Source organism: Triplophysa dalaica, chromosome 21 (genome assembly GCF_015846415.1).
Source record: "Triplophysa dalaica isolate WHDGS20190420 chromosome 21, ASM1584641v1, whole genome shotgun sequence".
In the NCBI taxonomy this organism is placed as follows: domain Eukaryota; kingdom Metazoa; phylum Chordata; class Actinopteri; order Cypriniformes; family Nemacheilidae; genus Triplophysa; species Triplophysa dalaica.
In genome coordinates this window covers 6,870,458-7,014,636 of record NC_079562.1, presented here as the reverse complement: position 1 = coordinate 7,014,636, position 144,179 = coordinate 6,870,458, and the positions used below count along the sequence as shown (strand labels likewise).

General features: G+C 38.7%; 6 protein-coding genes across 15 annotated transcripts; all 6 read right to left on the bottom strand.

Moving 5' to 3' along the window:
* Window positions 1–27,802: 27,802 nt before the first annotated feature.
* On the bottom strand, window positions 27,803–52,067 carry phf2 (PHD finger protein 2). Of its 3 annotated transcripts, none has more exons than XM_056734382.1 (22): window positions 51,485–52,066; window positions 47,303–47,388; window positions 46,390–46,504; window positions 45,997–46,157; window positions 45,530–45,671; window positions 45,112–45,298; window positions 44,662–44,824; window positions 44,478–44,565; window positions 43,653–43,759; window positions 42,250–42,341; window positions 41,959–42,048; window positions 41,446–41,796; window positions 40,760–40,879; window positions 39,600–39,715; window positions 39,257–39,435; window positions 38,808–38,875; window positions 37,947–38,113; window positions 34,339–34,634; window positions 33,007–33,102; window positions 32,822–32,931; window positions 31,948–32,242; window positions 27,803–30,418 (listed from the first exon to the last, which is right to left on the bottom strand). In XM_056734382.1, exons 1-22 carry the CDS (start codon window positions 51,580–51,582, stop codon window positions 30,330–30,332), a joined length of 3,216 nt encoding a protein of 1,071 aa, XP_056590360.1. In that variant the 5' UTR covers window positions 51,583–52,066; the 3' UTR covers window positions 27,803–30,329. The 3 variants fall into 3 exon arrangements, with proteins under 3 accessions (XP_056590360.1, XP_056590361.1, XP_056590362.1); XM_056734383.1 differs by having other exon boundaries at window positions 34,339–34,613; XM_056734384.1 differs by lacking the exon at window positions 40,760–40,879 and having other exon boundaries at window positions 51,485–52,067.
* A 976-nt stretch (window positions 52,068–53,043) lies between these two features.
* Window positions 53,044–68,946, bottom strand: LOC130410065 (constitutive coactivator of PPAR-gamma-like protein 1 homolog). Of its 2 annotated transcripts, none has more exons than XM_056734467.1 (17): window positions 68,210–68,946; window positions 66,436–66,682; window positions 66,113–66,195; window positions 65,189–65,317; window positions 64,635–64,725; window positions 63,828–63,907; window positions 63,054–63,310; window positions 62,594–62,675; window positions 62,258–62,479; window positions 61,945–62,116; window positions 60,327–60,576; window positions 59,700–59,814; window positions 58,115–58,324; window positions 57,744–57,933; window positions 57,045–57,183; window positions 56,721–56,817; window positions 53,044–54,877 (listed from the first exon to the last, which is right to left on the bottom strand). In XM_056734467.1, exons 1-17 carry the CDS (start codon window positions 68,681–68,683, stop codon window positions 54,572–54,574), a joined length of 3,144 nt encoding a protein of 1,047 aa, XP_056590445.1. In that variant the 5' UTR covers window positions 68,684–68,946; the 3' UTR covers window positions 53,044–54,571. The 2 variants fall into 2 exon arrangements, with proteins under 2 accessions (XP_056590445.1, XP_056590444.1); XM_056734466.1 differs by having other exon boundaries at window positions 57,045–57,186; window positions 68,210–68,945.
* Window positions 68,947–69,138: 192 nt separating this feature from the next.
* Window positions 69,139–83,191, bottom strand: cass4 (Cas scaffold protein family member 4). Its single transcript, XM_056734468.1, has 7 exons — window positions 83,010–83,191; window positions 74,492–74,899; window positions 73,352–73,429; window positions 73,114–73,230; window positions 71,255–72,514; window positions 71,036–71,122; window positions 69,139–70,877 (listed from the first exon to the last, which is right to left on the bottom strand). The coding sequence occupies exons 1-7, from the start codon at window positions 83,013–83,015 to the stop codon at window positions 70,479–70,481; spliced, it is 2,355 nt and encodes a 784-aa protein (XP_056590446.1). The 5' UTR covers window positions 83,016–83,191; the 3' UTR covers window positions 69,139–70,478.
* Window positions 83,192–84,980: 1,789 nt separating this feature from the next.
* On the bottom strand, window positions 84,981–87,848 carry cstf1 (cleavage stimulation factor, 3' pre-RNA, subunit 1). 2 transcript variants are annotated; one of them, XM_056734904.1, is made up of 6 exons: window positions 87,725–87,848; window positions 87,149–87,333; window positions 86,725–87,002; window positions 86,398–86,595; window positions 85,852–86,242; window positions 84,981–85,678 (listed from the first exon to the last, which is right to left on the bottom strand). In XM_056734904.1, the coding sequence occupies exons 2-6, from the start codon at window positions 87,315–87,317 to the stop codon at window positions 85,419–85,421; spliced, it is 1,296 nt and encodes a 431-aa protein (XP_056590882.1). In that variant the 5' UTR covers window positions 87,318–87,333; window positions 87,725–87,848; the 3' UTR covers window positions 84,981–85,418. The 2 variants fall into 2 exon arrangements, with proteins under 2 accessions (XP_056590882.1, XP_056590883.1); XM_056734905.1 differs by lacking the exon at window positions 87,725–87,848 and adding an exon at window positions 87,573–87,689.
* Window positions 87,849–88,690: 842 nt separating this feature from the next.
* On the bottom strand, window positions 88,691–127,837 carry eif4g3a (eukaryotic translation initiation factor 4 gamma, 3a). Of its 3 annotated transcripts, none has more exons than XM_056735268.1 (34): window positions 126,789–127,837; window positions 119,393–119,459; window positions 118,437–118,604; window positions 117,535–117,627; window positions 117,161–117,193; window positions 109,977–110,153; window positions 109,529–109,640; window positions 109,202–109,308; window positions 107,324–107,506; window positions 104,971–105,058; window positions 104,192–104,869; window positions 104,027–104,112; window positions 103,409–103,643; window positions 103,120–103,244; window positions 101,379–101,498; window positions 101,009–101,158; window positions 99,766–99,963; window positions 99,450–99,596; window positions 98,834–99,070; window positions 96,118–96,222; window positions 95,462–95,599; window positions 95,072–95,176; window positions 94,738–94,831; window positions 94,530–94,650; window positions 94,176–94,381; window positions 93,464–93,582; window positions 92,442–92,614; window positions 92,140–92,265; window positions 90,773–90,854; window positions 90,531–90,629; window positions 90,099–90,245; window positions 89,925–90,006; window positions 89,698–89,844; window positions 88,691–89,614 (listed from the first exon to the last, which is right to left on the bottom strand). In XM_056735268.1, the coding sequence occupies exons 1-34, from the start codon at window positions 126,950–126,952 to the stop codon at window positions 89,433–89,435; spliced, it is 5,094 nt and encodes a 1,697-aa protein (XP_056591246.1). In that variant the 5' UTR covers window positions 126,953–127,837; the 3' UTR covers window positions 88,691–89,432. The 3 variants fall into 3 exon arrangements, with proteins under 3 accessions (XP_056591246.1, XP_056591245.1, XP_056591247.1); XM_056735267.1 differs by having other exon boundaries at window positions 95,072–95,184; window positions 95,461–95,599; window positions 126,789–127,835; XM_056735269.1 differs by lacking the exon at window positions 126,789–127,837 and adding an exon at window positions 120,268–120,570 and having other exon boundaries at window positions 95,072–95,184; window positions 95,461–95,599; window positions 119,393–119,535.
* Window positions 127,838–127,995: 158 nt separating this feature from the next.
* Window positions 127,996–143,843, bottom strand: ece1 (endothelin converting enzyme 1). Of its 4 annotated transcripts, XM_056735272.1 has the most exons (20): window positions 143,730–143,758; window positions 139,513–139,599; window positions 138,199–138,282; window positions 137,807–137,945; window positions 135,678–135,890; window positions 135,292–135,416; window positions 135,003–135,149; window positions 134,745–134,810; window positions 134,454–134,642; window positions 134,210–134,352; window positions 133,726–133,840; window positions 131,958–132,068; window positions 131,764–131,862; window positions 130,785–130,862; window positions 130,564–130,667; window positions 130,340–130,450; window positions 130,122–130,189; window positions 129,533–129,723; window positions 128,929–129,024; window positions 127,996–128,849 (listed from the first exon to the last, which is right to left on the bottom strand). In XM_056735272.1, the coding sequence occupies exons 5-20, from the start codon at window positions 135,835–135,837 to the stop codon at window positions 128,673–128,675; spliced, it is 1,980 nt and encodes a 659-aa protein (XP_056591250.1). In that variant the 5' UTR covers window positions 135,838–135,890; window positions 137,807–137,945; window positions 138,199–138,282; window positions 139,513–139,599; window positions 143,730–143,758; the 3' UTR covers window positions 127,996–128,672. The 4 variants fall into 4 exon arrangements, with proteins under 4 accessions (XP_056591250.1, XP_056591249.1, XP_056591251.1 ...); XM_056735271.1 differs by lacking the exon at window positions 138,199–138,282 and having other exon boundaries at window positions 143,730–143,843; XM_056735273.1 differs by lacking the exon at window positions 143,730–143,758 and having other exon boundaries at window positions 139,513–139,609.
* Window positions 143,844–144,179: the final 336 nt, after the last annotated feature.

Sequence of the window (144,179 nt, the reverse complement as noted above, 5' to 3'; positions counted from 1 at the left end):
ATGCAATCACGATACCATAAAACTAAAATAAACTAAAATAATAATAATTGATAATAATTTGTACTTACATGTGCTGAATCTTACTGCAACTTTAATGCAACGTTATATTATAAAATAATATCATAAAATAATATTGCATTCTCTCATTAAATCTCACTTTCACGAATATTTTTACAGCACGCCCTTTGGATTAAAACCCTTTAACCTTACATCTATGTAACTCTTTGGGACAGTGCACGACCTGTTTTTGGTTGTGTTACCCGTGTGGGTGGATTCCACTGTAAACTATATGATGGTTCTAATTGTAGTTGCTTTGCAGGGATATTGAAACAGTACGAGACATCTGGTGAGGGCATTATACAACAACTCCGCTTCCTGCCCATGAGGACAGAAGCTTTGCACAAACCGAAGCGTATACTTGACAGGATTTCTAGCGGGAAATGACAGTACTTTCCTAAATGATGTATTCCATTACATAGTGATGGGTCTAAATGCTTCTTGGCAAATATCTTAAAGTGTCTTGCGAGAGATATTTTAGAAACGGCACTAATAGCTGTTCTCGATTTAGCTGTTGGGTGAACGCCACGTCAACTCAAGTGTCTCCAGTTCCTACAATTCGATGATTAGCTTTTCGGTTTTAGATCATAACCTGCTTGTATCAGATTAAGGTTAACCTGCGAATGGAATAAATATAACGTGCTTAAAGTGAAAAACGAGTCATTTGTCATGTCATTCAAAACCTGTATATGAGTCTTTCTTCTGTGAAACACGAACACAAGAGAAATGTTTCTGGTTTTGTGCCTGTGCAGTGGACGTCAATGGGAGCTAATGTTGTTTGTTTACCAACATTCTTCAAAATATCTTTGTGTTCTGCAGAAGAAGGAAAGTCACTCAGGTTTAGAATGACATGAGGGTGAGTAACTAACTAAACATTATTGGTTGAACTATCCCTTTAAACTGGTCACTTTGCTTTAACTGGTTTGATGACCCAACTGCTCATTGGCTATGCGTTGCCATTTTCCACAAACACCTTGATCACTTACTTTACGCCAGTATGACCAGCTGGTAGCTGATCCAAATTGGTCTACCATCTAAAGTACAGCTTGGATCAGCCAAAAACCATCCAAGTTTCCAAAACATCTCGAGCTGGATTTTCAGCAGGGATGTCCAAGAGCATTTCGCTGCATGTGGGCTTCTTTGTCATATCAGAGCATCTCTGAGGTCCTTAAATCCCTAAGAGCCACTTCATGTTTGTTTAGTCGCACATTCACAATGTAGAGATTTACAGGGGCTCATCGAGAGCTTTGACTGCAGAGGCATGAAGAGCAACTTTTGAAGGTCATCAGTCACATCCAAAAGCCTACGATTCCTAAGAGGAAGCTAAAGAGCAACCGTCCATGCCAGCCAAATAAGAACCGCGGGCATGTTTTAGAAACGTTCCTTGTCGAGATGAGCCGAGCTATCAAAACAATCTGAACCGCTCCTTCATTAGGTGAGGTCTTTGGCATCGCGTGGTTCGAGCAGAGCGGTTACGAGGGTACATTGAGCTTTGTCGGTGAGTGACGTGACCTTTCGTTGGCCCCTCTCGCACAGGACACACTGATTAAGTAATCACCTGTGTACACAACCTTTCCTCACCTCTCCTTCTAGGCACTCTGTCAGAAGTGAAGGGATGACACACAGCCTGCTCTCACACCCCCCTCCGGCCCGCTTCATAGGAAACGGATTAACACCGGCGCGAAACACCGACGGCAAAAACGTCTTTAGTGCTTTCAGGCGGAGTGCAAGACTGATCATTTCACAATAGTGCGTGCAGGAAATGGTGACGAGTTAAGCTTTTAATGCACCCTGGTAAATCATTCCGATTAAAATAAATGCGTTACTGTACTTTAGGCCCCGCACTGTTTGTCTTGTGCTTGCTGTGGATAATGAGATATTCACTAGGCCTCATTTAACCCCTTAAAGACCAGCTTTGACGTTAAAGCAAGTTTTGTTTTATGTATAAATGTATCGATCGTGCCAGAAATAAGCATGTCAGCTCTTTCATATGAGGGCAGTTTTAAATATACCGTCCTTCACGTTATAAAAAGGAATACTTCACTTTGGGAAAAATGGTACCGAGGACATATTTTCCAATTATTAGGTCATTTACTGTGCCCAGGTTATTTTCTACACCGTGTCCGTTTGGCAAGAAAAACAATCATTAGGTCGACGGTAACTGACGTATCCTTGTGGAGGCTACAAACATTATTTCAACAGCGGTGTCTAGGGAGGTCATTACCGTCACGCTCATTTAATTGTGGGTCCTGTATGTCATTTTTGCACACTGTAAATCCAACGTTCTTTCTATTACACCGAATTTAAAACCATTTAAGTCAGTTTTTCAGCGTGCCACAGACCGCAGATCCAGTGTGACTGGGTTCCTCTACTGTTCGTGTCACCACGGCAATTTTTCCGATTTCCCCCCCCCAAATAAAGTAAAAGTATATGAGGTCTCAATGCGCTGACTAAACACAATTTGATGGATGTTACTTTAAATTTCTTTAACACAGGAAATGATCTTGCGTTCTAATTACGTCAGACCTTCTCGGCGTCGCTCTCCAACACAGAAAACATTATCGGGCCACCTTCGCCACAGCTCCACCCGTTGCCTCTCCACCTCCCAACGAGCTGCCAAACTAATACAAAGAAAGCGGCGGTTCGACAGGTCTGCCTCTGTATCCTGATACGGCACAGACTTGTCTCCGCTCTCCCAATTGATTCAGTGGCACGCTCCTTGTTTAAAAAGGAGAGAGAAGTTGGGGGGTAAGAAGACTTTTAGTTCATTCATTAATCACAGAAGTAAACAGCCCATCCAGTGACACCTGGCGAGGTTAATGCTCGGGAAACCCGGAGCAATCACCGCCTCCCCCACGCGCACACTCTGCGAGCCACTCACATGAAAGGTTGTGATTATAGAGGAAATGGGAATTAGCAGAAACATTTCGTAAAGGCGGTGTCCAGTTCGTTTGGTTGCGAAGGATGGATCGGCGGGAAAAAACGGAGAGGCTGTGGGCTGATTGGAGCGTTCCCTTGAGGGAACCGAGTGGGGAGAGCTAGGGGGTCAAAGGTCGAGCCTACACCAAATTAGTAGTGTCTGTTATTCGAAACCAAAATAAAGCAGGAGCAGAAGTAAGCGATTTCCCCCCCCCGATGCTGGAGCGCTTTCTGCTCTCTTTCTTGAAATTACCGAGAGGCCACATCGCAATTAGTGGTTTGTTTCTTTTAGACTGAAATATGGCCATAATTCATAGCTTTCAAATCATTTCATTGGAAAGATGTATTGGCCGGCCAGACTGAAAAAGTAATTGTAACACACGATATGGCAATTTGTTAGCCGGGCAGCAAGTACACAAGGTATTTGCATACCGTCACATTAAAACGTGGCAGAGAATATAATTTGTTTCCAGCATGGCCGGTAACAGAAAACTGCCTGTTAAAGTTATTACACCTCTTTCATTAAGGAAGTATGTAGCATTTAACTTTGGTACACAGCACTGCTTGTAATGACTCCAGTTAGTGTCTCGTGTGTCAAAATAGTACCCGCGATTGCCTCGACTCACAGCGCCTTTCCAGGTTTTTCCCCGCGCTTAATGCAATGTGACTGTCGGCCAGCTGAAAACCCAAGGACGAAAACTGTTTTTTATTTGGTCAGATATACAAACACAAATCCACTGTTTAGAGCCTATTTAGGACATCATCCGTGAAAAATTACTCTCATGTGCAACTGTTAAATGTTCAGATGTTAAGCAAGCCAAGGCTTTGTTTAAATGAGATTTTCCTTTTGACATGAATCATTAAGTTCACTATGCAATAATTACATCGCCCGTGTAACGTTCCAAATGCGTGTTTCGGTTCGTAATAGCCTTGCCTTTTCCAGAATGTTGCCTTGAGAAGGTACAGCAACAGCAGGCATCTGCCAGCGAGAAACCGGAGCGTCCGCTTTCCAAAGCATGAATCTTGCTCCAACATTGTCTGTTCCTGATTACTGATGTCGTAGTGTAACTTGGATATCAAATATGGAGCATGTCTTCATCTCAGTGACATAATAACCTGTACAATAAAAGTCATTTTGGGATTATTAAGTGGTTTCAAATCTCATTGTAAATGAAAAGGCGTAGTCTTGTGTGCTTTTTTGCTTCAATTGTTTATATGATGTAACAATACTGGAAGTGATTAAGCCACATTTTTCACTGCTTGTAAGTTTGGTATTTATGAACATCAATGATGTATATGTTAAAACAATACTACTACTACTAATATTAATAATAATCCTTATTTCAAAATTACATTTTAAGCTTCTCTGACCTAAAAAAGCACAGGACAAGCAGATGTTATTAAAGATAAGCACTCCAGAAACATGGTGTACAATAATAAATATAATCAAAGTACACACAAACATTAAATCAATTATAACATTACAACAGTGCATTATAACACTACAATGTTAATTTAAATAAAGTTAAATTAATTATTAAAGGGAACAGTTCAGCCCAAAATGGAAATTCTGTCATTTATATATTTCCTTCCTTCAGGTATAATGCATCATATATGTATAATCTGTATTTATCTGTATTTTTTTAGATATATTTTTATTCTGTGTAAGTGTTATTTGTATGCACTATGGGTCTGAGAGCAACACAATTTCAATCCTCTATATGTATGTAGTTTACATGTGGCAGAATTGACAATAAACCAGACTTTGACTTTGAATTTTTGATTTCTTTTTTATAAAAAATTAATTGATATATATAATTTTTTGGAATGATTTTAAATAATGTTTTAATAATGTCTAAAAAATATATTTTGAATTAAACAGCATTTTTATTTTATAATTTTTTATTTTATTTTATTAAATTATTTGATTTACTTTTATGTTTAAAAAAAATATTAAATTATTTTAAATATGTTTTGTTTGTACAATGGACCCCCCCGACATTCAATGAACAAAAACATTTTGTTTGTATTGAGCAGAGTAAATAAAGGCGTTCAGATTTGGGTGAGTAAATGAGGACATATTATTTCCTGGATACAGGCCCTATAGTGTCTCTTAACTGATTTGTTTATAAACACTAACAGTACTGTTCAGTTTCAACCTGTTTCTCCAATTTTTTTACATTTTACAAGTTATTAAAATTGGCCTTTCGGGTCTCCGAAATCTCAAACAGAATCCAAACAAAGAGTTACAATGATAAGCAGATTAGCAAGCAATAGCGTCATTGAGTATCATGGAGATGACTGTACTTAGAGCTATGCAGATAATGCCTCTTGAAAGATTTGGCAACGTTGCTCACACTGCACATCTGCCCGGCTGCATCTCGACTGGTGATAAATAGCAAACTACACTTAACGTCCTCAACAGGGGTTCATTCAGGGTTTTTTATGGGAAAGTTTACAAGTGCTCTGCAATAAATGAAGCCGCAGGAGCACTTTAAATAACAGAAGAAGTGGATTTAAACATCTGCTCCGCAATACAGATTCCTTAATGCGTCGGAATGAGGGGTGCATGCTCATCCAACACCATCATTTTGGCATTTCTGGATCTGGCCCAGTCAATGAAGACTTCACTTTCATAAGAGCTACATTACAGGAATTACATTAGCGGCGTGTCATAAGAACTCATTTACACTTTAAACCTGTGTTGAGTCTGGCAGCTGCACGTGAGATGTTTGGAGAAGAAACGCGTTGCCAAAGATTCCTGGCGAAAACTGCTGCACTGCGGAATCATTTTAAAACATTTAATGGCGCGCAAATATACCGGCTGTAAATAAACCTGAGGGCTGCTGTGAATGAATACAGGAGAAATGAGGACATAATGAACTGAATCGAAAAATGTAAACAATGATTTTTAGGATTTGTGGACTGGTTAACATTACCCTGTTGTGCACATTAGTGTGCTTATCCTTAAGGGTACTGGAAGACCCCTCGTAATAAACTACTAGTGATGAATTGGATGGCTTGACGTGATAGTTCCCATTCACAAAATCATTTACCAACCGAATTGATATGTAATGTAAGATTTTTGGGTATATGAATCATGACCTGCTATAAAAACCTTTCTTTCGTCTGTAAAACACAACAGAAGATATTTTGAGAAATGTCTCTGTGATTTTGTGTCCAAACCATTAAAGTCAATGGGGGCCAAAGTTGTTTGGTTTCCAACATTTAAAAGAATGTATCTTCATTTGTGTTATGCAGAAGAAAGAAAGTCACACAGGTTCGGAAGTACATGATGACAGAATTTTTATTTCTGGGTGAACTATTCCTTTAACCTGACATTGAATAATGCACAAGAATACGCCTCAAATCATTTTAGATAAATAACACTTGCTTTGTCTTCGCTAAAAAACAGCTTTTAAAAGGTGTTGAGATGAGAAAACACAGGTGCCTTGATGATTTATATACTATAAACAAAGGCAACCACCTTATTCCACATCAATCTCAGTGGAGCAATTTTCCACAATGTTGTTAATCCAAACGATCATTGTTTATTTCATTCCATTACATGGAGCAGAATTCATAACAGGTGATTTATTTCCACTAAGACAGCATTCTGAACGTCATTTTCCACCCGAAGACTGCTATATCATGTGCTTTATTCAAGTGGGGTAAAATATTTGAATCATTGAGCATCTAACCTTCTGTGACTCCAGAGGCCGTAACCTCTCCACGTCCTCCAGTATTTTTCTCCGCTCAAGAAAATCACTGATGACATCACCACTCACAGATGAGGTTAAAACAGTTAGCCAGCTATCTGCCTGGCTCATTGAAGAAAGCATACTAACCTCGTACGCTGAATTAGCAAAGGGTTTCTGCATCGATAATCATCAATCTTCCATGGCAGCGCTGCCTTCGGAGCAGGTCAGAGGCTGCCATGTGCAATCAAGAGTGATCTGGAAGTGTTCGGAGTGCCTGAAGAGAGTCTTACCAAACCCAGATGAGAGCTTTACTTTGCCTCGAATTAGCTCACAAGCGCGCACCCGGGGCTCGGCACGCACCTGTGGGGATGAAGAATGGAAGCATGTTTTGAAGCTTTAGCATGAAACGGAGCAGAACTTGTTTTTTGAGATGCAACTCTTTTTCACGGAAACCCATTTTCTCAGCAACCTTGAAGGTGAAGCGATGCTCCATCAACATCAGAGATGACATGTTCTTGTCCAAACTAAAGGCGCAGGTTAAACAAACCTTTGAGGTAACAAATAAAGTGTACGGAAGGGTGACGTTTCCAGAAAGGACAAAATGTAACTAATGAGGTGCATCAAAACAAGCGAAAACCATAATGCACCTAGATGACAAAAAATGATTGAGATTAACAAACAATTTCCCAGAACAGACACAAAACGTTTTTGGGACCAAAAGAGTTCTTGTCCTTAAATGGTCTAAAAATGCCATGGAAATGTTGTCAGTCACGCTAAATTATGCCGAATATCACGAAAGACTTTAAACTTCTGCACGCTCCTAAGCTTAAGCTCTCCCGTGTCTTAAAAAAGCTTGCCAGTAATAAGTCAGAACATGTTGGATGTTAAAAATGACAAGAAATACATTCCGTTGTTGTAACTTCTGCATAGCAGATAATTTGTTGTTGACTATGCCTAATTATTTATTTTCTTTTGATGTAAATTTATTGATGTAGTCTGCCAAAAAAGTCACGACTTGATTTTGTTGCGTTAATTCAACTCTTTCCAGACCTCGGCATGCGACTTGTTGACCTGGACGTATTTCCTGCAAATTTGTATCTATAAATACATTATTAATAATTGACTGGATGTGGTCATTAAGTAAGTCTATTATTAGTTTATTTACCAGCAAAAAAAATTGTATATAACATATATTTTACCCTAAACATCAACAAACCATCAAAAGGAAGCCATAGCAGACAAACAATTAAATGAAAACGATGACAACTATTGTGGTTTGTATTCCTCTTATTTCAGTATCATTGACCTCAGCAGTCACGGATAGTTTAAAATAGACATCTGCTGGGACGGCAAGACCAACAAAAATGAATTTGTGACCGTCTAACGTAAATAACACAGTACAATAAAGTCATTTTGCTAGGTAACAAGCAGCTGAAATGCAATTAGATGCTTATACATCATCTCCAGAGCAGGTTTGTCTAAGGGGAGGACAGCGCTTTAGAAAGTGCGCTCTTGCTGTGGAAACGTCTTCTAAGTCTTGACACGATGAAGAAAGATGGTGCTTGTGTGGAGCAAATGGCCCGTGACCAAGCTTAAACACCAACTGTGGCATAAAACCAGTTGATAAATGTATCATAAATCTCCCCGACAGAAAAGCCAAAGATGTTTTGTTCATATTTCACACTTTTTCACCTCCAAACAGAGCAAATAGCCGGTTGTTAACAGACCTGTGCGCCAATTAAAGTAGTTATGGGACGTGTTTGCAAAACCTTTTGTGTGCAGTAGTTCCTTGAGAAAGAGTAATTACTCTAGTTAAAGTGTGATCTGGAAAGCATTTGATTAACAAGCTCGCTCCCATCCGCTAGAAATGAGTTACCTTCAAATCCGTGTTTTTCTTGTTGTTGGAAGGGTTCTTCTGTGGCGTGGAGTGGAGGGCGCCCCGAAGGGAATCGAATGCAAACATGCAATTAGAGAGGGAACGAAGGAACGAACAACACAGAAAACCCACATTAGAAACAAAACGGTTGTTGCATTTAGCAGTGCCAGAGGTTATGGCGTTCCCAGGCGATACATCCCGACAAACGCTCGACATTGATTTTCAATGGAAAGCTTTTTGTTGTGTATTGCATATGAAGTTTTATCACGACTACTGTGGATTCCACTAGATAATTCAACAAGATCAGAATGCTCGTAGGGCCACATGCATGGCTAAAATGCTTACCGGACCTCTTATAAAAGCCAAATCGCATTCAGAGAAAAGCGCCTCAATACACACGCCAAGTCTCACTTTCTTAGTGGGTGGTCCCTCCCCTGCTTGATGTGGAAACCGAATTAGCACGGAGCCAATTTCGCCCTCGATCTGGAAACATTTTCAACCTTCCAGAATGGGCTTAATATAGCGGCGTAATAAAACACCTTTACGGCCCGTGGCGTGTTGTTTTACCATATAACATCTAACCGGCCATTACTCCCCATTAAGGCTAATGGTTCTCCTAATTATGATAATTCCATAAAAGGTGCCGTGTTTAGCCCAAACTGTGGACGAACATTAAGTTAATGACTAAGGGTGACCTCTATCGTAAGCTGCCGGCGTGCACGTCTCCGATAGGCTATTAGTCACTGGCATTTTGCATTATCCTGTTTACGTTAAAGTCATAACAGTCATAATGGTCTAGAGAGTTATTAGATCTTTGCCAATATCTGTTACAAAATACAAATGATATGGATTTACCTCTGAGCCGCAGATCCAGCGTTTTCAAGAGATCCTTGAGGTAAAACAGAAAGGAATATTTACCATGTGTCAACTTGTGCCATTGTAAATGGCAGACTTAATAGGTGCTAGATAAGAAGTTCCAACGTACCTCTTTCACTAGCGATTACGGCGGAAATCCCCTCCACACCCACTCAGTGGAATCAATACTGGAATGTCAAACACAAAGAAATCCGTCCCCTAACTAGGCTCCGGTCATGGATACTTTCATACGAAATAACGGATAGATTCCACCGGCTATGTTTTGTCTCAATGAACACACCGCGCGGTTCTTGAAAGAATGCATTAGGACCCCTTAAATATTTTTCTTTGCCACTTCGCCTGCGGATTCTTTGAAATCCTTTCGGCAATCAGGAAGATTTCCGTACAATGTTGTCATTCTGCCTCCACTAAACGCTGGAGTCGTGGCACTTTGTGGCGTGCTGTTTTCATAAGGCCAGAGGAATCGGCTGTTAAAAGTCAGGGCGAGTATTAATTGTATATAAGGGGTCCTGGCAGGCATGCATTGCTGCTGATTAACACACAGTCTGGAACCAAAGCTGTTGTCCCAGGTGCGCCGTGTTTAGAAAGGGACCGTATCCAAAATGAAATACTTTGCAGAGGAAGTCCATCACAGCCCCGGTGCTGGTGAGCCAGACCACATTTAACCGCTTTAGGTGCGCCTCCGCTTCCTCAATTGCATTGTTAAACGTTTGTAGATTTTTGTAAGAACCATCAAGGACAAGATCAAGCAAAGGCCAGACATTCAACCTTGGGCTGTTGTTAGGTCAGTTGCCATTCAAGGCTTATTAGGTGCGTATAACGCCTTTCTTTAATATATTATAAATGAGATGTTTTATGTGCTTCATTCCATCGTGCCTTACAGATTTATAATAATCAAGTAAATCTGTATAATTATTGTCTAAGTCAAATGAATTTTTTAGTGCTATTAAAAATTTGCATAGCATCAAACCATAAAGGAAACACACACAGAATAAGATATAACCTTTAAAGTTATATGAAATAGAGAAAGCCAGGAAAAAACAAATACATACACATATACAGACACATCCTTATCTTAGTATCAGCTACATAGTCAACATAGGGTCATTTTATTTATCATCTCATTTTATCTGCAAATGCTGATGGTTTTGAAATATGTGACCCTGTCTGTGAAATCCAGGCTCAAGTCTCAAAATATAAATTTATGAGATTAGGAGCAAAGTTTAATTTAAATAATTAATTTCACTATCATATCAACCTAATCAATAATAAAGACACCAATGTTATATTTTCACCGAATGTCTTTTTCATCACACAGAATGATTTTTAACAATAAATCACAAAACATTACTGGGTTTTCCAGGTGCGGTCACATTTATGTTTACATTTATGCATTTGGGAAATGCTTTTATCCAAAGCGACTTGCATTGCATGATACCATACATTTGTTCCTGAGGATGTGCAATCCCTGGGAATCGAATCCATGATCTTGGCTTTGCATGTGCCATGCTCCAACCACTGAGCTACAGGAAAGTTACTGTCACATCTCCATATTTCATTATTTTTGTCATAAATCATTAGTTATCCTTTATGTTTGTCACATGGTTTTGCAAATATCTTACCAATAAAAAGTATGAAAAAGTGCTTGTAAACCCAGGATTTAATCATTTAAAAAGTACAGTAATTTCCATTTCCTAAAATACTGTGGATTTGGACATCCAATGTTTCAGATGGACAGCGACGATACACAGGTCAACATCAGTCTTTGGTTAATTTTAGGACACGTGCAACGGTAGCTGGCGACCCACCAAGAACGCCAATAAAGACATGCTTTTGCTAATAAAGCAGCGGGCCACACCAGAACTGGCCTGTAGCTGCTGCCAGTGTTGCGGTAAATGGTGTTGATTAGAGGAACTCATATTGAGAGCCAAAGCAGCTGCTTTGGTTCTACTTGATTGCTGGATGGAGGGAATTAAATGAAGTATTCACCTGTCAGAGATTGTTTGGCTGTCTACATATGTACCAAATTATTACTTTTTTTTAGTTTCACTTCGTATCCTTATGGATGTCAAATCCAATTTTGACTGTCTAGGTCAGGGGTGACAAAACATTAGGGGTCCTGTTCCTTTTCGCTTTCTTGATAATTAAACATACCAGCGAGAGCGCTGTATTAAATATGCACAACACAGATGTGACTCGGTCACAGGAACTTGCAATTATATGGCTTTTTGATGCTTTTTAACACATACAGTTATAATATTTTGGAAGATCTATCGACAGAAACGCAATTTAGTATACATAACTATGTCCTCAGAGGTGTATAAAGACCTGTTTTTATTACATTAGAATGAGCTATTTCTATCTACACACACAGCGGCTCCCCTCATTGAATTCGTCATGTTGTTTCTACTGTAGCCCTAAACGGACAAACTGCATTAAAGAGTGCGTTTTTTAAATATATGCTAATTCCTTCCCCAAAGAAGCGTGACGACATCTTTTTTGATGACGTCATCTCAGTTTCCGCAGTCCTTCGAAAGGGAGGGGTGGAGTGAGCCATTGGTTGCAATTCACAACCTTACCACTAGATGCCTGTTAATTTCATACACTGGAAACCAAAGCAAGAAACCGAAGGACCAAAACTTTTTGTAAGTGCAGTCCAATCAAATATCAACTGTACTGAAACATATCTCGACAAATGAAACTACAGAACCAGAAGTTTAATTGAAGGTACTATATCATATTATATTATACTCCCTCTGCAACCACGGAGTCAGATTATACAACAGCTATCTGACATTACTGCTTGGTTTGGAAAACATTCTTCTATAATTTCGGACACGAAATATATTACATTCACAGAACGACTCTGATCTTAGATGGAAAAGGAGTACAAATATTTGGACATGTGGCTTCAGATAGAAATCTTCCAACCGTAACAGCTCATAAGGGCGAGTTTTTGGTTCAACTTTCCTTTTTTACTACAATTCTCACACGCTCGCCAGCACTGAAGGACAATACTGGTTTTCATTTTTAACCTTTCCACGCAGGCCTACGTTTAACCAAAGTTCTGAAATATGTGGTTTCAGACGACCGTAACAACCACAGCCGTCTGTTAATGAATTTACATGCTTATATGTGACTTCATTAGTCCATAAAAGAGGGCATGTGCAGCTCTTTACAATCAAATGGACTGTATATTCAGTGTCAGATTGCTTGATGAAGTGCCGGGAGGTTCTGGCTGTCAGTCTAGGAACTGCAACACATTATTACTTCAGCAGTACCGCACAAAGAGTAATTAATGTCTGTACATGCTCCTGTTTCCTCCCGTCTCCTGGCCCCACGCTCCACTGTTGAAACATGAATGACTCTCTAAGGGGTCACGGAGCATGTTTTTACAACCTACCCTTCCTCTCCTGGCACGGTTTAATTATATCATATAGGACATCATCAACACTATGAATGTCCATTTATGTTAGAGGTGGTAATGAGCCAGTGATGATTACCGATATGATATTAACCTGACATAGGAGGACAAACATAGCTGTTTAACATATCCATAATTTTTTTTACATGTTCAAATTATGTGTTCTATTTGATGAAATGCTGTTGTGGATTTGCCATTTAAGTAATTTTTGGGACTGTACACAAATATTTTTTTATGTAATTAAAAAATATTTTAACTATACAGATTGACTGTAGATGAAGCAAAATAAAAATATTCTGTTTAAAATATGTACTATTGAGGTTTTGTTACAAATTAAGGGCCAAGCATGGTTGTTTACACAAAAATGCTGCCACATCTGAAGTCTTAATTTGGATAAAACATTAATCATTTTCACATAATAAACATTAAACTGTTCAGTTTCACTCTTTTTTTAGATTAGCATAGTTTCAAAATGTTATATTGTATAGACCCGAAGTAAACTTCCAGTCTGCGTTGGTTATGATATTACATTTTTTTATATGTTATTTATATTAATATGAATTCAAATTATATTGTATTTAATTACATTAAAACTACTTATCAGTTATAGATTTTTTGCAGAGGTCTACTGGAAGTTAATTTTGAGCCACATAACATTTGTTTATGTTTTGTAATTGAAACTATATAATGACTTCAAGATACTTTAGGACTGACAAGTCGATAAGAAGACTCAAAAGCAAATATAAATGATGGAGGCATGGCAAAAGTTTCCAAAATAGTATATCATCCTCATATAACAAGGAAATATGACACATACACTTGTATGTATATATTATGCATGCATGCACACAACTCATTATTATATTTATATTGAAATATGTATGGATGAGGAACTGAGAGTATTATATATATATATATATATATATATATATATATAACATTACACTATATCATTTAAGTAATTATTTTACACTTCTTTTATAGACATACTCACTAATTGACTTGTATACAGTATATACTACATACATCTATAGAATTTGTTATATAGAGAAAATTCTGTCTTAAAGAGCATGCAAAGGATGAGCTCCATCATGTATCAGCATCAATGATAAATGTGACTTGGAGAGTGCAGAGAAGAAAGAGTGTGGAAGAACACAAGCTTTTCCTTAAGGGTCAGACTAGGCTGAGGTTTTACATTGTGTGTGTGTGCGCAGTAACTTGAGTATAGATGTGCATATACATGTGTGTGTGCTTTGGCTAGGAGCACATCTGAGAGCAATCCTCTCATGTGACAAAACACAGACATAACAGTCTGCATGGACACTTGTTACCAGCACATAAACACTTGCCTTAGTGAGATCGGGTCGAGAGAGGGCCCGCAGCAGCTGAATGAGGCTTGAGCAGATCTGCTATTTATCAAACCCTAATTAACTGTTAATTTGCCAACCTTTAGGTTCAAGCATGTGACCAATTTATCACACCCAACTAACAGACTCCCATGAGAGGGTGGTCCACAAGACTGCCTATATTAACACCCCTCGGCCTTATAGACCCCATGGGATCTTCTATATCACATTATAAGCAAAATGTTGGTATATAACATAAAAAAAGCTGCAAAAAAGAAGGTATTTTGAAGAATGTTGACTTGCATTTGTATTGTGTCTATAGAAGTGAGTGGGTATCGTTATCGTCCGGTTCTTCAAAATATCTTCTTTTGTGTTCTGCACAAGAAAGAAAGTCATGCATGTTTGAAATGACAAAAGGGTGAGTAAACAATTAAAGAATTTTCTTTTTGAGTGAACTGTCCCTTTAAGCAACACAACACAAGAAGACTTACTCATGTCAAAAAAATATAGTGATTTTTACACCATGCCCTAAGCTGCACCAGTATATCTTTGTAAACTGCACTTTAAACATTATAAAACATTATCGTAAGTGCAATTATTATAATTACAATAATCTCAGGATACTCCAGACTTCCATGCTGAAACATGAATAGATTCTGCATTGATACGCTTGCCAATTCTAAGGTTCAACTATGCAGTCAAAAAGCATCACACCCAATAAATGCACTCTCCACCTTTCCCTAGGGATAGCGATGACTGCCCATGAGTTCAAATGTGTGAAAGAAGACATCACAGCCTATACGCTAGCGTACGGAGGTCTTTATAACACCCTGGCGACAGCAGCTGTCATTGGAAAGGTGGAAGTGCTCAGGAAAAAACATCTCTGCTGACAGATGAGTTAGTATATCCCTCTGTTTGAGCGGGCAGCATCTTTGAAAGCCGACGTCACTCACACCTAACAGACAAATCACACTATTAATTTGTCACTTGGGCCGGAATAAAAAGCACTGATGGGAATTAAACTTTGATGAGCCCTGAATGAACTCTTCATCGAGTGCCGTTTGTGAACATAAACCATTCTGCCGAGGCTAATGAGTGGGGACGTGTACCGTATGACTCAAAAGGCAGTTTGGTGGAGATAAATCGTGTTTGGATAATCAGTTTTGGTCAGGTTTTGCATGAGATTTCTTCAGTTTCAGTATTTGGGGGTATGTTTCAGTTTTACATTTTGAGGTATTGCAATTGTTCTTCATGGAAGATATAAAGAAAGTAAATGAGCAGCTTTGTTCGATGCATTGACTAAAACAGCCTAGAATTTTATGTACACTGCAAAAAGTTAACTTTTTAGATTTTTATTAAAGATTACCAAGACTTGTCTGTGTAAACTCGCACAGATGAATGGTTCACCACAAAACTAGTAGCGCCAAATAAACTTTGATTTCAATGAGATTTTAAAGGTAAAGATCATAAGGAGAGGACAAAAAAATGAAATAAAATCAGAAATGTCTATTGCAATTGGATAAGATATTAAAGCTCTGAATTTTAGCCGAGTCCCCTTCCTGGGGATAGATATCAGCTGAGAGTGAGGCGATGGGGAGGAGGGATGGTGCAAAACTGTCACCGATGGCTATGTACTGTGTATAAAGACCTCTTTGTGCTGATTGGTTGGATTACATGACCGTCTTAATTAACTTCTTTGTGAAACAGGTACCTAGGTATTATTTATAAGGTATTAAGGTTCTATCTGACATTTTAGTCAAAATTGAGTTATCCACATATTCTTATTCTGTGACAATTTATTTGCATTGTGTGCTGTTCTCCTCTTTAAATTGTGTAATGGTTTTTACTTTTTTAAAGAGATGTCTGATGGAATTTCACTTCTTTAAATGTAGTAAGTAGTTTTCATTTCAGCATGAAAAGCATCTGCCAAGTTGCAAAACTCAAAGTTTTCTTTAACAGAAATAACTTTTTAAAGACTGCAATGAACGGTAGTTGGGACTACAACAAACTCTTTCCTGGGTTTGTGACATCATGAATCCCCAAAATTAACATTGACCCTGCACCTGGAATACAGATACAGTAGTAAGTGGGACATCTCACACATACACTATTCAGGTGGACCAATCACAAAAGACTGGCTCAGCTTGACCAATCAGAGCGTTTTGGAAGGAGGCACTTTATAGAACCATGAACTCAACAGCCTGTTTTGTGTTTTGTGATCATTGAAATGACGGTGTAAAAGACAGGTGAAACAAGAAATATATAAAGTCTTTTGTAATATCGAAAAAAGAACACCTGTTGATAAGCACATTATAAACTAAATAAAGATTTTGAAAAATAGGCCAAACAGGATCCCTTCAAAAATAATAAAGGTTTACTCTACAAAATCAAATAGAAAACTTTTCAGAACCTTAATGTCCAAGGCGATGAAATGTTCTCCGCCAATACATTTTCTATGATCATGTCATTTTGCCTGCCTAGAGTTTTTGCATTACCCTCTAACAAAATGAGCTATCAACTTCATCTATAAACAAAATTATATAGCCCCGCTATTACAATTGTCCCAACTTTTAAAGGTCTCAGGACATTAAAATAACCAAATACTGTGGTTTAGTTTCGCCTGCAGTTGTTATTGGGGGAGGGTGTGACAACAGATAAAGAAATCAGTGCTCCAGGTCCCAAAGCAATTTAGGATCAGTCAAGCATACAGCTAAAGGCTCATGCCAAATTGGGCAGTTCTGCTGCGATTTCACTTCCTATTGCAATTATCAATGCCACGTTTGAGAAAAGACAGACTGTTTACAAACAGTCAATGCTCAGTCTGTGGGGGGGCATCTGCATTCTAAATGCACACATTCAATCTTGCCAAAGGATGTCAGATGTTTGGCACTTGAAGAAAATTATGTTTAAAGCCAACAAGGTGTGACTTGGTAACAAACTTGCCAATTAGCGTGTTTTACGTTCTATATAACACCGCACACCACCAGTGTTATGCGCTCAACAACAATTCCCTCATGCATGTGAATTTGACGCATTAACACTGCAATTAACAGAAAACTTGTAAACATAAATACGCTACCGGCAGTTCCTGCTCTGTGTGGTTTGCATACGGTTGTATTAAAGAGGAGTCTTTAAGCTGAGTGAAATACTGCTGCAGTGTGTTCTCCGGGCAGCTGCGTTTTCCTCTCGGTCAGTAATGCGCACTGATGGTCCCACCAGAGTATTTCCTTACACACTCGACCGGCCAAGTAGTACTTGAACAGAAGCAGATCTCTGTGTCCATTCATCCGCCCCACAACCGGGCGCACGTGCGTCGGTGTGTGGGGTTCCGCGTGTGAGAGCATTACCTTAATGACATCCCGCTGAGGAGAACCTGCGAAGCTCCCGGGACGCGGTCTCTGCGCGCGCGTACCGGATAAACTTGTTAGGAAAAAGTGATAATTTTCTGCTGTTATGTTTGCATTTGTAAATAACGCGGTATGATGTCACAGGTAGCTCGGATCAGAGTTGGACGTACACAGACGCCGCACTGGGCCCTTTGATTTGTTGACGCAATGGAGCAATGACTCCGCCATATTGGACAGGGCACAACTGCCATGAACGCACTGCGGGTTTCCTGGATACAAATCACAATACCGCCTACATTTCTTACTCGTTTGCAATGGATTGTAATTTATGTGACGTTTCTTTTTTGATTGTCATTAATTTATCGTCATACGGAGTTGTGAAATCGCACACTGGTCAGGCATTGACATTAATATGTAAATATGGTTTATTAAGAAAAAACGCAGCTTCTCGTTGACTTGTATTTGTTAGTAGGCGGTCGTGCCCTCCCCAATATGGCGGCGACGTTGACGCGTGATTTATCTGTTTTCATGAAGTTAGCGTGTAAAGAATATGACTGTTTGTCATAATCTGATTTCCCACTTGCTTTTGTTAGTCAGTCGTAAAAGTGAGGCAATAAGAGAGCATTGCATTTTATGTGTCCATGTGTTTATATTTAACATATTTTCATATTAGTCATTAAAAAATGTATGTTCCAGTATTTAGTGACAATATGTTGTTGTATAGTATATAATATATTCTGTATTCTTTATCAGAATGTATTATGAAAATAGTGCAGTCTCTGTTCAATGTTGTTATTGTTGCACAGTATATCTGCTATTTCCTAATAACAATAAGAAATGCAGGTCTTACTTGAAGTTTGAGAGAGTTCAAAGAGACCAGCAGGCCTATTGTCACAGAACAAGATAAAGTTGTAACGGTTCGTGCCACGTGCAAGAAAAACAGCATTCAATCAAAGCACTTTCATTTTAATTATTCTGGTTGCTTCTACAGTCTGGAACCTCCACTTTAAAACCAAACAAAATAAACATGCTTCCCAGGTAGAAAAACATGGCACTTAGTTTTGCCTCTTTGTCTTTCTTGACACCTCACCCACTCGCACACATACATACGCACACACAGATGCACACTAATGGTTCTGGTGAGGTGTTGTGTTATGAACCAGACCACTGGGCTGTATGAGTGCATCAAGGTGCTGGGTTCTAGTCTGGACACTGTGCAGGCTCCAGACCGGTGCAGGTTTTAAACAGGCCTTTGGTGTTATCACAGCTGCGAGTTTGCCAGAGAAATTTGTCTGCAATTCACCTGAATTAGAATCACTCAGGCGGCTTGCTGCACCAGGTCCCTTTAGAACAGCCTAATGGTTTGTTTATTTTAAAGGTTTTGCTTCTAGCAAATCATTCCTTATCTGTCTTTGGCTTATTGTCCCATTGGGTCACCTAAAGAAAAAGAGGTGGGGTGAAAGATACACAGAAATACAAAAATACTTCTCGCTTCATTATTTGGAGCTTCCTGGTGTTAACTCCAAATCCAAGTGAACTTTGTTCATTGTTAACAACTCTGTTTTGCTGAATGCATATCATTTTAAGTAGACTTTTCAACAGATGATATTGTTAACCTTAAACAGGTCTTATGGTAAACGGTCGAATAGGGAAAATCCCTGTTACAAACATTGTGATGCTTACACCATCAAATATTTAATTCATTTCTAAACACTCAAATGTTATGTTAGCTTTCATTTTGCTTTGCTATGGGATATTGGATACTCCTAGTTCAGTGCATTCCCATAAACAATTCTAAACAACGCAATACAATTCAGCATAACTAGTATTTATGTCAGACACAATGATTTAGTGGTTACAATGGTCTACAAAATAGTATATTTTGAAAGTGACCCGTCTGTATAACAGCTTAGCAAATGGTCCTTGACATCATAATTGTCATGTATAATGGCCTCTGCAGATGTCTGTCAACTCGCTCTCTGGTGTAAAATGGTCAGGAATTCATGTGGAGAGGCCGCTTTGTTCTACTGATGTTTCTAAGAGTCATGACCACACAAAAAGACCCATAAGACCACTGTGAATCTGTCCGTCACGGCCGGTTGCTTCTGTGTCTTAATCTGCTACCATTTACTCAAACATGCAACAAATTTACGTTTAATTGCAAGGATTCTGCTCCGCTTGTAAACAGTTTTGCTTTGACAGTTCATTTATTTTGTTTGATTGCTGCCATCTATTTATAGTTATAATTTAGGGGGAATGCCTTGCATATGAATTCCTTGTGTCATCTACACCCAACAAAAAGACAAAACGCCATGAATCATCATTGCCTGGTGGGGAAGTGTTTATTTATTCATAGACCCCAAAATTGCGCTTCATACACGCTTGGCAAAGCAGATGGCATTTCCTAAAGAGCGCACGGGTTTCACTAACAAATGAAGTATAGTGATGGAGCAATTACAACTGCAAAACTAAGCTCTATTTGAGAAGTCTTAGTAAAGCATTATTTTATATTTAAGTAAACCAATACAATGGACAAAACCAAATTTTAATATCCAAAGAACTTTTAAAGTCTTGCCTAGTCATAATTATTCAACATTATACAGTTTGTTTTTCTTTTGAGCTCAAATTATTCTGAATTCTAATAAGTATCATTCATGTCAAATGTTAGTGTATAGTGCCATAAATAATACCCTAGAAATAAAGGCTACATGTGTCATTAGTACTCACTTTGCAATAACACATTAAAACCACATTTAGGTATTGTGAACTGAAATGGGATTTATGTTTTCGTTAAAAAGGTAAAACTGTTCTCAAACAGGGCATGTTTCACACAGGTTATAGGCCGATGTCACATATCTCTAAATGTTTTTTTGTTTATTTCTCTACTTAAATCTAATTAAATTAATTTCAAGTTATTATTTCTATTTATAGACATATTATATTACTTACACATATGTGAATATTATAATTTATAGCTTATATTTTATTGCTACACTTTTAACTGATTTCATTTCTGTTTAATAATATTTTGTGCTACGGTTTACATTTTGCCCGAAAGCACACAGAATTTATCAGCTGGTTGTAATGTAAGCATACATTAAAATAGAAGTTATGTCTGTGGCTTAGTCCTCTTACATCACAAAACACCGTATTTTCTCCAAAGCAAAAATGGTTATTATGTGTAAATAAAATATTTTCAAAAAGTTGTAATGAGTGATGACAGCCACTCACAACGTCAGGTTGACGCAGCATGTGTTTACTCGGCACTAGAGGGCAGATGCTCCGCGGGTCTGTGTGTGCGTCCATCGGGTGTTCGAGCACCGCAGACGGTCATTATCGGCTCAGCCGTTCACGCTGGGTGTGATAACATCGGCGGGTGACGATGCGCTCTTATCCATCTTCCCGCCATCAGCGGTCACGGTCCATTTCCGCAGCACAAACGCCCGCGGATGTTTTCATGATTAAAGCGGCAGATAGTCAGCGCGTGTGGGCGGGATGAGTGAGAGTCAAGTGCAGCCTGTCACTGTGGGTAAGTGTTGAAATTATATTTACCTTGAATGTGTGTGTTCAAAAGATGTAATCGTTACAGCTGGAATTCTGTTTAACAAAATAGTTGTTTCAGTAACGTGTGTTACTTTTATTCATTATTAAATTACATTTGTCCATCTTAAATAAATATAGCCTATAGCCTAAAACAAATGATAAAAACGTTAATACGACGTATTGCTGTATTCCATATTAATGGATGCTGTAATATTATATTGGATTAATTAATTGAATAATTTAAGATGCTAAATATTGCCAAATTTCCCCATTTAAACTGCGTTCAGCATTTATTAATAGTTTCTGAAATAGGACCAAAACCAGTTTACTATCAAATCATGTTTTTGGGGAAAGAAATGTATTACCAAAGTTTGACTACATTATGGTTTAATATGGTTTTACTATAGTTAAACCATGGTAGATTTCCATTAGGGAACCTTTAAATTAATTTGATAGTTTTTGTATTTTATTTTTACTTCACATTGACTAAGAGTTTATGATAGACCACGTTAACATCAAAATCAGTTTGAACCCAAATAATAATAGAATCCCTATATTGATAGTTGAACCGAGTACATTAAACTATAGCTTAAGTTATTAAAGGTAGCTGGAGAGTATTGATGTGATAATCTTGGCTATTCCGTTTCTAAAAGGTGAATCATTACAATGTCGAAGCACCTGAGAGCATGCAGGAGGCTAAAGCAGCTGCTGTTTCACTCCAATTTTGTTTAAAGAAAAGGCCTAACAATTATTTACACTTCAGAAAGTCAAAGGTCAGGCTATAGTTTGGAGAATGGGCACCTTGCATCTGCTGCATGCTCTTAGGTGGAGAATGTGACATGAGTGATTTTTGCCATACACCTCTTTGGTGTTAGGTGGGATCTGACCTGGGTGACGTCGTGCTATTAGCACCATCAGATGAAGATATGTGAATGAACACACACGCATGCATACACAGTCTTCCTCTGTTCTTCCAGCTTGCTGCTTTTTGTTTTTGGCCGATGCTTAACTACATTAGACTGCAGAAATGCAGATGGTAGTGTAGATACGCAGTTTTCATTTCATATTAATAGCTTTTTGGAGTTCTGCTTGTTCTGCTCCAGCATTGTTTCAATCACAATGAAACCGAAGTAAACCCATCTAAAAATAGATGCCTGCCTTCTTGTCAGAACTTCAAAACTCATCTGAAACAGAGCGTCTGTCAGATCTCTGATAATTATTTAGATGTGCCGCATATTTGTGGCGAGCAGACTGAAACGCTCCCTTTTAAGCGTTCCCCTTTAAACTGACCAAAATTGAGCACAGAATAATTCCTGTCAGTTGTAGTGGTCTGCCTCACGTCAGCCAGGAAAGTCTTTAATACGACTGTGCCACATTCATTTCTGTAACGTAAACAAATTTGATTCTTCTCTCGTAGACTAAATGTGCCACCTAGTCGAATTTAAGGAACCGGCAATATACCCATAATTTTTCCTCAAAATGCCTCACACTTCCTCTGTATGTTATCATTGTGCTTCTCAATGAGATACTTGAAAGCCTCGGCCATTCCGAGGTCGCGGCGCTGAACTCCGAAGCTGTTTGCACTGATTGGGCGTTTTGGAAATTAGGCCATGGTCTATATCAGGACGTCTGACGACATAACAAGCCTGTTAATATTCGAGGAAATGCTGGGGGTCGGGGAGGTCGCAGTCATTTGACCCGCGGGGTTCAGAGGGCAGAGAACCTAGGGGTGGCACATGGTGGAGCGAGAGCCGTAATGATTTAGATATCTGTTACACACTCAGAAGAAAGCCAATCTTCTCTTATTAAGCGTCTGCTCTGAATGAGTTGAGCGTCTGTCCGACGAATAATAAACCAACTTTGTGGAGAGCAGGCCAATTTGAAAGTACATTCGAATCGGCTTCACAGAAATGTCCTCTCAAATAACAGATAATGAAAGACAGTTGAGCGCCATCAGTGCACGTTGGGCGCGTGGTATTGCGATTTAGCATATGGGCTTATAGTATACATGTGGCCGTTCCTAATATAATGGACGATTACGGAATCAGGTTTGTTTATTTGCGAAGTGCCCAACGCACCCTTGCATTTAAAGGGATGGTTTACCCCCAAAAAATGACAATTCTGTCATCTTTTACTCACTCCTTTACCCGCTTTTCATTTCAAACCTGCACAACTTTATTTCTTCTGCAGAACACAACAGAAGATATTTTGAAGAATGTTGGACACTGAACAACAGCGGTTTCCATTCACTTCTATTGTATGAATACAAAACCAAAGTCAATGGGTACCGCTATTGTTTGGTTACAAACTTTCTTCAAAGTATCTTCTTTTGTGTTCTGCAGAATAAAGAAAGTCATACAGGTTTGAATGACAAGAAGGTGAGTAAAAGATGAAAGAATTTAAATTTTTGGGTGAACTATACTATATTATGGTTAAAGAGCATCATCATTCGTTGTGGGATTGTTGCAGTTCGGCTGTAACTTCCTTAATTTTCCTCAAAATAATACAGCACACATGAGGCATATGCACAGCAACACAATCTCGTCCTTTTAAAACACTTTCAAAAGCAATTTCCGTCTCATACTACTGCATGTAAACAAAGTAATTGAATTGGGGAAACTCCCATAGCCATCTGAACAAAATTCTCACAAAACTTGTGTTTGTTTGGCAGTGGGGTCGAATGGGATTACAATCTTAACTTTGTGTATGATTATGAAACAGAAAATGATACCCCGTAAAAGCAGCGTGGGTGTATCATTAGATCAGGCCGATGGATTGTGGTGTGTCATGGCGTGGAAAATCTGCAACGGAGACCTTCTGAGGGAAGCATCATTGTCATCTCATATTTAGGTCCTCAAAATAAACTTGCATGTTGTTTTTTTGATAAGTGGAAATACACGATTTACTAAATAGGAGTTTTTTAAATTAACTCGCAGGTCAACACGTTGTTATTTGGGGACATGAGCTCTGCTCTTAAGTTACAGCCCAAGTGTTTCCTTATGGTCATTGGGGTTGCTTACACAGAAAATGGCTGGTTTCATATGTATGGTAAAGGACCAGATGTTTGCATTTGCGAGCCTCAACCCTAAATTTGTTGCATCTGGCGCTGGGCTTCTCTGTTTATGCCTATCTGAAAGGTTGCGATTATGGATGTTTATTCACGTCACCAGGATTTGATCACACTACAGTGTGAAACACTTCACAACCGCTCATGTGAATGGGGGTCATGTAGAGTTTAAAGACCTGATGGAAAAAGCTTATTGGCTAATGGAAGAATAGATATGCCCATTCATAAAGTTCTGGCACAATGTCGACAACATTTTTTTTAATGCAACCCTCTTATTTCATCACCAGTGGTACCCATACTTATGATATAAGCCTAAAACATACGCTGTATTTGCATCATAATACACAAATCTATAAACACAGATTGTGTTTCTACAATATACTTTGAATTATGTTGTCATGTCTTCATCAAATTTAAAGCAGTCAAACCTGTTGCAGAAATTTATTTGTAGTAAGATTACCATTTTCAAACTGCTGTAATAAAATTAAGAAACCTTGAATCTCCATATTTTTTTAGTAATAAATCATAGTCACCCTCTATGTTTGTCAAAAGTTGACACATCAATATATAATCTTTAAAAGGTACAGTGTTTTTCCATTTCCTGAAAAACAGCAAATTTGGACATACAAGGTTTCAGAAGGACAGCAACGAAATATTATATGCATTTCATAAATATAAAACCTGAAAATTTTACTGTGACACACATGATACACCAAATTGAGTCCCTGGTGGATGTTTTTAGGAGTCTCACCGAGGCTTTCCTTCAACCTGATCCATGAGGAATTCAGCTTTGAAGAATCTCGCGCAAGGCCAAGGACCACCAGTATTCCTCAGCAATGCCTGCATCACTGTTAGGCCACACAAAGACATGAACTCAAACATTCCTATGCAATTAAAGCGTCTTCTGCCTGGCACGTTTCACCGAATCACTGGGGGCTTGTTAATAAGACCGCAGGGCTTTAAGCTAAAATCGCGAGGAGAGGCGTGCGGTTCGTTCACATCTGTGACCGCTACACCGCATATGATCACCATGAGATAAGCTCAGATTTGACACTCGGCAGATCCCACCTGGACTCCACAGAGACTGCAATTATGAAAGCACTTGCCCTCCTAAAGGAACCTATAATTAATTCCTAATGGACTCACAAGTGATATTAGACTCAGTGACTGTTTAACAGAGATGTAGACCTACAGTACAGATCTGCTCGGTACTACTGAACACAGCGCTACTAAACCAAATCAAATTTATTCTTTAAACAAATTCGACATGTACATTTTTTTCCCTTAGAATGGTTACTTTTTTCCAATACTCTGCAAAAAAATGTGTAATCTGAAATGACAAGAAATCATAGTAAAGTCATGGAAATTCATTGATCAACCGAGTCTCCGAAATGTAACAACAACATGGTTAACAATATTTTACATAACAACATCTGGACAGATATTCACATGCTGTTAGCGATACAGTAGTTGCCCACAAACTCACAATTCATCTTAGTGGATAATTTTCTTTCACCTCATATTTTGTCAAAAGTTTTACAGTTCAAATATTTCTGTAATTGAGTATTGATTACTGAACTGGACAAAGTAAAAAAAAAAAATGTATCCCCATTTGCTTAATGTAGTTTACAGGTGAGGTTAAGCAGATGTTCTGTAGAGGAGAATTTCCTGTATTTCTTTAACCATCTGCAGATTCTTCACCAACAACCAGAAAACACGACACACACCACGAACATCAGATACACATCTTTGCGAATGAGAAACGCACATGCAAGAGAATTGCTATTTTCAATAGAGTTGTATTTGTTAACATTAGATAACAAAGAACAATACTTCTACAGCATTTATTAATATATTCAGCATTTACTACATTGTTAGTTCATGTTAGCTGAAGCAAATGTTTATAAATACGAACGTATTGTAAAGTGTTACTTCTTATTTATATTTATCTAACAGTATTTAAACAAACATTTTAAATATACAAAATTTATAAATAAAATCATACAAATACATTTTCAGGAAATGTCTCTCAGTTTTGTTGAATAGGCCAGTTTATTGAGTGGCTTTTTATTGATATTTGCCAAAAAATGCCATGAATAAAATATTTTTGAGTTCTCTTCAAACATCCGTTTCCACTAATGTTGTCAATCAAATGTTACATTTAATCAAAAAACTTAGCCTCTCACAATAACCATCTCCGTATCTCCCATTTCTTCCAAATCAGTCATACTCAATCTTTCTAAAATGGCGGTGCTCTTTCAAAATGTTAACTAACTGCTAAAACAATGTTTGCTAAACACTGCTATGCACAGACAAACAAACTAGTGGCAGGAACAAGTTAGGCCTGATATACGGACTTCTTCTGTAAGTCCCCTCGGGACGGCACTTTGAGATAAACATCATTAATACACTCCAAAGTACTTAGGGGGACATGGGTGCTACTTTGCTGGGCCGTTTGGTTTACCGTAAGGCAATGAGCTGTGCCGCTCTCCGCGCTGTGTCTGATACATGGCAGATGTTGATGACAAAACCAGCGTTTTCATGTTGAGAGCGGAACCCCGCCACATACTCCAACAATAACAAATACGTACTCAAAGATGGTTTTATCTTAAATTATTTGAAATGTATGTCATGCTGTTGAGATTTATGCGGGATCACGTGCGACGCCAAGACCAAAGGGAAGAAACTGAGGAGAAAGTAAACATAAAAAATATGAAATTGGTTGAGGCCACATTTTTACAGTAATTGTTCGCTTATGGACGATTGTTTTTGAACTTGGCATGGATTTGATCATTTTTTTGCAAATTACCTCTTAATCAATGATAGCTTCAGCAGTTAATGTGTGATATGTTGTGATATGGGGAATCCCAATCATCTGATGCTTTCATCTGTAAAACTTCATGACTTTTCCAAAGAGAGACGGACCTGTTTTCTGAGATGTCTATCTCCACCTGGTGGTATGCTCAAAGTTGTACCACCTCTGGTTCTTGTAAATGAGCGCAAGAAGAAAGCCAAGAAGTTATTAAATCCTAGAAAATAAAAATCACGGACACACAAGATCGCAAGTGTACAGAAATCACAATGGAGTACGCAATGGAGCACGCAAGTCTTGTTTTAAATAACATTCAAGAGTACATGCACAACATAGCCCGACAACATAAAGAGCATTAACATTGTTGACCTTGGCTTTGCTCTTGCTAATGATTTGGCCGCGGCCGCCGAATTAATTCGCTTGTGTTTTGGCTTGAGATGTGTATTAATGAACAAAAGCAGAAAGTGCAGCTTGGCTCCCAGCGGACAATGTGGTTCTAAATGGGGGGATTGTATTTGAGTCGAGAGTTTCTCCAGGGCATCAGACCTGAATGGTACAGTAGCATGAGCCCATTTAAAAGTAATTACCACAGCATGTTCCAGCGAACGTGTGTAGTCCTGCCATTTCATATGAATGGTGGAAGAACATGTTAGCAATGCTGACTTTTCCACCGGCGCGCGCCACGGGAACAGACTTCACATGCGTAACGAAAAAAAGTGAAAAATGTCACATTAGTGCATCGCTGATTGTAGAGCTGGTGGCCATTTGTGCAAACACATGACACAAGGCTTAATTCAAAACATCTTCGTGAGTCAGAAAATCAGAGGCCACCACTACAAAAGTATCATTCACTGTCATGAAACAGTGGATGCATTTAATTGTTTGAACATATAAAAATAAACCACGACAAAGCAACACACATTTTGTACAAATAAAAACCTGAAATAGTTCCATTGACAAAAACTTATCTGTGTTTAAAATCGAAAAGGTGGATACAAGATTTACATAAACGAAAACACTGCAACTGATGAGCACGGTAAACCTTGTTAAGAATGTACATACTCCATTACCAAAATAAAATACATGGCATGATGGTCAGAATCTTTAAAATAGCTGCTTAATAATAACAATAATAAAAACAATACTAATGTAACATTTCATATCGATGAGCAGTTGCACTTGATTTGATGAAAACAGTAAAGACAAATGTTTTCCTAAGGCGAAAAAAAAGGAACTATTGCCCAAAACTCGATGAGACATTAATGACAGAATCGTCCTAGGGGGCTCACAGACTGATAAAATATTTAAAACAAAACCTCTTAAGAATTATACAAGTATAAAAGGCTACAAACATTAATAAATTACATCACTGACACAGAAAACACTTCACAAGGTGCTAGTAAAATAACTTTGAAAACCATCAGGGGTGTTTTAGCTTAAATGTCAGGCTGGTCGTAGAAATGTTGTCGATTTTTTTCTCCTCCCCCATCAGAACTGAATCATAATACACATGGTTTTATGCATGTAAGGCCATATAAGAATTTATGTTATTTTGTTCTCCAGGCAACACCTTTTGTCTAATATAACAACAGAACGGAAAACAAAATGATGGTTAAAAAAGTTCAGCGATAGTGTCTAACGAAACAAAACTGTTAATGACTATGTCTATATTTTATATATATTTTTTGTCTGTAATTAGCAAAAACTAGTAAAAATGTATAATGAAATATTAAAGAAAAAAGGATACAAAAAGTAGTCATTTAAAAAGCTATGTACAGGCTACATTCTACATACTGTGGAGCGATATAAATGCATATTTCATTCTAGAGGAACGGGTGCTGCCTGTGAAACAAACAGAGGAGAGAAAGTATCCCCATGTCGTGAAATGGATGAGGCTTATCATCAGTGCTGTTGATTCCATTCATGTAGTGTGTTTCCTAGATTTTGGCGAGTGTTTTATAACATAGAGCAGAACCGTAATAAGAGCTACATTGCGAACAATAAAGTAATGAGAAAATCAAGATGATTAAAAATAAGTGATTGTAGAGAAATTAAAAGAAAGTTAAAGAAACTAAATCAAACAGAAAAGTGATAAATTGCAAACAGGGATGTCACAATATACCGGTATTAACAATAGCCGTGATTATTAGTATTGTGTTAATACTACATGTATGATAATATCATACATAATTTAGCACCAGTATCTGGCTGATACTTTAAAATATTAGTTTAAAAATAAAATAGCTACAAACTCTCTCTATCTCTCTCTCTGCCTACATACTACATATTTTGAGTGTGATTCATTACCCCCCCAAAAAGAGAAAACACAAAATTAATTATTAAATAATTAATAATTAAAATGCTGATATCATAATACACATGTAATAAAAAATATTGTGACAGCCCTAATTGCAAACAATACAGAAAATTATAACATTGCTATTTATGAAATAAACTAAATATTCCAACTACATAATTTTGTAGAAGTGTTTTGTTATCGATATGTAAAGATTTGTCAAAATATGCTTTAACAGTTTTTTCCTACAAACTCCTGTAACATAAAATCTTCCTATGTTTGTAAAAACCTTGTTATTCAATAATAAAAATAATAATAAAAACAGCCAACTAATCAAGAGCTAAAGTTGTTTTTATAGTCGCTGTTTTTATATAATATTACTTACAGTATCATATATTGTTTGTGCTTCACTGGTGTTTTGTAAGTGCCTGGCTTTCCTCAAACTACCTATGACATGTACAATTATATTAAATCAATAAATATTATTTGTGATAGTGCTTAGCAAACAGGAAAGTACTTTTTTGTCCTGTGTAAGTACTGCATTAAAATTATTTTTTTGCTTATGGAAAATACATTTCAAATCCCCCGGCAGTAATTGTGAGTCGTCTTTTAAGAAATACTTTTTCCACAATGATAAGCCACATCCAAAAGCAGTAATAAACTTCTTGTTTTCAACCCCCCCAGTCCTCGACAACGCATGCATCTGGACACATGCAAGGGATACTTTCATCACCTTGGAATGACTGCTATGTATTGTATCTTATATAATTATTCTAGCAACCCCTGATAAACTGATAGCCGTAGTAAAACAGAGACAGATTCTTCTTACAAAATATTAATAGCAGGTATTCTGTACATTTTTCATATCTGAAAGTTATAAAGTAAAAGAAGAGGCAAAAACCTATCTGAGCTATGTTCTTCTTACAAATCGAAAACCTCTGTTTGCGTTCCTGGCTTTGTCAGTTTATACTGCTCTCATCCCGGCTCACCGTGTGTGGGATCATGTCAGGCTGTTCCGCGGGCCCATAAACATCAGGAGAACGTCTGAGTCTCTCACTGTCCGTGTTACAGCAGGAGTTTGCCGTTACGATGAATCTTTAAGATTTTTCCTAGTCTCTGTTTGGCCGTCGCCATTCCCTTCTTAAGTCGCTTGGCTGTGGACGAGAGAACCGATCAAAATGGTTAGCATGTGTAACAACACCGTAGCACACTAAAATCATCGTATGCGTGATGCATTATTGAAGCTGCAGCTGTGTCAATAATGGATTAAATGCGAATCAAATAAACAGTCGTTAAAGATGATTCCTCATTAAAGTTAACGGCAAAAATTATTTCATTATTTACTTACATTCCAAACTCCAAACACGAGGGCGAAATTTCTCTTTGGTGAAAATTCCTCCCCACTCATTACAGTACATATTATCAGTATATAACCACTTAAAAAGTAAAAATGCAGGTGGATAAAAGATGATCAGACAGATTTTAAAAAAATTCAAGAAATGCAATTATACACAATATATTTAGCTGAATTGTATAATTCATACATTAAAATATTTCTAACGACAGCAAATTTTTCATGTAATAAATTTTTTTGGGATGCACCAATATGTTCGGCCGCCAAAAATATTCAGCCGAAAATACCCCCAAAAATATGTGTGATATGATCAAGCAGCAACCAGGGCAGAGAGAGAGAGAGAGGCTGAGCCAGAGTAAATTTCTGAATGAAAGCGTCTTTCCTGGTTGGTAACTTGTGTACTTCAGACTGGAGCGGGTAGTCTGACAGTAGTCCCACTGCTTGCAACATCCTTTGACATCATACAGTGGTCGCGTGCACACAGTTCCCTGTACTAAACAACTTGTCAAAGTATGTTCTGTGTATCCCGGCCACGACTGCACCTTCTGAGAGAACTCCATCTTTGTGGACGGAGTTTGGAGGAGAGACGTGAACCGAAACGATTGTCATTCAGATTTGCTTGCATGGATTTATTTTTTCTTTAAATCATTTTGCAGTATAGCCTATAATATTTACATTTAGTCATTAAGCAGACGCGTGTATTCAAAGTGACTTACCGAGAGTTCAGGGAGCAATAAGTGATATGCCATACAGGAGCAATAATACAATAATATCTAACAGTTTTCATTTATTCATATTTTTAGCTTATAATGTTGAATGACACTTTTTAATGAAGTGTTTTGTTGTAGGGGTACAGAGTAGCTACACATTCTTTCAGCAGTCAGGTATAGGCTTAATATAGACTATTGAAATTTTTGTTTTAATTTAGCCTACTTGTTTTGCTCAATTTTATTTTTTATTTTATTGTATTATATTGAAAAGCAAGACAAAATCGAAAAAGCACATTTTGACCATTCTGTTTATGCAATAGTGACAAAATTAGCTGAATAAATATGGAAAGAAATATGAAAAGACATGCTAGGTATTCGGCCAAGTGTTTCATTTTTATTCGGCTTCGGCCAAGAATTGTAATTTCGGTGCATCCCCCAAAAAAATTAGAAGCTATAACTCTATTCCTCATAACTGCATTGGGAAAAGCAAACCAGCCGTGTCTTTTATGTTCTACACAAGAATGTAATACGGGTTTGTTAAGTCATGACATTGAGTAAATGATGACAGACTTTATTTTAGATAAACCATTCCTTTAAGCTTTCCAAAATGGCTGCTCACCTTTGGCGTCTGTCGAGTTCCCACGTTCGACTTTTGCTGGCGGGACAGATGAGGTGTTCTGAGACGATGATGACGACGAAGGCCGCCGCTGGTTGAGGAAGACTCCGGGGGCCATGGGTTGCGAAATGCCGGCCGCCTTGCCCGTCCCTGTGTTGTCCTCGGGGTCGGCCGGGTTGGTCTCTAAATCGGGTGTGGGTTCTGGAGAGCTGCTGTCCTGAGAGAGTCCGTGTGGCTCCTCCACAGTCACAGGCTTCTTTTTGGTATTCTTCTTCTTCTTCTTGATCTTCTGTTCTTCCTGCAGCAGGAACTTAAGAGTTAGTTTCATACAGGCAAATCACTTCTGAACACAAATAGATGTGCTTTAAAAATTGAAGAACTACCTTAAGCACATGCTGGAAAGCATGGATTTGAAAAGAAATCCAAAATTGATGTCAGATTGTATAAGCTTAGAGGTTTTTTATATGGAATATAAACCAATTGTACAGTTACTGAGAAATGTGCTATTTATTTTCCTTGCTTTTTTCTTCTTTATAAAAATGTTATAATTTTTTCCCATATGGATTTTGTTTGGGGAAAAGTACACCCTACTGTGTGTGCATGTGAGATGACAATATTAAAATAAGCTTCACCTTCTTACAGACTTGCTCTTAATAGTCTCTTATTTCCCTCAAAAATGTCCATGTGAAAAAACCAACTAAAATATTCTTATTGCAAGAATCGTGACGTAGAGATTCACAATAATTAGAATTATTATTTCTTTCCCTCCATCACGATAGGTATATACAAAAGGTTAGAAACAACTAGTCTCTCAATAATATTGTGAAGCATTAAATGTGCATTATTCTTATTTATGGCATGAATGCAAAGCATTAACCTGATGAGAGAGTTTGGCTGCTGCAGCTGCTAGCCCCGTCTCTATGGACGCCACTCGCGCTCCGTCTCGTGCTGGTCTTTCCTGGCGCGGTACAGTCGGCCCGACTCGCGCTACAGCACACAACCATATGTGATTATATTTACAGTTCCATTACTGACAGATGAAAAAAAAACACTTTCCGTTACCTGTCGGGCTATATGGAGTGTCATCTGTATTTTTCCGTTTTTTCGATCTGGATTTGAAAATGGGGTTGTCTTCCTCAGACTCTAGCGATGGATAAACTGAAACAAATTGACACAATGAGGACAAATACACAGTTATATTCCTGTGTGCCATTACAAGAACATGACATTGTTTTGGTTTCTACACAAGTATTATATTACAACGTGACTTAAACTATGTTCTTTTAGGTTACTTAAAGGTACAGTTCACCCAAAATAGTCTGTCATCATTTACTCACCCTCAAACCTGTAAAAATGTCAGATATTTAAAAGAAAGATATTTGGAAGAAAGCTTGTAACCAAACAATTCTTGGCCACCATTGACTACCATAGTCAAAGCGCCCCAGAACTGTTTGCTTTCATACATTCTTCAAAATATCTTCCTTTGTGTTCATCAGAACAAAGAAATTGAAAAAGCAATATTTCCTACTAAGGTAGAATGGTGGCCAAGAACTGTTTGATTACAAACATTCTTCCAAATATCTGTCTCTGTGTTCATCAGAACGAAGACATTTTTCGATAGATTTGGAACAACTTGAGGGTGAGTAAATGAAGACAGAATTGTGATTTTTGGGTGAACTGTTCCTTTAAGAAACTTGCACTTCATAATCTTCAGTGTTAAGTATTTTCCCATTAGACAGGATGCTAGCGTGACACAGATGCCTGGCAGCTGTTCTTTGCCCTGCTTTAGCCTGCATGCACCTAGCTTCTTTGAACTCAAGAATCACGCAATTTCCAACAATTCAAAGTCGCAAAAAAATGTTTACAGAAGGAAGGAATGCTCGTGCGTTTGATGCGACGCTCTCTTAATGCGAGTCCAAAAGGGAATGTGCGTGCTAGTAATGACGAATTATCCTATTGGATCAAAAAGCATTTAAAACAACAGTTTAAAACTCATGCTAATGTATTATTAACAGGCTACTAATGGTCTTGCTGTTGTTGGAAGGGGTTCACAAAAAGCTCGCAGCTAAAACGGGACTCACTGGAACCGCCGGGATTTAACGTTTCCTCAGAGGAGAATAAACATGCCTTGAATAAGAACCCCCAACAAGTCAAAATCAAACTCTAATCAGAAAATTGATTTACATTGTTTTTCTTCACTCTGAGGGCACCTGGGCACTTGCGAGTCATAACACATCACTGATAAATCGTCTCGGAGGAACTAATTGGTCTTGATAATAGCGTAAACAAGCTATCCGTGATCAAGGTATGAAAGAACCGCAATCTGTTCTCCAAATGGCTTTTTAAGCACGATGGAAGAATCTACGGTACCGTTCCCATGACCGAAAAACATACCATAATCAGAATCCTTAAAGCAAGCCTCAAGGTGGTCCTGGTCGTCATCGAACATGTCCGAACTGTCCACGCTGCTGCTCTTTTGCGTTTTCTTAGGCAGACGTTTGGCCGGTCGCTTGCTGTTTCCACCGCCGCGAGCGACGTTTGGCTTCTTGCTGGCGGCGCCGCTGTGGGAGTTGTTCTTAGCCTGGCTGTTGCTCCAGGTGGGTTGCAGACAAGAGTCTGCTGACTGCAGGTTAGCCATGGACAGCATGCCCTGAATGGCTTCCTGTGTGCTGGGGGATGCAGGTGGCTGACTGTAAGTCCATCAATAAGAAATACACAACACACACATTACTCCAAGTGTCAATGAGAATGAGAACCGAATCGAATTTTAGGGAATGGCTCGTGCTGTTGTGGAGCAAACAGAAGCTTTGAGGGTTGAGACGGACACTTGTGTATCATACGATGCTTATTTTGAATAGACAGGTGAAATAGATGAATGGATGAAAATCTTGTCATTTCAAACCTGTACGACTCTCTTTCCTCTGCAGAACACAAAGAAGATATTTTTTAATAATGTTGGTAATCAAACAACGGTGGTACTCATTCACTTTTAGTGAATGGACACAAAAACCAATGCAAGTCAATGGGTATCGGCGTTATTCTGTTACCAACATTCTTCAAAATATCTGCTTTTGTGTTCTGCAGAAGAAAGAAAGTCAAACATGTCTGAAATGACAAAAGGGTGAGTAAATGATGACAGAATTTTCATTTTCGGGTGAACTATTCCTTTAAACCAACAAAAATGGTTGATGTCACTTATTCCGAAATGGATTTTGTATAGCTGCCGATGTTTATACTATTTTTTTCTTTATTAGTAAGACTAAACTGAACACAAAGCCAACAGGTGGGCCCACCGACCAATCTATAAACCAAAGATTATATTATTCTGCACGGGGTTGCCAAATCTGCATCTTTTCATGTAGAACTGGGTTACTTTCAAACTGTTACAACAGGTTGTTTTATATTCTGCATGTTAAGTTAAATTTAGTTTATCTTTCTACAGGTAAAATGAAGAAATTAATAAAAACAGTGTTTATGGTTACTACTATAGATTGATTTTCAAGAAGAAACTGTGTGTAATGCATAATAGTGACAAAAATATTGTTGCTGTCCTTCCGAAACCTTTGATGCTGAAATCCACTGTTTTCCAGGAGATGGAAAAAACCCTTTACTTTTCAATTTGATTAAATATTGTGTTGTCAAAGTTGACAAGCACTTTTCTATATCTTTTATTGGTTATCTATATCTGCAAAACCCAGTGACAAACAAAGTGTGACTAATAATAATGATTTATATATAAAATATGAAGAAAATGAAATATGGAGATTTCAGAAGGACAGCAGCGATGTGCATTTTAGCTGTGGTAGTGGCATTGGTATTTAGGCTGGGGTACATTGTGGTTTTGGGCAAATTCCGATTGGCCATTGAACTGGTTTTGTTATGCAGACATGGCAACCCTGGTAATGCATCATATTCAACAAGTCAAAACAAAAGTAACCTATAACCTCTACACCTCTACACAAGAAACTTAATTTGACTATGACAAACCAACACTTACCTGTGTTACAATCATATTGGCTTAAAAAAAAACACTAATCTCATTCTTTGCTTCGCCTGCAACTTCAAGTTGACTCTTCCATATCTTTATGAACTATGCTTAAAATAATTTCCTCATCATAAATCTCTTCATCTCTTTCCATTTCAGAAGAAGATCCAACAAGGTGAACTAAGCCAAAGGAGACAATTGTTTCCACATCTGCTTCCGAGCTCGAGGTAACCGGCAGAAAAATAAGAATTTCTCCTGTGCAGATTACCACCTATTAAGTGATTAACCGGTGAGGTGGAACAATGAGTCAGGAGCGTGTTTAATGTGGTCGTAAGTGACTGCAGGCGTTTCCTTCCACAATCCGGCAGTCATGTGTCGGCACAAAAATAATTTGTGAAATGAACATATTTGAGCCATGTTTTCCCTCTCCTTTTGCAATTGAGCTCATTTGCAGGTTTCAGCCCAGTGGAAATAGACCATCAAAAATGTGCCCGAAACAGCAAACAGCAAAATTAAGAGGAACGGCCTGAAGCCATTGTTGCGTTTGACAAATTAATAGAGTGGGAGGATTAAACAAATAATGCCAGTAGATGTAAACTGCTGACATAAAACTGTGCAAACTATTACTTTCAGAGTGTTCCAGAGACGGAGAAACACCTGCGCAAGATCTAAGTATTACAGTGTGCAGTTTTACAAACACACTTGCAGAAATGGATGTTTATCATTAAAAATAATAGGATATAAAAAATAGTGTTTGTTCTTTATTTAACACTCCTTTGATTTAAAAATTTATGTCAGGAGCGATGAAGCTAAGAATTCCTTAGTGTTCTTCACATTTGAGCTCCGCCCAGCACTGGCAATGAGAAGAGAGATTTTTTACACTTAAGTTAAAGGTCCAGTGTGTGAAATTTAGCGGCATCTGGTGGCCATCTAGCAGCATCTCCACTCCAACCCCCCCTCCCTTTCGAAGCACTAAGGTGGGTGACACAGCACTAAAAGCTGGAATATACTACGCGACTTTTAAAATCTGAACAGATTTTTAAAACACTAGACATCACACACTTGCAGACTTTTGGAAACTTTGGAGAGAAAAAAAGGGCATCACACACTACATGATAAAATCTACGTAGACTATACAGACTAGTGAGGATTAATTGCAACAAATCAAGACAAAATCTGAGCAAAATCTTGTAGTGTATTCCAGCCTTAAGATGTTTTTGCTCGATTCCCGAAGGAGATAACATATTTACGAAACGAACCCTGTAGAGCAGATTGTCCGTTAAGGGCTACTTTACAACATGGCAAATTCCATCCAAGGGGATCCACGGTGTATGTAGCAGGAGTCGCACAAAATAGTCGACTAGTCCACAATAATGATCTGAAGTGACATTTAAAGTTTGATGTCGGCTAATGGCGGGTCATGTGATTTTTTGACACTGCACCTTTAAGAAGACCGATGACTGTTCCAAAACACCTGCGTGCTGGACGGATGTTATCCCACCCGCTTCAGTGGGATTCTCTCACACTCCCAGCAATAATATATGTTATCTTGTCCTGCTTCCAAACGCATCATACACACCGTGTCCTGTTTTCAACCGCAACAGTCACAATTTCTGCTTCAGCAAAAGCTCGCAGGTAAAGCCTTACGTTTCAGTGCACTGGGTTCTACATGCAGATCTTTAAATATTTTAGGCTATTTTTCTACTAGTTCCCCATTTGATAAAACATTTTATCTCATAGTAGTCAATGTAGATATAAATAGCACATTCTAAGGTATTAAAAACATAACGCTTCATTGTGTAAATCTTCATACACCTCTGAAGACATACGTAGCTATGTATATTATATTGCATTTCTGTCAATAGATCCTCCAAATGATTACACATCGGACCATTAAGAACAATGCGGAAGTTTGGATCAGAACGATTGGTTTAACGTGTTATTGTGCAAGAGTTACTTGAAAATGAATGAAAATGACTTGAAGTGTTACTGTAGGGTATGAACATAAGTCATGTACCTGTTATTATAGTCAATGCCGCCCACTTGTTTGCTGGCCTGTAGGAGGTCCAGAATCCCGGCTGAACTTCCTCCTTTCTTCTTCGATACCTTGGAGTTACGTCCTTTGACATCCGTCTTAGCCTCCGTGTCTATGTGGAGCGATTCTTCATCTGACGAATCTCCACTCTGAAAGGACAATGGATATGAACAACATGAAAACAGAACGCTATTTAACAGGCTGTACATCCAAATTTGTTACAAAAAAAGTCTTACACCACTATTAGTGTAAAATAAAGTCTGTATATATTACAGCCTAACCGCAACACAAGTTACTCAGATATTTGATATTTTTAGCTTTGTGGTTTTTCCTTGAGATGAGAGTCACTTCTCACATGTTACAGCGTGTGTATGTTGGTCTCTGTCATGATTAACTTTCTCCTTGTAATTGGATTCACTCGGCAGTTATTATCTTCATCAGTTTTCGGGTGATACTTGGCTCCATCCTCACAGCTCTTTAATTTGTGCCGTATGTTCATTTAATTCGGGGCATTAAGGGTGAATTATTGCGAGCCGAAAACATCAGAAAACGGAAAGCCTACACATGAGTTTCCTATGGACGTGAGACTGTTTTAAAAGCATCCATCTGGAATTAATCAGCTACTTTGTAAAATGAAAATTAGAGATTTGGTTTTTGCCTCAATTTCGTTCTGTTTATTATCAATCAGCCTTTAAATGGTTTTACCATCGTCTTATTAAAGAAAAAATGTAAAATTACAAGTGAAAATTCTGTCACGGTACACTGAATGCTCACCATCTTGTCAGCATTAATATTTCTTTCGTGGATTGCTTTCCTTTAATACTAGATGCTGTTGATGCTCACCTTTATGACCGACGGTTGAAGCTTTGACTTTTTCGATGGCTGAATGGGCTCTTTGATGTTTGATAAAACTGTCAACAAAATCATATCTTCAGTCTCACATAGCATGAAAATAAACATTTCTTTCTATTAATCATCTACTCAGTTAAAAGGCCAGTGTATGTATTACATACAGGCCCACACAGAATCCCCCTCCTGTGTTCTAGTGATACTCCATCCATCTTCATAAACCAAACATTTAATATTTGTTAACGTATTTTATCACTTTCCACTCATTCCAAAGAATTCTGCACATTTTCACCCAAAAATCAATGCAGAAAAACCCTCTTAAGATTGCATCTGGGTCTGATTATAGTCTTTATAATCATTTTCATTTCTCGTAGCACTTAAGTTATACGTTTAATTTAATCAGAAAATCGCCCTGACCCAGATCACGTATCATAAAACCTTACAGGAGAATTCTCTCTTGACAGCATTCTTTTTCCTCCTGATTGGAAATTCGTCGATCTTAAGCTCCCCCTCATCAGAGACGTACTCGTACTCGTCCCGCACAGGCTTGGGCTTTTCCTCCTTAATGTTTTGTATTGAGCCAAAAACACTCAAATTGCTCTGAGTCTTGAGCGTCTTTGATCTGAGAAATCCAGATAATAGAAGGAAACAACAGGTTAAAAAAGTGGTACGCAAAGACCGAACTGTTCAAAAAAGTAACTTTGCTGTCACTGTATTTGTATAAATAAGTAAGCAGAAATTTACATGCAAGGCGTGATAAAAAAATAATCCTGTTCACGGACTTACCCCAGCAATTTCTTATGCGACATTGAAAATGCAAACTTATTGTCTTTATGGCTGTGTAAACTCCTGTCAAATTTGTGCTCTTCCTCCATCTTCAACAATGAATCAGGTTTGCTGTTCTGCAAGACAAAATGAAAGAAAAAACACAAATATTAATCACAGCATTCATTCAAACTCTTCCCCTCACACACTTAAAGGCTTTTTGGTGTTTGTCGCCATCTGTCAACTATGTCTGCCGCGATCAGACGTCAAAGCACCAAGTCATTGAAGCCGATGACCTTGAAGAATATCAAACAGAGGTTCCTCTCCATCTGCAAGTGTTTGGAGAGCAGCTCGAATTGAAGGACTTGGAGCGGCTATAAACATTCCTGATGTATCTGGCATTGAATTCTTCCTCTAAATGAAAGACCTCTAATGCCTTACGTTCACCAGAATTAGGGTTCTTACAAAACCCATTCAGCATTTTCCAACAATAATGACACGACATGCTACTCAAATGAACGCATATGTAAATAGTTAGATGGCATGCCGGAGATATGACATTGCATTATAGACGGTTTCATCGGATGCACGCACCTTGCCCGAAGTTAACTTCCGGTCCTGGTTTGTTTTTTGGTCTGGCTAGTGGCTAATTTATTTTAGATTTATTTCACATTAAAGGGATACTTCACCCAAAAAATATTTTTACTCATCTCAGATTGTTCCAAACCTGTTAAAATGTCAATGTTTTGCCAAACACAAAGGAGGATATTTGGAAGAATGTCAGTAACTCATCAGCCACTGACTCCCAAAGTATTTATTTTCCCTACTATGGCAGTAAATGGTGAATGAGATCTGTTTTGATACTGACATAGTAGGGAAAATAAATACTTTGGGAGTCAGTGGCTGATGAGTTACTGACATTCTTCCAAATATCCTCCTCCGTGTTCATTGGAACAAAGAAATGTATACAGGTTTGGAACGATCTGAGGGTGACTGAATGATGACATTTTTGGGTGAACTCTCCCTTTAATGTTTATTTATACAAATAAGTTATTGAATATTTATTGTAGGTTCAATTAAAACTACTCAACAGTTATTCATTCTTTGCGAAGGTCTACCGAAAGTTAATAAAATAACATTTGTTTATGTTGTTGCCGATGAAACCGTCTAAATGAACATACCTTGTATTTCCATTTTGCCTCGGTCTTGTTCTTATTGTGCTCGCGAATCATCTCAAACTTCTGAACGTCATTGGGTTTACTTGTCTCTTTCTCTATGACACTCAACCCAGTCTTTGCCATCTGTCGAGATAGGAAAAGTGTCCCCAAAAAGTGCTTGAACAATTCTGAACACCTAAAAACATCTAATAATGTCTAATAATTTAATAATAATTAATAAAATAATAAGTTAATAATTTCTAACTATATGTACTTCACCATATAAAGTTTGCCCATTGGTATATTTGCATAAGTATTTTGTTTAAAAAAGTAAATTCATAATTTGATGCGAAGACATCAAATACTGTTTTCCTGTAGCTCAGTGGTTAAAGCATGGCGCTAGCGACGCCAAGGTCATAGGTTGGATCCCAGGGATTGCACATAGTTAGAAACAAATGTGTAATATAATACAATGCAAGTCGCTTTGGATAGAAGCGTCTGCCAAATGTATACGTACATGTTAGGAAATGTTAGGACATTCTTAAGTTTAGTTATTAAGTGTAGTACTTTTTTGGTCTTTTTCATGCCTTAAATAAAATAAAAAAACTTTCCATAAAATGATACGGGAGTTTTTTTTTACTTTTAACACTTTTTAACAAAGTCAGTCTGGTTACCTCTCATCATAATGCTATAAAATGGTTGCAACTAACCTTTAATTTTTTGGGCTGGTCCATCTTGTTTAGGATGTCCTTTGCGTGAGACTCGAGTGCTGCCAGACTCGAGGGCTTTTTCTCTGGTATAATACTCTCTTTTTCTTTCTTGCATTTCTTCTTGCCACCTTCTTTGATTTTGGGCACCTTCGGAGGCTTGGGTGCCTTTGGCATTTTCGGCGGTTTGGGTGGTTTAGGTGGCTTCGTGGCTTTCTTCCTGGCTGGTTTATCTCTCGGGGGAGAGGAGTGGGCGGGGGACATGGGCTCTTCGGGCTCAGATAAAGCAGATGGAGGTTCCTCTGCTGGGAGCTTCGGGTTGCTGGGTTCACTCTTTATGGCTTTTGTTGCATTCTGAGTTTAGAACATTGTGCTGGTTATCAACCACATGCTTACAAGATTTGCCAAGCTAGTACGAACGTGTACAATAACACATCTATAGATGATATCGGGTGTATGATGCAGAAACTCTTCTATGAAATCAATGGGAATATTGCATTTGCGCAGCAAGCTCACCTCTGAAATCCGAATCTCTTTGGCAAGGTCTTTAATAAGCTGCGCTGGCTTCATGTTTTCTGGAAGCTCGTCCTCGTGTTCTAAAAGAGCCTTCACAAAGGGGTGCAAGTCACGGTTAAATCGGCACATGACCCCATTGTTTACGTCATTTAAATCAATGAAAGAACACCGTGGTACAAAATGTCGAAACAATTACACAAACACAACAAATAAAACACAACAAAAGCTCAGGTCTTGTAATTGTTTCTAAATAATCGCAGACCAAGTTCTGGTATTGATTGGATGCCGTACCTGTTTTTTAGTCCACGATCTGAAAGCTCCATTGACGATTTTGGCACCGTGTACCAAATAGGGAGGCGGCTGCTTATTTGCCTTATGTAAACCTGCAAAAGGTTTAGGAAAATTTAGCATCATGAGTCCGACGCTCCCATCTGGATCCAAACCCTTAACTAGTGCGGTAATAGTAATACAAGATACTCTCTACAAGCGGACGCTTTCTAAATAGGCAAATTGGAGGAAGGTCATCCAAAATATCCAACTTTCCTTAAATCATTAGCGGCAACACCAAAGACATCGGTTCCCCTGTCAAAAGAGCTCAGAGCATGAAAATGTGCTGAAAGGTGGGAAGAAACGCAACACCAGAAATAAAACCGGACTGTGTTTTCGACCGGACCCATTACTGTTCAATAACAAAGGCCATTCATATATCAATCTGATTACCTCAATCCAGAGGGGCCTAAAAACAGACGTGTGCCTTCATGGAAGGCCAGCTTCAACATTGATTACATTGGACTGAATACACAGCCACTACAGGAAATATATTCCACACTGCATTTAAATGAATAACATGAACACAAAGTGAAAGCTAAACCAGCCAAATGAGAAGCGAGCAATAGAGCTGGCCACAGGCAATCCGTCCCGCCGGGCGGGGGGCCGAGGCCTTTTCCTCTACCTGGAGTCGCACACGAGCAGCGAACACTGAAAAGATGACCTTGTAATCCGATTCCCCCCCATCTGAACATCAGATAGCTCTGAGAGCAACCCATAAATCCTCCCATTTCAATGTGCGCGCTACGGCGATCTGGCAAAATTAAGCGACGTGACGGGGGTAAAATGGTGGAAACATAAACAAGCCAGTCCAAGGCCAGATGAGGGACTTTAAACGGCAGGTTGTAATGGAGCAAGTGATTCTGCCTTTTGAAGCTAATCATCTGTGAACCCTGAGACACACCGATATAATGACTGCAATAATACTTCGGCTCTCCAGACCCTCCTCATCTGCTCCGCAGGCCTCTTCCAAGATCACGCACAGAGCGGGCGAGGAAGCGTCCTCCTTACAAGTGCTTCTACGTTAGATCGTTTTTATTTCCTGTCCCAAAGTTCACCCGCATTGATAAATGTTACGCTGCACGGGACGGAGGGGTCCTTTTTTTAAGAAGAACCTTTGAAGCTGCTTTTACGAAAACAGGGAACTCACGCTTGAGGGGAGCTTTGCTGCGAACAATTTAGGTTTTGAGTGACGTAACAAATTAAAACGAAAATGAATGATAAAGCACAAATTGATTTTGTAGTGTGTGCGGGAGGGAGAGCTGGGCCAACACTAACTCAGTCCTGGACCTACGAAAAAGCCAAACGCAATAGACGGACCAGTTTTGAGTGATTGTATCGTTTCATCTGTCTAGTTGTTTGCTCACCTTTAAACCGCTCCAGGTAATACTTCCCCACATACCAACATGCCGTTTCAAAGTTTGGAAATGGAGTGAGGCTGGCAACCTTGAGTCTTTTTTCCACTTCGTATGCTCTGAGTGAAGAGAAACAAACGCAGGATTACAAAGAGAAAGTCATGGTCTCACAGATGTTAGAAACGCAAGAACACATGCGGATCACTTTTCCTTCCATTTTGCTGCTACAGAGGCTTGGAAGTGCCGGGAAGAAGCGGGAAGGTTTGGCGCTTGAATGCTTCAATTGCATGATCACTAGTCGTCATTGCATTTTCAAACTGCGTGAAATTACATTTAAAGTAGCAAGAAGCACCAACTAAAAATATTAGACGAGTCTTCTAATCCCGTATAATAGCTGCAGTGTGCACTAACCCTACCGTACCTGATAAAAATATTTACACAAATGCGCAACTGTCTATATAGTCCACAATGACTGTTCTGAAACTTGGTGATCTGACTTCTAAGCGGTATAGAAGCTCATCCAAAGAGTGACATACAAATTAAAAATTTTTTTTAGAAAAGTTAACATGATACCTTCAGCATATTAAATAAATAATATCTTTTTTTCATTCAGCCTTTTTTAATAAAATTAAATTATATCTATATTAATATTTATTAGTTATTTTTGTTGTACTTTAGTTCACCGATTTTTTTACTTGCTTATATTTGCTTGTTGAAATGCATCATTGGATTGCCTTCTTTGCAAAGAATAATACAGGCAAAATTATGCATCCTACCAAGGCAACTCCATACGTTTTGGAACACAGCCCATTTTAGGAATAACTAGAGATCACTGACCTCATTTGCATCTCTACGCTCAGACTGTGGACGAAGTGGCCAGAGAAGGCCAAGCAGTCTACAGGAGTCAGTACTGCATTAATCCATCCTGCCATACAAAAATCACAAATGAACACATAAATGGTATTATTCCCGTACTTCATAAATGTGCATGAAAATGTAAAATCTACTCTTTTGACTTTACCTGATGGAATGAAGAGAGTCTGCCCTTGTTTCAGTGTGCATTTGTAACACTTGTCCACCTGGTCGGCGAAGAACATCTCAGTGTTGTTGGAGGAAGATCTCCAGCGCTCGTACAGAGACAGGTTGGCAGAGGTGGGTTTGATGAGGAAGAAGATCTTCTCTCCCTGTATGACACACAGACAGCACTGACATAATCAATCAAGAACAAACACTACCGTAATTTTCTCAGTTTGCTGCTGGTAATAAAATGTCCTCTGATTTAAAAAAACTGGTTGTGATCACTCGTTATAAATTTTGTTTTTCTTAGTATAGTTATACAAAATAATTCATTAGTAGTTAATTTACCATCTTTACAATTATATTGAATCATCGTTATAACAATTGAAAGTAGAAATATAACATTTATCAAATAGATGTCAATTTATTTTCTTGAGGAATCTTGAGGATTTACCTTCAGTACATGATACCATACAGAGGCACCACCGCACTCGATATGGAAGTCTGTGTAGCTGTCTTTCACACAGATGAGACAGTACTTGGACACTTTAGGTTTCCCCAACAATGCATCATCTGGCCAGTAGTTTTCTACCCAGGACAATCTGCGAATTATCTGCGGACTCTCCACGATATTGCCCATTCTAGAGAAACAAAAGAGAAATGTTTCCTTACTGTTCAGTTTTTTTTTCTTTGACAATTTATTATTGATGATTTTCATTATAATTAGAAAACTGCTGTAGCAATCCAAATTTGTACTCAAAATTATGAAACTGCACCAGCCTTTGTATTGACAATTGAAACGGTCTTATTGAGACAACCCCCAAATTAACTAAAATAAGCAATTTTGCATAATTTTGTATGGAATTGCTTACCTTGAGTCTGAAAACTCCAGGTTGATCACGTTTAATACTTTCTTTCGGTTTGTGCTATAGTAGTAATCAACAAACTCTTTTAACTTCATCTGGCTGTTGGTCTGCTTGGTTACATCGACGACATCCACTAGAACATCAGGGCCTATAAATGCAAAGTTTAGAGGATATTAGCCTTATATCCTAAATACAAACACTATGCCTGGGATGGGGATGCATAAAAGTGGTGTGTATTTTATATGCATATGGCGCCCTCTTGTGACAGCTTCAGTTACAAGAATATATTTAAAGCATGAAAATATTTGATGAAAGGGCCTGTTCAGTAAAATTAGCAAATTAACAATGTTGTTGTGCTGTGTATACTAAAAGAATGAGAGACTTGGGTTTAGTTATATCTTTTAAAACACTCTTACGCTATTAAAAGATGAACAATTAAGTTTGTAATCAATAATGTACAACTCTAATCTTACCAACATAGTTTTCCACATCACTGATGTAGAACGTGGGTGCGGGCATGGACATGCCCAAACCATCTTTCTTCTGAATCAAAATGGGCTCATTGAATCCATTCTCCTCAAGGTAATCCAGCGTCAACTGACTTCCTGACAGCTTCACCACCACGTCTTCTGAACTGCAGCGGAAAACACAAGGTCAGCATGTGGCGAGGTCAGGATAGTTACTCACATAAAAGACATCCTGCTGGAATCTCTTTCAGATGTTCGGTGGAAGTTTGGAATATCAACAAAATTGGTCAAGTAGCTCCATCTTCTGGTCATTTGAATGAAGTACTTAAGAGCGCGGGACCTTTGAATCTTGCACAATGGCATTCACAGAAAGATCAAGGAACATGAATGAGATCATACCTAGGAAACGTTCTGCTGCGTAGCTCTTTTATGAACACCTGACTGCCGTTCTGAACCGGTTTGACATCTCCGCTTTGCCCCGTGTCATGCTTATACCAGCTCTTTTTCTTTTTCACTGGCAAAATTGGAAACACGAAACCGGTTAAATTAAATTCAACCATGATCACCACCATACACTTTCCCTTTTTTGAAACCAGCTACATAATAAGGCAAATAAATGAATCCATACATTAGAAGCATAAGAACATTCTCAAATGTACGTGCAGAAGATCCTGAAGATCTTTCAGATAAACATGATGTTTAGGTTTGTAACTAAAACTGTGGTTCTGTGTCATTTCAGGGTAAGTCCCTTTCAGAGGCGCATTTGGCATTCTAACAATAGTCTTTAATAGGACACAGCCAATAGTATTTCAGTTTAATAAAATTACAAACAGTGTGGTCCAGAACTCTATGATGAGTACAACCAAAGACTGTTTACTAAAGTCGTGTCACTCGACTGCCATGTTTGCAAAGTCTCCAGGAAGCGATTTACATCAAGGCAAGAACACAATTGGGCAGCTATTTACGTCATAGCAAACCTGAAACAGATATTTCGAAAATCGCTAGCAAACATCTGAATAAAACTATCAATAATTAAACATGACATGAACTTTAACATAACTTTGGTTTTCTAAGCTGTAATTGCGCCAAAAACACCTTTTTTGAGTGCCCGCATTGAGCGTTGCATTTCTCTTCATTCATTGCAATGGCAGTGACAGTGGCGCATCTTGTTAATATCGATTATCTTTGGTACAACTTTCAAATTAGTTTCAGATAAACATTTTAAAACAGGTCTCAGATTTTCGGATCCCGCTGTATATGTATGAACATTAAGACAACCAAGTCAATCACATTAGCATGGAAAGATACTCACAGGTGGATTTGCCGTGAGTCTTTTCACAGTTAGGACAGTGATAAATATCGATATCTGGTGCTTCATCTTCATCCACTCCCACACAGCTGTAAAACAACAAATATAGAATAGGATTATTTATGGTTATCATGGTTCTGTAAAACAATCTATAAATACAGTGCCAACAAAACATGCAACCCTGTTAAAGTTTGTTTTATTGTGCTTTACAACAAATGTAACATTGATTAATGCAGTCAGACTTCATTTTATGTTTACATATTTCTTTAAGCATGCTTCGGGCCTAACATTGTTTTTTCTGCAAGTCTTTTGTTTGTTCAGCTTCGCCTTCGGTTATTGTCTTGCTGGAAAACAATTCAGGCATCTTGCAAAATCACTAGATTTTCCTCCCTCCATTTTGCTCAATTCATTTACCCCATTGTTATTCTCATTCAGTTGTGTTTGACTATTGATGGAGCTAAACAGCGGAGGCTCTCCAGACCAAACGTGTCTATTCTATTATTAAACTTTCTATAGGACATTAAAGGGATAATTCACCCGAAAAATGAAAATCTGTCATGAATTACTTAACCTCAAGTTGTTCCAAACCTTTATAAATGTCTTTGTTCTGTTGAACACACAGAAGGATATTTAGATCAATGTTAGCAGCTAAGATTTCTGGGGTAGACAAAAAATGGTAGTCAAAGAACAGTTTGTTTTCAAAATTCTTTGAAATATCTAATTTTGGTTGAACTATCCCTTTAAAGAGCTTTTTTCTGTCCATCAGTGGAAAATATTGTCCATCAATTCAATGCCGTAAAACGTCCTAACATGAAAAGGCCGTACCAGTGAATGCTGTTTATAGGACCGTATGAATTTTTGTCACACCATCTGGAAGGCAAATGGTTTTTCTATACTAACATAAACCCAACATAACCAAAACACATTCCTGCCATTAGGGGGAGTTGCTTATGGATCGCTGAATTGGGAGTTTCCCTTCTTATGGGCTGTTCTCCAGCAGTACAGTATGAATATCAAGAAAGCTGTCCACTCACATGGTATAAGAACCTGTGAATCATAGCAAAAGGGGTCAAATTCGGAAAAAAAAACAGTGCAAATGTGTGTGATGGGTCAAGTCGCCCACTCGTGCATCTGGATTAGCAGTGAAATACACTTTTATTCTTTCATTTTCCTAAAAGTTCTTATTTCTTCATTGTTTTAGGCCTTAAGCTAGATACAGAAAAGCAGTATGAAATGTACCATACACACAGTATATATGATTTAGGTAATTTGCCATGTTTGGTGCATTGATGCAAAAACGGCATCAGCCGGTGTAGGGTTTATTATAGTGTAGTTGGAGGGCAGTGTTCTCATAAAACACAACATAATATTCAGTTTAGCAAACAAAGCTTTTGAAATAATTCATAGCACTGAGAACATGGCACATAAAAGAGCCATAGTGACTATGAGCAACTTCAAAAATATTTCCTACTGTGTGTTCCACAGAAAAGAAAACAATGTTTTGGACTCACAAGAAAATGAATAAATGATGGCATATTTTTCATTATTGGGTCACCTATTCCTTTAAGACAGAAGTTACACAGCTTCCTGTGAAATTCTTTTCAATATTAAACAATTTGCTAAGACTTCATTGCATTGCATTAAATGCTCTTTTACCTCAAATCACTTTCGAACTTGAGTTGAGTTCTGGAATGCATTTCCAGCAGAGTTTAACATGATTACATTTATTTACATGGCCATTTTGTAGTTTAAGTGTCAAAGTCTCGGGAGAACGTCTCAAAATAGCTTTCCAGAAAAAGCCACGTCTGAGAAGCATCTATTTTAAACCAGTAAATATTCCTTACATAAGTATCCTGATGGTATTGTGTCTGAAATAAAGCAAAATGATCCAATGACGACTAGACAACTCCCTAAAAAATTTGGATAAATCCAAACAGGTTACCAATTATACGCGTGAGAGAATGCATAGCTGGATTTTCACAGGGAAAAAAATGTACTAAAATTTGACACGCGGTCAAGGGTTCAGACAAACAAAGGAGAAACCTATTTAGGCTATGCTTTATTCAAGATTTGTATTTAAACACCCAAATAAATCATGGCGGCACTATAGAGTATTTTGCCAGCCTCTATGATAATCTCAAACTCATCCTTGCGGCATGTGCCATTACAGTATTATAACAGAAGTTTGCGCAAATGTCAAAGCTGCTGTCACATACTAGCTATTATCGTTAACGGGACGAATCTCATTTAGAATCTAATGCGCCACTTGTAGCTGGCTTCCTGCCCTGTGAAAGAAGCGAATGATGTCATTCACTGCCACCTGAGGAGCTGCCAGCACACGCCCACCATCACAAACAGCATGTGTTGAGCCTTTGGAGCTTTGACACAGATATGTCACAGACTGTCAAATAAAACAACTTTTAGCCTGCAAATGACGACAAGATCACTTAAGGAAATATATTCTGCTTATTAGGAACAGGAAACAAATATAACAAATAGTTGGGCTGTATATTCACAAACGAGACATACTACTATATAATTATAATAATAACGGTGCTGTTGTTCTAATGCTTTACTTTAGATCAGTAAAACTGATCACTATAGTTGTGTAACCTTGTTGTAAAGCTGTCAAGTGTATTCTGGTTCAGAATTGCAAGGATGCTAGGGGGTGAAAATGGGGTAAAACCTAAATTTCCCTGTAATTGGGGGAAATGAAGAACTTTGTGAAAGACACGCAGTGCAAATCAGTTGGGTCGGTTCATCTGGATATTAAGTACTCATAAATATCAATAAACTTTGCACTTTCTCACTAAGAGGTATACACAGAATAGACTCGAGTACGGTTCATGAATATAACAGATATAACCATTTCATTTTGTAATACGAGGTAATGATAATTACAATATTGGATTATAAATAATAATTGTTATTAATACTACTGTATTTTCGGACTACACAGACGTGAACATCTATCCAGACTCTAAACTAATTGGTTTCTCCCTTCATGTGACCTCACAGAATCACCGTGCACTCTCAATAGAGGTCACGGTTTTAAATCACCGGGGCGGTAAACCGCCGCAGGACCAACAAACACACAAGCATTTGCACAATTCTTTACACTTTTAACATATTTATGTGAACTGTACATTTCAGTCTGGCAACGAGAATGAGATTGTTTAATTCATAACACTCGTTGGTCCCACATTTATATATCATTACGACTATTATTATATATTATTTCTCTCACATTTTTGACAAACGAATAAAACGTTTCCACAATCGCTCAGTTCACTAAAGGGTTAAAATTAAACGCGCGTAAATACATCAGTCAGTGGACTGTAACGCTTGCTCTTTGTTTACATTCACCACGGTAGAATCGTGAATAGTTTAATCGAATAGTTGCGATTACGTCGAGAAAACAAACAGTTAAGCGGGAAGAAATAAGCGGAAAGCTAAAATTAGATAGCTAGTGTAGAGAGCGACTTCCATTATCGCATCGGACCAAAGTCATTTGCTTTGACTACACGCCGCTGTCAGTGACGGTTCGGGGCAGCTACACGGCAGCCCACAACGAATAAATCTTAAATTACTGGCCGTGATCGCATCGATTACAATCTATCATCAGGGTAGATTACATATGTGTTAAAAATGTGCATATATGAACCCAGTTCAGCTCTGATTCGCAGCCGATTATGCCACGAGCAGACAACGTAACGTACACCAGTGAATACATGCTCGTTTAAATCTCTCCACATATTCCAGACACAGTTAAAGGATTGAAATATGAACGTATTCGTCAAATAAAAGACGCGAATTCGGGTGAAATGTGCAGAGCAAAGCCATTCGTGTTCGCAGACACCCAACGGCGCACTACTACGACAACATCCGCGTAACAGTCCGAGACTCCGCCAAAGCGCGCAACGAACGCGGATCGATCCGAGATCGCGGAAAAAACATCGAAATGGCTCCGCGATTAACGAAATCTTTTTGTGCCGTTCACAAAAACGTGTCAACCGAGCCAGCAAGATATAACTCCGCCTTCTTCTTCAAGCGGCCCTCGCTCTTAAGGGCATTACAAATGTAGCCACCGAAATGTGCAACTAAGGCGGACGCGAGGAAAAATGCATCCCGTCCAAACGTTATGCAAACCAACACTCACAAAGCTCACCGAAATGTTGCCCTTACCTGCCGTGAAACCAGTCTTTGCATGCGTCGCATTCGATCATAAACTGGGTTACGTCGTAAGGTAATCTGCAGATGCAATACACGGGTACAGTCGCCATGTTAGATCAATTCACAACAACAGCCGGAGAGATGGATGGGGGCAGCAGGAACCCTCCCGCAGCACAAACTACAGCGATATGAAGAGCTTCGGAGCTGCTCCTAGTTCCGCTGGACATCTAGTCCCATCCGATCCGCCTTTATAACGTTAGAAATGTTACAATGTTGCGATGTTTCCCGCGCTGCGTTAACGTGTGCATGCCCCCTGGTGACTATACGAGACTTTCATAAAGCGTAAGAAAATGTGTCCTTTCATTGTAATATCGTTACGTCAGTGTACAAGACAAGAAAAATCGCCTCGGTCATGCCGCTCGGGATGAATGGAGCTCGTTAAACGCTGCGGCTGCGTCTCAGGGTTTCCCGGGACGATAGAGACACGACATTCCACCGCCAGGGATCTCCAGCCAACCGAGCACGAGACTAGCGGAGAGTCTGTGACACGTTAACCGTACACAAGAGATAACTCGGTAACGACAATTGCATGGATGAAATGAAGCTGTTTAGAAACGGCTTGGTCATAAATTAACAAACTCTTCCTTATTTGTAATAACTATAGATGCGGGTACATGGCTGTATGTAAATTAAAACCAATGAGGAAATTTACTAGTTGTGATCAAGAAATTTGCATATATATATATATATCGCTTTTTTAATTATTACAAAATTCTGGTAATAAATAATACAAATAAAAGTTAAGTGAAAGTGCACGTAAGTGAGAAATTATTAATAGATGAACACTCAAAAATGTTGAAAAATAGTATTAAGATACTTGTAGGCAATCTGCACTTAAATTGTTTATATGCAAAAAATCTTCAAGGCCCACTAAAAATTTCAAGCAGGGTGCTGACACAACCATTCATTTATTTGAAGAGTGTTCAAAACTATAAAATAACGTATATTGTTTTACCACAAACGTATGAACCGTGAAGTACAAAACCTTAAAACATTGTATAAAAATAGAACTCATAGGTTTTTAATAGCCTGTGCTTTGGTCTCACCACAGTAACCAAGATATTTGTGATGAAACTATAGGAGTAACACAAACAGTAATCAATTCACCAAAAATATGGCTATATTACTATTATAACACTATGGTTCATTTCCCTGAAGGAACTCGGCAAGGTCATAAAGTGATAGATCACCCCCCCAAAAAAAATTCATCATTACACACCTTCTTGCAAAACCTGTACGATTTACTTTCTTCTGAAGAAAACAAAATATAAAATATATATATATATTGATAATCAAAAAATTGCGTTGCCCATTCACTTCTATTGTATAATCAAAAAAATCCAAGGCAAGTCAAAAAGATCTCCAATCTCTTTAAAATATCTTTTGTGTCCTACAGGAAAGTCATACAGGTTCAGGGAGAGAGTTAATAAATAATGACTGAATTTAGATTTTCGGTTGAACTTTCACTTTAAGATCCATTCAGCTTTAAAAACACACACCAAGAAGCAGAATTATTCTAAAAGAATAAAGACTTTTATTAAGCATTGTAAGTTGCATTCAATTTCTTTCAAATACAACACACCACAATCCATCAACAGTCACTCAAACCCAACAGTAGTTCATTCCTTTACAACCCACGAGTTAGGAAGAAACTCCGATCAACTTACATCAAGGTAACCTACTTAGACTTGCGGCAGGGGGCTGAGGGGAATACACCATATTTCTGATCACTAATGTGCAATGGAAAGCATCAGGAGGATTAGATGGAGAAGTAATGATTCTTAGTACAATACGTTCCGAAAACACTAAAGTAAACATCAAAATGATTACAAGATACTTGCTTAGGCTAAACTCTCGAACGGGAGGGTCAAATGTTTCGCGAACTTGTCCCGAGCTAAGAAAAGGGGGAGATTTTAAGATCAAAGCCATTTTTTAGACATCATTTTTTTCAGAGATGGTTTGCTAGTGTGAATGCGGAAACAGAGAACAATAATGTCTACAGTGATGATCACACCAGGATTAACAATATTTTTAAAGTGGCTAGATAATGTTTTTGAGTAAATACAACAGAGGTCAATAAATCACAAAAATAAACTTAAGGTTATAGCAAATAACAGTTAATAGTTTTAATGGACTATTACGGATTATCAGCCTTTTTAAAATTTTGCAGATGGGCACAGTATTTGTAATGAAGGAAGAAATAGGACAACATGCATTATAACTACACACCTTTTTTTTATTATTGTGAGCCATGCAGAAAGTCTAGCCGAGACAGCTGCACTAATGTTCTATATTCGATTCAAGAAATCACATTGATCGTTGATCACTGATGCATGGCGACTTCTAACACGGCAAGAGACATTGGTGTTTTTCAATAGATCATCTGCAGATTTTTCTAACCATTTCTTGACATATTACTTATATATCGCTAATGTATGACTTATTGAACTCATCAGAACTTAAGATGCAGAATTAATACTAGTTACTTGTGTCAAAACAACAGGACATTTTCAAACACGCATAAACCCACGTGATGACACAAGAAAAGTGTTCTTGTTTTTTGTCAATTGTGAGTTTAACGTCCTCAAACAATAAAAAAGCATTTACTGTGACAATACAAACTCAATTACGATGCAATTATAGGCTATATATGGTGCCTAGTACTGGTACTTGGATCTCATCTTACTAAACTAAAAGACTGGCAAGTGAAAATTAGTATTTCGATTTCTGAAGTTTCATAGAGTAAAATAAATTCATGTAACCAGTTTGAAACACATCCTATCAGTGACGAGGGAGAACACAGTCTTTCATCATTAAACTGGTTAAATTCCCTATATGACTTGTTTACTCGTCTGGTTTACTTCTGGTTTTTACTTGTTGACATCATAGAGGGATTTCAACAATTTCAAAGTCCTCATGTAGAGCTCTCGGAGAGGAAAAATGTACACCGACTGTAGGCCTTCATCCTTCCATATTTTCCCTAACTTTTAACCTTCCGTCAATCCTCCATCAACCATCACCCTCTCTATAAAAATAGTTTTACTCTTCTGTTTTTAAGACAGCAGCTCCTAGAGCTTCATCTCTGTGGGCCTCACTGTCTTCATTTAGTGCATTTAAATGAGGATTTGTATTGCACATTTTAGATTCGTTGCTAAAGGCACTTTCAGGTTGGTTAGGGGCGCTTTCCCCTATGTTTCCATCGAGCTGGTCTGCTTCTTTACCCTCCAAGCCATTCTCTGCTGCCGTGGACCCTTCGGAGGTCAGATGTGCGGTTTTATCCACCAGCTTGGGCTTCTTTTTGTCTTTAAACACGTCATTGGTTGAGGCAACATATGATGGCATGGTCTGTTAAAATAATTTCAAAGGATCAGTGAATACATATCGCTAAACAAAACTACCAGCTTACACCTGACGAATTAATAACAAGATAGAATTGCGCCGTCTAGCCATGGGCCGAATACCGGTTTCAAGGAATAACGCTTTTTGGAAATTCACGGTTTTAAAAACAAGGTATGAGCTATATAGATGCATGCATGCATGTACGTTTTATTATTGGAAATGCATGTAAAAGAAGACTAGAAAGGGGTGCCGTGCTTTTAAAATGTTTGGGAAGCACTGATTTAACCTGACATGCTGTACATGTTTACTATTGTTCCAAATATTGTGAGTTGCTTAAAAATCAAATCTATTGTTCTAGGTTTAATATATATTAACAAGAACACATTTTAAAGCAGCAGAAGCAATACAGCAAAACCGTGATAGTTTGGCTTAAGGTTACAATACCGTCAAAATCTCATACCGGCCCATGTCTAGTGCCGTCATTATTGTTTTAAATGCGCTAAACTACAACTTATTATGTTAGTGTTACATTGGTGCCGAAACCCGGGAGGAAGGAGAGACATGCTGTCGGAGAGTCCTCGCCGCCGAGTGGCCTCGCGGTGCCGGAGAGTTCGGGCAGCGCGGACGAAGGGCGTCCGCCAGTGGCTGCCCGAAGCGGTGGCTCTGGGGAAACGGAAGTGCACAGTGCGGCCACCATCAAAGCTTCGGTGGAACGGCGACCTTTGCTGCCGCGCCCCTGGGTCGAGGTGGGGTGGCTGTCGTCCAAGCGGGAGCGGGGGGGTTGCCGCCGTCCGCCAGAGTCCGGAGCCTGCGTCCTTCCCCCGAGGGGGAGGAGCAGGAGGCGGAAGTGCCGAGTGTGGCCACCGCCTGCCAGAGGCCGGAGCCTGCGTCCGTCCGCCCAAGGGGGAGGAGCAGGGGACGGGGAACCCGCCCCGACTCCCAGATAAAGGAGGAGCCACCGCCGGCCGCCAGGGGGCGGACGGTCGAGCCGTCCACCGAAGCCCCAGGGCCACCGCAAGGCACCGCGAAGGAGAGTACTCCGGCTGGTTGAGGAACGAGCGGCAGCATGTCCGGGAACCGGACTTTAATTTTTTTTTTCCTCTGTCCCCTCTCTCTTTCCGGTCGCTCCGAGGGCTCCCGTCTCCGTTGTCTCGTCGCTGCATACCCCCCACCCCACCCCCCCCGAAGGAGGGGGAGGGAGCTTGCACAGTCGCGGGGGTACCCCCCGGCCTGTGAGGGGTGATGGGGGTATGTAGTAGAGTAGGCGGGGCGAGACCGTGGTTCGAGTCCGGTGAGTAATTGTGAATTAGCGCCAGCTGTGCGCACACCGGGCTCGAATCACGTAGGAGATGGGAGCATATAAAAGGAACGAGCGACCGGACCGTCGAAGAGAGAGGACCGGGCCCGAACTTATGTTTGTATTTATATTATGTTTTGTTCGCCGGCGGTCGTTCGTGAGGGGCCGCCGGCTGTTATATTACTTTATTAAATGTTTAAGTGTTTGCCGGTTCCCGCCTCCTTCCTTCCTTTTAATGGAGATTTGTTACAGTTAGTATTTATTGTCTTTAGGCAAAAATAAATAAATAACTGTATTCATATTTAATGTTCTTCTAAAGCATTCATTAAACTTCATTTATGTTCATTTCAGCATTTACTAATATATTTTTAAAATCATTACTTAATGCACCATGAACTATCATAATTGAATGCACATTAACAAGGACTACTACATGTTACAAAACTAAATTGTTCAATGTTAGGTTATATCAGTTAACAAATACAACATATTATATACATATACATATGTATATATACACACACACACACACACACACACACAATGATTCACCTGGTATGTTCCTTGACTCTTAAAACCTCTCGTGTGGAATTTAGTTCCTCGACCAAAGGTTCTTATAATAGGAGTGGAAATCACACCTCTTGGACGGCTAAAATGGACAGTGAAAAACAAGTACATCTGAATGAGGAAAATACTGATATATATGTAACAGTCAAAAAAAAGTCAGTGACCAAGCAGTCAGAATAAAAGAACTAGAGAACATTTTGAACTAGAGGACAAAGAAAAAAACGCACATCTTGAAACGAATAACAACGGGAGGGTTTATATGTAAAACAGCAGCATTAAAACAAATCATGATGTTTTTAGAAAGCGTACCCCCTGTTTGGTCCACCAACTGACACCACCTGTATGGGAAAAGGAGCTCTTCCTCTTCCACGACGAGTTCCAGCCCACTGACCAACTACTGTGCCTGCGATCTCAAGCTTACCACCCTGTGAGGACATGGCTTGAAGACCTACTTTAATGAGTAAGAATAAAATGAATAAACATTTGCAGTTAACAGGCTGAACATGTTAAATAAGAGAAAGCACCGAAAAGTAGAAACAATATATATTACCACTATGCATCTATTTAGGGCTGTTAATCATGATTAATCGCATCAAATATAAAGTTTTGTTTTCACATAATATTTCTGTTTTTAAGAAAAATATAAAACAAAAATCTATAAATGTTTATATATTATTTAAATTATATAAAGTAAAAAAATCTATGCATATTTCCTAAATATATATATGTGTATGTGTTTATAAATATGGACAGTACACAGACAGATATTATGCACACAAACTTTTATTCTGAATGTGATTAATCGTGTTACAGCCCTACTCCTATTTACTTCAGACGTGTCCATCAAATTTTACCACAGTGAATATCAGATCTGTTAAAAGAACATACTTTTGGAAAGTTGACATCCTACATTTCTTCTAAAGCTTTGTTGTTACAAATATACTTCACATGTTGTTAAAAATAAAGAAAAAAATCATTTGAAAGTATTTAAGAATTTCTCACTCTTACCAGGTATGCGCCTGCCTCTACCCTGCAATGGGGGCAGAGGTGGTGGAGGGTAGAAGGTGCTGTTGGGAGGGTAGAAAGGCATAGCGTGTGGAGGAGGAGGGGGGAACGTGATGGGCAGGGGTGGCCGAGAGAAGTTTAGACCCTCTAGGATACTCTGCCGCATCTTCTCCACCTTGGCAACCAGCTCCGTCTGAGAACAAAGATAATATTGTCAAAAAGACACAAAAAGCGCCTCACATTTAAAAGTAGATTTTTGATGAAGTATGGAGCAAATATAACAGTATACCATACATTGTGCCAAGCAGTGAATTACAATAATCAATATATTGGGGTTAGGGATAAAGACCAAGGGGGTGCTGTGCTGACCGTACCTGACCATCGCAGAGGTCAATGAGGGGGGCCTTGTCCCTGTTGGCCAGGATGAGTTTACTCTGTAGCAGCTTGCCATCAAAGTACATCCACGGACAGCAGTGCTCCCAGGGAATGGGCTGCCCGCAAACGTCATTGGCAAACAGTGCCATATCCACGCCGCTCATAAAAAGAGCAGCCAGCTGAACGCCACGTGGATCCAGGTTGTCAATCTGGAGACAACAGATGCAGCGAGTATCAAACGATGATCTTAAAGGGAAATAAACTGCTACGTGCTACACTACCAGCAGATTACAAGCACCACCCACTGCACCCGAAGCATAAAGCAAGCATGAACACATTCTAATCTAGTCATACATGTAAATGCACAAACAACTCCAGGCAATTCACAAACAGCAAGGGCAACCAGCACTGGCACCAGCGAAGCAAAAAGCGCGTACAAAACAGGGCCGACACAGACAAACAGTACAGACACGACACAGCGTGTGGATGGTTCACGTTGTGTTTTCAAACGAGGGTGGAAGCTCACATAGCCAAACAGACTGAAATAAGCTTTGAAAAAAAATAAAGCTTTGTAAACCATCTACACAAAAAGACCACAAAAAAGGTCTTGCAAAGCCAACTACCAAAACTAAACAAGTTTTTCAAAAAGCATAATGGCCAAAGCCCTGCAAGCGTTCTTACAAAAGCAGAAGTGCCCGAGAAAACACAATCCTTCATTTTTGAACCTCAAGAGGCTTATTGCTCGAAAAAAATCAGAATAATTTATAAATTGGTAGACTTCAAGAAACAATTCTCCCAAACACTTCTTAAAAAGTCACGATTTTGTCATTTACGTTCCCTCATGTTGTTTCAAAGGCTTATGACTTTCTTTCTTTTGTGATGTTTTTCTGGTCGAGAATTAAGGTTGACAAGGTTAAAGATGACAAAACTGATCTCAGATTGTCATCATATTTAACTGATTTAAATGAAAAGCTCACCCAAAACTGAACTTCTGTCATCTTTTACCCACCTCATGTCATCCCAAACCTGTATGACTTTCTTTCTTCCACAGAACACAAAAGATATTTTGAAGAACGCTGATAGACAAACAACACTGTACCCTATAGACTTTCGTTATATGGAGACAAAACCACAGAGAAATTTGTCAAAATATCTTCTTTTGTGTTCCACTGAATAAAGTCATATACAGACACATGAACGTGAATAAATTGACAGAATTTGTATTTTCTGGTGAACTTTCTACTTAAGTACGAGAACATTTTCATAGAAGAACATTTAAAATTTTGCATCATAGGACTTCATGGGAATTTTTTTGATGCTTGACAGCTCAAGTCCCCTTTCACTCTCATTATATGGAAGAGCTCATGACTGTGTCCAAAGAAATCAGTCATAAGTTTAAGTTTAAAACAGCATGAGGATGAGTAAATAGCGAGAAAATATCCATTTATGAATAATTATTCCTCAATAGCCCATTCATAATAAATCTGAATATTTATTTCTGAATATTTATGTGAATAGGACTTTAATGTGAGTTTGCCAGTGTTTTCCGGACACTCCTCATCCAACAATGTCCATACGAATCACCTTGAGGTCCTGCAGCTGGTCAGGCTCATAAAGTTTAGGAGAAAGTGCTTGAGCTAGGAAAGCGTCAAGTTCGTTACGACGCAAAATTCTTACTCCTGGCCATTGTAACATAAACCTGAGGCAAAACAAAAAGGGGTGAAATATTACCAATGTACAATAGCTAATATCTGAAGGCCCTTCTGTGATGGAGTAAGTCGATAGAACGTACTTAATACAGAATCCTACATAGATTAAAGGGACAGTTCAACCAAAAATTCAATTCTGTCTTTATTTAGATCCAAATATGTATACCAAGTATCTTTATTTGTATAAAGATACTTGGAAAAATGTTTGTAACCAAACAGTTCTTGGCCACCATTGACTACCATGGTTTTGAAGAATGTAGAAAACTAAACAGTTCTGGGGCACTTTTGACTACCATTGTAAATTTTCCTACTATGGTAGTCAATGGGGGCCAAGAACTGTTTGGTTACAAGCATTTTTCCAAATATCGTTCTCTGTGTTCATCAGAACAAATAAATGTATACAGGTTAGGAACAACTCAAGGGTAAATGATAATTTATATTTTTGGGTTAACTGTCCCTTTAAGTTATAAGGTAAAAAGTGTTTGTATGTGTTGATGCTTACCGTAGCACGCAGCATAGCACCATGAGTGGGGTGGGAACATTGGCAGGGTTCAGCATGGCTGGAGTGTCTGACCTTATACAGGCCAGGAAAGCCCTCATCCGCCGGTTCTTGTCCTCTACTGCCTTGCCCAGCCAGAGTTTCTTCAGGTTAGGGCAGGTCCATTCTCTAAAGGGAAGAGCCTCCACTAGTTCAGGGGTGTGTGGAGATTTGCCTTTGTAAGCCGCCCATTCTTTTATTATCACTGCTGGATCTACAGAGGCAGAAGACAAAAATGTGGTTGTGATGCAGCCTTAAAATGGCTGGCTTCATGATAATGTTATTATTATAAATAAATGTAAATGTTAGAGGGCAATTCCATGCAAGTGTTAAACAGATGATGAAAAACAATCACTGAAAAGTTAGATGTCAGTATATTTAAACACACAGATGAAGTCTCGAGGGTTTCAAAGCATGTTTGTGTGTTTTTAAAGCATAGTTTTCAAATGTCTGGTAAGCAAATAGTCACATCCATAACCGGATAAATTCCTCATAAATGGGTACACGAAAATAAAATAAGAACTACTTTTCGGTCTATGAAGAGCCATTCCTTCTGCACTTGTTGAGTATTATTGCTTCTGGTTTGTTCATTTTAATTCACAGGAATCCTGCAAAGAATGTTGTCTCAAAAACGTCCATCCGTAATGCAACTCTTTTAAAATAGAAAACTTGTGTATAGTATGACATTTTTCTGATGTCTGGACTTAATCATCAGGGGTTTAGTCAAATATAAACAGATGATTCAAAATATTGGTAATGAATACATTCCTTGAGACTTTCTATTTCAAGTTTTGACAGAAAACTTTCAGTATTTTTCCCATTCATTTTCTCTGAAGTATACCAAGCCTTGAACTAAACCAACCAGCTCTGAAGTGAATCACATTACAACCGATCTGAAGCAAAATGGAAAATGTGTGATGTCTACTTAATCTTTTGTAAAGCAATGAATTTACAAAGTGCTGAGATGAGTAGAAGTGATGTAGAATGAAAAATAACGCATCCAAAAAAATATTGCTGATTCATGTCTTTTAGGTAACATTTCCACGGAGCCAGTGTTAGCAGTAGGCAATGTTAGTTCTTGAATTATGCAAATGACTCAAATTAATTTGCAGTTACCGGCAGGAATAACAAGATCATGTCAACACTCAAGCACGCTCTCTGAATAAAGTCAGTCTCGCTCAGCCTCATCAAAAACCCCTTGAGAGAATGTACAGTAGACATTCAGAATAATAGAAATCTAGACCAATGAAAGAATAATCTACATCATAACATTCTTCCTGGTTTGAGTTTGTACTGCAAATGGAAGACTGGTTGGCGATACATTACATAAATCATTATCAAATACTGACTTTCAGTTTGTTTACAACTGTAGCTTTCTTCTAGTATAGAAAAGGACAACTAAGTGTCATTATAGCTGAAGATTTTTATGATTCTGTGGCTGGCAAAGCATTGCACTGGCAATGCCAATGTCACAAGTTTGATTCCCAGGCAATGCACATACAGTACATAATAAAAAAGTAGCTTTAATACACTGTAGGTGATTTTGTATAAACGCTTCTGTCCAGCACATAAATTCACTCACATTCAGGAAGGCGATTCCTTCTCATGGCGAGTCTCTCCGCCCTCTTTTTGGCCTCGGCGAGGCTAAAGAGAACCCCGTAAACATACTGACGGATTGGCCGGTACAATTGCACCGCAGAGGGCAGGTCTTTGTTAGCTTCATCCTCAATGGTGACTGATAGCTTAATCTCACCCTGAAAAAAACAACCATTAAGCATCAACATACCAACAACCAAACAGTACATCAAAAGTCATTTCTAAATATAAATTAAATACATTTGATTGAAATCAGCATAAGGATCTTACACCAGAGTCGCTAGTAGCTAAAAGCTGACCTTGGTGAGAACATGGTAGATGTACGGGTACATGAGTCCCCTTTTGTGTCTGTGCTCAGCGACCCGCAGCACCTCAGGTGCCACCAGGGGTAAAGGAGGAGTTGTAATATCCATGTGGTTTCTCGTTGGCATCGAAAGAAGGGATGGGATCTGGGCGTTGACCCCTACGTGATCTCTGACCTCCAGGCCTTGGTTGACAGGGGAGGTCACAGAAGGATCAGACTGAAAGAAATCAGCATAAACATCATTTTCTCAAGGTGTCTTGCATTTTTTGTTTGTAACATTCATTTAGGTATTCTGTAACTGGTAACATGCACAGCTAAAAATTGGACCTACTGTGTTTTGGTCCCCATTGTCTTCTGGGATGTTGTCCATCTGATTTCTCTGCTTGTCCCATCCCTTATGGTCACTTACATGACTATATTTGATCAAATTATTGAGATTAAGATTTATCAATAATAAGAATAATACACAAAATATATCAAATAAAAACAAGAAATAAGAACAAACGGCATCTAGAATTTATAAACAATGGAAAAAGTTTATAGATTAAAGTACCCTACAAAATAAAGCATGTGGTCTGTAACATTATGTGGTTCAGGCTAAATTGTAGAATTTTAATATTTAATACAACTTTAATAATTGAAAATCAGCACAAGCAGAATATTTAAAGAGCATCAAAGCTTCCCTCAAACCCACTCTCCAAAACTCCCAAAAAGAATAGAACTTGAAAACAGATGTTTTTGAAACATGACAGAGCTATCCCACATACATTCCCCTGCTGTCGGACACTCACTTGGCAGTGGAGCCGGTGTTTTCCTCATTCTCTGAAGAGGACGAGGTGGAGGAGGTGGTAAAGAAGGCCGGATCCACGTGGTTGGAGCTGCTGCCGTGAGCCGGGTTGATGGGGGACAACCTCTCGTACAGTGGCGTGTGCTCCTTCCCGTCGTGAGGAATGTTGCTGTAGTTGTTCTGATCTAGGAGCCCTTTACCCGATGCGTCCAATTCATGTGCGTCTTCGCCCATTGGAGGGCCAGAAAAGCAATGCTGGACCTTGGGGAATGAATAGAAGTATTGTTTGTGAGTCATTCAGAACAGATCATAACTACAGATGGGAATTGTTAGGAATTTAATGATTCGCCTTCCGACGCCAGATTCCTAATGATGCCTTTGATGACTCTATTAGTACTTTTGAGGAAGAAATATTTGTAAATATTAAATGTTATTGTATTTACAGCCCTCAGCAGGCTATCGTCAAATGAGATCATTTCAGACCTCACCGGAACAGATACAACAAATACAAAACAAACAAACAAGATTTAATTACTCATTCTTCGATATCTTTTGTTTTGCAAAAGACAGGCTTGGAGTGACGTGAGGACGGATAACGCAAGTTCAAAATTTGAACTTTAATAAAATTGTCATAATTATATTTACATCTGAAGAATGCACCTTTGCAGTCTTTTAACAAAACCTTAAGTCGTGAAAAACATCAGGTGTAGTATTTCTCCGTTTTTGGCTGCAGATATAATGGAGAAATGGAGTCTAAAGCAGCGGTGCTGATACTTACCCCAGGTTTGCCAGGAAGGGAGGTCTGTGGAATGTTAAGCATCTGTGGTGCTGCTGGCCCTCCCATCTGATTTGGTCTGACTGTGTAATGTAAGGGTTCAGTCTGGTTTAATATACACCAAAACTGAACAAGTACAAGAATTTGGAAAGAATAACAGAAACAGTCATTCCAGACAAATGTACCTTTGTTCTTTTACCAACTGAAATTTCTTTCGGTTTTCTCAACACCACACGTCCACCCACTCTTGAGTCATTTAAACATGTGTAGGCATAGAGTAGAGATCTAAGTGAAGCACAGCTAATGTGTTTGTCATTAAACCTTTCGGACCACAGCAAAATTATTTAAACGGTTGACCTCTCTAAAACAAAAATGTGTCAAACGTGCTCTCATAAATTAAATGTGACATTAATTTAGGTTTTTCTTTTTGCTCATAATGTTCTATATACACCCCTTCAATGAACCTGTTGAAACTTTCCAACTGAGCGGAGGAGTTTTTCCAGACTAGCACCCTCTATGCAAGAGTCTTTACTGAAGATGCCTATTTGTATGCACATGGCACAACAGTCATTCCAAAGTGCACACAAGGTCCAAGGCAAGAGGGAAAATTTCTCACATTGCTGTGAGCACTGAGACCGATGATTGAGAGACACCGTGTGCTTTAAATCCTGGTTTCAATCACGGACATGAAAACACAACATCGACACCTTGTTGTCATGCCATGTTCTAAGAATTCAGCAAGCAAAAATCAATAGAAAAAGGTAGAAAATAAGGCAGAAAGATTTAAATAAATATAACTGAGGATCTTACCTAAATAGTGCGGGAAGTGGAGGGGTTTGCTCGCGGTGGTGTAATACTCCACTGCTTGTTTGAAACGTACGACTTTGTCATCTGTTCTGGACTAAATACATAAACAGCATTAAAAGGTAAGTCCACACAAATTAAGATTCAATCATCACTTAAACAACCTCATTATTTGCTTTCGTTCATGATACAGGAACGACAAATTCTGAAGGCTGTTAAAGGAACAGTTCACCAAAAAAAGAAAATTCTAATCAGTTTAATCCAAACTGGTATAAAATTCTTAGTTCTGCTGAACACAAAGGAAGATATCTGGAAGAATGTCAGTAACAGATCTCATCCCCTATTGTATCCCATGATATTTATTTTCCCTACTATGACATTAAATGTGGGGTCAGACCTGTTTGTTTACTTACATTCTTCCAGATATCTTCCTTTGTGAAAATTATAAGGGTATAGATTATCTGAGGGCGAGTAAATGATGACATAATTTTCATTTTTGGGTGAACTATCCATATCCAGATAATCAGTCGCTAATAATCTCTCAAACAATATGTTGTTACCTGAGAGTGCTTAAATATATCTTTAGCAATAGCCTCCAGGTCACTGACATCTTGTAGGCTGCGGACATAGTCGGCCACGGCCCTTATGACGACATCACAGGGAGGAAGGACAAGCTGGTGAGCACGGACCTGTATCGGAAATAAAACAACCCATCACACTCCCAGGAAAAGCTTCGGCTTCATCGGAGTACAAAATCTAACATACATCTTTTACATATTTCAAAAGAACATGCATTTCCATATTAAAGCATGACCCTGCAAAAAAAAGACAACAGCATTCTATGATTTCACATGCTGAAAGTCTAGTGTGAACAGGGCATTAGTGGCCCTGATGCTTCCTTGTGCAATCCTCACAGTCGACGGGGCAAAGTGTGTAGTCGGATGAGGGCCGTGACAGTTTCTGGTGACAATTTGGATAGAATCAATGACAAAAAGGGACAGATTATGCACAAATCTGTGGAAGTGTTAAAACCCAGCTCTATTATAGCTCGCAGTGAATCAATAACGCCATCTGCCAAGCTGACACAAGGTTACACACATAAAGCCAGTCCTCTTTTCTTCAGCTCAACCTTCATATTTGCAGATGGCTGGATTTGCTCGCGCAAGATTCTGAGACTACAGAAGAAAGTATTAAAAACAATAAGGGTACATACTGAGGACAATGCTGAAGTGATTTTGCATGGTCCTGATAAAGTTATTTGCCAGACATCATTTCAATCTGGTTGTCAAGGAAACTGGTCACAACAGCTTGTTGCCGAGTAAATCTCATTGAAGTCTTATTGCTGCAGCTTCTATTTTCAATGCAGAAAGCCTCAGTAAACAGTAAAAAATAATGCGAAGCGACTTATTAATGAGAGAGCTTTTATTTTATTGCGCTTTAGGGTGGTTTTTTGTACAACAACAAAATTATATTGAAGTCTCTACCTTCAAGGATGCTAAAGGGTGCTCAGGACCTAGTAAACTCCAGTGAAAGGCAGCCAAGTCTTCATCAGGCAGTATGTGATTACCTTCAATACAATGTTATTAAATAAATACCAAACAGTATTTAGTTTTATTTAACAGTACATAGTAACGAAAGGGAACAATACAGTATGTTGCAATTGCAATGTTACTGATCACAGTTTAGCATCTTTTAACTGCATTAGTAAGTTTTAAGACTATTCATTGTGACAAATATATCACCACAATATTAATATTTCACGAATGTGTAATGTATTACATGTATAATAAGAAAACAAAGAACTTACCTAAAAGTGAAGCAAATATGATAAAACGATTTGGATTGAGATTAAGCTGCTTGGCAACTTCGTGCATCAGGTATTGGCTGGTGGTCAAGCTTTTGCCATTACGGCTGAGTTTCAGAGCGTGAGCACTAAAGTAGTATGGGATGTTGCACAGGGCGTAGTCAGAATCATAGGCCACCAAACCATGGAACCCATTTTCTCTGAATAAGGCAATTACTTCCTGGTGATGGTCCTCGGTGGTCTGGACAACCTGAGATGGGAAGCAAATTAAAGGAGCATTTATTAGAAGACCCGAAACAAATGATGGACCTCGCTATAACACTTTTTTTTTAGATTTCAGTGAAAAGGTGCTGCAAGCTTTCCATGGGAAATGATGTTTATTGTATTACATTGCATTAGTTTAAATGTAAATTTTTATGTATTGACAATTTTTAAAAGGAAAAAGCCAGTATCAATTGTAAACTATTCATTACACTTTCTTATTATGGGGAAATATCTTGAGAAACATATGAATTCATTTATGAAAACATGAAAAAGAATTAATGTTATGCATTAAAATGATTCAGTAGAAAAGATATTAAGTAGGAAATAAATTCCACAACCCAGATCTATTATTATAAATACAAGTATAAATGTTCAACGCACTATCAAAAAGAAAAAAATAAATGTAAAGAATCTCAGAAGTCACGCGCCTCCAAACATGCGTCTCCTTTTTCAGAACGCGGCCCACAAACTTGGTCACAACCTATAATAAATCTCAGCAGAAGTGACGCAGTGGATCAGGCGACCAATCACGGATCACTGCTTACGATTCCTGTGACGCGGCAGCCAATCACACGGCAGTGATTACTGTCCTGTGACAAGGCAGCCAATCACATAAGAGACGAGTTGAAGCTTTCCTTTTGCCAGCACAGCCTTCAACTACATGGCCTTATTTTGGCATTCACACATAAATCTATGCTGTTTTCGTATTATAAGAGGTTTGCATGGCATGACAACATCTACATCTCAGTCACAGAAGGTTAGAATGCATAAATATTTGGACATTTTACTATTTGCACATAAAACCGTGCAGATTTATAAGAGAAAAGCATATATTATATTTTGGAGCTACGGGAGGTTCCTAGTGCATGAAAGTTGAATGCGTATCGTTTACTATTTTGTATAAATTAGCAATTTCGGATTTGCCATCACTTTTTAACTCCAGAATTTCTACGATCATTACAGTCACAAACAGACGGACTGAAACTTCCAAGCAACATCAAATGCGTACGTCTTTGGGTCCCCCAAATGCCCGTGGAAATGAGATCCAGATACCACCAGGATGCCAAACAGGTCCCAGTCCAAGATGGATTAAGGCTTATGTGGCTGACAGTTGTAATGTTTGTTTGAAGGACTGAACTGCTCACCCCTGCACACCCACTAATGTCAGTCTGCTAGGTGACAAAGCCATGCACCTGTGACTTGGTAAAACTTGGTGAACACTTTGTTCAAAGCTCATCAACATACATATTGTCGAGGCTAAATTATTTGCATATTAAACAGCTTTAAGCAATGCGTCTGCTGAGCCTGCTTTTAATATCTGCACTCGTAATTCATTACAACACGCAAACCAGAGCAGGTCCTGGCATCGTGTCATGTTTACACCTTGTTTGATCCAGAAATCGGGCTCATAGTTGACAACCCGTCCACTTAATCGGGCTCCACTTCTGCTAAGCTAATGGCTGCAAATAGGGCAGATGGCAACAACACAACCAGCATCTGCCGTTACACTCACCCCGATACGAAACCTGAGGAGCGCCAGGCGGATGCAGTGGGCCATGCACACCGGAGGCAAGAACCAGACCTTGGGCGGCGGGGTTCCCTTGTTCTGGACGTGGCTGATGATCTGCTGAGCGGTCTGCCTCTCGTTCACCTGTCGCTTGACCCACTCGTGGAGGCGGCCTTTTTCCAGGGCGCCATTAAAGCACACTAGCAGCTCGATGTTGCCGTTGAAACAGGCTTTAGCGAGAGCCGCGAGATACCCGAGCATGTGGTTCCACTGGCCCCCGCTCACCCAGTCGGTGTAAAATCCTCCGTACAGCCGGTGCAGACAGTTCTCGGCGTCCACAAGCAACCGCAGCGGAGTTTGAGGGGGTCTCTGCCGGCCGCCGCCGACTAGACTTCCTCGCGCGAGCTTCTGGAGCTCCACCGGCACCACGGCGTTAGGGCAATGCTTCTCGATGTACTCCTGGAAACCTTGCACACCCATAACTGCTGCCTCGGGGTGTGATATTAACTGTTATTACTGAAATTGTCTGGTGGATATGGAGAGAGTTGCGAGCAGCTTCTCCCGAGTATTGAAAACCGGATTGAAGAGATATTGCGACGGATGTGTATATTGATCGGTCGAAAATCAATCAGATCGGAGATGCATCTGTAGTTTTTGGTGAGTTGTTTTTTGGTTCATGGCTGTTAGCCGCCATGTGCACCTTTACGGAGCCATGTCTGCGTTCTGGATGTATCTGGTGTGAGGGAAAGAGGAGCGCAGGCGACGCAGGGCGCGTGCAGTCACACCGAAGGAGGAGTCTGGAGTTTAGTGGGCGCGGCTCGGAGAACTGTTGCATTCGGTCCAGTTTACTAACGAAACTTGCTCAATGAACATTATTATTTTCTCAGTATATGTTTCTCAGTATATAATCCACGTATTACTTATTTCTTCAACCGCGTAAAGTATTAGGCTATTGTTTAACTAATGCTTACGTTTTTTGTTAGGCTCTGTGGTCCAAGCAGTACATGAGTTGCGATAACTGTGATACTTTCGATTGTATAAATATTCTAGTTATGCTGCTATTCATTAGCTATAGTAGGCGATTTATTATCTTTTTTAATACTTTAAATTTCACGACGTTTTATGTCCATAATAATGCATGGTTTAGAAAAATTAAATTTAAAAAAAATATTTAATTTATTTAATAAATATCGAATCTGTCTCAGCAAATAAGTAGTGCTGATCGAAGTTGCAAAACTAGATGTTTTTCCATGGTTTAATAGATAGAGGGCGCCAATGCCCTATTTATATTTGTGAAATAAAGCAGACCATCATTAACTTACACATTTTTATGTGAAAATAGACATTGGATTTAAGGTTGGCCTATATATTTTATCAGAATTTGTTTTCCCTAACGGATGCAAGACCTTTGTGTTGCAGACGTAATGCTGTATTGAGCTACAGGTAGAAACCCAAAGATGTAACAATAACGTTTTCGAGTCCAAACATAACTAACCTGATTATTTGTTAAGGACACATTTGTAAAATAATTTACAATAGTCGATGTAGAACACTAGGCCTCAACAATTTAGCTAAATTTAAACTCGGAATTATATATCATACAAACGAAATTGCATGTAGGTAACACTTTATTTGTGTCGACAAGATAAATTTCCCTGTTAAAACCCCCCAAGATATTGCATTCTCACAGTATGTGAGAGACAATATTGAAAAACAAAGAAACAAGGTTGGAAAGCATATTCAAAAAGTTGTATTCAAAGTTGTATGCAGAGAAAATATTTACAGTTTGTTCAAAACACTGATTCTTAAATTATTGTACAAAAATGTAACACAGAGTAATCAACAAACATTTTTCCTAACTCTTTTAGCCTACTAAAAATTATTACCAAGAAGTTTTTACAGTGTTGGGCATCATAAAAGTGCAATTTCTGCTTAAATCGTTTAAAGTCTGAGGTTTGGCTGGGCAAGTACATTGTACACTTATAAGACAAATAGATGCAAGTGTTTAACTATATATTTAACGTCTACACATCAATGACTAGGTATCACTAACTGTTATGTCATCATCCGTCATAATAAATTATAATTATAAGTGGTCCTTTTATTACTTTTAAAATGGCCTCATCTTGCAGACTAATACTATAAAATGAAAACTAATACATTTTGTGGGGTGTAAGGATGGCTGGTATAGATTTGCATACAAACCTAAAAGATTCTGATATTTCGCATATATACATCCCACCTCCCTAAGATAAAAACAATACAGTACGACTGCTTAGACATCCATTGACATTCTGAAGTGCTGTGCCCTTTGTGCCAGCTCCTTGGCCGTGTCCTGGGCCTCCTGGAGAGCAGTCCTGTCTGGGAACTCCAAAGCTGCTTTCTTGGTGACCATGGCTAGTTGCTTGAGATGGGCACATAGCTGATTGCTCATAGACAACATTTCCCGGCTGGCCTCTCTGCCTTTAGCATCACTACATAGTGAGTTCACAAGTCTTTGGCCCACCATGATAACCAGCTTGCTGTGGGATATAAACTTTTCAGGGGGCTCGCCATCATTTAGACTACTTAAAAATACATTGATCGCCTTCTGAATGGCTCCGAAATACAGTCTGCAGTGGTCAGAGATTGAAGGCTTCTTTGATGTTTGGGGTGGACTGCAGGGGCTTGGGGACTGCGAGTAAGAAAGATATATGGTCAGCTGGAGGGTCAAAAACAATATAAACTCTTCCACAATAATGCAAGCTGTACACTGGAGTTTAACAGAAAGAGTCAATTTGGTATCAAGGTCACATTTTTTTCATCTACATTGCTTTGAGGAATATAAATTACCTGTTTTTTCGAGGTATCAACATTTTTCTTTTGTTTAAAGCTGCCTTTTGACATTTTTGGTAGTTGGTCAAAATTTTCCGTCTTCGTCTGTTGAAAAGCAACAACAATGGTTAAAATGTTATAAATAGATCAAAACTATTGTTATTAGTAGTAGTAGAAGTGGTACTAGCATAATTAATAGAACTGGTATAAAAGGATGTCAAGGTGTGATTTGACTACCTGAAGTTGTACGTAGTCACTATCATCTATTCCTGAGTCTACTGTTGTTTCACATTTGCTTGAAATTTTCTTTTGAGGAAAGCCAGTCTGTTCCATCATATCCAGCTCCTTCACAGGAGTTCTGAAAAGAAGCTTCCCGTTCGCGTTCAGGATGGACACCAGCCTCTTCACGTCCTCGGGTACAGTGCGAGTCACCATAACAAACCGCTCCAAGTGATCAGGTGTCTGTGAATGCCCACCATCCTGAGTCAGCGCCTCCAGGAGCCAGTCCGTATCTCGCAGCGCATCTGCAGCCTGCTGCAGGATCAAACCCGAGTCTTCAACGATGGACAGCTGCTTCAGAAGCCTCGTCTGCAGGTTGTAATCCGTTAATCTTTGTGCGTTGCCTCTGACGTCCAAGGCGAAGTTTATGAAGCAGGTGATGGAGTCCGTCACTTCTTCGGTAGCCAGGCGGATCTGTTGAAGGTGCTGACCGAGGTGCTCCTTGATTCTCCATTGGCTGCTGACGAACAACATCAGCTTGGGTACAGACCGACACACGGCGTCCTGTAACTCGAGCAGCCGTTGGCCAACTTCCTCTTGGGAAAGCGTAACCTCACGGATGGGCTCGGGCTCGGGGGAACTGAGAAGGAAGGAGTCACAGGAGCTTCTTGAGGAGCTGGATGCCGTGGAGGAGGTGGATACTGTTGAGCTTCTCTGGTTGTCTTTGCTATCATCATCATCTCTTCTCACAGGCAGCCTAGGCAAAGTCTGATTCCTTGAGCGCCAAGATTGAACCTTTTGACATGTGGGTTTGGTTCTACTCCTGAATCCTTCTAGGGTTTCATAGCTGCTGTTAGAGTCTTTTTCAGGAACGCTGTGCTGTTTTGGTAATACAGGGGTCTCTGTTCGTTTGATGCAAGGTGGGACATCGTAGATGCTTGAATTAGTCTCTACAATAGTCTGCACAGCACTGCTTGGTCTGGGAATATCATAGAGGGGCTGGGTAAGAGTGTCTTTACTTTTAGGCCAAACACGAGTTGGCAAAACATCGTAAAGTGGCTTGTTCGAGTTCAAAGTTTTGGGTGGCATTGTTTCGTAATGACCTGGTTCAGCACCTTGATTTTGCATGAAGACTGGCACGTCATAAATCCACTCTGACTTTGGAGGTTTTGGCATGGTACTATAACCAATTTGATGTTTTTGACTGTCCTCACTGATGGAAGGCAATAGTATGTCATAATTGGGGTCTTCGGAAGCCAGTGATGCTGCTTTGCAGGCCTACACAAAGAAAGCAAAATGGATTTGAATGGTCACTTACAAATATTTCAGAAATTACTTTCTGCATTAGTGTTTTCATAACTATGCAAAAAAATTTATTTTTGAGTTTTTCTAACTTTATTATTTATTGGTTAATGTTTAGGTCAAATTATTATTTTGTGTAAACATTCGATAAATTTTTTGTCCCATGCAAATTCTAAATAAAAATGTTTTTTATTTTCAGAACATTGAAATGGGACAAATTTGCCAATGTAACAAAAAGATGAAATCTTTGAAATCCTGAATACTGCTTAATAAAGCAAGTTCATATTTGTGTATAAACAACATAATACTAATATTTCACATGTTCTTAGAATGATACAACAAATGATATACTGTATTATGGTGTTTATTACGCAACTTTAATGCATCTTTGCATTGTCTTAGTTTTTATTGAAATTCAACTAATGGACACCATACATGTAGAAATGCTGATAAAATAAAAACTGGAGTGATATCTTAATATTTTCCACTTCTGTAGTGTAAATATTCAATTAAACTTGTAAGCTCAATAATGACATCAAATAAAGATCATTAACAAGATATATACACTGGCTTACATTCTGGTTGGTTGCATAGGTGCATCTCTTGCTCTGTAGCGTGTTATATCTCGTAGGAATTTCTGTGGTAGATATCAAAGAGGACTTCCTTTGCAAAGATTGTTGCAATGTTGATGGCTTTAAACGAAAAAAAGTCACACAGTTTATCACGTTTATTATTATCCATTGATTATTTTAGAAACTGACAGTTGTCTGATGATCTACTAACCAAAAATGACAAAACCTCAAAATGACTTACTGTAAACATGGTTTTTCTTCTAACCAGGCTTGGAACATCATATATATCTGCACCAGTTCTGAAGTTAGTCGTTGAGGCCTGCACAGAGTAAAACTGTAACTCTTAAGTATAACCCTCTCCCCAAATAACAGGTAAACACTCTTTGGAGCCAATGTTATGTGGCCCCCTTAGCAAAGAGACAGGACCCTTAAAATGCTGTGCACATTACAGTAAGTGTAACCTGTTAACCTACTTCTATAATTGAAGCCATGCAACACTTAAACTAGTGGAGGATGACTGTAAAGGTAAACATCCATCCCTGAAGCAGAAGGGGAAATAGGCCACATGTGAACACACTGTTGTCGTCTGCCCTATAACCACAGTATACAGTAACTTGCATAGACACTTTTATCTCTCTCTCTTTCTGTTCCCTTTCTTTCTATCCTCTCTTTCTCTTCACTCTACTACTTCTGTTTGTAGTTAGTGGTGTCTGAATTCTGTCTTTACTGATCTTTTACAAGCTCATAAAGCCGTGCTACATACCTGTCCCCAGAGACTGAGCACGGCCCTGGTCCCCATCTGTGAACTCTCAGCCAGTCGGGGTTTTCAGGGCATTGCTTGTTAGTTTCCCTGCATCATCTATTAAATCATATATTCTAACCCTACATATTCTAACCCATTTTTTGTAATTAAGTTGTTTATAAACATGGAATTAAATGGGATTTTCAATTAAGTTTTTTGTGCAATAAACACGTTTTTAATGCATAAAAAACAAATCTTTCAAGTCTTGCTGCTTTATGGGAGGTTTGTAATTGATAAACTATTATCAAGCAAAACATTAACTTAACTAAGTATAAGAAGTAGCTTTTTAAACACATATAATGTATATATAGTCCCCTTATGATGGAGATTTTTGCCAAGGAAAGTTTTATTTGATTTTTTACATTTTCACTTTACTTTCACAAAGTCGTACACTTATTTGTACTTATATTAAATAAAATAAAATATTTTAAAAATATAACTTTCATTTAAATACATGATTATTTATAAATTAATTTAATTAATTAAAGTATTAAATATTTAAAATTTAACTTCAAGAGCATTCAGAAAAATAAATAGAAAATAAGAATGAAAAATTTGACTAGAAGTTGAGGTGCTTACGTCACATGGAGAGCCGGTTCCTTCCTGGTCCTCTTGTGGCATGTGCTTATCTGCTGAAGGGATGTGTGGGGAGGACAGCTTATATATCATATTCATATCTTCATAAATGGGATCCACTGGTGATAGACTGGCAGGTTTGGGGGTTTGATAGATATTCTTGTTGCGTTGTTTACTCAAGGGATCCCAGTCAGTACTGAAATGGGGACAAAGTTTTTCACCCTGTGCTAGAGAAAGGAGACCCAGGCGGTTCGCCGGTGCCAGACCCTTACGTCCATGAACAGAACATTTCCACCATCCAGTGCTTCCCACCACGTTTCTTTCAAGGACCATGATGATGTCACCTTTGCAAAAAGCTAGTTCATCTTCGCTTTCAGCCGTGTTGTCAAAGAGCGCTCTGGCAAACAGAGTCTGAAAGAAAACACAAAAGACATTGGAGTGGATGGCGTCAATGACACGTAATAACATTTGAACACATAATGGCTTTGTCACAGGGATAATGGGCCCTTGGGTAGCTAGGCACGACTCCGTAGTGTTTGTGAAAGAACGTCTCCGACTTCATTCCCTGATATCCCTTTGTCTTTAAGTCTGGTGTACATCATGCATTTGTTCACTGTTGTATTTTTACTAAAAGATATCGTTGCTGTACTGTAAATGATTTCACTCTCCTGTTCAATAGTCAAATAATAATGAATAGAAACATTAGGCATAGGCGTATACATGACAAACTGGTTTTCACTTCCTACGACGTTTTCCTTTAGGAAAAGGAAACATCCTCCCCTTTCTTCCCTATACGTCTAAAAAAATTCTAATTTAGAATTTAATTCAGAATGGATTTAGGTTGTTTAGAAGTGGAAACCATTGGGAACAATGAATCCATTCAAATCTGTTTCTAGCAGAACCGTCAACAGCACTTTGAACATCAGTAGATTCCATAGCATATCCGAAGGTTCAATTGTGCATTTGGTTATTTATAAACAGTCCCGCAGACACGCACGAACACCTGCAGCTGCAAATCATACAATAAATGAGAGATCTGATGTCTTAGGCATTCGGAGAGCCCCTCACTCAGCACACAGCACCACACACACGCTTCTAGTATGTGACCACGTCCTTTTAAACCGCGATCCATGTGCTCAGAAATTCCAAAGAGCCAACAGCACACATGCTCTTATAATTCATCACATGCGAGTGGTAGCGTTGAAACACGTAATGAACGAAGCAGTTGTATTTATTATGAACACAAGCTTCTAGCAACCTGGGAACCTCACATGTGAAAATATTAGAGACCGTCAAAGTGTAAAATGTTGATACTTTAAGAACCTCTTTATTTGACTTTTTAAGATGTAGTTTAATGAAAGGATTTAGGTGGACTCTGCAATGTATGACTAAAAATGACTACTTCTAAATAAACCTCCATCATTTCAAAGGTGTATTCTGGTAACTAAATGAAAACATCTGACATGTTACTGTAAACTTGCTGTAAAAATGGTCTTGTCTCTTGGCCTTGTGAACACAATATAATATCTAAATGGACTTTTGTTGTCCCGGGGGGAATTGACATTTTTACATCATCTAAAAGCAGAATAATTCAACTTTCTATGGATGTATGGGTTGATAGGATAAGACAATATCTGGCAGAGATACAACAGTTTAAATCTCTGGAATCTGATGGAGCAAAAAACAAAATATTGAGAAAATTGCCTTTGAAGTTGTTAATCAGAGGTGCTGTAGCAGGCCATCCACTCTCAAAAATATAGTTTTTATATATTTAAGGTAGGAAATTTACAAAATATCTTCATGGAACATGATCTATACTTAATATCCTAATGATTTTTGGCATAACAGAAAAATCAATCATTTTGACCCCTACAATGTATTTTTGTCTTTTACTAAAAATGTTCCCGTGCTACTTAAGACTGGTTTTGTGATCCAGAGTCACATATGATTGTTTTAAGGATATTTATATTTATAAAACTATATTGTGCTCGACAAAATTTGCATTTGGAAGATAAATGCAAACAAAACTCTCTCTATCACCTAAATGCATCAACAATTCTTATCATTCTGCGCTTCGGCTTTAATCTTTAATCAGATTAAAGGCTGTGAGGTAAAGTAAAAGCAGAGGAACCACTTGATATATCTTGCCTTACCTTCCTGTTTCAGTGGAAATGACATCAACGCATCAAACACTTTAGTAGATCTTTTAGTAATATTTATTTTTGTCGTCATTTAAACATGTGTTTTTCCTCTCTGGGTCACAAAAGAGGACATTTTGAGAAGAGGTTTTATGTCCATACAGTGTAAGTCAATGGGGTCCGGTGTTGTTTGGTTATCAACATTTTGTGTTTGGCAGAAGGAAGAAGGTTAAACTGTAAAATAAATGTAAGTAAACAAAGACAGATCTATTTTTGGGTGAACCCTCCCTAAATTGCTTTGTAATAAAAAAGTATTTCTAGCCTCCAGTCCTTCATCAGTGCCATATACATGTTTGTTATGTGTGTGTGCATTTGTGTTCCATGTCTCATCTTAACACTTCCACCACGCATCCTCTTCCCCCACACACCACAGCCTTCCTTCCCTGATCTGAACTCCCTGTTGATAAGAGTCAGACGCGAGCGCTGTCTTAAAATGGCTCGCGTGGACGAATCTTCTGACAAAGCCCTCATTCACTCCTCATGGGCTGACGTAGCTAGCACCTGTTCTGCATGCAAGCCAGTAGATTGCAACCAAATGCAACAGACTGGGTTGTGCACGCTGACCACAACAAACCACAGACCCTCCTACTCCAGCCCACATAAACCAAAGCACAAAGCACAAGGGTAGTGCCAGCATGCTTGTGTTAGCATGGGAAACTTTGCAGCAAAAAACCTATTGTTTTAACGGCAGATGTTATACATGCATGTTTACAAGTAGGGTGTGGTTCCGCTTGCAGAAAATAGCAGTCTGAGATCGCTAGTGGGAACGTTTTCATTACTTTGTGAATTATGTTATTTACAAAACTTGAATAAGTTTCCTCTTTTGCGGTACTAAAAGCAAGCAAGCTAACCCATTTCATTGGGGTTTCAGACTTTTGGGCCCCATATGCCTTCACGAACACAATGTCATGTTGATTTTACCATAAGGGAGTAATGCTTTCAAAGGAATGTGTATTCGTACGACTACGCACGTGTCTTTCGAGGCAAGACTGCTGAGTGTGTACATTTCTGAGTTTTTATTTGGACTGCGCGTGTTGTGAATGTACAGTGTGGAAGGAGGTCAGATTCAGCTGGGATGCCTGCGCACGCCTGCTTGTGCAGATCAGACCCCGACAGGTGGTCTGATCTCTCAACATGCAGCTGTCTCTCTATCTCTCTCTCTCTCTCTCCCTCTCATGAGTGAGTGTTGTTCACGTAGTAAATGAACAGTGTCAGTGAGGGAAAAACTGTATTTGCCAAATTGTGTTTTAATATACATATAAAATCCAGGTTTATAGCATTATTAGTAGCTTAAATGCATTCTTGCACTGAAAAAATGTGCGACTAAGCACAATGAATTTTTAAGAAGATAGTTCGCCCAATAATAATAATTATGTCATAATTTATTGACACTCACTTCGTTTAAACCTGTATTTGTCTATTCTTTTTCTTTGGAACACAAAAGAAGATATTTTGAGAAATGTGGTTTTGTGTCCCTAAGTCAATGGGGTCCTATGTTGTTTGGTTACCAACATTCTACAAAGTATCAGTTTTGTTCTGCAGATGAAATAAAGTTATACATGTTTGGTGAATAAATGATGAAAGGATTATCAGTTTTGGGTGAACTAGCCCTTTTGACACAGATGACCTCTCAATACATCATGTTTCTTTGTATTTTGTATTGTACAATTTTCACTTATGCATTTGGCCGACGCTTTTATCCAAAACATCATAAAGTGCATTTAGTCTATTCATTATTCTTTATACAGAACAAAATCCCAGATTAAAATGTTTCTTCGTGAATCGTTCAGTAAATATTAGCGTTTAGAGTTAACGTGCATTTCTTTTCTCTTACTTTTTTACACGAAACAAAACCTGGGAAACATGGTTAACCTCTCAACCCAAATGTGAAAGCTCATGTGTGAAAGTATAGCCCATCTGGTACAACACCAAACTTAGAAGAAATGTGAGGAATGAGGCAACTTGACAGATACCTGATGCTCGGATATGAGATCTGTTCAGCTTTAGCAGTGTCAAAATCAACATGCTGCAAGGTACCCAAGACTGTTAGGGAGATGGCCCATACAGGAGTAATATTCCATCTTGGAATAATATCCAAACATATTTAAAGTGCACACGCAAGGTCACTGCCAGGCTATGGAAATACGGATCTCTCTTTACAAGGGAAGGAAGCTGCCTTGTTAAGCTCATATATTAGACTTTCCCACACTGTGCATGAGTTCGCTCAGATGTGGGGCATCCGGGACTTAATGCAAATTTTGTATGCAAGGAAAATTCCACTCATTTTCTAATTTCCTTCTTTGGAAAATCTTAATGGTTTAGAAACGTGATTAGTAATGTTGACGTGTGAGTAACTAGAGGTGTCAACAAAATATTTTTAGCGTTATACCACAATAGCAGATTGGCATGCAATGATGATAAACCACAAGTTGATCATGTAAGCAAAAGGTTTCACAAAATACCAAAAAATATTGCGGGCGTGTTAAGGTATGTCAAAGACATTAAAGGTCCAGTGTTTGACATTTAGCGGCATCTAGCGGTGAGGTTGCAAATCTCAACCAACAGCTCACTCCACCCCTTCCACCTACCTTTTGAAGAACTAAGGTGGCTGACATGGAACTAAGATGTCATCACATTTTCACATCTTTGCAGGAGGAGATAACGTATAAAACAAAATCTGTATAGTGCAGTTTGTCCGTTTAGGGCTACTGTAGAAGCAACATGGCAAATTCCATGTAAGGGGTCCCTCGGTGTATGTAAATAGAAATAGCTCATTCTAAGCTAATAAAAACATAACGTTTCATTATGTAAGATCTTTATAAACCTCTGAAGACAGTAATATTATATTGCATCTTTGTCAATAGATTCTCCAAATAATTGCACATTGGACCATTGAGCAATGTTGCCGTGTGTAACCAGATGTGTCAATACCACATTTCAGTAGCATTATACCACAGTAGCAGATTGGCATGCAAAGGTGATAAACTGTGACTTGATCTCGAAAATGATCGGTTTCAGATAATACCACAAAGAACATGTAGGACGTGTACAAATATGTCACGGACTGTTAACAAATTGACGGATTATGAGCTGCCGAAAGACTGAGCTTCTAAAATGTGTTTTCTCATATGAAGGGTTCTTAAGACAGTCTGATAGCAAATTGATTGGTTAATTGCTAAAAGATGTCCTCTACAAGAGTTTTTTCTCTTCTCTCTTTTTTCGCAATTGTGGGGACGATGATAAGAGATAAGATAGAGGTCACTGAACATCACACTTACAACCACTTACAACTGTGAACCATCCGACCTAAACTTCCCTGGTATTTCCTGTGTGACGCTGACTGATATCATTCACAAACTGCATGTTTCTCATAGACTGCTTCCTGGGATCCATCAATTCACATGGCTCTGTCTGTATTTTCTGGGGGAGTATATAAGACTAATAATTTTTGGACATAGTATATGGGTGGTTGAGCTCATTCATCACAAAAGTTCCTTTTTTTTGACAATTGAGTATTTTGAAATAAATGCATAACAGGAAATGTTACACAACGAATATGATAAGATTCAACGAACATAGACTGCAGATAGTAATATGATTATGATCACTTGAAAATAAAGGCAAGTGCTTTGTAAGATGCAATGACTGGACTGTTTTGCTGAGTTTATCTTTTTCTTCTTTCCGGGTTGCATTTATAGTTTGATTTCCTGGACCATTGTTTCTTCTGCTTTTACACATCTACATTCTCACCACATCTGAACCTCTTCCTATAGCAACATATAGCCAATCCACAGTTGTTTTTTGAAGAGCAAGTTGAATGTTTTGAATATTTGTGTTTTGGTGTGAGTAAAATCAGTAAATTGGTCAATGTACATGTTTTGTACTGAGTACTAGTACTAGTACTAGTAATAAATAACTAATGTTATCGGTCATTTTGGATTTTCCCTTCTTTTGTCTATTAATCATATTCAAAATGCGAGTGTAGGGAGGCTGAGAAATAGTAACCATGTAAATGTGAAAGTCTTAAGCCAAAAGGTTGAAGGGGTCATATGGCCTGAATATGTGTTTTTCTGTGTCTTTGGTTCATGTAATAGACACGTAAAATTGCAAAATTTTAGGTGTTGTAACAAAAGATGCATTCTATCTAAAAGTGAATGCTCACCCAGACCTGCCTGAAACACCTCGCGTAACCACACCCCCACAAATCTACGTCAGTCCGTGGTATTATTTGACCCAAATGTAAACGCAACGAAGAAGGGCATTCCTGTCAGCACATTTGCTTTGGAACCTGATGTTCCAAATATGGTAAGAGACATTACATTTCCATCACACGTTTGCAGTATTCGACCAATCACTAGGCACTGGATAACTGGCCAATCATAGCACACCTCGCTTTTAAGATTGTTGATCGTGTTTCAGAGAGGCGGGGCAAAGAGGAGATACAAACATGCACGGTATGTGGAAAATACAGCGTTTTTGAATCGTGTAAACACGTCGCATTACATCTAAAACAAATGATAATATTCTTTTACGCCGTGTTATATGACCCCTTTAAGTAGATGCAGAACTGGCAAGCACTGTGTTAAAGAGTCGACCAGATACTGGCACTGAATTAATTATAATATTATCATATGTATAATGTGAAAATAGTAATAATCACAGTTAATAATATCATATTATTGTCAATGCTGTGTCAAATGTCCCATTGTTTGAAGTTGTGGTTGAGAAACAAAAAAATCCCCTAAAACAATTTATAGCCATTTGTTTAAGCAATATGTCAGAAAGAGGCTGAGTCACATGTAGAGTAAAAGTATCACACATTCAATTTCAGGCCAGATGACACGTCGACCTAGATGTCATGCTGGAAATGTAGGTGGGGAAATGAAGCATCAGATCCGTCTGTGTGGGTGAATTGGCTATTAATGTTGGTTGGGCTACAGATGATTAAAGGGGTCATATGATAGGACTGAATATTATAAATGCTTTAGATTTAATGCAATGTGTATACATGATTTAAGGTTCAAAAACACTGTACATGTTTGTATCTCCTCTTTGCCCCGCTTCTCTGAGACGTGGAGATTTTTTACAAAGCTCATCGCTCTGAAAAGCGAGGTGTTCTATGATTGGCCAGTTAACCAGGGCGTAGTGATTGGTCGACAAGTGTGTGACAGAAAAGTAACGTCTCTTACCATATTTGTAACATCAGGTTCCAAAGCAATTCTACTGACAGGTATGCCCACCTAAGTTGCGTATACATTTGGGCGATCTCATTTACACCTCACTAGGGAATGACAGGGTTTTATCAGTCATTAAAGGCATTGTTCAAAGGCATTGTTCAAAAAAATCCGTCATCATTTATTCACCCTCATATCATTTCAAATGTTTAATGACAAGCTCTTCTGCAGAACACAAAAGAACTTATTTTAAAGAATAATGGGACAACATTGGCCCCCATTGACTTACATCACAAAACCACTAAGACATTTCTCAAAATATCTTCTTCCTGTTTTACTGAAGAGTTGTACATATTTTAAACAACTTGAGGGGGAACAAATTATGACAAATTTTTGGTTTTGGATGAACAATCGCTTTAATTGCAATCTGAAGATTGCAATACGTGCACAATAGTGTACACAGAAGTATAAACACAAAGAATAAAATTAGACACAAATAGAGGGAATCCGGAGCCAGACTTTTCAAATATTTTTAAGGATCAAAATATTTTGATTACTTGATTAATCACTTTTCTCATGATCAATCCAAACACATAATGGCACAAAGTCGCACAATACACGGACACGCTGAAAGTGGTCAAATAAAAAAATGGCCTCAAAACCCCCAAAAAACATACACAACAAGAAAAACAAGGGTTTAGTCTTTTCTTCATTAAAAGTAGTCAAAGTGCTAATGTGCGCCTATAATTCAAGTTTTATATCCTTACACGTTTTGTGTGATGTCTGTTATGTTTCACCCCCAGTTTCAAAGAGAAGCACACTAACAACAGCCATAAAGTTTCATTCTCCTCTCTTTCATTCTAAAGGCGCTGTATCGTGTTACTCTGCACCCTTGGCAAATCTGCAGGTCTATACAAAGCTCGGGGTGTCAGGAGCAGGAATCCGGGGCTGACACTACATCTTAAGTTAAATCCCAGCAGTTGGTGGTCAGCTAGCCCTATAAACAGTTTCTCTTTGAAACAGAGAGCATGCTTTGAGTTCCCGGTCAAAGCTTTTAATCTTATTGGCTATAAAACTCAGGTCTGGGATCTATCAAGTAGACTATTTCTGAAAAGAAAGGATGATTTAGAAATGAATGGAACTACTAACCTCCATCTTTTTAAGATACGAGTCTGATGGCCAAGCTGGTGATAAATCCCATTCAAAAGTTAATGTAGAGTTGACAGACACAGCAGCGCTTGTCTGACAGCATCTGTAAATGCAGCCTTAAGATCTGAGATTGTTGCTCTCTCCAGCACTAGCTCTCACACATATACATTGCCTGAATAAACCCAGTGACCAGACACTTCACAACAAGCGGCGGGGCATGAGGCAAGATGTGTCTTACTCTCGTGCATGGCAGCCAATCAGAATCATCCTCAACAAACACTTGTGCCTGCTCCTCCTCTCCTTTCTTTTTATGGCACCTCCTCTTTTTTTCTTTTTTACTGTGCCTCTTTTTTCTCCTCCCAGTTCTATAAAAATGTGACAGATTATTTGTTTCTCTTGAAGCCAATGCAACGCAGAAGTTGGTCAGACAAATAAAAAGTTTAGCATTACAATTACAACCTCGTTTTTCTAACCCATTTTCAATAGCCTTTTCACAAAAGTGAGGTGATTTATAGTTTTAACGGGACAGATTGTTCGGATTCCAGACTTTGTAGTCAAGACGACACAAGTGCCCCAATATTGACCTGGTGGGGTGGGAGCACTGGAGAACCTGAAAGTTAAAGGAGAGTTTGCGCAAAAATAAAATTCTGTTACCATTTATTCACCCTGTTACTCAAAACCTGTTTGGCCTTCTTTGTTCTGTGAAACACAAAAGAAGATAATTTGAGAAATGTCTTTGTGGTTTTGTGTCCATACAATGGAAGTCAGTGGGTTCAGTGTTGTTTGGTTTCCAATATTCTTTAAAATGTCTTATTTTGTGTTCTGCAGAAGCAAGTCATAGATATTGAGAAATGATGAAAGAATTCCCTTAAAGAGGAACTTATAAACCAATTTGAAAACACACAAATGTGTAATTCATTTGATTAATTCACATTAACATAAATGGTTTTATATTCCTTTAACATATACAAGCTTTCCTGTGGCTCAGTGGTTAGAGCATGGTGCTTGCAACACCACAGTCATGGGTTCAATCCCAGGGATTGCACATACTTAAAAAAAATGTATAGTGCAATCACGCCTTTAAGCGTCTGCCAAAATGCATAAATGTGATGTAGAATGAATACATGCCACCCTGTTCAGGCAGTTTTGAGCAAATGTAATCCAAATATGTCATACGGACAATAAATAAGTAAAAATACATTTTTCTCAAGAGTTTTGAAACAGTATGTATTGTGAAAAGTGCTATACAAAACAATATGAATTAAATAATTTGGTGGTAAACTTCCTGTTATATCGATATTCTTTCGAATTTTTGTGCTTCCTCAAAACTAAAATGAAACTAAATTAATGAATAACACGGATCTTAATAAACAATGAGTGGTCCTCACTACAAGCTTAGCTTTGTTAAAGGACTACTCTAAAAGTGTGTTAAGCAAAGTGAAAGGAGGATCTTGAAACTGTTTGAGGAATTACCCATTTGCGTCAACTATTAAGACAATGTATATTAAGCAATTTAGGCCTGATGGCACAGAAAACCATAGTAACACATAGTACCAAACTTTCCAATATCTTGTCTATCTCGAACAGTTAACCATAGTTACAGCTTCTCTAAATGATGAATGTGTCATTTCACCTTTGGTGGCAAGAGCCATGTTTCCATTTAATTTCGTGTGAGCTATCATAAACCACAAATAAGATATACATAGAATACAAACCACAACATATGTAGAAATGAATAGATGCTTTGAAACAGCCAAGATAGAAGTTGCATTGACTAAAATAAAAAGTCAAAGTTCAAAGGATTTTTGTTTAATGAAGTATTTTTTAAGTGGTGCTGTAGTAGTAGTTTTATATGAAAACTGAAAGCTCATTGTAGAGTCCAAGGTTTAATATCTGTGGTGCTCTAAAAGAATTTCAATGCGCATATCGTGGATATGTGCAAAGCCTATGCCAATAATCAAATGACAAAAATTCTCCAAGATCCTTTTAATATAAAACAAAGAGCACATTATTGAAACTGAAAGTAAAAAAAGATTGAACTTTCTAGGCACTTGGCATGTAGCGCAAGTCATCTTACAGAACAAATGCTCTCAATAATATGTACACAACAAATGCCAACATTATATCTCAAGGTATAGATTGTAACTAAATGGGCTTGAATTGAACATGTAAAAATGCAAAAGTGGCACATCTCTAATTGTTATTTGTAAAACAAAACTATCCAACAGTTACATCAAGCTCCTCCAGTCAATTCATAGGCAACAATCTTCTTGACGCCTTTAAAAAATGTAGATGTTAAATTCAAAGCAGTCTTGATGACAAAGCCCGTCAAGTCTTTTGACAACACACTTCAGATATCTGAACTGGGATAAGCTGAACTCGCAGTGATCTGATCTCAAAACAAGTGTCTTAGTCAGTTGTGGTGCGGCGATACCAGAATCGGGCTCTGAAGTCGTCGCTGCAGGTCATGAATCCCGGGTTGGTGGGCGAGTGTACGATGCAGCGCACTATATTATTGTGGCCCAATGAGAGCAAGTTCTTCCTCTCGGCTGTGCGTGAGTCCCAGCAGCACAGACTGATGGTTCGCTCGTCTGGCAGCAGCACGTAGTCCTCCGTGTGGTTGAAGACACCCTGAGTGCGGTGTGTTTGTCGACCGCTGAGCCCAGCGCCTGCCAGAAACGACACACAAAAAGAATAAGGTGGTAAAAGAACAAGCTACTATTAACACCAGGTGGCCTTCATTTAGACAAAAGTGGTATTTCCAGTAACATTTGAGGTTATTGACATTGAACAAGTTTAATGAGAATGAACAGAAATCTTAACTCAACGCCGAGTAGCTTACCTGTGTACTTCACCAAAGTCCGGCCTGTAGAAATTTCCCATAGCTTGGCGATAGAATCTTTTCCGCTTGACAGAATATACTTGGAGTTCTTGGAAAAGACCGCCGAACAGACCTCGGCACCGTCGTGCGCTTTCTCAAAGGTGGTCACACATCGGTTCGACACCCCATCCCACAGCTTGATGCTTCCATCTTTGCTGCAGGTGACGTAGTTGTTAGCGCTGGGATTGTAACAGACTCCGCAGATGGTGTCTGTATGCTGATCCAGAGGGTTGCAGGACACGAAACACTGGAAGGTGTTGACATCGTAAAGGCGCAGGGTGGGGTGCTGCGTGCCCACCAGAAGGAAATCTCCAGATGGGTGGAATGAGATGGAGCGCAACATTTCAGCTTCCTGTGTGAATATCAGAGCATAGTTTGTTCATGAGAAAATCTTTTGTGTGTTCACGACTTTTCAAATACGTTAAATAAACAGCCACGGTATCAGCTATTCATTGCATCAACTAATTTTGCAAATGATTTGTTTAATTTTCTATCAGAAGTTTATACCTGTATGTGCTTGAAGGCTCTTTTGGCCGATGGCTTTGAATAATCAAAAAGTTTAAGGGTGTAGTCACGGGAGCCAGAGGCCAGGATCTGTTCGGTAGGGTGAAAAGATAGACAGGTGACTTCATCCACGTGATCGTACAACGTTCTGATCACTGGGTGGTTCTCCATATTCTGCTGGGCTGTTTCGTTCATCATCACCTGAACCAAGCAGAATTGTCATCAATTTCTTCATTCTAAAGATTTAAATTCAGACAGTAATTCTCACAATTGTCTTGTGAAAACGTGGAAGGATTCAGTGGCTTTAAAAAAGGTATGCTAAATGTTCACCTCCAGAGGCATTGCGCTTTTAGCCAGCATGCGTTCTGTGTCCAGGATCTTAATCGAGGCATCGGCAGAGCCCGTCGCAATGAGCTGGCCATCGCGGCTGTAAGTGGCGACGCGACACGGCCCCTTGTGAGAAGTCACGTAGCAGGTCTCGTACTCGGATGCTTCTGGAGACATGGTCTGCACGTCTGCATCAAACTCCAGGTCGATTCCCACACCAGGTGCCACAGTTTCAGAGCGACCAATGGCGTACTGTACAGCGCTGTCATCGTTCTCCATTCCTGTGAAACCACATTAAAATGTTCATATAAAAACAAACAGGCTCACTCTTCTTGCAAACCGTAGAGTTCATTGGAAAAAATGAAAAGGATAAAAATTGCATCAGCATATTAACATAACCATATGTTTAATCGCTTTCCATCTATACCTATTTTGGCCAGCTGCATGAGCTGCTCTGACGGAGACACCACACTCGGGGGTTTGACCTCACTGATCAGGCTGTTGGCAATGCTCGTGTAGCCATCATACAGCAGCTGGCTGATGATCATCCTGTACAGTTGCTGTCTGTCCTTCAGTGTGGGCTTGGGCCGAAACATCTCTGCTGATTTATTCCTAGAAGGGTTCAACAAGATGTAGATGCTCAGATTCAGGACATATTAAAACTGTTTGTTTTTCCCTGGGCAAACATTGCCGTTTAGTAAGCTGCATACATAGATCTTCAACATTAAAAGCATAACCATGGGTTTATTACAGTAACAGTATTTTAACTATGGTTTGTATCATTACGTCAACTTTCCTAAAGGTTTGGACACACTACGTTGAAATGCGCCAATAATGCACAAAACGCTCACTAGTTAGGCAGCGAACTAGGTTTTGAAACACAGACATGGATTCTTCATGTTATGCATTTGTCGTAAAACAATACTCGTTACGGAAAAGGTCGTAACAATTTTATTTATGCAATAGTCATGGAATTCATGTTGGAAAACAGTTAAAGACTCACCACACTATTCAACAGATACGCTGGTACGCTTTGTGCGTCTTACGTCATGACGCACGTGGCATTGTGGGAATATACCGGATAAATTAAAAGTCCCGTCAAGTTAAATTAAAAGTATCTGAGTGGAAAATGGATTTGAAAAAGTATTAAATACACACAACACCAATAACCACGTCACAACTTAATAATAGTAATAATGATTTGATAAAAGTTGGCTGTTCGGTGAGATTTCGCGGTTAATTTTAACCCGCATTTGTACGTTTAAGTCAGAGATGGCGACATGGAGGCAAAAGTACGGTGGGCGGGAAGTAATAAAGAAACCATGAAATGCAAATGGTCGATATGATGCACGTGATCAGAACACAGCACGTTCGCTTGGAAATTCTGCAACGTAAAATGTGATTAATCTTGACCTCTGCTTTCGGTTTAATTTGGTAATCCCAAGTGTACTTAAAAAAGTTTAATTTTGTCACTCCTATAAATAAAATCTCATTTGAAATATGTGCACCTGTCTTCCCCTCGAATTGTGTTTGACTTATTTTCAAACCAAAGATGAAAAAAAACACATATTTATGAATGAACTGCATAGCGTTTAGAGGCATGTTCATTGATAAAAGATAGAAATCCTCCTCTACATTTTGAGGTTAAACCCTGTCCCTGAAATTCACTTTTTGGTCTCCGGCCCCCCACTTTCCTCTCATTTCCAGCCCTGCTTTCGATAAATGCATTGAATGCATGCATTCGATTTTTATTTTATTGAATTAGTGTATTTTTGTATGAGGCCAGTTTGCCTATTTATTGAAACGAGCAGGCATTGTAAACAGATTTAATTTAGGGTCGCATTAGAGGTTACAGTATCCTTGAAAACAGGGTATAACACCAGATCAGCTGTTCAAGATTCGCATGTAAAAAAAATAGGACAATAGCAAAATGCTGTAAAAAACGTACAAATAAACAACACAGTATCTGTTTATTTTTTAAACATTGTTTCAGTCTTTATTTACAAGCTTTACATTTCCTCTGCAGGTCTTCATTACAAGAACACTTAACAGTGCTGGAAATGTTCAGAGTTGAATTAATTGTTTGCATTTCACCTTTAATGCATACAAGTTATTTGTGAACTATTTTTTTCTTTCAGGATGCATATTCATTTTTATTCTTATTGGGAAAGTTCATTGAGTAAGCCAAAGCAGGTATGGTATTTCCAGACAACCTGAACCAGACAGCAGTAACCGTCTCTATCCTGGATATCCCCCTCAGCCAAGGATTTATGTTTATTTCCTTCAAAGGGGATAATCTTTACCCTGTTTTAAGGTGAATCACGTGAAATCCTGGGTGGCTGCTTACACATTTCAACAAAATGAATATTATTGTTATGATACATGTTCTGTTATTTCTATCAATGTTTTTCTTGCCTGCAAATGTTAAATAGAACTCCATATTCGCAGCCTTTTAAAAAAATAATAAATTAAGAGTTCAGAACCTATTTTTAAGTCTCTTCTTTTGAAAGTAACAAAAAATGTCAAACTTTAAAACAAAAATATTTTCTATATATATGATACAAGTATATATTGTTCCCTCCTGTTGTAGAGTTCCAGCTCAAAATGGCCAAGTGTTTGAAAGTCATAATGTAGAGGACTCTGGCCATTCCTAGGGCTAGACTTTCATAGTCTGGGTTCAATGCTTGTGTCAGTCATCTACAGTATTTGTGTCAGTTATCCTCAGATTCCTCCTCCGCCTCGCGTAACCAAGTGAAGAAGGTAGTGACCGACTTTAGTGCCACGCCTTTTCCCTGCTGCTCCGCTGGGTCCGTACATGTCTCCCATTTATTGAAAGCGTCCTCCGAAATAACATCCTCATCATAAAGACAGTCAAAAAACATCCGGAGCAGATCTGCAGAATAATCCAGAATAATACGTTAATTTTATAAAGGTTCAAAATGTGCGAAGATATATAAAGACATGATGTCTACACACTGGGTGGTTGATCCAAGGCAACGATCAAATCCTGAAGAGCATAAAGGGCCTGAAGCTGTCGCTCAGTGTTCGAGTCAAAGTACTTGTGTAATATAGGCAGATGTCTCTGGATGACAGCGGTGTCCACTCTACAGGAAGTGCTATCATCTGAAAAAAAATGTTTGCAAAGAAAGTCATTCAATTAAATCGTATCCCAGAAGAATATAACAAACATGCAGTTTTCTTACCTGTAACTGCTGCCTTACAAACAGCTGTCATTAAAGCTCTCAAAAACAGAGAGGAACTCATCTGAGATTCATCCAAATTAGCCTAAAAAGAAATTTACAGAATAGGTTTCAAGGTTTCTACATATAGAATTCCATGTTTTTAGCCTGTAAGCTTTACAGAAGACTCGGTCTCACCTCGATCCAGTCGAAGATCTGCTCATCATTGGTCATGTCCTCCAGCAGGAGGTTCTCGAGTTGTTTGAGGAACTCAACAGGGTTTAAACTGATCTTATCCGGAGCCGAGGAGTTAGTGGAACAGTCTTGCAGTGTGAACTCTAATTTCTGCAGAGTAAAGAAAAAGATCTGATTTATAATACATTCTGTATGTTTGTGCACCTGCAAAGTTATTAGGGAGTTCTTCTCAAAAGCCTCTTTCAACGGATGAGAAAAACCTGTACGCTATCGGAAATAATTATCTTAAATAGTTTCTCACAGAACCTCAAAGTAAATCAAATGAAATGGTCATGCATTGTTGAAAGAGAGTAGGTGATGATTGTATTGTGTTGTTTAATCCCATGTTGTTTATGCAGATTGAAAAGACGGGGGTTGTTGGCTTTGCCTCCTCACCTGCTGTGAGATGAAGGCAGTCAGATCTTCTCCCTCAGGCAGGAAGTCGCCCCAGTTAAGCCCAGAGTCTCTCCACAAGTCTCCAACTTTCCTATGGCTCTTTATTTAAACCAAGAAGCCACGTAAATGAACAAACGCAACAATAAAACTCCTTTCGTTTCAAGTGGTGAGTGTATATTAAAAAAAGATAAATTCTTACAGCATCATGCAAGAGCATCTACGTCCACTATCATTGAGCTTACCATTTGTTTGCATAGTAGGTGCAGTATTTGAGAAAATAAGATGGCAGCTCTTCCCGCGGGGAGTAGCGGTTTACTTAACTCGCTGCAGAAACAAAACAAATCTTCATTAGATGCTAAACTGAATCCCACTGACAGCTGTGCTCGGCATGGGCCCGGAATCACTGCATCTACTGTGCACCGCCAAACTGTTAAAGCCTCAGTACTGAGAAACAATTGTCTGCTGAGCCAAATCACTACTGAGTGTATATTTATTTATTTACAGTGATAAATTCTGCGTTTCAATTTATTGGGGGAAACCAGAGGGGTTTATTAAAAAAATAAGATTTCTTTCTTGTTCTGTTTTCAAAGGTTGTATTTATATTTCTTCTTCATGTTTTTTCTTGTTTACACATGTTTTTCTGGTACAAATCCATATAGATGTCTTTCATAATAGCCATACAATTTAAAAGCCAAATAACCCCAATATCTTTTCATAATTCTCTTTCTAAGTTTGACAAGAGAGGAACAAGCATTGGAACAAAAAGCTGAAAAGCAGAGTTTGACCTCATACTGGAGCTTTAACAGTGCCTACATTTCCCAAATAATTCAGTAACACTTTGCAATAGTTACATTTTTTAACATTAGTGAATTGGCTAACATAAACTAAAAATGAACAATACTTAAACAGCATTAACTAATACTTGTTAAAAATCTAAAATTGTTACAGTTATAGTTAAAATGAAAGTTTACAAAATGAAAAATCTGTCATAATTTACTCCCCCTCATGTCATTTCAAACCTGCATGACTTTCCTTCTTCTGCAGAACACAAAAAAATAAATTTTAAAGAATGTATTTAACCGAACAGTTATAGCACCCATTCACTTGCATTGGTTTTGTGTCCACACAACAGAAGTGAATGGATGCCGATGGTGTAACTTTCTTAAAATATATTTTTTGTGTTCTGCGAATATGGCAAGACGGCGAGTAAATGATGACCGAATTTAAATTTTGGGGTGAACTATCTCTTCAATGCGCCATGAAATAACATGAATAATTGTATTGACAATAACTAACACTGGCAAGAGTTAATATTGCAGAAAAATGATATTGCTAATTTGTTAGTTCATGTTAGTAAATGCATTTACTAATGTCAACAGATGCAACCTTATTGTAAGGTGTTACCAATATTCATTTAAAGAGAGATTCCACCCAAAAACCAAAATCTATAAACATTACAAACTTTATAGCTGCATAATTATTTTTCAATTCACTTTGTAACTGGATTTTTGGGGTGGAATGAACCTTTATCTCAAACGACAAAAACAACAAACAGACTCGACTAATGCCATTCCTATCCGAGTGTTTACATGAGCAGAGGAATTCTGACCTGAACAGATCTCTCATAGCAATTCCTCCCTCTCTCAACAAGGGGCTGAGCAGCTCAGCCAGATAGAGCCAGATGAAGGGAATATCAATGGCCATATCATCAGCCTGTTCCAACATCTCTGAAAACCTACAGAGTCAAGAAATACAAATCATTCAACCTTATTGTAACAGTCAAACATGAATAAGGCTTTATAACACACAAGATACTATGTACTATATTCAAAATGCATCAACTAATATAATTGAAATAATAAAGTTCATGTTACGGGAGAAACTTGTATTTACTATACATTATATACTCACCCTTTGTAGAGTTGTGAATGGGGCAGGATGCCCTTCTGAATGAGCTGATAGTAAAGCAGCCCAATGTGTTCTCTGGCTATCTGACTGCGCTCTAATGTGCACTCCAGACCCACACGTACAAACGCAAACAGCAGAGAGGGCTGTTCAATCTCCACTACACACTGCACCGCTTCCTGCACATACACATAGCACACAAGGATTAATATAATTGCATATTTGAGGTCATGGCTTCACAAGTTTGCCGATTCCAGTAATTCCACAAAAAAAAATGACATTCTGGGGAATTCCATGCTTCGAACTTTGTTGCATCAGTTAAAAAACGCTCTTCTCTTCCAAAATAACAATGCCCCTGTGCACAAAGCGAGGTCCATATAAAAATGATTTACTACAAAAAGTTCAGATCCGAGCACCACTGGGATGTAGTGGATCAGCGAGCCAGGCCCGTCAACTATCATCAGGGCTTGACCTCCCTGACGCTCATGTTTCTTTGAGAACATTTACTGTCAAAAACATGTCAGACAGCACTTCTCTCCTCCCTGTGCTGCTATAACAGCTGGAATCTATTCACTAAATAAGGAAATATGGATGTAGGGAACCGCTCTTATTTAGACACAAGAGCATCAGTAAGTCAGACAATAATGTTGTGACCGAATGACCAATAATTGACGGAGATATCAATACAGTACTTTTGGCCATAAAGCATATATTTATACAAGAAACTCGCCCTGTAATGTACCTTTCAGTTTGCTCTTTTAACAGTTTAAAGGGAATGTTCACCCCAAAATTCTGTCATCACTTACTCGCCTTCGAGTTGTTCCAAATCTGTATAAATTTGGTATATGGAAGAATGCTTGTAACAAAACAGATTTCATCCCCCATTGACTACCATAGTAGGAAAAAATACAAAATGGTAGTCATTGTGACCCAGAACAGATAGAGATTTCGAACAGCTCGTAGGTGAGTAAATAATGACAGAATTTTCATTTTTGGGTGAAGTATCCCTTTAACAGGTTTTTTTTTACCTTGTAGTCATTAATGTGTAGAAACTCGTCGATGATAGATTTGGATTTCCTTTCCATCTCCTCTTCAGACAGGACGGGCTTCTCTGAAATAATGGTGACTGGCGGTTCTGGTGTCACTTCTAGGCAAAAGGTCCATAATTCAATATTATAATATTGGCCATAAATATATTCAAGAACTTTATTGTCATGCTTGCAATGCAATGCAATTCCTTGTCTGATCAATATGTTTTGTATGAAAGTGAGTAAGTTACACATTACATCGCAGCGAAGGTTAAGAGATTATTTACTATTTATAGATATGCGTTTAGGTAAAATTACCATTTTTGTCTGAACTAGTAACAATATTTCTACCAAAAAACAACTGTTTCTATTTGCATTTATTTGCAGAAAATGAAAACTGGAGGTGAAAATAACAGAAAAGATACTCTGTATTTTTTCAAACTATAAATACTGCAGAGAAAACAAGTTTAAAGTTACTTTTAAGCAATACAACATGTATTAAGGAAAAGCTCAAAAAACATTTTTTATGTGATAACCTCGATTTTTATCACAGTTTTGTCATGCCGTCACATCACTGTTTCACATCGCTGTTGTATGACTTTAAAGTATGTCACTCCTGAGGTTTGATTTGTTGTAATGTGTTTTGAGATTGTGTATCTACATCTGTTAACTTAAAATTTTCTAGAAACATCAAGTGCGTGTCTTTTCTCACCTGTCTCTGTGGCCCCGCTGTTCTCCGTCTCTTTTTTGTCCTCCGAGACGCTGGCCTTGCGGTTTGTGTTTTGTGAGTTGACCGTTTCCTCAGGGTTCACATTGTCTGTTTGCTCTTTGGTGATATCACCTTTGCTGTAAGGCCCTGTTCGGGACGGGCCCAAACTCAAAGGCTTTTCGCTGCGTTCACGACCATTACTGCCGCGTCTGAGACACAATAAAAATAAAGCAAACCTTTAATGAGAATTACATCTACCTAAATAAAGATGTTCTACTGGTGATAAGATTCTGGTGATCATTTTTACAGTAAACTTGACTTTGAAGTTCAAAAACAATTTTGTGTTATGTTGGTTACCTTCCCAGTGTGCGTCTGGAGTCAGAATCGGGACTTTGTGATGGGGGTGGGCTGGGTTGAGCTGTGGATGGCTGCAGTGCTGAATATCGGTTCAAGGTGTTACCGGCAGGACGCGTCACATCTGTAAATCACGTGAGTAAATGTAAAACTTCTTTATATACATTCAAGTTAGGCTTAAAGGTCCCAACATTAGTGTGTGTTTCCTCACTAGAGTCACCAGAAGCTTTGGCTCCACCACTGCTGCCCTTTATCCAGTTGATCTGAGCGCGTGGTCCCAGCTGAATCTTCTCATCGATTTGAGGCTGTGTTGTGAGATTGATCGGGGTTAACAGAGGGTTTTAATTCCACATCACTACAGTATATCACAAATACCACGTCGCCTTTAATATTTCAACCAGCAGGAGGCAGCATAATGTCTTTTGAATGAAACTTTGTTATGACACTGCAGATTTCCGAAAGTCACTTTCTTAAAACATTGATCAGTCAATAGATCATTATTTTAAGAGTGATGCTTGAGCGTGTGTAGTTATCCATCTCATCACCTTGGAGATCTTGGGGATCTTTGTTGGGTCAATGGTTCTGTTGTTCTTAGTGGTGGGCACCATGTTCCACGTCTCGTCTCTCTGCGAGCGCTGATCCCGCTGATCCCGCTGATCTATAACCATGACAACAGGACAGCGTGTTAAACAAATCGCAATCGGAAGCCAACCACATTACTGCTGGTCATATAAACAAACCCAACAGCTTTAGAAGCAAACCTTGTTATCCATTTACTGTAAGTGTTCTCCTCTATCAACAAGCTTTCTTTATTTGCCAAGCATGCTATTGTCCATGCATGATGTTCATACTAATGTTTTTAAGCTACCTTTTCCCCATTTTAATCTCTGAATGTACTGTCCTGTTATATCTGAAGGAGTGCTGTGGATCTTACCTGGTCTCCGCTTCATGTCTTTAGATAGAAGTTGCTGTTGAACCTTTCTCTGCTCTTCCTGTTCCTCCATCTTGGCCTCTTTATGAATCTGCTCTATGGTTTTAGGGCCCTGGTCTGCTCTCCGGGACACCCAGCTATGCTGATAAACACACAGAGACATCAGTGTGAGACATTGGGTCATTAATAAACATGGAATGCCTTGCATTACAAATGATTGTTTCCAAACAGGTTTCCCACAACTGCCATTGGTCAATAAAACAAAAGATCCCTCCCCAAAATGACACTATTGGTTAAGGCAGAAGTTGACATGTTGATCTGCTCAAGCAAATAAACGTGTCGTCAAAGCGGAACAGAATGAAACTATTTAAATTTCTCTGGAACTAAACTCACAAACGGTTCACATTAAGCAATATTAAAACAAAAATTTTGGAGAGAAAGATTCAAATATAACTTTTCATTTGTATTATACTACTGTACTGTAGTGCTAAAGGGTTGATAGATCTAAAGCATCGCAAAGGCAACGTCAGCACACAGATGTTTTTAATGCTTTCTTTTGCTTGTACTAAAACCATGCATTTATAAACTTTTGGCAGTTGTTATCAGCTTGTCTCTCGACGCACGCAAACGAAGCCCAATCGAAATCCCGGCGGCACTCACCAGTCTCTGATCTATCACATCCTGTAGCATGAACCGTATCCGTGACGACGTCTTGCGCTCTTTGACAATTTTCTCCATCTGGTTGAAGTACTGGTCCATGCGGGGCTATTCAAGGACACAACGGTGCATTGGTTATGAAAAACACATCAGTGGACTAGCACAGACTCTACGCTAACAGACTTCAATTTTCAAACAGCCACTTTCTAACACATTTGTCAAATTATTGATTCAAACGAAGACAGATCTTTTTTTAACATTACAGATGATGGACAGTCATATAGCACAGACTGGTCTGTCTGTCATAAGCTAGAAGCTTTATGGAGATGTCATAAATCTAAAAATAATGTTTTGAGGTGAGGAACTGCTGCAATCCTTTATCATCAAGGTCAATAAACGCAAAACCTACTTCCTCACCAGACAAGCTGAAAGATTCCTAAAGCTGCAGCTACAAGGTCAGAGAGAGAGAGAGACAGAGAGACAGAGAGAGAGAGAGAGAGAGAGAGAGAGAGGAAACCATTTTCATTTACCCTCTTGCCTAACTCTGTGCACCAGACTTCATGGCAGTATGTTCGGCACAGCTGGAAAGCATTTGGTCTGTGTGTGTACAGTGTTCAAAACTTACCCACCCCTCACATTATTTCTTATTTTTTTTGTATTACAAGGTGACTTGCAAATGTGTTTTCTCCTGCTTGAATTCTCAACAAAATGTCAATTGAAAGTACATTATTGAAATGTCAAAGTATCGTCAGAATCACATTAAAAGATAAAATCACCATTATGCAATTCCGTGAGAATAAAGAGTTGTCCTTGAAACTTTAAAAGAAAAGGCAGGCGAATGGTATAATACAAGACAAAGGCAAAGCTTTGGACCTTCATCGAAACACTATCAATTTCATTTTTAAGATTGGGTCTAAGAATTCGAGAACGTAGCATGGATATGTTTAGAATAACATACAACAGTATTTAAATGTAGCATGTTTATATGGAAATTTTCTGTAGGCTGTAAACTGTTCTCCTTTCCAGAAATGTCAAACTAAATGAAATCAAATTGCATCTATCTGAAACATTTTCATAGCAGCTTTTCGTACACATTTCATTTTCTGTTATTTTGACCCGTTTCTTCAGTTCATTTTCTGCCAATAAATGCAAATAAAAACAATATTTTTAGCTGAAATTTGGTAGAAATCTTGTTAGTAGTTCACACAATAAAACTAAAAGAATAATTTTACCTAAGCACATATCTGTAAATAGTAAATTCAGAAAAACTGAAAATGTTTTTTGAAATTGTCTCTAATTTTTTTCCACAGCTCTATGTACAATACATTCAGTTGCCGTAAAGCAATCATTCGTGTTGCACAAAGCACAAAAGTGATGCTTCCTGAATTGGTACTTGCAAGAATTAAACCAGCAGCCTTCTAGATATCAGCATTGTTTTTCCGAGACTACACCAAACCACCAAAATCCCACAAAATCTAGAGACCAGTCAAGTGTGCTGAGAAACAATACAATTTCATCAATCGCACTCTGGCCTCTTTGGGCTTGAACAAGCCATAAGTCACATCTTGGGTTTGATAGAAGCTGTATGAAAATCTTAAAATCTCTTTTAAAGAGATCATTTGACACGGCTAAAACAAATATTATCGTTTGTTTAAGATGTAATGCAATGTTTATAAACGATTTAAGGTTCAAAAACACTGTCTTTTCCTCATACCGTGTATGTGTGTCTCCTTTTTGCCCCGCCTCTCTGAAATGCGCAGATTTTTTAAAAAGCTAATCGCTCTGAAAAGCAAGATTTGCTATGATTGGCCAGTTAACCAGTGCGTTGTGATTGGTCAAATACTGCAAGCGTGTGACGAAAATGTAATGTCCCTTACCATATTTGGAACATCAGGTTCCAAAGCAATTGTGCTGACAGGTGCGCTCCCCTTACTCGGTATACATTTGGGCGATCTTAGACAAATCATACCACGAACCGATGTAGATTTGTGGAGGTGTGGTTTCAGGCAGGTCTGGGTGAGCATTCACTTTTAGATAGAATGCATCTTTTGTTCTGACCCTTTAATATTTGTGATTTTACTTGTCTAATACATGCATGGTCAACTTATAGCACACCAAAGACACAGAAAATCCTGCCATACGAGCCCTTTGTAAATTGAATTCAAGCGATTTTCTCGGTATATAACAGCTATGTTTGACTGAACTCTGTTTCTCCCTCCATGTGTATAATAGTTAACACCCTACAGCATGAGCTCAAGTCACCTGCTGAGTGCTACACTTCTAGGGCACTGAGCCGATTCATTACTAGCTCATTTTAATATAGACAAATAAATAACAGAGGGGTGCTGAAAAAATAACAAGAGGACCACTGTGATTATGTGGTTACTTAAGCATTCAACTGAAAAAATAGATCCCTGAGCTTTTGAGAGTCCACCGAAGCTAAACAAACTTATTTCTCAGCCTTGGACAAACTAGGCCATCGTGCATACAAACATTTTGGCCAGAAAAAGCGGCAGACTAAACTTTATGCTGAGAACCACATGCTTATATAAGCCAAAAGGATCATGGCCATATTATGTTACTTCAACAAAACAAAAATTCAACCTTGAATGCACTTGCAGTTTTTCAAAAACTGTCTAGTGAACACAAACTATTTTTTTACCACTTATAAAAAACAAATCGATATGGTTCCCCTATAATAAACTGTTCTGCAAATTACCTTGGCCTTCTCGAAGTCAAGGTCTTTTCCGATGGTGCTGAGGAGTCTACAGAGGCACTCCAAGCTCTCGCCATCATGGTGTTTAAGCAGCTTGACCACGCAATCATGCATGATAGGTTCTGTCAACATCTTGAGCTTGAACAGCTCGCCGATGAATTTGATATTTCCAGTGGAGCGTCTGCGGGCTTTATCCTTTGCTTCCTCAAGTTCCTCCTGTAATCTTTCCTTTTCTGCAGGCTGAGAGGAAATAAGTTCGCATTTTATTTGAATCCCATAATTCTTTCAATGACATCTTTATAGAAATCTGTTCCTGTAGCTCATTTAGCAAAGCGTGGCGCTAGTGATGCCAATATAAATTGGATTTGCAGGGACTGCCAGGATTTTTAAGAGATTATATACTGACTGCACTTTTAAGTCCAATTTCATGAACGTATCAATCGAAATAGAGAAAATATTTGAAAAATATAACCATAAAATGTATGTGCTTCAGCTTATAAAGAGAATACTTGTAATACATATGTAAATAATAATCACATCTCAAAAGCCAAAAGATATGAGTATTAATAGCCAATAGCGTTTCTAAAATTAGTCTGATAATGAATAAAAGAATCATTACTGATGTGGACAAATCCAGCTCCTTTTGTTTCCTCTCCAGCACAACGTCATCCACTTTGTCCCTCTCAAATTCCTTCTGACAGCGGTTCAATAGCAGCTTCCGGAAGTTTACCGAAGTACTGGGTTTTTCTGACGTGGGCACTTTAAGCTATAATAAGACAAAATTAGAAAGGATTAGCCATGACGTACATAAGAATACAAAGCGTATAACGAAAAGACAAAACACTGTTTGTAAATTTAGTATGGTGAGAATTCAAGTTTTTGTTTTTCACTGATTATTGCTTGTGAACTTGTGTCCATTCCTGCTTGGGACGTACCGTGGCCAGACAGCGACACATGTTGGCGTAAGCCTCGGAGAAGCTTGGCTCATCGATGGCCTTCTCAAACACAAGGTCGATGATTCCTTTGAGCCTCTCCTCTGTGTCGATGGTCAGATCCGTCACTTGTTTCATCAGCTGGTGGAACATCTGAGGCGTGAGCTTGTTCAAAATGCTTCGGACTTTCCTGAACAACTCCTGGAGTACCAGAAAAGCAACAACTTTAACTTTGGGTAAAACAAAGACCCTTTCTGAAGAGCAATGAAACAAAATAGAATAGTTCTTTAAAAAGAACACAAGCATGAACTCACATAAGCGTTTTTCTTCATTGTAACCGTTTTAAAATTTATACATTTTAACCCAAGATTTTGCTTTATAAGAGGGAATCGTATTCAAGCAAACTTCCTGTAAGTGTCAAAACTGAAAACGGCCTTGTTACTGAAATTTCAACTTTAATTGACACCAGGTCCAGCGAATGCCAGGTCCTGGAATGTCGTTGACGTCATTGATAGGGGTGAACACTGTCTCCACAGAAGAATAACAACGACTACTTCTCTAACCCCACCCACTGGTTTGTGCGGAACCAGTGCGCGGAACCAGATAGAGCGAGCAACCAATAAACATGCCGTTAAAGCCTGGTTGTGGAAGAACAGAGCCGCTGCATAATCTCCCTTCGGATTCCGACATTAGTAATGCGTGGTTGAAGTTTATTTTTAAAGACGTTCCAGCTCACGTGGGTAAAACATTGTGCATTTGCGCGGATTTCTTTGTGAACAAGGCCCAGGTCGACGCTGGATTTGGGGAGAGACTAAAATTAAAAAGCAGTGCTGTGCCGTCAATATTTGATCCGACTGGAATGGTGCAGCAATCTTATGCGAGTAAAACATACATGTACTATACGTCACTCTTGCTTTGTTAGAGATCGCTCAATATGTCCTGAAAATGTGTAACCTAACATTTCGTGTCTAATCAAACTCATAGAAGGCTCCAACTAAGTTTACTGAGCAAACAGCTATCCAATTATAGCAGTGGGCGTTTACTTCAAAGTCTTAAATGCGGCACGCCCCGTAAAACCGAGCCAATCTCAAAACCCAGGTAGAAAATAGCCTATTACTTATTGATTTTGATGTTTTTGAATGTAAAAACCATGCAAACGACAAAAGTCGACCTCATACAACAGTTAAAAACTATAAAAAAGGCCAGTTCACGACACTAATGATGATAAAACCACAGGAATCAATACCTGGGTTTTCAGGGTCTCCGGGTCATCCACTAAGCCTTCTCGCTTCATTCCAGGCTTCCAGGCGTTCTCGGACTTCTTGAGCTGGACATCGTGGTTGACAGAAACGTTTACGATGATCTTACGTGGTGGTAGCCGTCGCACATTTGGAGGCTTTGGAAAAACAAGAGGGAAAACAAAAAGTGGAAGAGTTAAACAACAGCTTTTCAAAAAGTTCACATAACACAACACAAATCACATAACACAACACATAATCTTTATTTCAATAATATACAAACATGGTTTCTTTTTATATAATAGTTGTAACTTCATAAGAATACTAAGGTGAGTCCCTGAGACCCAAATTCACATAGCGTGTTCTTTTAAAACTCACCGGAGCTCCGCGTCCACTTGTGATCTGCCTGCTAAAATCTGCAAAAGCGGGAGTGAAGTCAGGACCCCTGGAAATCATCCTCGGGTCCACAGTTCTCAGTGGCAGTTTGTTTTGGTTCATCTGAAACAGCAGACACAATATTTATGACAGCCAGCAGGGGGCGCGTTGAGAAACAAACTCAGTATCATGAATGAAACACCAGCCCTCTCTCCACTCCCTCATCTGTTGAGAAGCTACAGTACACATATTCCAATCTGAATGTTTAATCGCAACCTTTAAGAAGTAACTGATCTCATATCAGCCAACACTGTTAGCACATCTCTACAGCTCTGAGGGAAAACTATCTGTCATGAGACCAGCTCCATGTACAGTTTATATACCAATAACATGTTGAATGTACACTCCAGACATCTTTTGACAGAAGGAGCAAAAACATCCAGAAACAGATGTGAGGGAGTGTGCATGCAAAGTGGCTCTAAACTTGGAACTGAAATGGCAAACCGAAAGTACAACGTGTGCAAACACGACAAACAAGTCCCTTCAGATGAAACCGAGAAAGCATATAGAAATTGTGCTTTAAAATACATTGATCTCATCTCCTGAACTTTCTCAAATCTACTGATTTGACCAGAGATGTTATAAAAACAGGGCAGAGCATTTATCTTCTTTACACTAAATGAACCCAACTGCCAAGTGTGACATCATCGTAATGCAATTTTAATGGAAACAGCATGTTGAAGAGTTTCACAGCAGCGCAGGCACAGCTGAAGTTTACAAATCAGGGGAGTGTACAAGACTTTTCAGGGTTTTAACACAGCAAGAGGAAACTCTGCATGTATTTGCAGTATTTAGGGAAACTTTGGCTTTTTAAACTTGAAACTGATATAGTATTTTTATGTTCCCTCAGAATCCTGGGATGTCTTGTTCCATGTTTTACATTATTCGTACTTAACAGATGCTTAGTTAATAATCCTGTGAAGTCAGGTTTCGGCATGTCACACAGTAGTAGTACACTTATAAACTCTGTATAAACATTGGCAATTTAATATTTATAAAGTTAATAACCTTTAACGAACAACTACATTACATGAAGTGTTTTAATGACTTCTTAAAATGAATAATTATTTGCCCCAGGATTGATCAAAGTTAAAGTCAAATTTGATGTAAAATGTACTAAATAAACAAAAATATTTAATAATAATAAATATGATTAATAATTCAATATATGAGCTAAATATTTTAAGATGTTGTACATTTGTAATGACATGCATTTTAAAATAAAAAAATCATCAGATGCATGCGCCTGGCCCAAAGTTCCACACTAGAGGCTAAAAATATATAACTAAATATATTGTAATACATTTATATTAATACTCATTTTTATAAATATTTTATTGTATCATAATTGTATTAAATAAACAATTTATTTAATAATATTGTATGTTAATAAACAATTGAAAGGGTTGTGTAACTTTATCGTATTTAAGTTTAGCCAAGTAAGGATTCTTCTACTGGTAACCCAAACTAATACTTGCTAGACATGCTTTTTACTTGCTAGCTAATGTAATTAACTTGTTAAGGCTTTCGCTTGTTTTCAGAAATAATCTACTAATCTATTTCTTTGCAGATGTGAAGTTAAGTTTGGGCCACAAAACTGTGCATGCGCAGTAACCTTAATTTTTGTTGTTGCTTTGAAACCATCTTTATAATATAAATGTTAAGAACATAATTCAAAGCACACCTTGTCTAGCACCACATCACTGATGGGAGGCAGACCCTCGGGTTTCTGCACACAGGCGGACATGAACTGAAAGCCCAAAAGGAAGTCACGGTCGTACTGCCTCTTTCCATTAGCTTGCACGAGACCTGGAGTGGGAATGAGACCAGCAATAGTAGGTCAAGTATGTTAAGAAATTTTGCGAACGTAGGTTTAAATTATTATTTAAGAAAAATCACTAAATAAATAAATGATTCAATACTGTTCAGCATTGACGCCAAATATAGACCAAAACAGAGGTAGGAGGTCTCACCTTCCTGCATGAGTGGAGTGGGGGAACACATGGATCCCCTGCTGTCCCTGAGTGTCACGCCGCTGTCTGTGCTCTCTGTCTCCACTCCGTTCCTCAAAGGCTCCACCTCTGTCTCCCCGTTCTCCTCTGAGATCTTCTCCTGGTGCTCAGGCACTGGTAAGGGGCTGCTGTAAGTCCCTAAGGTTGGTTGAGTAGTCATCTCATCTCCAGCAAAGCTTTCCTCTGAGGCCTCCTCCTGATGTGAATAAGAGAAGCGTTACTACAAATTCCTGAAGTTATGTGAGATGATGACTGTATGATGGCTTTGTATTTTGATAATGTCAGCTCATAGGGAAACACTTTATAGGAGAGGTATCGCCAGTAATAGAGACAAGCAATTGTCATTTTTCCTACAACGGTAGTCAATGGTGGCCAAGAACTGTTTGGTTACAAGCATTCGTCCAAATATCTTTATTTGTGTTCATCACAACAAAGAAATTTTCATTTTTGTGTTAACTATCCCTTTAAGGGTTTTCTCAGACTGATGTGTCATCTATTCATTTACATCTTTGCTTGTATCTATTACTGGCGATACCCCTCCTATAAAGTTCCTCCTAACAATTCACAGATGCATCTCACCTCATTCTCCTTCTGTAGTGTTTCCACCATCTGACTTTCTTCACTTGGTTTCATCCAAGACTTTGGTACAGCAGAAACAGCTTGGGCTATCATGAAACGCAGAAAACCAATGTTGATACTTGTAAGAGTTTGAACTTAAAATCGCCACACCAAGTTAACAAATACCTGTAAACTTTGAGTTATTCTGAGTCTGGGATTCCAAAGTGTCCTGAGCCTTCAGTTGAACATCATTTGAGGTCTTGTTTGGCTCTGTTTCCTCGGTTCCAGCGGGGGGCTGCAATATCCGTGTCAAACCAGGTGGTGGCGCAAGGACAGAAGTGGTGTTTGAAGTGGCCTGTATGGTCGGTACCAAGGGCACAGATGGAGCTAATAAAGTGAGGTGCTCTGCCTGAAGCTCCTCCAAGGCCACTGGAACTTCTTGATGGGATTCCTCCACAGATGATGTACCTGAGGTTGACGTCTGAACCTCACAGAGCAAATGGGTCTGTAAGGCTTCCTGGACCTCTGGTTCTTCACAGCCTGATGGAAAATCAGCATGGCCATTTACGGCTTTGAGAGACAGTGAGGGTATTGTAGGCATACAAGATGTTTCTGAGAGAGAGTCCTCGCCAGAGATGCCCAGATGTATTTGAGTCGTGGTGGTTGTGGGAGAATGAAATTCAGGTTCTCTTGCAGAGGTGGATACAATGCAGCCACTTGCAGGATGTGTAGGAACAGTAGAGGAAGTCAGGATTATATCTGGAGAAGACGATTGTAATAATGGAAGACCTCCGGCTTCTCCTTTCTCTATGAGGAGCTTAGATCCAGGAGATATAGATTGCAGTGGCTCTGTTGGCCTGTCATCTATGAAGATGGCGAGAAAGAAAGTGTAAAACTACAACACATGACACATGTGTCTATGAGAAAAAGCCTATAAGGAAAAATAGGTTAGAATTGAGTTGTACCTAAGTTGGGTCTGCCATCTATAATTGCAGGACTGAGTCTTTGAGGTGGGACATATGCTCTTTGCTCCGATGGCTGACAGTTGCTTGCCTGCATTTGTGTAAAAGAGACACATCAAACATCCAAAGCGACTTATAATTGAGGAATACAACAAGCCATTCAAAGTGATGGTTCCACCAAAGATGAAAATTTTGTCATCATTTATTCACCGTCTTGTCATATTAAACCTGCATGACTTTCTTCTGCAGAACACAAAAAAAGATATATTGAAGAACGCAGTTAACTGGCACCCATTCACTTGTATTGGTTTTGGTCCATACAACAGAAGTGAATGGGTGCCAGCGTTGTTCGGTTAACGTTATTCTTCAAAATATCATTAAAAAAGTCATTAAAGTTTGAAATTACAAAAGGGTCGGTAAATGATGGTAGAATTTCATTTCTGAGTGAACTATCTCTTAAAGAAGGCAATAATAATGCAAAGTTACAGGGAGTCCAAATAGCAGAAGCTTTTAATACAAACTAAGGAAGAATTTGCATAATTACTCATAGAGTTTGTATTGTAATAAAAACAGTTTTTTTATCAGGCCATTGAACATGAAATGTACATTGCAACAATATTTCAACTGAACAGTGAACTAAAAAGTCGCTAGCACTTTATTTTACAGTCCTGTTTCCCATGTACATACTGTGTACTTATTATTATTTTCATATTATAATAAGTAAAATAACTTGGTAAAATCTAGGAACTAACCCTGAACCTACCCCTAAACCTAAACTTATACCATGTAGTTACCATATACTACCCAGCTCTTCCTTAGTAAAGTACACAAAGTGCACTATAGGTACACGTACTGTAAAATAATGTTCAAGCAAAAGCCAAATGTCCCAAAGAGAGCAAAGACAAATGAAACAGGAACTAATTTGAACAAATAATAATTCCTGTTCAATCGCCTAATTAAAAACCTGTTACAATAAAAAAAACATTGAAAACCCCAGGAGTAATTCTACAAATTCTTACTTTGTATTTTTAAGCATTTTTAACCCGCGTCATCAAAGGTGGTTCAATGGCACACAATTAATAACACATCAAAATAATATTGGATATTCTGTATTCTATAATAATGTGTTTAGATGCAGGAATGCCTGGATGATGGTTAAACTACACATTATATCAGACAGCAGGGGATATTTAGCTCTCTTTCTCTGTATGCGGCACTATTGTCTGCAAGATTAAACCATAGGAGATTTATAACATGTCTAGAACAAGGCTAATTCTAATCATTTGGGTAAGTAAACGCTAGCTTCTGTACAAACAGAGATGGAGAGAAAGAAACAGATGGAGGGTGTCACCTTACTCTACGGGACTAATAGATAATACCATGTTTTACGGACATGATAATATTTTAATGTCATGTTTTTTGAGCATTTGAACAAGATTATACCAAGTATTATATGCAACACTATTTGTGTACATGGTATCATGATTGTATTAAAGTAATTTAGAAATTTACTGTTGCACTGAAGTACATTTAAGTATACAGCCGTAGAAAATATTAAGAGACCATTTTAAAATGATTTTCAGTTTTTCTTAATTTACTATTTACAGATATCCGTTTATGTAAAATGATCTATATTTATTTGTAAAACTGGAAAAACAGGTCAAAATGCTCTGTATTTTTCAGACTGCTTTTTTCAGAGTTCATATTCACTTTTACGCAATACAACAGTAATATATGTACATGTATTTAGGAAAAGTTCAAAAAACTTTTTTATTTGATAACCTCGATTTATATCACAGTTTTCATGTGTTTTGTCATGCTGTCAATCTTTCACTTTGCTGTTGGTTGAGTTTGCCACTCCTCAGGTTTGATTTTGTTGAAATTCAACAGACGCTGGACTGGAATGGCCAAAATACATCTAGAAATGCTGAATAAATGAACATTTGGAATGGTCTCTTAATTTTAACCACATGGTATAGTAAATACCATCGTACATGAAAACATATAACGGCGCAGAAAACAGCCTGATGCCCTCACTGTCATACGGATTAGACTGGGGGGGCTGACTCACTTTGTGAGGTGGAACTAATCCATGTACACCCTTCGTGCCAAAGAGAGAAAGTGTGTGTGTGTGGAAGACAGAGTGGCTGTACATGTCTGGAAAATTGCATTAGACAGGTGAGCTTAACACAGCTGAGCCAAGAGCTCATTGGACAGGAGCTGATTAGAAAGGTTGCGTTAAATACAGACACAGGCACTTGTTAAAATGTGTTAAGATCCGCAGTACACCGATGTGAATTATAACTTCATGTGGAAAAAGCGCTGGCCGTTTAATAAAACGATGTGCGTTTCTTGCCTGTGGCAGGGTAGGCGTCGACGATAGGTGTACTGTGGGCGGGGTCGGTGTCGAGGAGGAAAGTCCCGCAGGAGGGGTCGAGATGGAGGTGGGGTGTCCGACAGGAGGAGTGGGATTCCTGCTTCCGAACATGATCTCCTCCGTGATGTCCTTTCCGCCCTGGTTTGGGTCTCGGATCCGGATCTGTGAGGACAGAAGCACAGTTGGACAGAAGACTCAATAACACACCAGAGTCAAAAGAGGATGCTATTGAGACGTCAAATGTACTGATATGATACCTCGTGAATACAAAAAAATGCTTTAGTACATTTTTACAGTCCTGACTGAGCGACTCCAAGATCATGAAAACACAATACAAATAGTCCATGCAAATCGTGTGCTGCAAAAAAACATTTAACTATATTGTGTTATTCTAAATACCATTAAACAACATTCAAACCAGTACACTAAAGAATTATGGAGGTATGTCCAATGATTAATTCTCATATGGATGTGCCAGTTTGCAAGAGGAGTGGTGAATTGTTTGTTTGTTTAATTCATTCTTAACGCCATCAAAGATAGTAATATTAACAAGATGCGCCACTGGCATTAAAATGCATGCCGAGGAATGCAACTGTCAATATGGCCTCTCTAGCGAAGGAAGTCCCGCCTTAACTTCATTAAGTTACATTGGCTCCCTAAAGTCGCTCTCATCAAATTCAAGACTCTGCTCCTGACCTACGAGACCACCACTGGTTTTGCACCCCCTTATCTTCATTCACTTGCAGACTTATGAACCCGGCAGATCCATACGCTCTGCAATCGAACGACGTCTTGTGGTGCCATCCCAAATCGCTCTGACGAACCTTCTCTGGATCGGTTCCACATTTGTGGAATGATCTGCCTGCTGCTACAAGATCAGCAGATAATGTCGCCATCTTTAAGAATCGGCCGAAAACTCATCTCTTCTCTCTGCACCTGACTTATCATTTCTGATTTCTATATATTTTCTACAATATCTAATAAAAAATAAAAAAATAATGCATGCTTACTTAAACTAAACTTGGCTCTGTACACTGTAGAAGGCTTTGTGAGACATGTTTTTACTGCTCTTATGCTTTTTGTTGTCCTAATGTTTGACCCAATTGCTTCCATTGTTTACCCAACTTTAAAGTCTCTTTGGATAAAAGTGTCTGCTAAATGACTAAATGTAAAGACTGACGATTCTCTGGGGCGGGGCTCTCGTGAGGCGCTTGCCAGCCTGTAGATGATGCGATCTTGGAAAATGTGATTTTTTGTGTAATTTAAGCATAACAAACCATATTTATGAGACAGTTCAAGTCATGTTGAATTATTGATCGAAAATATGCTATTTAATTTTAGAGATATATGAATTCCCCCATTCAAGTAGATGAATGACTTCCGTAAAGGGACTTTGATGCCATTCCAGAATCTCAGGCTATATTAATGGCGAGAACCAGCCAATACACAACTCTGTTCTATATACAAGTCGTGGGCGTGGTGAAACTGGCTCAGTTCTGACTCTAGCCTATAATAAAACATCTCGACTATGCCAACTGCTCAGCATGCATCGAAATCGCCACATCACAGTCTGATCCAAATATGTGGGGAGTTGTATGGCACGCACACAAACCTGAGAAATCCAAGACTTATTCCTCATCATGGATTCCAAAACTGTAATGGACTACCGTGACAATTAAACAAGGAACGAAGGCCAATACCGGGGATAAACCAATACTTGACGGATATCCTTTTAGCAGCATTTTTGCATTTAATCTGTTTCTGGCAGCCAGGGCCGCAGGGATTCAATTCAAACCTTATCAGTGGAAAATAAACTGAAAAATAAGTGGATCCCTCCGTGTTTCTGGTGGTACTCACTGGTTTCTTCTCTCGTTTGGCAGGTGGAGGGGGCAGAGGTGCAGGCACTATGATGGGTGGAGAGGGCGGGTACACCGCCTGGCTGGAGTAATATGGCAGCCCGGCAGCTGTTGTTGTAAAAAGACAGGAAAGGGGAAAAAACCTGTCACTGAAGTGAGCTTTCACGTGATCTTAACAGCCTTGGAGTGAATCGTGTTTTGAGAACGAGGTCATTTCTCAGTTAGCTAATCAGACACATGCAGACTACCTGGAGCTAACATGAACCAGCTGGATGTGATGTGAGAGCGCTCATGATGAAGCGCATGCTTCGGAGAGCTCTGTACTTGCCGTAAGGGGTTGGGTATTCCCCAGGGCCGGGTCCTGAGTAGAAGGTTCCGGATCCTGGCGGTTGGATGGTATATTGCTGCGGGGGTCCCACGTAAGGTAAGTTGTGACGATACTGTGAGGAGAAAAATAAAGATATATGCTCAATGATACCTGATCTCCACGATACTGCCATTTTCCACAAAATAAACACATTTTCATATAAATATATAACATTGATATATCAGTTCTTGTTTTTTATTAGCTTTATACATTTCAAAGAGTTAGCCTAAATTGTCAAAATTAGTGTGTATATCATGAAAAAAAGATATGTTTTATTATCATATGAATAAGTGTTGATATTGTTTTAAAAGTAAATGGTAAATAAGTATACTTTGCTTTAAAATGTCATAAAAATTGTCCTTAACAAATGTGGAAACCCTTTACAGTAATGCTTCTACTGATGCTTCACCTGGGAAATGTAATATTGGGGTGTCTGGGGGTGAAATGGCATGGGCGTCATGGTCATCACGATGGACTGGTTGGGGTGGTAAACCGTAGCCGTGGGGTTCTGCGAGCCCGGCCGAATGGAAGGATTGTTGGTGGGGAGAGTGGGCCGTGCGGCTTGCATCTGAGTCCGGTGAATGAACTATCAAAGAGAGGAGTGGGGGGAGGGGAGAGAATTAAGCAGAAACAGACAGAGAAAAGGGGAAACAGAAAGAAAACATGTTAGTGTTGATATAAGACAGGTCACCTCGGGACATCATCTTCTAAACTTTACTTAAATCAAGATGTCTGCTTTTATGATCTGAAATGTGTGCTTTAAGGATGCGATATTAAATATCAGAAAAGCATTGATCACAAATGTTTGAGGAATTACATGTCTTTAGACCATCAAACACACAGAGAGACAGAAATATTGTCACTCTCTGCTGTAGCGGGGTGGTGGCACAGCTCTGGCACAAGGCTTTATTCATCCGGAGAATACTGCATGCCTGCTGGAGGAGTCGTCCCCTCCCCCAACACATCCTCCCCCGCTTCCCTCTCGCTCGCTGCGCACAGCAAATATTCCTTCAGAAAACCCAGCCGAAGGGCGCCAGTCGGGTAACACTGGGGCAAGAGGTGATTCTCTCTATACACAATATACACACTAAATATGCCATTTCCAACAAGGAACTGTATATAATTGTATATATGTACGTATGTCTGCAGTGTCTATTTACACACAGACACATTTTACTATTTCAACTCCGAAAAGATTCCTGCGGAAAAACCTACTGAGAACCTCACAAAAATACTACTGGTTTCCATTTAAATATCATTATGAACCATTAGCTTTTTATATTAAAACCATCCCACCAATAGAATCCATCACATACTAGTAGTACAATTAACCAGTACTTATAACCATTAGATCCATTACATTGTGACTGAATGACAGTCCTCATCATCAAACTATGACATATAGAAACATACTCGAAGTAACAAATGTGGGAGAAGTATTATGTTTACTATTATTTATACTTAAAGTCCTGTTAAAGGGACAGTTCACCCAAAAATAAAAATTCTGTCAGCATTTACTTGTTCCAGATATTTGGAAGAATGGTAGTCAAAAGTGCCAAATAACTATTTGCTCTCCTTCAATTTTCAAAATATCTTCTTTTGCTTTCAACTGAACAAAGAAATTTACAAAGACATTTTTCTGCTATCGTAGTCAATGGAGGACAAGAACTGTTCGGTTACGAGCATTCTTCCAAATATCTTTCTCTGTGTTCATCAGAATAAAGAAATTTACAAAGATTTGAAACAACTTGAGGGTGAGTTAATGGAGATATAATTTTCATAGAATTGTCTGGTTTCACTGGCCAACCATAGCACACCTCCCTTTTCAGAGCGATGAGCTTTGTTCAAAATCTGCTTGTTTCAGAGAGGCGGGGCAAAGAGGAGATACAAACAAGCATGGTCTGGGGGAAATACAGTGTTTTTTACCCTTACATTGTGTACACACATTGCATTACATTTAAAACATATGATAATATTTGTTTTAGCTGTGTCATATGACTCCTTAAATAACCGACGACCCAGTAGATCCACATTTAAGAAAAAATGACACCACGCAAATCCTTTTTTGGCTGTTTTAACCTCCTATGACTTTACTTATAATTAAATAAAATCTGAAACGATTGTTTACTCAGTATCTGTGACTGTGCATAACTTGTGATATAAAATGCGGGCAGAACCACTCTTCCAAATTACAAGTGTGAAACGTTAATTTACCCGGGGTTAAAAGCAGGGCTTAGTATGAAGATAACCCGGGGTTAAGCGCGGTATGAGAGATCGCTAATCTAGTGCTATGCTAATGCTTTTGATTCTTTATCTCTGTACATAACCTAAAACTGAATTAAAACATCAAATTATTTTTTGATTGAAATGATAAATCTTTACTGTAAACTAACACTGCATAGGAATACACCTAAAAGAGATTTATCTGCCATAAAACATGTTTTATGAGAGGACATCAATCTTTTCAGAAGGCTATCGCAGTTTAGGGTGGTCTGAATGGATGGTTTCGCTAAATCCACAGGGAACAAAAAGGCAAGATTTCACTGTGTACCCTTGTAAAGTGATGTAATTTAGTGACTGGCATACTTCAGCTGAATTACACGTTTTCTTTAAGTGCTGTAACGGATATACTGGTAAGGTCGTGTAATATAGAGAGATGCCGGAGCGGCACATTTCAGCAACACAACCAAGTTCAGACAGCTTTCCAGAGGCACCGCTGTCTAATTAAATCTGTTTTATGAGGACACAGAGAATTCTCTTTGCCTGCATTTGAACACAAAAACAACCAAGACACTTATGATTATTTAACAAATGTTCAGAAGTAAAAAAATGTTGGGGAAGTTACATTTACACATATGTTTGCTTTACTCTTCACACGGCTATATAACATCAGTCCTGTTCTACACCAGCAGGTCAAAGGTGAATAGAGAGAAGTGATGAGTGAAATGTGAGAAAGGCAACAAACATGAAGACCACCAGTGGAGAACAAAAAGTGACAGGACACATTGTTTGTATGTGTGTGCAATTGGTGATTTCCTTCCACTGTGACTCCTACAGCCAACCGGGGATCAGGCACAGCTTGGGGCGAGGACCACTCTGTGCTAAACTACTGTCACAGAGCTCTATAAGAGTGTGTGTGCGAGAGAGAGAATGCCTGGGAAGGAAGCGGAGACTGTGTGTTTGTAAGTGACAGATAAGAATGAGTGTAAATGACTGCCAAAGAGACTGAAAGAAAAAAAGGGCATGAGTGAATCTATGAAAGAGACAGAGATGAGGGAAAGAGACGGATGGAACATTTGATGTCATGGGGAGATCTGGGTGATTCCACAACTTTGTGCACTTTGTTGAACTAGAAGCAAAATCTTTTTATAAATAGAAAACAGCTTTAAACACTGTGAACAAATTAAGTAAGAAAAAAGGTAGGATGGGACATTTTCAATAGGAATTGTTTGGATTGGTAATATAAATGAATGGGAATAATAAAGGGACAGCTCACCCAACTATGAAAATTCTGTCATCATTTACTCACATTCTTGTCAATTTAAACCTGTATGACTTTCTTCTAAAGAACAAAAAAGAAGATAACTTGAAGATCGTTAACCGAACACCGACGGTACCCATTTATTTCTACTGTACGGACACAAAACCAATGAAAGTCAATGTGTACCGTTGCTGTTTGGTTTCACTTTATACTTCAAAATATCTGCAGAATAGTCATACAGATTTGAAATGACAAAATGGTGAATAATGACAGAATTTAAATGTTTGGGTGACCTTTCACTGTACTCTTGTCCACACATTGAAGTTTGTCCTACCAGAGATTTTATGTCATTATCACTGATACAAATCCATGTGCAAGTAAATACCGAATCACTTCTGGTAACCATGAGCCAATAAACTGCATAATGAGAAAAATAAATGAACATTGAAAAAGTCTCAATGATTCATGGACTGAAAAATTAATTTAACTATTGTATACCACGAGGGAGCATTTATGCTTTGGCTTTACCACAACAAAATTTCCCAACAAAATATTTAATTTTGTGAGACAAAACGCATATTCCAGTATCCATTTATATTAACAGCTATGGCCGGTGGTTTATGTCATTTTGAGTATAAGAACACATGCCATGAATAAAATTTTGTATTTTCAATCCATTAAATACTAAATGAATGAACTATCCAATGGTGCCATTCCAGGACACAGAACTACACATGATCAACTGATTAAGCAGCCTGTGTCTGTCTGTGTGTGTGACAGACACTCCCTCTCTGACTCTCTCCCGTTTCTGTTTGTTTTCTAATGGCCTGTAGGCATCAGTTTTTGCCGGTCTGCAGTGCAGGCGAGCTGGGACGTGCCGCAGCCACAAGGGAGAAATTAAACCTCAACTCAGCTCTTTCAAAAATCAGTGCAGATGTCAAAGCTTCTTTCAGGACAGCTCATAACACAATCCAGAGCTGTTGTGTAGGGTTACACTACACAGATTCGTGCACGCCTATCATATATGCTGCAGTTTGTATTCTGGATAAAAACAGGTAACTGCTAATTTGTGTTAAGAATGACACCAGGAAAGCTGTACTATGCCCGGCGACCATGTCCTGATTATTCTGACTAAGGCCCGATTCACATTTCGCATCTAAAGCGGCGCAGAATACGCGAGCCGCACCGCATTCTCCTTTTTTCCAAAGCACCTGGACTTTGCGCTCTCCTGGCGTCTGTCGTTGCTACGCAACCATGGGCCTCAATAGCCGTTAAGACGAGGAGATATAAACAGAGGATATATGGATTATATGCGCTGAAAATACCTTGCAATAACGCTGATACTAGATTTAGTTATGCTGTGATCATCTCCATTTTCATTGAGCTCCATATTGGCTGGTTGGTTCTTGCCACACGACCTGCGGTGCTTGCGGCTTTCTTAAAAGTTGAGATTTTTTCATCTGATGATCTCAATGCGGCACACTATTTCCGCGTGTCTAAATTTAAAATAACGAATATGCTTGTGGAAAAGACGCTAAATGTGAAAAGGCCTTAAGCAGTTTCCTGCCTCAATATATTTCAATAGTCAAATCTTGTCCTCAAACCCAAACTTAGTCCTTAAAGGGATAGTTCATCTAAAATTGCTAATTATGTCATCATTTACTTAACCTCAAGTTGTTTCAAAAGTGTATAACTGTCTTTGTTCTGTTGAACACAAAAGACGACATTTTGAAGAATGTGGGAAACAGAACAAAGACAGTTATACAGTTTTGAAACAACTTGAGGTTAAGTAAATGATGACATACTTAGCATTTTTAGAGGGTTACAAACAGTCTTCTAAATATATTTATTTATGTTCTGCATTACAATAAAATGTATATTGGTTTGAAACAATTTGAGGGCAAGTAAAGATGACATTATTTTTACTTTTGGATGAACTATCCCTTTAAACTAGAGGGGAAAACAGGTCGATGAGAGTAGTATAAGAGCCACAAACCCAGTCCTAACGGCACAAAACATAACCTTAAAATCTGATTTGCTGTCAGGTATGTTGTTCCAGGTATTGCAAACACATGAACACTTGGACCTCAGCAAAATCAGGTCATCATCCCATTCATCCAAAATATGTCGCCAGTTCTTACATCTACATTTAGTCATTTTTTAGACACTTCTGGAATATACACAGTAATACAGCAGTACAGCAGCTGAAGTTTGTCTTACCAGGATAGCCAGAGTTTGCACAAACAGCTATTTCTCCTATAACCCATCATAAAAGAATATTGGGTGTCCATCAATGAGTATACGTGTTCAGAATCTGCACCGTATTGGGATAAGAGTCATGGCTAATATAAACCCTGTGTAAATATTTTAATCCTTGTTTAACCACACACATTTAACTCACACTTATTGTTAGTAAATCAAAAATACAAAAAATAACAAGTCAATGGACAACAGCAACATGGTGGAGGTTGTAGAGTATGTCTGGGAATGTATTTATATTACATCTGCTTACCTTGAACGACCGAATCCAGAACACACAAAGTATACGAATTCAGACAGAGATTTAGTAACCTGAGTTTTATTGCTTTAACTTGTATGTTGGTGCAAACGTGGACTAACTTAGTAAATGTGCTGCACTAAAGATAATATAACATAATACACCATGTTCCCGTCACGCATCAAAGAGCCCACCTGCTACGCACTTAAAATTCAATGGGAAACTCAGTTTAGACTTCATTAACAGCATATTTCTTAAATGCTACTGCCACTGCTATTCATAAAAAAATGAAATATGTAAAGCAAATGTTTCAGTGGTTGTTTGAATAAATAAAGACTAAAAAAGCAATTAGCTCAATGGCCAAATACACATTGATTCATTGGCATAGGTCTGGTTATCATCCTCCGAAACCATAAAACAAAACTATGAACGGTAAAAAAAGGAAATCTGACCACCATGACTTTTGTGGGGTGACTTACTGGCTCCAAAACCAGAACAGTATCATTCTACTTATTCTGACGACTTCTGAAAGTCACAGAAACACTTATAACAATGATGCTCTGGAAAGTGACACATTCAAGAATTTCATATAATGTTAGATGCATTAACAGCCTTGGCAAGAATAAGCAATCAGCGTCAATCTTCATGAGCGCACATCTGCTCATCAGATGAGATGAATAGATAAAATCATCATTTAGACATATCTTCAGAAAAGAAAAGAAATGGATGAGTCAGAGGAGACACTTCTAATGTCTGCTTCTCAAGGACGGGGAGATCATTACATGACTGAACCGACGTATGAATACACTCGTGTTTAAGAGCCTCTCTAGTCAAAACCGTGTTCCTAAACCTCCTAGCTTCAGTCACAGAAATGAGGGAAGTTTGTTTAACCTCTGAAAGATACCGCAAAAAGTGGTAGGAATGCAAAAAATGTCCAAATAACTCTAAACAACCTGTTTATTAACTCTTTCACCGCCATTGACGAGTTATCTCGTCATTAAAAAAAAACGCTTCCCTGCCAAAGACGAGTTATTACGGCGATCATTGTTTGTACTGTTGTACAGCAGGTGGCGCTATTACACACCACTGGAAAAAAGTACAGAATCCCAGAACCTAGAACGTATATGTTTTAGTGGTTTTAAATGATTGTTCTGAGTGTAATCTGGGCGGAATCTTTGACAAAAAACGTTAATTATCTCAGCTGTTTAATCAAAATGATGCATTTTTGAAGAAACCTTCCTACATGGTAGGCTGGCAACCTTTTTTTAAAGAGGCTGGCGGCGAATGAGTTATGTACTATTGGGCATCTAGAACGGAGGTGAACCAGTGCTTTGGTGCTGTTACTAGTTCCAACAGCTGAATCAGAGATGTGTTACTGTGATCTTAAAAACGCATCTCACACAAGTCAATAGTAAGTTATTCCATTAGTAATCTACCCTGTAAATTTAAGTAACAGCAGTTTTCCCTGTCGCAAATACCCCAAGAGCCCGTCTCTACAGAGTTAGCAAAAAACCCACTATTCTGGCTGTCAGTACACATTTCACCAGTACACAACACATAATTCACAAGCTTCCTACACAGAGTCTGATAGAGACTTTGGGTCTGTGAGATTTACCTGATGGTGAGCTGGCCGAGGTCCAGTCACAAACTGATGGCCGAGGGATCAAGTGGTGTTATGGTACGGCGAGGTCACCAGGAGCAGGAAAGGAGAATAAGAAGCAAGGATTACATGTCATCCACCTTAAACGACTTTGAATTTCCATTACAAAGGAAAAGTAATAGAAAAAGTAATCTACAGTAGTAGGGTTGTTTGACACATGTCAGCGGAGTGGATGGTCTTCGTGAATGACCTTAACAAGTGGTTAAATAATGTATTTATTTTTATATACATTAGCAATATAAAGAGGGCATAGAACTTGAGATAATGGCAGTAAAACTGCCACTAACAGTGAGTTTTTTGTTATTGGACATTGAAATTGAAGGGCTTACCGGCCGAGTCTGTTGCTGCACGTTCATTTGCTGCGTCTGTGGCGAGTACATCAGGGGGGCGGAGCCTGCATTCTGAGCTGGGTTGTATGGAGGCTTAGAAAGAAAGATGAAGATAAAAGAAATAGGAGAACATTAGATGTGGAAACTAGTGACAATATCTAAGGCAGGACTGTCCTTTAAAGTGCCACAGATAATACTGAGAACTGCAATATTAGGGCATAAATTAACTGACCAACTGTATAAATGAAGTGTATATATCTCTGTGCGTAGGAGAATTCTGTGATCATTAAAGCACCTCTGTCAGCTGGAAACACTATTTATAAAAAGGTGACAATGTTCCTTCAGGCTGGTAGTAACCATGGTGAGGAGAGCGATGCAAATATCACTCACAGCACAAAATGTTCATAGTCTGTATTGTGAGTATGTTTGCTAAACATCATAAAGGTAATAGAAAACATCGAAATGTTCTGGGTGTAAACTGATGTGTGATCTCTCATACAGGTTGGTGAATTGCAGCTCAAAGAGGTCACAGCTCATCCAGCCACGACTTGACCTGACTGTCCCAAATAAAAAATGTACTGTAATTTCTTAGCCAAATAACAAACGGAAACAACTAAATAGTCTTTATTCTACCCAAATTTGAGCCGGCACATTCGACTTCACAAAAATTAATTAAGCATAACATTCAGCTATTAAACAGTATTTCTCTTTTACGGACAGCCGGAAATAATTTTAATTGGGCATCTGATTAAAAAGATCAAGTGCCTTTTAGTTTTTGAACCAAGTAAAAAAACTCATGCATAACAATAACTGTGACCACAAAAAACAGCAGATAGGTGATCAGACTGACTGATGATGACACAAAGAGGGTTGCGGCAGCCGCGGCACATAGAGTTACTCACCCCTCCGCCTGTATCCCAGCCCTTGAGGAAGCGGTACTGTTGGGCAGGAGGCACTGATACCTGAGAGAGGGCTTGGGGCGCCGCATGGTTGGAAGGGGTGCCCACCAAATTAGGGTGGGTTTTGCTGAGGTCGTGACCCGGGTATGGAGGGCCGGGGTGTCTGGATACCTATGATATGAACATGAATAAAACATATTACACACAGTAAATAAACACATTAATAAGTCACCGCCATAACTCTTTAAACACCACCCTGCTATTGGATGAGAAGAGACAGTTGCACCTGATGCTCCGAGTCACTTTTGTGGGCGTCATTATTTAGAAGAGATAATGCAGATAAAACTGGAGTTGTTTAAAGTTTGGCAGGTGTATTTGCATATTTCCACATTCATCAGGTGCTCAGAAGTGTTTTGAAGCCCCTAAATTGACGTTCGACTTTTCCGAGTGCCGCGCGCACTACGGGTCATCCGACTAGAGAAAGCAGCACAGCTTGCGTTTTCCGTGCGGTTTTTAAGACGCAAAATGTGAATCGCCCCAAACACTTACCTACATTAATTTTGACCTTCATTGAAGACTTAAAAGCGTATTTTTTTGCGAGCGTGTAACTTTCTGGGTAAAATAACAGATTCCAGAATTTACTTAGGATGGCCTTGTTGTACAATCAGACAGATTGTAAAAATTGTCAGAAGAAAAACATTGGATCATGAAGAAATGATACCTGATATATTTGGCAACCCTAGTGATTGTTTTAACATTTTTTGTTTCTTATTCCTGCTGAGTCATGAAGTGGAGACGCACCCTGTATTGATCCAAAAACAGATCAGCATTACTTCACATTTAACACAAGCGTGATTTAGCATTTTTGCTTTCGGTTACTTGTGGCTGGAAACCGGTTACATACAGGTTTAATTGTTCATATAAACTAATGCATGTATTATGGCAATGTGGTAACTCACACTGTAGACTGCAGTTACCCCAGAGGGAAACATGCGTTCCTCCAGAGATAGCGCTGCTCGAGGGATCCTGAAGAGGGTTGTGTTAAAGAAAATATTTCGAGTAGTGACTGAAACGGGACTGAAAGCAGTTCAAAGAGGTCAACCTTTGAAGCAGAGAAGACAACAAAAACATTAAGCTATAGCCACAAATCAACATCTTACATTCAGTTCACTTTGTGAAAATGGCCCAAATTCCTTAACAACAATTAATATTACTGACTGTCACCTTCATGCACTAACTCATATTTGGGACAAAGGTTTAAAAAGACAAAAGCAAACAAGGTTTCTCCCCCTTTCCCTAAAATGTTCTATTCTCTTTTTGAGAATACACCGCACCTCTACCAATTAAAAACCCTTACATGGAATTTCAGACATGTGCGATACGAATCTGTGCGTTATGAAATACAAGTTAAAACGAAGATGCAAAAACCCTTTACTAAAAATCCAACATCGAATACATATATTACTTGACACAAAAACAACAGTTTCTTTTAAAGTTGATGTACTTGGCAGTTCCGATTCCATCAGTGAGATCTTTAATGATTAACACATGTGCCAAAATAATAGGAATAGTTCATTCAAAAATGTAATGTTTGTTTTCTGTGGTACGCAAAATGACTGAAGAATCTTTATGCAACACTATCTATTCTACACGACAACATTTCATATTGACTTTAATTCCCAAACATTTCAAAGTAAAAAAGTAACCCATTGTTTACTATACTTTAGGTCTGTTGACTGAACGTTATGCATTTTGGGTGAACTACTTCTTTAAGACTCCCGAGAACTGTAGCTTTATGAGAAATTAACAAATATGACATCAAGATTCTACTTACAGCATATATGCAGAACATTTACGTAACATTCACACATCATTCAATCAGCCAATGTGCCCTAAAGCAACTCCTCAGAAAGGGTCAGACGGTTCAGATAGAAATGATGTGCTGTCACACCTGCTTCAGCTGTGAATTGTGACATGAACAGACACACAGGTTAAACACAGACAACTTCAAAGAGATGGACTCAAGGAAGTGATAGAAAAAGAAAACAAAACATGCAACAAGCAGCTCCGACAGGCTTGGTAACCCAGAGACGGGCTGATCACATGATTTCAGGGAAAACAGAGATCTGGCTTTCCTCCTTCATAAGGTTCATATGCTCACGGACACTTTTTTGTCTCTCATTGAAATTCTGCACCCCTTCACTATCTTTCTGGCCCTCTGCCAACTCATAGTCCGAGAACAGGGGGAAGGGAGAAGAAAAAAAGAAAAATAAAGAGTAGGGAAAAAAGCAGGCTGGAAGAGGTTTGGTGAGAAGAATGAAACTTAATGTGTGGTTGAGAGGTTTTCCTTTGGTCACAACAACCTTCAATGACCTCCAACAAACCAAGAAAACAAATGTCACGTCGGAAATTATTCAAACCTGCTGTCTGCCTACTTAGACTTGAGCTGGGTCATCCACTGAACGTCCTTCAAAAAGCATATTACGAAATGAATCCTGGATATATACAATAAAAAAAAACACACCACTTCTGTACCATATTTTCAACCTTTGTCCTTTTATTATCTCCAAGACAAACAACGCTACACAAAGCTGTATTTTGCAATCACATTTTTATCTAATCCCTTTTAATTTAGACTGTCATCTTACAGCTTTGACAGGGGCCTATGTCGGTGTCATGGGGCACACCTGAAGAATGCAGCCTATGACGGGTCCTCAACACAATCTGATCAAGTTAAAACAGACAGCTGACACTCGTGAGGCTCTGGCGGGACCCGAGACGGAACTTACTGGAATTACAGGCTGATCTGATTCGCAGTTTGGCACTCAATTGCATAACCAAATCCCTTTGCATGGGCAGGGCAGTGTTGTAATGGCACAACACGCAAGAGTTTGTCCTGCAGGTGTGTGGTTTACATGCATATACATCATTTGCGAAGAATTTACCAATTTTCCCTATACACAAAAGAAACAAGGCAAGTAGGTGTTTCCACATATACAGGTGAACTTAAGGTGAGCTGTGCCTGACCTCTGACTAATCTATTTAGTAAAACTCCATTTGTTTAATAGTAGAGGTAACCGCCAATTTAATTCAATGCTCAAGGCATAGAATACGGATAAGTTATGTCTTGGTTGTACGTGACCGACTGAAATTGAGCAACATAGACTCTCAATTTAAATTTAATCACGGATGTTTCCTTTAAATATATCCTATTAGTGCCAAGGTCTCTGGGGAGAGATACTTCTTGGGCCTGCACATATTCTCTTTGATTTAATTATAATAAATACAATAAGTACAATGTATGAGAATGAATAATACCGCAATACTGTGTGGCCTTGAACAATCATACTAGCTTACTGTAAATCCATTTATGCACCTTATGGGGGTAAGTGGGAGGAGTTAGATAAACTCGAAGTAGATTGTATACGTGGCAGAGGCACCACAGCTTAGGGAGAGAGAGCACTCACTCAGAGATTTATCCCTTACTATGTGAACCTCCACAAAGGTCAGGCTAGGCTGTAAAGGCAGAGTATGGTTTTCAGGACTGGGTTTAATGATAAAAATGTTATTTTATGCTCCAGATGCAGAGGTGATTGTATGGAACGAGCTGGATGTATACAGTATATAACATATATGCAATTCAAGAAATGCAGTCAATCGACAATGTAGATACTGCAGCAGTATAGTACACCCGACAGACCTTTGACTTATTGTAAACCATTTTGGAAAACGGCCTTGTTCTGTATGAGCTATTCAGCTTCTATAGTCACCATAAAATCAAAAATATGAATTCTTTCTTGTAAATGAAAATGACCTTTTTTTCATGTCCTCATAATCTTAATAAGGTCTGAAACTTCTTCTCTTTCCAAGCAATATCTATTTCTGTATAAAGTATGTACCTCATCAGAGAGCGGTACTACATTGTCTGTCAAATTGCCAAATTTCCAACTTCCAACAATCCCCAATGGATGGAAAAAGCCCCACATTTGTCCCTTTCAGGAAGTTTGTATTAACATAATACATGTCTGTGCACTGTGCATTTTTACTTTGTATTTATAAACACAAACAGGCACGCATATACATATCTAAGTATATATTTAAAATTTTGTATAAATTTAAATTATATATATAAACATTTATTTATTTTTGTATTTTATATTTTCTTAAATATATACATATATGTATATGTATTCGCTTATAAATACAAAATTAATATGTACAGAGTACTATGTAAAGTTATTGTGGATGTGACCAATTGTTGAACAGCCTTACAGACTACCTTCCTTTCATAAACAAAGATTACATACTTCTTGACAACTTAAATGATACAAGATAACTAATTGATAGACAACAGATATTAGTAAGACAGATTTCGAATTCTCTCCGCACATCAAAACTGGGATAAGAGAAAGTATTGGTACAACAAAATTGAACACTGCGCCTTTAAGAAACAGAGTAAGTTCAATCACATTGTTTAGTATTTACTAAATAAGTACCAGAGTGTTTGTAAGAAAAACAAGGTCTGTCGATGAAACAAGGTGATAAAATGTGCCGGAACCGAGAGGCGTCTGCTCACATGTCTGCACACATTTAGGGTTGGAGGCAGGAGGTGTGTGTGAGACTCTCTTTGACCTAGGCGATTGTTGGCAGGCGGAGGAAAGCCTTGCATTCTGAATGCTAAGCAGCACTGCTATTGTCTGAGGGGTGCAGCGGCAGTCGCATATGTTACCAGTCGCTCTGGCAACCACTCCCTCCAACACCCCCCTCCATCACACTCTCTCACACACACACACACACGTGCTCAGTTAAGCATCATCACCAAAGGCACATCCCCCGAGTAGGAATCCCATCCCCTAAAAAGATTTTCTCCAGCAGTGAATGTGCAATATAAAGCAATACAGTGTCTCTTGAGTAAGGGAAGGGGGGATAATTGCTATTTATGCAATCAAGAACGTCCCACAACTAAGACACTGATATGCATCAAATGATGTAATCTACGTTATCCAGCATACAGTAAGTGTAACCATGTGTGTTCACAAGGATCAGCCCTGCGGCCACATGCTTTTGGTTGCAGTTGACCACCATAGAATTTGCTGGGATCAAATAATACGATTTCCACTTATAATGCAATAACAAATTATTCTGCAATCGATTTGAGAATGATTTAACCTATGAAATGCAAAACAAAGGTCTACAATGGGGAGAACTCAATGATGGAAGTCCCATGGCTGAGATCATGATTGACGTGGCAGGGCATGCCAGCATAATAAATTAAAAATGAGAGGTTTGAAAATCTAAACCCACTTCTAAAGCAATCAGACTCGTTTAAAACAACAGTACCCATCCATCGAACCATCGAATATTTAAGAAATATAGACAGTGGTATCTATAAATCTGTGGCCACTCGTGATTTATAATATTCTTGTGTTAGAATACCAAACGAACAAAGTTTGAACTGAAAAACGTACAATGATTTTTTACTTGATATGTCCCAATTTTGTTTTAATGAATCACGTTGGCATGGACTCCAGCAAAACCCGATGATCCATGTTATCCCAGCAGGATTTGAGAATGTTCCAAAGAGCATCTTCTGTGCTTCAGTGGAGGCATGGAAATCTACCAGGACATTTATAGGTTGAAGTGATATTTCAAATTACAGATATTCAACATGGCCTCAGACCCCGAGACATTTGCGAACCTTACCTGTGAGCTTCTGATCAAACAACAATTCATCCTTTGACCCTTTGTGACAAAAAAACACAATATACACACCTGAACTCTTGATGCATTTACTCTTACATACACTTAAAGACCAAAGATGTCATCACGTTTTCGCTTCTTTCCCAAAGCAGACAACATATATTTATGAAAGGCATTCTGTGGAGCAGTTCCGTTAAGGGCTACTGTAGAAACAACATGGCGAATGCACTGTAAGGTGACTAAAATTCTAAGGTAATAAAAGCATAACGGTTCATTATGTGAGGTCTTTAAACATCTCAGAAGACAAAGTTATGTTTATTATATTGGATTTCTGTCAATAGATCCACCCAAAAAAATTCACGCAGCACCTTTAACACGACAACCTTCTGCTTTTCTTTTTCTGTTGCGTCACAGTGTGTCGCGTCTCTGAACAAACTCATACTTTTGTACTTTTCTGAGCAATTGCAGATAAGTTTACAGAGACGATTCGACGTTTTCCCACCATAAACTGCTTGTGCTGTCAAATTGATCAGTTGTAAGTCACATTGAATAAATCTACTTGTATCCAAATAAACTGACAAACGCTGTGCAAAATCGGTGCGTGCAGGAGGCAACTGAGATAAACAAGCCTCTATTCTGACCATTTACCACACTTAAGCAAATAATAGGGTGAGACAGGTCTAACTTTGTACTACAACCCTGCTGTTTTACATACAAAGGCAACTTGATGTCAACTGTTTTCTGAATGAAAACCACCGCTTCATTACGTTGGACACACTGAAGAAGTTGTCCTTCAACAAAGATTTCTATCAAATTCGCAACAATATAAGATTCAAGATTATTCTTTTTATCCATTCCTAGCTAAAACGCTCTTATACCAGCTTCATATGCATGATAACAAATTACAAAATCTTAAGGATGATTTCCCCCAAAAGTGTAAACACTATAGCTCTGTATAAACACGTTTGAAAATCCCGACATAGACACATTACCCAATGCCATAATATCTGTTAGTGCAGAAAATACACACTTCACCAAATCTAACTCACTAAATAATGGCTCAGACCTGCAGAACAAGAGAAATTCCTGCACAGCTCAAGAGAGTGACCCAGATTTGCAGTATATTTATTGCTCAATGACTTGGCTGAGTCTGAACAGTCTTTACCGGACACATTACTCAACATCACATCAAATCAGGCAGGAATTCCTTGCATATATTTAGCCTGATCCAACTTAGTAAGAAAGGCGAGTCATGTGATTTCCTTTCAAAACTAGACTAGAATGACATCAACCCATATCTGCTGACGTTGTGTAATTGTGTTCAAAATGTTTGTTGGTGAGGTACGGCTGATCAGCAAAGAAAATGTTTTTTTCCAAAACAAAACAACAATGGTCACATAATATATTTGAACAGATAAGCCTTTCGGATCAATGCATGGGTTCGTATTGCATTCAGCTGAATAACACGGTTGGCATATGTTTTACTGTTGATTGTAGACATTTTCTCCCAAACCGATTTAACTTCTCTTTTTTACCTTTTTAACTTTTAAGCAAGTGGTCCTTTTTTAGCCGATGCATCAAATAATTCCCCCTCAGGTTCATATGAATGCCCCCAAGAATAAGCACTGGTGTTGTTCATCACATTTTCTCACTTATGAATGACAACCAGAATGTGTTTAAATGCCTTTTGTTATAATAATGAGCTATATGTCAAAGCCTAACAAACGTCTTTATGACAAATGCTTCAAAATCACAAAGTCATTCTGGCCTAACAATTGATTCGACACATAACGTAATAATCTAATGTCAACACGACTTAAAGGGATAGTTCACGCAAAATTCTGTCATTTACAACCTGCGTAAGAGTCATATATCTGTGGAACACGAAAGAAGATATTTTGAGAAATGAAATGGGGGTCCCATGTTGTTGGGGTACCAACATTCTTCAAAATATCTTCTTTTGTGGTCTTCAAAAGAAAGAAAGAAAGAAAGAAAGGTTTGAAATAACATGAGGGTGAGTACAATATGACATAACCTTCATGTTTTGGTGAACTTTAAGTGCTTTCTGTTACCTAGGATCAAAACAATCTGGTTTGTATAGCTTGCTAACACATAAAATAATGCAAGTACTGAACCAGTCCTTCACGAGACAATGCCGAAGTGAAAGTGAATATCACAACAGTCTTCTGTGAAAGGAACATAAATAAATCTGAACTAAATTCTATATGATTATAAACAAGATCGCAATACTAACTGTACAAACCCATCCAACACAGCAGGTTCGAAGAGTCTCAATACAACTGTGATGGACCCTGTGCGCACAAAGCTGGGATTGTCAAGTTCAATGAACAAAGCAAGTGAGGACACCAGTGCGTAACACCACCAGCAGACAGCAAAACACTCACGCAGCTGATCCAACCGCATCCCTCGGTGTGAACCCCCACGATCACCCTGGCAACGGTTATCACGCTATAATAATAAACGCTATCGATACGATCGATTACTTAATATCATCACCTGCGCAGTCATTACAGCATCACATTTAAGTCAAATGTAAACAAACAAACATTGACAACAGGTCTATGGCTCGTAAAATAAATCCCCCACTGATCACTTGTGTGGGACAGTGGGGGCTTTGTTGTTACTCAAGGATACTGGGCAGGCGGCACGGCTGGCTGCGGAGGAGCGTTCTGGGCTCCCGGTGGTAACGACACGGAGGTCAGCGCTGCTCTGTGTTGAGTTGGCGGTGCCGGTCCGGTTACAGGTCCACTAACAGCGACAGCGGCCGGTTTCGAGACGACTTTCGGCGGCAAACTCATAGCAAACAATGAAACAAAAACAAACAATACGCAGCTAAAAATGGTCACACGGTCCAACAAAATCTGGCCGTCTCTTCTCTCTACGGAGGCCGGAACGTATAAATGTATCCTTATGCCATGGATTCAAATCAAAACTGGCTGTTAGTACAAAAATGTCATTTTATCATTAGAGTCTGGGGTTGTAGGTGTTCTGTGCATGGAGACGGTGTGGGGGGGGTCGCATTCCCCTCCAGCCTCCCTGAATCTCTCCGGTTAAATTCCTCTTCTCGTCCCGTTCAGATGACCGGCTCCGGTGGTATTCCCTCCGTTTTGCTCAAGGACATCACATCAACGAGTCGCATGGTAAAAAATTCTCGTAAAGATGGGAGACTTCAAACAACATGGCGTTGTTGCGGCTGCTTTCAGCAGTCCGGCTGGACGGACGGCTCGGGAAACGTCGGACGAATTCGGCAGCGCTCGGGCTCACCTTACGCCAGTGGCCGTGACGTCATGAAGGCAGTCGCCACATGCCAGCGCTGTGTTGCACACAATGTTTCGATCACGTTTAGACCAATCGATCATCCGTGAATGACACGACCGATTAATAATGGACAGTGATACACGATGATTGAATTTGAACGCGTAATTTCACTTTGTGAAGGGCCCGCCCAGCTATTGTTTGCAAGGGATCGACCAGTGTTAATATTATTATTTCGTTTTGAGGACGCTTCTTTGTAAACATTACGCTTTATAAACAGATCTGGTAGAATGTGTTAATTAACGTGTAAAATGGCGTTAAAATTCATTTTTAGGAGTTTAATAGTGAGGAAATTTGAATAATTTTCTGTCGTCATTAATAAGTGTGTCAATGGCGACATCTGTCGGTAATGATAGTAGACGCACAGAGCAAACCTACACACCCATTTATTCTACAGCTATAAATCACAAAACTGCGGTTGCTCCTGTTTTCTTTTGATTCATTATTCCAGTCATAAATAGAAAATTACTTTTAATTTAAATTCTTGTTGTCTGAGTAACGAGCTTCAAAAAGACTATTTATTGCACAATATTTGTGTATTTTGTTTAAAAAGGCATTTTGTTGTATAATGGTCCAGCAATAAAAACTCCAACAGAACAGTTACATAATACACAGCAGTAATGTATTCTTCATTTAACATAATTAAATAACATATGTGTTGGATAACATCTGATCATTTATCTCAGTCTTGTAAATGAACGGATAAAGTTCATATGACACAGGCAAAATCGGTTTAACACCACACTTATTCTTGATAAAGGTGACCATGTATCAAAATATGGACAATATTATTTAACAATGTTAAAAAAACACGTTGCACAAGAGCTGGCAAATGTTAAGAAAGAAAACCCCAATGTAGTACAGTGAGAAAATAAATATCATTCCCTTTAAAAAAATAAAAGCATTTGCATATAAAAAATCATATATTCTACAAAAACAAATTTGCAGGGAGAAAGCTATTTCCCGTTACATATAACCACTATTTCCAGTGTTTGAAAAGTTTGTATAAGAATCAAACTCAGTTTCAAAGGCTTCCACAAAGCCCAAATCTACGCCCCAGACAAATAGATGCTGGAAAATATGTAGCCCACCACAATTTTGGCAGTCTAGATAAGGCAACCTGAGATGGACGTTTGACATATATTGAGAGATAACCACAGCGCAGAAGTGTTCACTGCAGGCTCAGTCTCACTCCCAATATTGTCACCATAGCTCACACTTTCGTTTGGAGTTCATGGGTGAATCTGCCCCGCAGCCAAAGTGCTCAGAGAACTCACGAGAGTTGGAGACCGTGCCAATGACCCGAAAACGAGGTGGGCTGTGTGGGTCTGTAATAACGCCCTCGTGAGAGCTTTCGGGTGTCCGGACTGAGCACCACACCTACAAAGAAACCAAAAGCAACCAGAATTTATAAAACAATGTTTTCTATCACATAATTTTATACATTTGGGGCACAAACCTGAGCGAATCCCACAAAAAACAGCTGATGGTTGGTCATCCCAAGAGCAGGCAGAGTGGCCTCCTCACCATTCTTCTTGATCCAGTTAACATAAGCCTGCAAAGCAAGTGTGCTAACATTAGACCTCTCATAATTCTGCCTATCACACTCCACACAGATATCGCAAATACAAAGTGTTAAAAGGAGCCCTCGTGTCAACGGTTATTTTCCTCCCCATCAGAGAGGTTAAAGCGGGGTCTTCTCCGACCATATGCTTTGTGCATCTGCTCGGTAACCTATGACTTTTTCAGCCAACGGAAAGAATGTACGAGAGTGACTAGAGGTAGGGCTGCTCGTTCTGAGCCACCTGTTGCGCTGTAAGGCTTTTCCGCGAGATGGGATCACGACGGCCCCAAAGCTATCGAAGCCGCCAACGAGAGAAATATGAAGATTGTAATGCCTTTCGTATCAGTTTCTCGTACGTCATTGCGCGTCGTTATGGAAAGTCACCGTTGGCTTCCCGTTCCTCGCTCATAAACAAACCAAACCTGATGATTGAATTAGAATAATTTACATTCTTGTTGAGCATGCTTAGTCTTGTTCCACATCAGGATATTTTACAAACCTTATAAGCTGCTCTTAGGCCTCCGTTGTCTGCGATGTTTTCTCCCAAAGTGTGTTTTCCATTGAGAGGTTCTTTATTTATACTGTAGTTACTGTACTGCTCCACCATGCACTGTGTCTGGTGCTTGAAAGCGTCGACTGAAGAATTTTGCCACCATGAACGTAAATTTCCATCCTTGTCGTACTCTCTTCCTACAGGGCAGAAAGAAATACTGTTTTACAAAATTGTATATAGTAAAATCATTACAGAATTAATGTGGCAATTAAATAATGATGTAATAATGTGCAAGATGTGTAATTTGATATACTATTAATTTATGCATTCACAGTTACCATAGCAACCCCTTAGATATACTGTATAGAGAATTCTTTATAACATATAATCAGACATACTGTATGTAAGTTGAAAACAACGCTTAATATATATTTTTAATTTTAACACACTACACAATATTGGAATCGAAAGATTTCTATTTACAATTTTTAAATCGGAGAATCATCGCATCTTTCTTTTTGGAGAATTAGCACATCTGACCCTTTCTCTATTAAAAGTAGGCCTACCGTCTCATGCTTTGCAGTGATTTCTTTACCTTGATCGTCGAAGGCGTGGGTGAGTTCGTGCCCAATAACCACACCTATACCACCGAAGTTCATGGCTCTAGAAAACATCACAGACGCACTCAGATGAAGAAAGTCATGATATTACACGTACTGACATACTCAGTTGCCCAGTCTTGTGTTTCTGAAAACCTAAACAAGAGGTTAAATAAGCAAAGCAGGTGAGGTTTTAGTAGCGGGAGACTCTTACTTTGGCCAAGGATGATTATAAAAGGGAGCCTGGAGTATGCCAGCGGGAAGTACCATCTCATTTTTGGTGGGGTTGTAATAGGCATTAACTGTGGGTGGGGTCATACTCCATCTGTGCAGGGAGATAAACACACACAAAAAGCCTGATGACCTCACCGAGCACTGGTGGAGACAAAATCTGTCATTGGGAGCTTGAAATTTGGCCACAAGTCGGACTGAACTCACTGATCTCTGTTGGGAGCCTTTCTGAGCTGGTCGGCCGTCACCCGAGCAGAGAAGTTGTAATAATTCATGACGTTTTGAAAATAGAGGTCTGAAACGACATCAAACTGAGAGAGTTTGGGAGAAGGGTTGCCAAGGTGTTATTTGAGGTGCTCTAATAACCAACAATATATACATACATACAGTATACAGAATATTAATACATTAACAAAATATATACATACGTCATTAAACACCTTATCCAGCTCTTTTGGGTTCATGATGAACTTTGGATATCCAATCATGTTGTATATTGCATCTGCCTAGGTGGAAATAAGGAAATGAAAATGTGTGTGGCATTATAAAAGCTCAGGGCACATTAACACCAGATGGCACTAGCGAGCATCAACAAGCCATAAGAACAATTTCAAACTTTTCCTGTAACATGTTAGTTTTAAGTAATAACACAAGGTTTATTGTCTTGTGGTTGCTACTGTTTTCTATTTGGTTCCTGCTGGGGTACATAAGCCAGGAAAGCCCAATTCAAGTTATCTCTTATATTCTGGTTTCTTAAAGGGATAGTTCACCCAAAAATAAATTCTCTCATTTATTCACCATCGCGTTATTTAAATCGTCGTTGTCATTCCAAAACCTTGGATGTCCAAATTCGCTATTTATCAGGAAATGGAAAAAACAAGTTGACAAGCACTTTTCAGTACTTCTTATTGATTAGAGTTTTACAAAACCTGGAAGTAAACATAAAGGGTGACTAATAATAATGATATAAGGCAAAACAAATCACAAAATATGGAGATACAAGGTTTCAGAAGGACATCAGCAATATTAATCTTTCTTCTACAGAACACAAAAGAAGATATTTTGAGAAATATCTCAGTGGTTTTGTGTTCATACACTGGGAGTCAATAGGGGCTGATATTATTTGGTTACCTACATTCTTCAAAATATCTTCTTTTGTGTTCCGCAGAAGACATAAAGTCAGGTTTGAAATGACACTAGGGTGAGTAAATTATGAAAAAAATCTGTGTATGTAGGGCTAGAAGTTACCATATACTGAGATCATTACCAGCCCTAAACAAAAGCAGAACAAAAGCAGAACAACATCTGATACATCCAAGGTGTTGATTTCAGCGGGAACATCCCTGTGGGAAACAGCGGAGAAAAACATCACATGCCATCGTTCCGTTCAAAGCTGTCGGTTCTCACCTTTTCTTTGGCGGCTTTTTTTGTCTCCGGATCCATCCAGCCAACGGTCTTTAGACTGTCTTCAAAAGCCCATTTGATCTCCGAGACCATATCTTCAACCTGAAAGACACATCAGGAAAGAACTTAGTACATAGGCCTCAGGGTAGAAGACAGGCGGGTCACTGACATATCGTAACATATCACAGGATACTCACGAAAGCTTTGCTGTCCTCAGAAAAGGTAGCTCTGACAAACAGCGCCCCAAGGGCAAAGCCCAGAGCGCTGTCCGTGTCGCTGGCACAAAGTTTCCAGCGTGGCGTGCAGCTCTGGAAAACATAAAGGTGATGCATTAACAGCTAGCGGCACAGTCTCCTCAATGTGACACCACACAAACAAGCTACATCAGGACATAAGTCTCTGCGGCTACACAACAAAGTAGTTGTTGAATGAGTGAATTACGACAAATAAACTGTTCCGACTACTCTAGACTTACCAATGGGGTCGACAGACAGCAAGAACCTACAGCAAGTTTGTGTAGTACTTTTATTCAGTGAAAGGAGACATTTCATTGTTTATTTGAAAGTTCCTGAAGTGTGACGCCCAGAGACAGTCGAAACAGGACATGTCTTGTCGTCCATTTAACTTCATATCTGTTGTTTAGAAAAAAACTGGAGCTCTAGTGATAACAGGACTCACAATGGCCAAATACACAAAGAAGATAAACATGGTTGTTACTCCTGGACACACAGAGTTTAGTTAAATACAAGAGTGACTAAATTTAATTATATTCCAAAGTTAAGCATAAAGTTAAACTGTGCTTAACACCGTGTCTACACCGGACAATAGACAATAAAACGCAATTAATTAACTAATAACGCTAATAAAACCCCCAACTCATTATAATTTTATATTTTGTCCACACTGGATGCGGCATGTCCGGTGTAGACACGGACTAACCTTAAAGTCACCATGAAATCAAACAGGAAAATTTAAAGTGTTTTAAACGTGTTGCAGTGATTATTATAAATGATTTATCCATGCACAGCATTATTATTTTTTAATTCACTTGCACTTGTTATCTTTGGTAACCCTTTGGTTGCCTTGTTACACATGTAACATGTATTTACAATTGTAGTTCATTTTTATTACTCAGTACTTGAATCCATAATAACACTGTAACACGGATACTGTAAAGTGTAGCCTTATCTTTGATAAAAAAAATATTAAGCACAACAACAACTCTGGACTTACTAAAATCAGAGGAAGGTCTATACTGACTGTCCAATGGCCAGGTATTTTAGCCCTCCCCTCCAGGCCCAATTTACAACAAACCAATCAAAAAGAGAAGGCCAGAATAAAGCCCCGCCCTTCATTTGTTATACAATTTCAGAAGCCGTTTCACTCGGATGTACGCCATGATACGGAAATTAGGTCAATCGCAACTTCCGTAAAGGTACCATCCTTTAAGTCTGCCTCTTATCATAAGCCCTTAGCACACAACTAAGGTTCAGTCTTTAGTTTGTTATTTCAGCTTGACCCCAGCGGAAAGTGAGGCCAGCGCAACAGGATCTCACCCTGATAAGAGTGTTCCCACACAGAGCACAGACTCAAAATATCAACAGACACCAGTTACTCTACAAAAGATCACTGCAAAATACAGAATATGAGTATGATTTTTGTGTTTTAAATTTTTCTGTTAAATTAGATCATAAGTATTAAATGATCCTTTTAAGATAAACTTAATGCACAATGTTAATGGTACAGTTCACCCAAATATGAAAAACAGATTCATGTATGCCCTGTGAAAATGCTTTCTTGTGATTTAAGGTTTTCTACCTAACATCATCCAACATAATGTAAAGAACACTAAAAGTATAACCTAGATAGAACGAGAGAGATTTGATTGATCATTCATGACTGGTTCCTCAGAGGCACACAGCTTGTTGTGGGCTGACAGCTGGCAACTCTGATCACTGTTCTCACCTTCTTTGTGCCATACATGACTTCAAGGAAACGCTGCTCTGCATCTTGGAACCTCTGGTCCAGGATGGACACCATTTTCCTCACCACTTTCATCATCATGTAGTTGTTCAAAACACTAGGGAAGCCATAATAATTTGATTAAATTCAGGTCCGAATGACACCCACTACATTATATAATGAAGCTATTTTAAAGGGATACTCCACCCAAAAATGAAAATTTCTGGGGCATCATTGACTACCATAGTAGGAAAAATTTAAATGGTGGTTAAAGTTGCCCTAGAACTTTGCTTTCCAAAGTTATTCAAAATTCATTTTTGGAACGACCTGAGAGTGAGTAAATGATGACAGAATAAAAACAATTTTGGGTGGAGTATCCCTTTAATAGTGTCATTTTTGGACGGTAGTTCTACCAAACAGAAAGGCTAAAATAAATACTGTTAATTTTGAGCATTTCTTTAGTCTAATGTTGTGTTTGTTGTGTTACCTCTTGTTAGTGTTGCTGATGAGCTCTGAGACTTTCTGAAGGTATTCTTTAGCATACACAACCACGGGTTCAGAGTCATTTAGGACAACAGGAACAAACACTGCAGAGAGGAAAGGCATCCAGTCTACTGCAGGAGCCAATGTCTACAGCACAGACAAACACGTGACTGACATCCCAGCTCACATGCAACATACAAATCTGAAAGACTGCTTGACTGTATCCCAAATGACTGAAGGTTGCTCACATATAACTCTTTGGCCTGCATCTTGTGATAAATATTCAGCTCTTCACGTCTTGCTTCTTGAGGGACGGTAATGTTTGCCAGGGCCGTTTCAAAGTCTACGATTTCCTCCATAATCTTCTGAGAGGTCTCCTTTGAGCCACCAAGAAGGATCCCCAGATCCACCAAGAAGTTAAGGTATGCGCTTAAATACTGAAGGGATGGGAGAAAAAATACCATTAAAATGTAAACGTAAGCTGCCGACAGCAGAGCATCTTTGGCTGAGAAAAGTTACTAACAAACATTAGTGCTTACTTTTTCATTGGCTGTCTTATTGAGATAGTATTCTCTAGATGGAAGTCCCAACCCTGACTGATCCACCTATTGAAAAAATAGAAACAGCAGTTCAATAAAGCAGCAGTGAGATGCATCGTAACATAAAGCCTGTTATTAAATATATTCCGACAGCAAAACACGACATTGACAGAAAGCGTAGGAGTTGTTTCGCCCACACGTTTAGGACTCCATGATATGATAATAAATAAATTATGATTTCCCGATAAGTGAACCCACCTGGATGATGTTGCTGTTGGAGTGTTTCGAGTCTGTGCTGACAAAAACTGTGAAAAATGGGGAAGTGCGGTAGATGGCTGACACAGTCCGTAAAACTTCTTGGAAGTTATCCTTCTCCCATGGGCCGGTCAAGCCCCAACCTCCTGTCTGGAAAACAATATTCCTTCATTAAGAATTATATCCCACAATAAAAGCAGGTTTTCATCGTTGCTGATATATTTACATCAGATCTGTTGAGTTTCATACGGTTAAATAGGATAACCAGGGTCAAAAGTGCATCCGAGATCACCTGATTGATGAGATCCTGGAGTGGTTTTGCCCCGAAAGCTTCGATTTTGGTCTCGTTCATACAGGATTCATAATACCACTGGGCCTTTTGCTCCGCTTTGCTCAGGCTTTTCATGCTGGTGTTCTCTAAATTGAACAAATTGTAGAACTATGATTAACTTTAAGTTAATATTAAAACAGCATTCAACGCATAACAATACTTGTTATGTGATGGTTAAACAGGATACTCAAATACAAGTTTAAGTAGACAAACTTGTTTTTCTTTGCAAAGGAATGGATGAACTGCATTATTAGAACCAGGAATGTGTATTTGGACAGTAAACAGGGTCAGTTGTGATTACATGATTTTAGAGCAAACACAGAGCAGTAAAATCTCATCAGACTTACCCAGTAGGTTCTTCATCACCGCCATGTTGTGCTCCCAAAGGTTGCTGAAGGGACCCCAGCGGGACTTCCCCTCCGGCAGCGGGTTCTTCTTCATCCATCCCCCACAAGCAAAGCTGTAGAAATCCTGGCAGGGGTCCACTGACCGATCGAGAGCACTCATGACTGCGCTTGCCACACTGACACACGGTTCGGACAAGCACGTTCCCGGATGAGCTGTTTCAACACATCATATACACATCAATTCACACAGTTTTGGCTCCTGTGTCAAAAAAAAGATAATACAGTGTTTCCAATGTCTCTTTCGCCCTGCATATCTTTAACAGGGGAGATCAAAATGAAGCACAATATTGGCTCAACGCATGAAACAATAACAAAACCTCCCCAAAGTGAAAGTAACTTATCCTTACAGCTTTCAAAAGGTAAAGTCAACGTGGTTTTGATTACGGCTTTGGATTGTGTTGAGCGATACTTTAAACCTCATACGCACGTCATAAATACAGGTTGAACATTTCTTTGAGTGAGATCCCAGGGCATGTTCCAGATGGCTTCTATTCACTATTCACAAAAGCAGAAGCCAAAATCTGATTTCTGCGAAAGGGGCGATTTTATGCAAAATCCGGACCAAATTAAGGGTGAACTGAAGAAGCCACAGAAATCATTGAGCCATCAGAAATGAAGCCTAGAAGATGATAGCAGCTATCATGATGGTATTTTCGTAGAACTTCAATATTACAGTAAATAAAAATGCGTGACTGCGTGACTTGTTTTTGTTGTAAAGGTTAAGAAAAGTCTTCATTTGCACACATCTATTATTCATATGCACACTTTTGAGGTGGTGTGGTTTGAGACTGGCTGTAAAACCACACATCCAATGAGGTTTGAAGTGTTAGATTTCACCTGGAGTGAAAGATCTTTTTTATTTGAAAAACAGTTTTACTACGGCACCTTTCTCAAGAAAATGTAATACTCCACATTCAGACTTTGTGGTTATACTTCTTGTACTTTTTAAATGAGTGGTCTTTGTTTTTAAGAATTTAAGTATTGTTCCAAAATGATTAGACAAGTATTTGTTTATTTTAAAGGCTTCGAGACTGGGCATGACTCCATTGTCTGAGGTTGTGCAAGTATTAGATTTGATATTGGAAGGAAAGGCGCTGTTTTTATTTGGCTTGTTGACACAGAAAGAGAGCAAGTGAAAACAAAGCCATAATAGACTTCTTTGTTAGCTCTTCTAAGAAAAACATTTGGTGCCGATGCCGAAGATGCTCCTAATCCAAAGAGATAAAACCAAGAACCGGGAGGCATGGGGAAGACTGAGGAAACAGGGGCTGAACAGACAGTCATTTGTCATGGTTGCTCAGCAGTGGGTGGTTGAATAGCAGAAAGTGGAATTTAGTTCACAATAACACAGAAATTTCATTATGAGCTGAGAAATCGAAAGGAGTTTTTATATACGGTCTAGAGCGACATTAGTCTGAGCTTGGTTTAAAGGGGTCATATGGTTTGAATGCGTGTTTTTCTGTGTCTTTGGTGTGTTATAAGTTGCCCATGCATGTGTTAGACACTTAAATTGTCGGAAAAAGAAACATTCTATCTAAAAGCGAATGCTCTCCCAGACCTGCCTGAAACACCTTATGTAACCACAACCCCACAAATCTACGTCAGTTTGTGGTATTATTTGACTAAGACCGACCAAATGTATACGCAAGTAAGGTGTGCGTACCTGTCAGTAGAATTGCTTTGGAACCTGATGTTCCAAACATGGTACGAGGCATTACATTTCTGTCACACGCTTGCCGTATTCGACCAATCACTGGGCACTCATTAACTGACCAATCATATCACACCTCGCTATTTAGAGCGATGAGCTTCGTAAAAAATCTTTTTTCAATAATTTAAGGTTGTTCTAAATAGCTTTCCTGTGGTTCAGTGGTTGGAGCATGGCGCTAGCAATGCCAAGGTCATGGGTTCGATCCCAAGGGATTGCACATTGGATAAAAGTCTCTGCCAAATGCATAAATATCAATTACAATCATTTTTATTAAACATTTTGTCTTTTCATGCTCAATTGTGGGGTCACCAATCACTAGCCTATTTTTATTTTACACGATAAAGTATCATATACTTACATTCCTTATAGTGCAGACCTAAAGTTATGATGCATATGAACAAAGCCAGAGAGAGGGCGCAGACTACGACCACTAGCTTTCTCTCAACACGAGTCTTCACAGCCCAGCATCGAGGACCCAGACCACGCTGCAATCCCACCTGTGTTGTAATTGTTTTTTAATACAAACATATAATAAAAGTTGAATTACAACCCATGCAATGTAACATTTATAGAGGTGATTAACCATTTATTTACCCATTTACTTCCATAGTTGTGAACTCCTACTGTAGGCTTAACTATTGTTTCTGACTGATAACCACTGGCATGTCAAGCACGCTGTTATTTGCATCTGGTTAACCATTAAACCCTTAGGACAGATATTAATTCACAATGGTGTGTGTATTAACTTACTTTCTAAAAAGATATGCTTTACAAGACTGTCCCATTCAAGACTGCCAAGAAAGAAAATAAACATGTAGAATGAAGTCTCTGATCCTAATGGGATTAAACAGAGAGCATTTTGAGACTTCTTAATGCTATGAAAGATTAACTTTTGATCTCCAATAAACATTTCCTCTAGGTGATTTTGTAGTTTAAAGATTCTGCACAGTTCGGATCAATTGGGGCTTGTGATTTCATTTGCTAATTGATCTGTTCTGTTTGGCTAAAGCCAGAGAGCTATTGCTAGGCTCGGTTATGTCAGATTAGGTTAAGTGACTGGCTGCCCAGCCGTACAATTACATTTACCCAGCATCCTCAGTTTTGTTGTGTGGCTTCAATGAATCCTATAATGCCAAACTCAAATATGTTGAGTTGCAAGTCGCTTAAGGGTAAAAAAGAGTAGAGATGGCAAAGCAAAGAGTGGGATTTTCAAAGTTTAAATAAAGATAGTACATTTAATTCCATGGAAAGGAACAATTATTATAGGAATGGTTAAAGGATGAAGAAGTAAAGAAATCATAATCTATTGATATTGTACAATGAGACCCAGTTAACCTGAGAGTTTGGACCAGCTGCTGTCAAAAATGACTTATTTTTGCTTGCCTTTAGAAATGAAAAGCGAAATTCGTCCTCATTTTAGAGTTACAACGAAATTGTTTTGAATACGAGTATTGTGTACACACACCATATCAAAGGCCAATTTGTTTTTAATCACTTGTGAACATTTTTCTATCAGTTTTTATGTAAATTTGGTTTTATGCCTCAATAACTCTAGATAAATCCACTCTTAAAATAAAGGTGGTTAAAAGGTTCTTTATAGTGATGCCATAGAAGAAGTCTTTTTGGTTCGATAAAGGACCATCTCTTTCTTACCTTTTTATAATCTGAAGAACCTTATTTCGCCACAAAAAAACTTTTGTTAAACAGGATGTTAAAGGTTCTATATGGAATGATAAAGACAAAAGGGGTCACGATGCACTATGGCATCGTGAAGCACCTTTATTTTTAAGAATGTAAGTAGACAGCTACACATGATATGCACAGTGTATATACTATAAAAACAAACAAACAATACGATACTTTTAAGAAGAAAACCCAACACAGATATAATATTCAACAGCATGAAGTTTTGTCATACACCATTGCTGACACACAGCTTAGAATGGAAAAGAAACATGAATTTGCGACCAAAACATTCACAGACTCACTGGTTCCTATTTCTAAACATGCACGTCTTAAGTTACATAAACACGGCACATCATATTTCTGAAAATGACCTCTCACCTGCATGCTAGAGGTGTGGTAGATGCCATCAGAGCCGGTGTCCAAAAGCTCCTCTTCATCCAGAGTGGCTCGCTTGTAGGTAGACATCTGAAAGGTCAAATGAAGAACAGATTCCCTCAATGCTTCCATCAGTAAGCAAAATCACCTCCCCTGGGAATCTTCGCCAGTTATTCAGCTTTCAGTTTTTGCGAATGGTGAAAATGTGTGTCCTTTTCAGATCCATCAGGACAAAATTGTGAAGATTCCAAGGACTACAGGAAGCACTCGGTTCAGTCTATAAGGGTGCTGTGGGCTCTTTGTGAATGAAGTTCTTCCCCCACCCCTGCTTTTCTACCTCCTCACAGGCCAAATTTCAAACTAGCAAAATGTCAGCTACACCTAGGAAGTAAGCTTGTAAGCATGGTCCTCTCTGTCTTCACAACAAACATATGTTCAGAGACGTCTACGCTGCCGTCTCGGCTTTCACGAGGCTAGTCTTCCCAGTTCGAATTCCTGAAGGAGGGACCCCTGGGAGTTTTCCTGTCTGCGACAATAGCGTAAGTAAAAAGGCAGGTAGTTGTGAAAAACAGGAAGGAGAGAGGACTCGACCGACATACATGGGTTAGTGTGAGGGTGTGTGAGTGTACTCATACTAGAGAGAGAGGGAATGTGTGCATTCCACTGTGTGGTTTCATTTAGAGCTGGGAGGGAACTTATAGACGTGAGTATCTGCACCCTCCTTCCTACCAATATGATTGTACAAAACAAGGGGCGGGATTCCATATACAGACACGCCCTCTACGTGTTCCTCAGTTACTTATAAAACGATGACCATCTCACAATGTCAGGTATTGCTGTCCCAGAAGTCTGTCCTCAACAAGTTTTACAAACAAAATGAAATCTTTTTTCAGATTCAGATTCTATTCATACACACTGTTACATTTCCTTTCTGACAAAGCCAATTGGAAAACAAAGCAGTGGTTAAAGTTGCAACTTCATTTGAGCCAGGCACATGCAACAAAGATTAAAGGCTGGTTATAAGTCCTGCTCCAACACCAAAGATGAGATGTGATGAAATAACTTTTAGACAACCAATCCACACAGATTCACACCCAGAGGTGCACTGAACTGTCTGGCCGGATTCACTTCTCATGACCTACGACGGGTAAAGCCCTGTCATTCATTGACCCAATAGGGAGGGACAGTAGCAGATGAGGGAAGTTTGGACAGAAAGGGTTGAAAATCTTTCAGCTCCACAGGAAGCACAAGTCTCTTTGGCATTCAGAGAATGGCAAGATCTGTTTGGTTATAAGCATTCTTACAAATATTTTTCCTCTGTGTTCATTAGAACATAGAAATTTATGCAGATTTGGAAGAATTCGAAGGTGAGTAAATGTTGACAGAATTTTCATTTTGGGGTAAAGTATCTTTTTAAATCTAAGCCTATTTTGTGGCGTTTTTTTAAATATGCACTTACAGTTATTTTTTTATTTGGATATTTACTTGGAATATTTAAATAAATAAGGATTATGACATCAGCATTATAGCCTTGGTCAACGTTGATCAAATACCAAAAAAAAGGAAGACCAAATAATATACTATACATTATACACTTTCCTTCACATTGCTCTCCAGTGGTATGACTCATTGAATGTTTTGGCTGAAACCTGCCTTTGAGACCCACATGTATCCTGTCTGAACTTTGGCGAGTGGGGCGTTTTAACCATCTGGCGATCCCAAATCGTAGCGGCTTGCAGGTGTAAAGCCTGAACGGTGATGCTATCGACAGTGAGGAAGGATTTACGAAGCCTTTTTCCAAAGCCTATCCTACTTTAAAATTTGGGTAAAGCTGAACTGGGATTAATCCTGCATTTCCCATGCTCATGATGAGTGTAGTCTGGAAACAAGTAAGTTGAACCCAGCACAGTGAAGACAGAATCCAAAACATGCCAAGATTCTTGGGCTGAATCTCAAATGTGTCTTTCAGCAAGGCCGTAAACCACAGTTATGAGTCAGAAATGTAACACTGGTCCTGTGAACCATTCAATTGTTTTAGGCACAAAAGCATTTTCCTGGTATGACTGAAGTATTTGTTTGTCAGCGAGTGTGTTTTCGCACTATTCATGTCGGTATGACTGAGTGTGTGTGTGTGTCAGAGAAAGTACACTGCATTCCGATATTAACACAAAAAAACTTTGGGCACGTTGACATGTGCGGCAGTGTGACATGCAGGGCATACTCGTGACATACTCCATCTACAACTCCACCAAATGCATTTAGATAACTTTTGAGTAAATATTTGTGTGCAGCTTTTATGACCTCTTTAATAGAGACTACAAAGGCTATGCGACTAGGTGGAATATTTGCATTTACAAGAATCATTAGTTAGAGCTTTGAAGTTTTTAAAATGAACATTAATTTTAACTCTCATTTTATAAATGTTAACCACTGCAACTAAAATGTGCACTGATGACGGATGCTAAATAAATGCACTTTTTTAACGAACAGCCCTGAAATAAATAAGAATGTCTTGCAAGTCAAGGTAAACTAGCACAATACCCACATTTCAATTCAATCATATATAGTTGTGAACGGAGCTCTGAGATTTCAAATCACATCAGACACAAAGATTTAGGTAATCTGGAGAAGACCAACAGCAACATGCGGCCATGTGCTCTGGAAAATATGACTACATTAAGTCTTATGATAATGAGAAAGGTCACAGCTTCTGACGTCAAAGATCCCTGCACCACAGTTTCATTGGAAATAAAGATGTTTGAAAACTGCATCCTGAGTAGGATTCATCAGAAGATATTCTGCATTGACAATAGAGTGTGTGAAAATAGAGCATTTTGCAAGACGTACACAACTCCAGAAGCACTTCCTGTTTCAGTTTAAACAAACACACATTAAACAAACGTTAAAGTGAAATACAAAAAGCAGAACAGAACTGAACTGAGTCAAAATGTCAAACAAATATCCTAATTATATGACTATTATATGAAATAAAATTAGAATATTAATGAAATTAAAAAAACTGAAATAGATACTGCTTCTGGACTAGTTTTGTTTACATCTACTAAAATGGTCAATACATTAAGAACTATAAAACAAGCTATTCTTTCAAATAAACTATGATTTAAACAGCAGCAAACAGCATTTTATAGCCAGTAAATACCTATTCTTTAAGCCTGAAAGTACACAATTAAATTTATACTAAAATCTACAATAAATGTTTCATGGCTCATTTCTGTTTACTAAATACATTTCGGCCAACATAAGCAATCGCTCCTATGCATATTAAGCATAAGCAATACGTATGAACTAGGGGTGTGACGATACGTATGGACAATAACCATGATATTCAAAACCATGATTAGCAATATAAACAAAACACAAAATAAACCAAAATTAAAGATAAATTTAATGGATGCAATCATTTAAAAGTAACCAATAATATATATCATGATTTGTAAACATGGCTACAATAATCGTGAAGTGAAAATCTGATGTGACAGTCCTTGTAACAACATGATCAGTGTAATGATGGGATATTTTATTAGATTATGCATAACTGAAGAAGTCACAAACAGGGCTGTTTACTGCCTTGTTGTTAGACAGCATGTACAGCTGGGATTCTGTTGCCTTGGGGAAACAATTTCAATAAATTCTAGATAATAAGTAACCTACGTTCTACCCAATGCACCTCATGGTTTCATGTGCCTAGGTACCAAAGTATTCGACCATTAGTCACTTTCACATAGGGACAAAGACTACAGGGAGTCATTCTGAATATGTTTCAAATAGGCACAAAACTATGTATATAATGATGTGTACGCTATTTAAGTAGATTCATTTATATGCAGTCAGAAACTGTTTATATAGAGACATAAGGAATAATCACATGATGTGTACCTGCAAATATATGAAGTTTATATATCTACTGTTCGTATGTCATGTATATTAATCAGATTGCTTTACTCCCAGCTGCTTTTAAGCAACCATGAAAACACATCAACAAGTATAGGTTATTTTCACAAACATATAAACAAGTGGGTTATTTTCACAAACATATAAACAAGTGGGTTATTTTCACAAACATATAAACAAGTGGGTTATTTTCACAAACATATAAACAAGTGGGTTATTTTCACAAACATATAAACAAGTGGGTTATTTTCACAAACATATAAACAAGTGGGTTATTTTCACAAACAAATAAAAGTCGAATTTCTTACCCTTATTTTTTCTTGTGTAGTCTGTTTTCTAATAACATTTCTTAATATTTAACGAGCATAACGCCAGCATTCCCTTGATGACTCATTGAACAGTAAGCTATCTGTTTAACTGCGAGATGCAGCTTGGGTTATAATAGTAACTTGTCAACCAATCAGATTTTAAAGGAGGAGCACACGTTCAACTTCTGACCAATTGTAGTTTAGCTGTGGGCGGGTCTTTGATAACAACAGTACTGATAAAGTACGGCATGCAGATAGTTCAAGGCGTTTTTTTTATGTTGAAATGTAGCCCATACATGCATTGAACAGACGCAGGTCGTACATGTGGATTATAAGAACTAGTATAATCTAAAATGAGCACTTTTAATCTACTTCAGATAGGGTTGCCACCTTTGTCACGTTGAAATACGTGACAAAATTTGATCCATACGCATGACATCATCGCGTCGT

Bases quoted from the DNA above. Each gene is read 5' to 3' on its own strand.
- phf2 (XM_056734382.1), bottom strand. From the start codon at position 51,582: ATGGCGACTGTACCCGTGTATTGCATCTGCAGATTACCTTACGACGTA. The intron at 42,342-43,652 runs GTGAGCAAACAA...AACCTTTTGCAG, and splicing joins TTACCTGGAGCGGTTTAAAG to GTTTACATAAGGCAAATAAG. The intron at 32,243-32,821 runs GTTAATGCTTTG...TTCCTGCTGCAG, and splicing joins CAGCCAAACTCTCTCATCAG to GAAGAACAGAAGATCAAGAA.
- LOC130410065 (XM_056734466.1), bottom strand. From the start codon at position 68,683: ATGGGTGTGCAAGGTTTCCAGGAGTACATCGAGAAGCATTGCCCTAAC. The intron at 63,311-63,827 runs GTAAGTATCAGC...TCATTCCCCAAG, and splicing joins CCCTTCCTGGCAAACCTGGG to GTCCAGCATTGCTTTTCTGG. The intron at 57,934-58,114 runs GTACGGTCAGCA...CTTTGTTCTCAG, and splicing joins TTGACCTCTGCGATGGTCAG to ACGGAGCTGGTTGCCAAGGT.
- cass4 (XM_056734468.1), bottom strand. The intron at 73,231-73,351 runs GTAAGTCATTTT...TTTCGTTTAAAG, and splicing joins GAAGAAAAACCATGTTTACA to CCATCAACATTGCAACAATC. The intron at 70,878-71,035 runs GTAATTTATATT...TCTTACTCGCAG, and splicing joins TTGATACCTCGAAAAAACAG to TCCCCAAGCCCCTGCAGTCC.
- cstf1 (XM_056734904.1), bottom strand. From the start codon at position 87,317: ATGTTTCGGCCCAAGCCCACACTGAAGGACAGACAGCAACTGTACAGG. The intron at 87,003-87,148 runs GTATAGATGGAA...GTGGTTTCACAG, and splicing joins CATGCAGCTGGCCAAAATAG to GAATGGAGAACGATGACAGC. The intron at 86,596-86,724 runs GTGAACATTTAG...TGCTTGGTTCAG, and splicing joins AAAGCGCAATGCCTCTGGAG to GTGATGATGAACGAAACAGC.
- eif4g3a (XM_056735267.1), bottom strand. From the start codon at position 126,952: ATGAGTTTGCCGCCGAAAGTCGTCTCGAAACCGGCCGCTGTCGCTGTT. The intron at 119,460-126,788 runs GTATCCTTGAGT...AACCCTCTTCAG, and splicing joins CCAGCCGTGCCGCCTGCCCA to GATCCCTCGAGCAGCGCTAT. The intron at 95,600-96,117 runs GTGAGTGCCGCC...TGTGTTTATCAG, and splicing joins ATGTGATAGATCAGAGACTG to CATAGCTGGGTGTCCCGGAG.
- ece1 (XM_056735270.1), bottom strand. From the start codon at position 139,641: ATGGAAGCATTGAGGGAATCTGTTCTTCATTTGACCTTTCAGATGTCT. The intron at 130,863-131,763 runs GTGAGAACCGAC...ATTTCCACCTAG, and splicing joins AAAAAGCCGCCAAAGAAAAG to GCAGATGCAATATACAACAT. The intron at 129,724-130,121 runs GTAAAGAAATCA...TCTGCCCTGTAG, and splicing joins CCACGCCTTCGACGATCAAG to GAAGAGAGTACGACAAGGAT.